This window comes from Oryctolagus cuniculus, chromosome X, assembly GCF_964237555.1.
Source record: "Oryctolagus cuniculus chromosome X, mOryCun1.1, whole genome shotgun sequence".
NCBI classification, from domain to species: Eukaryota; Metazoa; Chordata; class Mammalia; order Lagomorpha; family Leporidae; genus Oryctolagus; species Oryctolagus cuniculus.
In genome coordinates this window covers 48,590,380-48,732,798 of record NC_091453.1, presented here as the reverse complement: position 1 = coordinate 48,732,798, position 142,419 = coordinate 48,590,380, and the positions used below count along the sequence as shown (strand labels likewise).

The following is a 142,419-nucleotide window of genomic DNA, read 5'->3' as shown; positions in this document are numbered from 1 at the left end:
AAGGCACATCGTTTCTGACTTTTGGCCTGTAAGGGTTGTGACAGGCAGAAATTGTAGGTAGGATCTGGGTGGCCATTAGGCGGAGAGGCTGAGGACTTAGGACCTGCGCTCCAGATATGCTTTCCCTCTTCCCTCCACAGCCCGTCTGCCAATAACAATCAGCTGCATGAAGCCACTTCAAAAATTTGCATTTGCACTTGCCCCCTACCTGATTCCAATAAGTTCCTCTGACAGGAGTCAGAGGACAGCTTCCAGCTTTATCTATGTGGCCACACAGCAGGCTTCCTTGTTCTTTACCGCTTAGCACAAGGGAATACTTTGTCTCAAATGGTGGCAGTTGAGACACTGTGAGTGACAGGCGGGAATGACATTTGAGATCCAAGCTCTCCTGCTCTCAGATGGCACCCGTCGTGCACGTGACTGCAGGGGTCCCAAGGTGCAAATCCATTTCCATCTGCTACCATTTGAGCCAAGTGAGCTTCATTTGCTCACAGCCTCTGCCCCAATCCTCCCTGGGGCTGTGTGTGTGTGTGTGTGTGTGTGTGTGTGTGTGTGTGTGTGGAGGGGAGCTGTGACCACCATGGGATGTACAGATGATGGAGAGGCAAGCAGCCAATTTTCACAAGTCTGAGAAGAGCACATGCGGTGGCTTGGTGGAGGAAGGCAGCAGGGAGCCCCTTCCAAAAAGAATGTAGAAGGAAAGGAGATAGAATGACTGGGGGAGGTGAAGAGAGGGGACTCTGAGCCCAGAAAATGTGTTCTGTGTTCAGGGAGACTGCTTTCAGGAGAGACTGACAGGCGAGTGGGGCGGGGTCTCTGCAGGGGAGGACAGCAGATGATTGCCAAGTGGCTTGAGAGCAAGGTCACGTAGTCCCCTCGTGCCATGTGTATGTCCGTGACAGCAGAAGCTAGCATCCTGCATGGTGTCGGTGGCCCCAAATGCACCCCAGACAAGGAGGCAGGGACCTCAGGTGCTGTGACTTGAATATCTGTCTCCCTGAACTCAGGAGTTTGGTTCCCCCCCTCCACCAAGTCCTTCTATTAATGTTACTTGGGCCGGCGCCGTGGCTCAATAGGCTAATCCTCCACCTTGCGGCGCCGGCACACCGGGTTCTAGTCCCGGTTGGGGCGCCGGATTCTGTCCCGGTTGCCCCTCTTCCAGGCCAGCTCTCTGCTATGGCCAGGGAGTGCAGTGGAGGATGGCCCAGGTGCTTGGGCCCTGCACCCCATGGGAGACCAGGAAAAAGCACCTGGATCCTGGCTCCTGCCTTTGGATCAGCGCGGTGTGCCGGCTGCAGCGGCGGCCATTGGAGGGTGAACCAACGGCAAAAGAAGACCTTTCTCTTTCTGTCTCTCTCTCTCACTGTCCACTCTGCCTGTCAAAAAAAAAATGTTACTGACAGAGTAAAAACTTAATCCAATTATGGCATTTAGAGATGGGGGAGGGTCTCTGAGGAATGATTAGATGCGATGACACTGTTAGGTTGAGGCCCCTGATGGCTTTATAAGGAAAGATCCTGACAGACACCATTCCTGTCTCCCTTGTTATATGGTGCCCTGTGCCACCTTGGGCCTCTGCCAGCAAGAATGCCCTCACCACAGGCCAAACCAATGGAGCCTGCCTTCCCCTTGGACTGTGAACCTCCAAAACTGTAAGCCAAAATAGACACTTTTTAAAATAAAGTTAGCTTGCATCACGAATTCCAGTATAGTTAAAAACAAAGCTGACTAATATAGCAGGTGTGCATCTCAGCGCTACTGAAAATGCCCAGGGGTAGGAGAGGAAAGGCATCTGAGAACTGGTTGCAGCTCTGTCTTTGGAACCAGTGCTGAGACTTCCAGAAATCCCAGAGACAAATTGGCCAGAATGTTGCCCACAAGGTCCAAACACAAAACAAGGATAGAGCCAGATTATTTTTTTTAAAGATTTATTAATTTATTTGAAAGGCAGAGTTACAAACAGAGAGAAGGGGGGAGGGGGGAGAGAGAGAGAGAGAGAGAGGGAGGGAGAGAGAGAGAGAGAGTCTTCTATCTGCTGGTTCACTCCCCAAATATCTGCAACAGTCAGGACTAAATCTGGCCAAAGTCAAGAACTAGGAGCTTCTTCTGGTCTCCCACATAGGTGCAGGGGCCCAAAGACTTGAGCCATCTTCTGTTGCTTTCCCAGGCGCATTAGCATGGAGCTGGATCAGAAGTGGAGCAGCCAGGACTTGAATTGGCATCCACAGGGGATACAGGCACTGCAGGCCAGGGCTTTAACCCACTGAGCCACAGTTCCAGCCCCTCAGAGGGCTTTAAATTCCTTCTTATTCCCAAATGTCTAATTTTTTAAAAAAACTCTCTGGTTAATCCAATCAATTTCGAGGAGAAAAGTTGCTAGGTAAAGAAGAGGATGAGCTAATAATAACAAATGTGACATTGACTGAATGTTTCATTATATGCCCCAGACTGTTCTAAGCACCTTATGTACTGACCTATTTAATTGTTTTTTTTTAAAGATTTATTTATTTGGGCCGGCACTGCGGCTCACTTGGCTAATCCTCCACCTGCGGTGCCAGCACCCCGAGTTCTAGTCCCGGTTGGGGCGCTGGATTCTCTCCCGGCTGCTCCTCTTCCAGTCCAGCTCTCTGCTGTGGCCTGGGAGGGCAGTGGAGGATGGCCCAGGTCCTTGGGCCCTGCACCCACATGGGAGACCAGGAGAAGCACCTGGCTCCTGGCTTCAGATTGGCACAGCGCGCAGGCTGTAGCGGCCATTTGGGGGGTGAACCAATGGAAAAGGAAGACCTTTCTCTCTGTCTCTCTCTCTCACTGTCTAACTCTGCCTGTCAAAAAAAGATTTATTTATTTGACAGGCAGAGTTGCAGACAGAATGAAGGAGAGAGAGACAGAGAGAGAGAGAGAGAAGAGATCTTTCATCTGCTGATTCACACTCCAAATGGCTGCAACAGCCAGGGCTGGGCCAGACCAAAGCCAAGAGCTTGCAGCTTCATCTAGGTCTCTCACATGAATGCAGGGGCCCAAGCACCTGAGCCATCCTCCACTGCTTTCGTAGGTACACCAGCAGGGAGCTGGATCAGAAGTGGAACAGCCAGGACCTGAACTGATGCCCATATGGGATGCTCGTGCTGCAGGCCGAGGCTTTAACCCACTGCATCACAGCGCCAGCCCCTCTCACTCATCTGACATGTCCATCATAGGTCAGCAGGAGGGTTGCAGGACCCAGGCTGGAGGAGCAGCCACCATCTGAATAACTACTCATCACTTTCTCAACATGGGCTTCCACCATCACCCAAACAGTGGAAGAGACAGCTGGGGATCAAAGAAATACAATTAAGTGCTTACACCCAGTTGTGAGCTCTCTCACTTCATCAGCCCTAATGAGGCACGTGGTCCCATCTACCTTAAAAGGGGTGGGGTTGTATGATCCTCTGTGCATCGAGCAGTGCAGAGACGCTGATACTGGTGAACACTCATGATACCTATCACAATCCCTCAGCTAGCAAATGACTCAGTGCCGTGCTGCTGGAGTCTCAGGTCTACCTTCTTTCTCACTGGCCTCCACTGCTCCCATGCCCCCCAAAGGAATGAATGGACCCCCTCTTGTGAGTTAGCTGGGTAATTGCCATGGTGTGGGAAGAACAGAAGAGGTGAGTGCTTGAATCCCCTCCTTGCCGGCTCCGTGCCTCTCTTGCTATCTAACCTCTCAGGCCCCAGGTGCTTTCTGTGTCTACTCGTAGAGTAAGGAGAAGTACAGTGTTCTCTCTTATTCTGTCATCTCAGAGGACTCAGACTACAAAAGCAACCAGTGAGCCCCACCTCCCCCTAGCCCTGCCACTAGCTCAAGTTCACATATTCTCCTGCTGAGTTTTGAGTGCTTGCAGACAGAGCAGTGGAGACAAAAACCCAAAGGGAAACTGGAAGTCCTTGGTCCTGGCGAGCAGACAAGATATTCTGAAGTTTGGCTTGATGTCTGAAGCTCCTACAACAGCCCTACCGAGGTGATGTCTGGAAAGTGAGAGAGGGCTGGTGGGAGGAAGTCTGAGGTGACATGGCCCTGATCTGTAACAGACGAGATCAAAGATAGATTCCACTAAGGCTTGAATAAGGTCTGTCCCCATCAAAACTCCTGCCAAGGCTTGGCTTGCAATGTGGTAGTGTCGGGAGATGGAACCTAGTGGGAGGTGTCTGGCTCATGAGATTGGAGCACTCATGAATGGATGAATACCTGTCTCATAAGAGGGGGGTTAGGCATGGCTGGACTTCAGCCCTTTTCCTCTCTTTTGCACTGCCTACTTGCCCTTCACTTTCCACCCTGAGTGGAAGCAGCAGGAGGCCCTTACCAGAAGACGAGCAAGATTCTAGTGCCGTGTGCTTGGACATCCCAGCTTGTAGAACCATCCACCCCAAATAAATCTCTTGCCTTTCTGGATTACCCAGTCTCAGGTGCTCTGTTACAGCAGCAGGAAATGGACCAAGACAGATGCAGAAGACTTCCCAGTGCTAAAGGTGGGGGATTGTTTCTGCCTCCCCCCCCGGAGTGTGAGCTCCAGGCGGGACAAACTGCTGAATTCATCTCTGCATCCCCAGCACCCAGCATAGGCCTGGCCCAGAGCAGGCACTCAGAACACACTTGGAGGAGGGGACTCCCGAAGCGGATTTCTAAAACCGAGGTAGAGGCAGCCAGGCTGGCTTAGGCCCCTTCCAGATTAAAGAATCTCTCACTGAACATTTCCATATCATAGCAGGCTGCCTGATGGATGAACGGGAGAGCTGTGCTCCAGCCGGGGGCAGCTTGGTAGCTTGTGGTTACCTCTGCAGCACCTCCCTCTCCCCTTCCAGGGAAGCTCAAAGTCCCAGATCCTAGGCCACCAGGAAGGGAATTAGCAAAGAACAAATCCTACAGGGAAACCCAATCCCTTTGCCCAAGTTCTACCAGTTTTCTTTCAATTCTTTAAGCATTCTAATCTCTTGCTTCTCCTGATGCCCTAGCATGGAATAGTCCCTGACTCTGGAACATTCCCCCACTCACTCTTGACTTGGCTATGTCCTGCTCAATGCTGTGAGTCTCATTGTTGGGCCTTTTCCTCATAGAGGGAAGTTGCCTGAAACTCCCCTGCCCCACAATCTGAATTAGCTCCCTCTGGTCTGTGCTCTCAAATTTTTTCATTATATTTTTCAGAGCATTTATCATACTTTGCAATTAGAGATCACTCTGAGGAATGAGTTGCTTAATATCTGTCTCTCCAGGTTGCCTAGTTTCATGGGGTCAGGGAGAACACGTTTTGTGATTGTATGCCCACGATATGGCACAATGCCTTGACACATAGTAGACTCTGCGAATATTTCTTACAGAAATGGGTAACATTTTGACCAGGTGAATGAACGTCTAAAGCCTTTTCTCATTCCATTAAGCCCTTTGGTGCTTCGTTGTGGTACCTGGCACATAGGTAAGAGCTCAAGGCAATTTCATTTCTTCCCTCTCTCTGCCTCTCGTCTTTTACCGGCTCGCTCCCTGAGAACCTCCTGCCTATATACGCTGCTTCTAGTGAGAATTTCAGACACTAAGGCTCCAGGTAAGTCAGCCAGATAGGAGAGCAAGGCTGGAATCAGATCATGTTAGGAGTATACCTTAGGAGGCAGACAAGTTCCTGCCTGATCTCTAGCGTGTCCCACCACCTCCACATCAACTGTAAGTGTTGGCAGGTGCCAAACCACAATGGGCCTGCCTTGAGCATCCTAACGAGCTGGGCCCACATGGAGGGTGGGGCCCTCAGTTGCATAATGCAAGTAGGGAGAATGACAGGGATATCAAGGAGTCTCTTTGAGATCACTCCCTAGCCCCGGGAGAATCTTGTTGAGCAGGCTGGGAAATTGTGTTGCCCCGCCTCGTCTGGCCTCACTCTCTGGCTGTAGTACTCTGGGATCATCTCTGGAAAACAGCTAGGCAGAATCTCCAAAATCTCAACTCTCCAAGAAGGACAGGAGACACAGGTTTGTCTAGTCTCACTCCACATCTACTGCCACCAGCATCTGATGATACAAGCCCCTCTGCGGCATCTCCAGCAACTGTTCTCACAACCTCTGCTTGCACACCTCCAGCCACAGGGAGCTCACCACTCCCAAAGAAGGATAGCCCTGGGGGTCAGCGCTGTGACGTACCTGGTAAAGCCACCGCCTGTAGTGCCTGCATCCCATATGGGTGCCGGTTCAAGTCCCGGCTGCTCCTCTTCCAATCCAGCTCTCTGCTATGACCTGGGAAAGCAGTGGAAGATGGCCCAAGTCCTTGGGCCCCTGTACCTGTGTGGCAGATCCAGAAGAGGCTCCTGGCTCCTGGCTTCAGATCGGCGCAGCTCAGGCTGTTGCAATTGGGGAGAGAACCAGTGGATGGAAGCTCGCTCTCTCTCTTTCTCTCTCTCTCTGCTTCTCCCTCTCTAACTCTGACTTTCAAATAAATAAAATCTTTAAAAAAATAAAAAGAAGGGAAAGCCTGAAGCCTCCTTTATGCCTTGGCTGGGAGTCCCTTCCCTCTAGACTGTGCTGTCGAAGTTCAGTTCTCAGCTCAGAGGAATGGCTCTGATCCAGGAGAATGGTTTGTCCCTCAGTGGTCTCATCAAGTCAAAGGACACGGCAGGGGCAAAGAGCTCAGTTGTAAAAGAAGGTATTTCAAAAGGCTTGTGCCAAAATGGAATTAAAAGATAAATTTAGCAGGTGGTTGGCATAGCAGTTAAGAAACTGCTTGGGACATCCACACCTCATATCAGAGTTTGAGTCCTAGCTCCTCCCTCCATTCTAGCTTCCTGCTAATGTGCACCCTGGGCAGCAGCCGGTGATGGCTCAAATAGTTGGATCTCTGTCACCCATGTGGGAGACCCAGAATGAGTTCCTGGCTCCTGGGTTCAGCCTGGCAGATGTTTGGGGAGTGAACTAGCAGATAGGAGATTTCCCTCTCTCTCTCTCTCTCTCTCTCTCTCTCTCTCTCTCTTTCTCTCTGCAAGTAAATAAATAAAATAAACACATAAGTAATTTTTACAAATAAGTCTATTTTGGTACAAAAGCTTTTGAAATCTACACAGTTTGTTTTATACCATGCATTTTTAAGGATTTACTTTATTTATTTGAAAGGCAGAGTGACAGAGAGTTATCTTCTATCCACTGGCTCACTCCCCAGATGGCCAGAATGACTGGAGCTGCTGGGCCAGGCCCAAGCCAGGAGCCTGGAGCTTCAGTTGAGTTTCTCACATGGGTGCAGGGGCCCAAGCACTTGGGCCATCTTCTACTGCTTTCCCAGGCCATAGCAGAAAGCTGGATCAGAAGCAGAGCAGCCGGGACTGGGACTGCTGTTCTGATATGGGATGTTGGCATCTCAAGCTGTGGCTTAATCTGCTGTGCCACAATGTTGGCCCCTATAGTATGCACTTTTAAAAATAAACTTTTAATTTCAGACTAGTTTTAAATTTACACAAAAAAATTATGAAGTAGTACAAAGAGTTCCCATATACCCCACACTCAGCTTCCTCTATTATTAACATCTTAGTATATTTGTCCCAATTAATTAATAAACCACACTCTGATTCCCCCTTTTTTAAAAAATTATTTTATTTAAATATTTATTTCTTTTATTTAAGACAGAGTTACAGAGAGAGGAAGAGACAGAGGAAGATAAGTCTTCCATTTGCTAGTGTTAGAGTCTGAAAAAGCCCACCACCCGAGGAACGACTCCAAGAGACTTTTCTCTCATGCAACCAGCAAAGGGTTAAAGATTTATTGATTATCCAGCATGCTGGGGCTGTCTGATCATACATGAGCAGAGCAGCCCCGAATAACCAAAGGTTAGGGTTTATAAAGGCAAAAACCGCAAAACCGGGAAGGGGGGAATACATGGTTGCTATGCACGGTTGCTATACACAGTTGCTAAAATCAAAAGAGAGTACATAAAATCAAAAGAGAGTATATGGTTACTGGGGTCAACATAACCTAAAACAAGCCCCATCTTGACAATACCAGTTACAATATTACAATTAGCAATTAGGACTTGACATTAATGTAAGACACAGACAAATCACATCTTTATTATTAGCCCAGGTAACCCAGGTGCAACCTTTCTACTTTTAAGCTTGAGCAATCATGCTAGGGGGTTTTTGCGCGTTGCCAAGGGTGATGTAGTGCACTGCTATTGTCGGACTATTTGAGATCATAGTTTCAGACCAGAGTCTCACGGTGGGGGGGGGGGGGTGCTTTCCCAGAATGCAGTCTCAAGTGCTCCAAAATGGAGTCCCTACTGTCAAGGTGCTACTTTACTTTGTCTTATTTTCACAGCTGCACCAGGAAGGTTTAAACCTGTAAGCTTAAGCTTAACTTTTTACACCCGCACATATACAATTTTAACTCTTCACTAGTTCACTCCCCAGACAGACGCAATGGCCGGAGCTGCGCTGATTCAAAGCCATGAGCCACAATACCCCGAGTGATACCAATCCAAAGCCAGGAGCTTCTTCCCGAGCTCCCACACAGGTGCAGGGGCCCAAGGACTTGGGCCATCTTCTACTGTTTTCCCGGGCCTTAGCAGAGAGCTGGATCGGAAGAGGAGCAGCTGGGACTAGAACTGGCACCCGTATGGGATGCTGGCGCTTCAGGCCAGGACTGTAACCCGCTGCGCCACAGCGCGGGCCCCTGATTCCCCCTTTTTTAAATTCAAACTCCTTCTATCCCCTCACTCCTTCCAGCAGTTACTTTCATGAAGGTCTTGAAGATCTCTTGCATGGATTGATTTCAATCAATTTTTTTGCACAAAACAAGTATATCTTTTAATTCTATTTCCATGAACTTCTTGAAATCCCTTTTTCTGTGTGTGTATGAACTGGAAAAAATATCGAAATATTAACAGTGACATACACTTTAGATGATCACAGTTGTGTATAATTTTTATTTTCTTCTCTGTACTTGTCAGTACTTCTCAAGTTTGTGCATCAAATATCTGCAATCGGGCTGGCGCTGTGGCTCAGTAGGTTAATCCTCTGCCTGTGGCACCGCATCCCATATAGGCATCTATTTGAGTCCCAGCTGCTCCTCTTCCAATCCAGCTCTCTGTTATTACCTGGGAAAGCAGTAGAAGATGGCCCAAGTCCTTGGGGCCCTGCACCTGAGTGGGAGACCTGGAAGAAGCTCCTGGCTGCTGGCTTCGGATCAGCACAGTTCCAGCCATTGTGGCCATTTAGGGAGTGAACTAGTGGATGGAAGGCCTTTCTCTCTGTCTCTCCCTCTCACTGTCTGTAACTCTATCTCTCAAATAAATAAATAAAATATTAATAAATAATAAATAAATAAATACATGGAATCATGAAGTATTGATCCAGGTTACAGCATGGGTAAACCTTGGAAAAATGATAAGAAAGTAAATTAGTGGTTGCCTAAAGCTGAAGATGTCAGGGGTTAGGAGGTATTGGCTAAAGGGTACAGAGACTCTCTTGAGGGTGATGAAAATACTCTGAAGTTGATTATGAGAATAGTTGCAGAATTCTGAATATGTGCTAAAAAGCATTGGTTTGTATGATTTAAAGGGATAGATTTATGGTGTGTGGATTATATCTCAATAAAGCTGTTATTTCAAAAGCACAATGAATGAAATCTAACTTTAAAAAAAATGCATGTTACAGTGCAGTTGTTGAACCTAGCCAATAAGACACCACGTAAGACACCCACATCCCATATCAAAGTATCTAGGTGAGATTCTCAGCTCCAACACCTGAGTCCAGCTTCCTACTAATGCAGACCCTGGGAGGCAGTAGTGATGGTTCAAGTAATTAGATTTCCACCATCTATGGGGGAGACCTGGATTGATTGAGTTCCTGGCTCTTGGCTTTAGCCCTGGCCAAGACTTGGCCATTGAAGGCATTTGGGAAAGCGCACCAATGGATGGGAATGCTCCACCCCTGGTCCCATTTGTATATCACCATCTGCACCATCTGTCTTACTGCTTCCTGAATAAGTAATTTTTTTAAAAAAAATCATATTAGTGTTATAATCTAAAAAATATGAGAAATCTTTTTTTTTAAATAAGGAAGTAGGGAGGGAGAGGAGGAGAAGAGAAGAGGGTAATGAAGGAAAAGAAGAGAGCAGTTCAGAGATAGGGCTTCCTATCCCAAGTGGCCTAACCACCCCAGCAGGTGCAATCCAGGGACCTAGAAGTTCTGCAGTCTCCTCCTCTTCCTGTATCCAGGTTCTGCTGAACTGGGGAAAGAGGCTGCCACATCTTGACACATTTACCCAGCTGAACCGCTGCCACCTGCCCACAGGCCTTGGGAAAGGCCTGCTCTGCATATGCTGTGTCAGAACCAGCTCTGTGCAAAGCTCAGGGACCTAGGCTTCTTGTTCCTTCTCTCTCATTTATCCCTAGATCACTCTAATGGAAGGAACACCTAATGGAAGGATCTCCTGTCCTGGTGGCCGGGTCTGTCTCTTGCTTGCTACCTTACCTGGGACAGTAATCATAGCCAACATCTCTGGACACTGACTTAGTCTGCTATTGTAATAAAACATCTAAGGCTGACAGTTTTTTTTTAAAGAAAGATTTTAGGCCAGTGCTGTGGTACAGTGGGTTAAAGCCCTGGCCTGCAGTGCCGGCATCCCATATGGGCACCAGTTTGAATCCCAGCTGCTCCACTTCTGATCCAGTTCTCTGCTGTGGCCTAGGAAGGCAATAGAAAATGGCCCAAGTCCTTGGGCCCCTGCAGCCATGTGTGAAATCCAGGAGAAGTTTCTGGCTCCTGGTTTTGGATCAGCTCAGCTCTGGCTGTTGCAGTCATTGGGGGAGTGAACCAGTAGATGGAAGACCTCTCTTTCTCTCTCTCTCTCTCTCTGGCTCTGCCTCTCTCTGTAACTCTTTCAAATAAATAAAATAAATCTAAAAAAAGATTTTAGAAAAATTTATTTATTTATTTGAAAGACAGCGAGCGAGAGAGAGAGAGATCTTCCATCTGCTGATTTACTTTCTAAATGCCCACAACAGCTGGGACTGAACCAGGAAAAAGCCAGGAGCCAGTAACTCCATCTGGGTCTCCCACATGGGTGGCAGGGGCCCAAACACTTGGCCATCTTCCACTGCTTCCCCAAGTGCATTAGCAAGGAACTGGATGGGAAGTGGAGCAGCCGGGACTCGAACTGGCACTCATTTGGGATGGTGGCATCACAAACAGCAGCTTAGCCTTCTGTGCCACAATGTTGACCCCTAGGTTGGTGCTTTATAATGAAAAAAAAAAGGTTTATTTAGTTCACAGTTTGAGAAACTGAGAGTCCAAATAGCATGTCATTAGCTGCATGACATCATGGTAGATACCATCATGGTGGGAGAGAGAGAGAGAGAGACAGAGAGAGAGAGAGAGAGAGAGAGAGAATATCATATGGTGACACAGGAAGCCGAGCAATAGCAGCCTTGCTCTTTATAACAACTCACTCTCATAAGGACTAACTCAGGGTCTCACGAGAACTACCTTAATCCCTTCCAAGGGCAGTGCCCCTGTGGCTTAATGACCTCCCAGTAAACCCCATCTCTTAAAGGTCCCGCCCTCTGCCTCTTGAACATTGTCATCCTGAAGACCAAGCCTCCAATGCAAGAATGCCTAGAGGACAAACCACAACCAAACCGTAGCACAGATAATGACCCAGACATTCTTCTAAGCATTCACTACGTAGAGCATCTTGATTCCTTGTCAACTTGTATGGCACAAGCTGTTAGTAGCTGTGTTTCACAGATAGAGAAACTGAGGCATTGCCTGATAAGCTGCTGAAGTTTACACAGTGGCACAGTCAGGATCTGAACGTAAGTGGTTCAGCTATTTTTCTTAGCGAGTCTTATTTCCAAATCTGACAAATAGTGAGACAGAGTTGCCGGAAGTTGGTGTGAACAGTTTATCTCACTGAATCCCCATAAGCCTATGACAGATGTCTGATAAGCCCTGGTTTGCCAATCAGGAAGGGACTTGAGGTTCACAGAGGGGAAATGGATTTCCCCAAACTACAAAGCAAACACTTAGGACGCCTTGTCTAAATGCCTAGGTCCGAGGTCAGTTCTGAGTGCAGCACCCCACAGTAGAGCTTGGCAGGGAGGTAGAAAGTCTGCTGCACAGGGGAAGGAGCCCAGTCCTAGCTCTGCTTCTACTTCCTCAGTGACCTGGGCAGCAAAGCACTTGGAAACTGCAAATCCTTAGAGCTGCAAAAAGGGCTCTGAAATACCCTCTAGACTGAAGGTAGCAAACGGGCTGCCCCCACTCCAGCTCAGCCGTGGTAGCTGTCCTTAACGCATCACAAGACTCTTCCCCCTTAGCCCAGATGTGCCTCCCCATCCAGCTCCAGACGGCACTCCAGATAGCCGTGACCTATTGTTTAAACAGTTTCATCATTGGGGCTGGTGTTGTGGTGCAGTGGGTTAAACAGCCGCATGCCAACATGCCCTTTGAGCACCGATTTGAGTCCCAGCTGCTTCATTTCTAATCCAACTCCCTGCTACTGAGCCTGGGAAAGCAGCTAAGATGGCCAAAGTGCTCGGGGACCCCGCTACCCATATGGGAGACCAGGATGGAGTTCCAGACTCCTGGCTTCAACCTGGCCCAGCTCCGGCCATTCTACTATTTGGAGAGTGAAGCAGTTGTTCGAAGATATCTCTATGTCTCTCCCTCTCTCTCTGTCACTCTGCCTTTCAAATAAATAAATATTTTTTTTAAAAAAGTTTCATCCTCATCCTGATGGAATCCCCTCATTTCATGGTCAAGGAGACTGCAGCAGAGAGTGAAAAATAAGTTTCTCGTGGCCACAGGATAAGTAAGTAGCTATGCCAGCATTTGTCCCTAAGACTTTTGCATCCGTGTTCAGTGTGCATTCCACTAGCTCCTCATCGTGTCTTTCTGGACGTCAGTTATCTCATCTGGCAAATGGGCAAACTAAGGAATCTTTAGTAAGACTGCGGTTTGGGAGTCAGATAAGCTAAATTATGTGAAAGCACTTTCCAAGCTGTGAATTCCAATACCTACTTTGACTCCAATAAATCTTGCTTTTTAAATCTCAAAAAAAAAAAAATCCAATACCTTCACAAATGTGGAAGTGGCAATTGTTCTTAGGGAAATGGAGAGGGTTCTCAGCATGTACACATGTATTTCTTTTTTTTTTTGGTAAATATTTATTTATTTAATTGAAAGAATTACACAGAGAGAGGAGAGAGAGAGAGAGAGGGAGAGAGAGAGGTCTTCCATCTGCTGGTTCACTCTCCAATTGCCCACAACGGCCAGAGCTGTGCTGATCCAAAGCCGGGAGCCAGGAGCTTCTTCCTGGTCTCCAACATGGGTGCAGGGGTCCAAGGACTTGGGCCATCTTCTACTGCTTTCCCAGGCCATCGCAGAGAGCTGGAGCAGAAGTGGAGCAGCCCCGGACCTCAAACCAGCATCTAAATGGGATGCCGGCGCTTCAGGCCAGGGCTTTAACCTGCTGCGCCACAGTGCCGGTCCCCGTAAACAAGTCTTTCAAGTGCCCAGGCTGTGGGAGGCTTGCTGGTGGATAAAAAAGACAAGCTCAACAGAATACATGACGGTAGGCGAGGAGCTAGTGAGCCAAGGGGGCCTGTGAGAACAGATGCCAGACATGCACAGCAGTAGTCTACAGACCCAGGAAGGTATCTGAAAGAAATCAGGGAGCAGGTGGCTGGCAGTTTGTTACCCTCTGCTTCTGTACTCCATGCTGCAAATTTTCGTGGTACGGCTGCCACAGTCTGAGGCCAGGCTGCAGGTGATCTGCTAGGGGAAATGTAGAATTATCAGTGGGGTACAAAATAAGTTGGAGTATGTGAATAGGGCCAGATAGCTGAAGAATTTGCCACCAGACTTGGCTAGCTTCCACACTGAGTCCTATACCCAAGGGCAACCACATTCCAGCAGGGCAGGATGTGCTAGTCCTTTATAGGTTGTTTGGAAATCTCTTTACAGTTTGTGCATATTTGCCTGCACGGTGCGAGGGGAGGAGCTTCAGCAATATTGTGGGTGGTCTCTCCTTGAGAGTATTTGGGAACTGACTGAATCCTACCAGCTGCTTCAAAGGCACATTGCAGCTTTCTGGACGAGGCTCACCAAACATAATGGGTGCTGTCACTCAGGGCTGGAAGACAGTGCCTCTTGGAGACCAAGCCTCTGGAAAGCAGGAGGGACCAGGCCCTTCTGGGGCAATAGAAGGGCTTCTCTTACAATGCACCGGGAGTGTTCTCCAGGGCAGGGGCCTGAGCCTCAGGCTGCCTCTTGCTTTCTACCCTCACTTCTTATTATAAGGACTTGGTGGTCTCACCCGTGGCATGGGGATAGTGACAGTGCCCCACAAAGCAGTGATAGAGGTCAGTAAGAGGACATATCTAGAGCATGGAGCACCAGGCCAGGCTGCCTCTGCAGGAGAATCTCAGTAACTGACCACACCCCTCTCTTTTTTTAAAAAAAATTTTACTTATTTGAAAGTCAGAGTTATACAGAGAGAGAACGAGAGCAGAGAGAGAGAGAGAGAGAGAGAGAGAGAGTATTCTATCCAATGGTTCACGCCCCAGTTGGCCACAAAGGCCAACGTTGTGCTCATCCAAAGCCAGGAGCCAGGAGTTTCTTCTGGGTCTTCCATGTGGGTGCAGGGGCCCAAGAACTTGGGCCATCTTCTACTGTTTTCCCAGGCCATAGCAGAGAGCTGGATCAGAAGTGGAGCAGCCGGGACTCGAACCGGCACCCGTATGGGATGCTGTCACTGCAGGCGGCGGCTTTACCTGCTATGCCACAGTGCTGGCCCTGCTCCTCTCTGTCTTTGGTGATGAAGCTATTCACAGGCTGTTGCCTCCCCAAGCTATGATTGTGGCCTAACTCTCTGAGAAGAGCAGACCAATGGGCATGATGAGGACACCAGCGTATCAGAGACAGCTCTTAGTCAAGAGATTGTAATCCCATTGCCAGGGGTCCCATTCTTCTCTCTTGTCTCCCTGAATCTCCCCAGCCACAACTGGAGGAAGGTACTAGTTTTTTTTAAAGATTTTTATTTATTTATCTGAGAGGTATAGTTACAGAGAGAGGGAGAGGCAGAGAGAGGTCTTCCATCCACTGGTTCACTCCCCAAATGGCTGCAACGGCCGGAGCTGAACCAGTCTGGAAGCCAGGAGCCAGGAGCTTCTGGGTCTCCCACGCGGGTGCAGGGGCCCAAGGACATGGGCCATCTTCCACTGCTTTCTCAGGCCATGGCAGTGGGCTGGATCGGAAGTAGAGCAGCCAGGACCCGAACCGGCACCCGTATGGGATCCCGGTGCTGCAGGCTGAAGCTTAGCCCACTATGCCACAGCGCCAGCCCTTTATGATCAGTTCTTATGTTATGGATGACAACTCTGGGGCAGCCAGCCAGGTGAAGTGATTGCCCAAGGCCACCCAAACCAGAAGATGGGAGAAACAGCTTTCACGGTGTGGTCTGTGGCTTGGAAGCCTAGGCTGGGTTCATGATGCCTCACAAGTGGCTCCTGCTCACAGAACCACTCTGTTCAAGCTGGCACGGAAGAAGATGACCAGGAATGCCTTCCATTGAGATATTGGATCAGAAGCGGCTTTCAAAGGTGGTGGACAGCGTTTGAGGTGGACACAACCAGGGAACTGAAGCAGAGAGGGCCATTCAAAGGTACATGGCATGCTGAGTTGCACACCGAGTGAAGCATGTTACAGATAAAAGCTATAGCTCTGGCCCTCGCAGTTATGGAATCACAGACAGCTTACCTGAGTTCTCTGAGCCTCAGTTCCCTCATCTGCCAAAATGGGGGCGGTTATAGACTCTCTCCCTTTGTAGGGATGTTATAAGAATTTGATGAGCTGGGACCAGCGCTGTGGCGCATCGGGTTAAAGCCCTGGCCTGAAGCGCCAGCATCCCATATGGGTGCCGGTTCTAGTCCCAGCTGCTCCTCTTCAGATCCAGCTCTCTTCTATGGCCTGGGAAAACAGTAGAGGATGACCCAAGTCCTTGGGCCTCTGCACCCACATGGAAGACCCAGAAGAAACTCCTGGCTCCTGGCTTTGGATGGGCGCAACTCTGGCCTTTGTGGCCTTCTGGGGAGTGAACCAGCAGATGGAAGACCTATCTCTCCGTCTCTACCTCTCTCTCTGTAACTCTGTCTTTCAAACAAATAAAATACATCTTTAAAAATAATTTGATGAGCAATTGCAGACAAAGCCCTTAAAATCATATCTGGCTCATAGTGGACACTCATTAAATAGTAACTGGTGCCACGACTTCACAGAGTGAGGGAATATCACACTGGCGATGTAGATGTGGGCTGGCTCATGAGCCATCACGGATGCCCACGTCTAAGTTCAGACCTTCTCTTGAAGATGACCGAGAGTCAATGGGTGATGAGTCTCAGGCTGAGTAACACTGGGAGTCAGAGCTGTGCTCCAAGGACAGCAGAGAAAACTGCAGAGAAGCAGAGTCCTAGGACAGGCTCTCTTCAGAGAGGACTGAAAATTCTAGTGTCTCCTTGCTGTCCACGGTAGATGGGGGACATTTAGTATCTTGCAGATTGGATGGGGATAAAGCATCGGTGATCTAAGTACCCCAAAACCTCTGCTCTAGGGTTTGGTTTCAGGGGCATGTGGTGACCTGTGAGTGGAGGCTCCTGTGTTCTCTGTGCCCTAACCCTGCCCCCTCCTTCCTTGACCATCAAACACTCATATCTAAGGAGATGGTGTCACGGACCATTTTCTGTTGCAGTAACAAAGCACCATGACAAGGGGAATTTATAAAGAAGAGAAGTCTAGCTCACAGTTCCAGCAGCTAGCAAGTCCAAGTGTGTGACACTGGCATCTGCTGTGCCTCTTTATAACATGGCAGAAGATGACAGGGTGTGTGTGTGTGTGTGTGTGTGTGTCTATGTGTGTGTCAGAGAGAGAGAGAGAGAGAGAGAGAGAGAGAGAGAGAGAGAGAAAGAGCCAGAAGCGGTGGGAGCCAGGGTGGGTCATCTTTATCAATCTCTGGGTAACAAATTCCGCCTTTTCATACTGCCACACTGGCGACCACATATGAATTCAGGGGACACCATCAAACCGTAGGCAAGCTGCTGGACATGTCATGATGTTGGGGTGCAGAGAGTTGCATACAGTGACCTGGCCCACTTACTTCCCCCAGCATTTCTTACCCGCATAGCTATCCCAGTCTTTGGGTGTCAGTCATTTGCCAGCATGCACCCGGATCTCTGACCCTTCTGCCAGTCTTTTTTGTGTTGACTTTGGCCCATGGAGGCACTATTGGAAGACTAGAAGGTAAGCGGAAGTGAGAATCCAAGGGTGTTTCTCCCGCTCTTGCTATGCTTTGAATGGGGGGCCCTGGCAGCAGCTGTACCTCCTCTGCTGTGGGTCTGGCATCCACTGGGTTGGCATGGTTTCTGGGATCCAGTAACTCCACCTCTTCCCATTGTTTCTCCAGCCTAGGGGTGATAGCAGCTTCCTGCTATTGCTAGACTGTGCACTGTAAAATCATCCCATTTTGTTTCTCAGATCTTGCACCTGCTGTGTAACCCAGTAATCCTGTTAAATTCCTCTGTGTGGAAGGCATAGAGGGCTTTCTGTATTCCTAGCTGGACTCTGCCTGATATACCTTCCTAGTGGTCTCCAGGAGCCAGGAACTCAAGCAGGGCCTCCCATGTGAGTGGCAAGAACTCCACTACTTGGGCTGTCACCTACTGCCTCCCACAGTGCGCATTAGCAGAAAGTTGGACTCAAAAATGGAGCCATGCCTCAAACCAAGGTACTCTGATATGGGAATGCAGGTGTCCCAAGTGGCATCTTAACCACTAAGTCAAAGCCCACTCCTCCACAGGCTTTTTCGAAATATGCTTGTACTCCCAAATAGCCCACCCTCAGGGCCTTTGCCCGTGCTGCTTCCACTTCCTGAAAGGCCCTTCTCCTCCTCCGCCCCACTTTTGCCTTACTTTTGGTAATGCCTCAGCTCACACTTAATTGTCCTTTTCTTATGGAAGACCCCCTGGCCTCCAAAACGGGTTTGTTCCCCACGTGTCTGCTCTCAGCCTGCCCTGAACTTGCCCTTCCTAGGGTTCACACAAACAACCGTCATTAATGACTCGTCTGGCAGGTTTAGACCGTCTCACCTGCTACTGTGAACTTCCTCAGGGCCAGGGCCCACATCTCTGTTTGCTCCTCACTACATTCCCTACACCTAGCACGTAATAGACATTCAACACTGTTTATTGGTGGAAAGGTGACTTCCCACCTCCGGGTCCCCTGCTGAGATCAGGCGTGGTGGGGGAAGAAAAGCCCAGGGCAGTTGGGTCATCCAAGCCTTTTCCAGCTGGGATTATTTGGTGTTGCCCTGCCTGCTAAGGTCTGGCTGGGGCTGAGCGCTTCGCAAAGGGTGAGTGTCCCGTTTAAGACCTCATTCTCTTTTTCAGGGGTAACTAGTTCCTGACTCTCCAGGTCACAGACGAGCTGATAGGGTCCTGGGACTCAGCTGAAACTGTGGGACAGGCCAGGCTCCCTAACTCACTCTTCCGAGCAGGAGAGGCAGCTGGGAGTACCTGGGGATGGACAAAGGAAGGAAGCTGGATAGAGCATCTGTGTGTGTGTGTGTGTGTGTGTGCAAGTGTCTGTGGGGGGGGGAGCTCGAGCAAGACCTCATATGTGTGACTGGGTGTATCGGTGTGTGTGAGTACCCATGTGATTGTGTGAAAGCCAGGGCAGGGGGAGAGAAGAGGGGGAGGAGGGGGATGTGCGGGAAAGGGAGGGAGGAAAGAGAGCACAGCCTCCCTCCAGCCGGTCAAGTGTTCACAGAGGGCTGAGTCAAGTTCTCACAGATTTCCTTCTTACACTGCGCTTGACAATAGCACGGAGACCTGTCCTTTCTGCTCCCAGCCCTCTTCCGGGCTGCTGCCCGCTCACTGCCCTCTGTCTTCTTCCTCCCTGGGGGTAGCAGAGACGGGGCTGGGTTCCCCAGTCTGTGACCTCAGAGACGTCTCCCCAGTGGGCAGTCAAAAGGGCGAGAGGCCAGCCTGTTTGCTGTCCCATTCAGTTTTGAGTCACGGAACAGTGGCCACCGACAGGAAAGGCGGTTCTGCCAGATCCAAGGGGCCGCTGAGAGGGAGGATGTAGAGGGGAGGAAATAACCAGACTTACCTCTCCTTCCTTCTCCTCTCCTGCCAGTGCCTCCCACTGACTGAACCCAACAGGAAGTGAGACAGCAAGGCAGGCCAGGGGATGCAAGTGCTAATGCTCAGTCGCTCCCTGCCTCACTGGGATAAAGACTAGGGTGGAGAACAGTAAAGAATGATGCTGGAGGACGGGATGAGAAATGGAGATGAGGAAAATGGAGTTAATCAAGGACAGCTCTTTGGAAGCAGTAAGCTCTCAGGGACAGCACATGGAACCCAACATCTGAGGTCCTAGCAGGCAGGTTCATATAGGATGGAGTCAATGCAAAGTCTACAGTGTGGACCTTGGGCCTGGTTGTGGTCAAGGCTGCCTAGAGGTCAACAGATGAGACCACGCAGTCATATCTTTCTTGGAGAAAGTTCTGGTCACTTGGAAGGGTGTGAGATGCCCAAGAAGGTTGATGGAACTGAGAAACTAGGTGTGGCAGCCCCTCCAGCAGGCTGAGCTGGGCTTAGACCTTTATCTGAGAAGCATGCATCCTAGAGCCATCAGACCAGGCTGTTTGGGGTGGGGCCAGCTGGGCCGCAGCTAGATTCCATGGGAATTGCTCTGTCACTGAATACGAACATCTTTCTTGGAGCTTAGCAGAAAGCCCTAGAATCCCAGCGTGGGGAATGTGATGGGGGACACACATGAACAAGGATATTAAGTTTGTTTTCCATGCCCTGGCATTGAAATCTCTTTGAATTACCCAATCCCCGCCAGTCTCTACCCCATCTGCCTCTTTGCTCCATATCTACATGGAAAACTTGTCTTTTGGCAAGACATTCTCTGAGGTCTCAGATGTAACATGGTGACAAAATCAGAGTTGGATTGTACATGCCAGCCACAGAGATTGGGATCATATGCTTATAAAAGACAATAGCAGGTACGTGTTATTCAAACAGCAAAACCAGGGGTCAGCATTGTGATGCACCTGTTGAAGTCCCGGTTGTTCTGATTCCAATCCAGCTTCCTGCCAACACTCTTGGGAAGGCAGCAGAAGATGGTCCAAATCCTTGGGCCTTTGCACCACTTGGGAGACCCAGGCAGAGTTCCTGGCTCCTGGCTTCAGCCTGGCCCAGACTGGGCTGTTATGGCCATTTGAGGAGTAAGCCAGCAGATGCAAGATCTCTCTCTCCCCCTCCTCCCTCTCTGTCACTCTCCCCTTCAAATACAGAGCCAAGAGTCAAGGAAATTGAGTCCTAATACTCATTTTACCACTGACCTTGATCTTTAGAAAGTCTATCCTGGTCTTTGAGTCTCAGTTTCCTCATTTATAATTGTAAAATCACCAGATCAATCTCAAATTTCCTAAGGAGGAAAGCATAAAATGGGTGAGGAAGTGTTTTCAGAAGTCTGAACCACCAGGTAAACCTGAAGTGCGACAAGAGATGGCAATAATGTTGACAGGTGCACTCAGGCTCACTCTGGGCAGGGAAACACACATGTTGAGTAGGTGAATGAATCTCTTTCTCTATATGCATGCTTCATGTATACCTGTGTGTGCAGGCTTGAACACTAAACAGGGAACCTTTTGACCCAGAACTTTGATGCAAGTTGGAATTCCTGGGTGGAAAGATGCTCCACAACCATGGTGTCAGGGCCACAAACAGCCTGAAGGAGAGGTGCACATACGAGTCAGGGCCTCACTGCCAATTCCATCAAGCCCTCCGCCACTCTTCTTCCAGTTGGCCTTGAGTCTGTGGATGATACGTCACTTACTATGATCTGAGGCCCTACCTGGCTTGAGGACAGGGAGCTGAGATGTGAAACTGAATTAGATATCCCATATAATCAAAGAGCATTGGCAGAGCCAGCACTGTGGTGTAGTGGGTAAAGCCACTGCCTACAGTGCCAGCATCCCTTAAGGGCACCAGTTCGAGTCCCAGTGGCTCCACTTCTGATCTAGCTGTCTGCTATGGCCTGGGAAAGCAGTAGAAGATGGCCCAAGTCCTTGGGCCCCTGCACCCACATGGGAGACCTGGAAGAAGCTCCTGGCTCCTGGCTTTGGATCAGCACAGCTCCAGCCATTGCAACCAATTGGGGAGTGAACCAGCGGATGGAAGACCCCTCCCCCGCCTCCCCTTCTCTCTGTGTGTAACTATGACTTCAAATAAATAAATAAATCATTTTTTAAAAGTGCTAAAATAATTGTGAAAAGATAAATTTTTTAAAAAAAAGTGATCCTCAAACAGTCTTGGGTAGCCTGAATTGAAGGTCTTGGGCAGCCACCGCCTCGTTTTTTTCTCTCTGATTTTGTGTGACCGTGGCAAGTGCCTTTTCTCTTCTGAGCCTTAGTTTCTCTCTTTCTTTTTTAAAAAGATTTATTCATTTTATTTGAAAAGCAGAGTTACATGGAGGCTGAGGGAGAGAGAGAGAGAGAGAGAGAGAGAGAGAGGTCCTCCATCCGAGGGTTCATTCCCCAATTGACTACAATGGCCAGAGCTGCACCAATCTGAAGCCAGGAGCCAAGAGCTTCCTCTGGGTCTCCCACGTGGGTGCAGGGACCCAAGGACTTGGGCCATCTTCTACTGCTTTCCCAGGCCACAGCAGAGAGCTGGATCGGAAGTGGAGCAGCTGGGACTGGAACTGGCACCCATATGGGATGCTGGCACTGCAGGCGGCGGCTTACCCGCTACGCCACACTGAGCCTTAGTTTCTTCTCATCTATAACACCAAGGCATTGGGAAAGCTCCTGTGCTTTCTACACTCCCAAAATAATGATACAAATCCTCCCTTCAAGTGAGACTGAACTTCAGGAAAGTCCATGAAACAAGCAAGAGCATGTGCACCAATTTGGCCCATGAAACTCTGCCTCTGTCCCTCTGTGGCTCTGCCTTTGAAATAAATAAATAAATCTTTAAATAAAAAAGAAACCTGCCCTTCAATCCCTTGAGCTCTGCCTATAGAATGGCTCAACAGCTGTGTTTTGCAATTCTACCATGGTTACCCTTCAGTTGAAAGCTGCTAAATGAATATTACAAGTTTACTCTCTGGCATTTGTGATTCTGGCTCTGTGTCCCCTACGCCTGCCTGGGAGACCACATCCCAGTAACGATGCAGCACCTTGAGTCTGGCCCCTGTCTTCCCTTTCCCTCTTCCTCAATTCCCCACATGTATTCTCCTGCTTACCTGCCCAATGCTATCTTTCCCACGCATGAGGGGGCAATGGGGAAACCTCTACTCCAGTTCCCTTTCACTCCTGCTGTTTGCTTAAATCGCCCTGGGGTTTGCAGGTGCTAAAAGGCAGGGCTGGGGAGGGGAAGGAGTGGGTGTCCTCAGGGGGTGGGGCTTCATGTACACCTAGATTGCTGAAGCTCTGAGTCTCTACAACAGATGGGCTAGCAGAGTCCATGGCCAACGGCTCTGTGGGAGGCCACCAGTGCCAAGTCTCTCAGCTTGCCCTAAGACGCCTTTCAGGAAGAGAAGAAAGAGGGAGTTACTCAACTGCTATGACCCTTTCTCCTAGGTCCAGTTACAAGGAGGCTTGTGCTCTGGCAATTTTGAGGTTGGAGCCCAGACACGGGTCTGTTGGACAAGTAGCCCTGGTGACTGCTATCATCAGGAAGAGCTGGCTACCCTTTCACCACTACATTTCAGGGCGTAGAGACTGTGAGGGGTGGGGAAGAGAGGACTCAGGGGCTCAGAGGAGAGGGCCTCTCAGGGCAGGTGGTGCTGAAGCACAGAGAGCATCAGGCTTAGGGACAGAGCATCCTCAGAGTTATTCTCCCACTTACAAGTACGGCAAGCTTGGGCAGGGTCACTTTTCTCAAGAATCATGGAGTCTTGCACAGTCAGATTGTGTGCGGGATGGAGAGAGGGTAATTGATAGCAATCTTTGCCCTATAGGGCTCCAAAGTTCGTTCTGAGAACCACTTGAGTGGCTTGGCAAAGTACTTCATAAAAAGTCCAAGGAAAACACTAGATGAGCCTTAAGGGCTATCATCTCTGTCAGGGTGCCATTAATCGCCTCCATCGTCAGTAATTCCTCCAACGCATGAGGGTGGGGACAGCATGTGGCCTTTTAAATAAATGCATCTCATTTCCTTCCCCACCTCCAGGCGGCAGTGAGGAATTAATAGAATACAAAGAAGAATGGCCACTGCAGGGCATCGGTGATTCCTTTCTGGGGTTTGCATAAGCTAAGAGGAGATTCTGCTTATGGCTAACAGAAAAGAGGGAGGAGACCACTTCTGGGTCTAAGGAGACTGTTCTCAAAGGGAGGCACACAGATGGCCAACTAGTACATGACAGAGTGCTCATCATTATTCATCATCAAGGAAATGCAAATCAAAGCCACAGTGAGATACCATCTTACCCTGCTGTAGAATGGCTATTGTAAAAAAGCAAGAAGTAACAAATGCTGGTGAGGATGTGGAGAGAAGGGGACTCTTTACACACCCATTGCTGGGAAAGCAAATTAGTAGAGCCATTGTGGAGAAGATTCTGGAGTTTCCTCAGAAAACTCAAACTAGACCTACCCTATGACCCAGCCATCCCACGTATATAGCTGAAGGAAATGAAGTCAGCATATCAAAGAGACACCTGCACCCGCATGTTCATTGCTGCACTAGACACAGTCGTCCAGATGTGGCATCAATCAAGCTGTCCATCGATGGAAGACTGAAGAAAATGCGCTCTATGTACACAATGGAATACTGTTCGGTCATAAAATGAATACAGTTCTGTCACTTTCAGCAAAATAGATGGAACTGGGGGACGTCATGTTAAGTGAAACAAGTTCAACACCAAAAGACAAATACCACGTGTTCTCTCTCATATGTGGGAGCTAAAAAAGTTGATCCCAAAGTAGGAGAGAATAAAATAGTGCTTCCTACATACTAAGAAGGAGGAGGGGGACCCAGCGTTTTGGCACAGCAAGTAAACTGTATCCTATGACACAAGCATCCCATATTGGAGTAGAGTGAACCAGCTGATAACTCTCTCTCTCTCTCTCTCTCTCTCTCTCGCTATATATATATATATACACACACACACACACACACATATATATATTCCTCTCATGTCATTCGGCCTTTAAATAAATAAATAAATCTTTGTTTAAAAAAATAAGAGAAGGGGCAGGAGGGATAACAGGTGTCGGAACAGGTATCAGAACACCTCCACCTGCGGTGCCGGCACCCCAGGTTCTAGTCTGCGTCAGGGTGCCGGATTCTGTCCTGGTGGCTCCTCTTCCAGTCCAGCTCTCTGCTGTGGCCCGGGAGTGCAGTGGAGGATGGCCCAAGTGCTTGGGCCCTGCACCCCATGGGAGACCAGGAGGAAGCACCTGACTCCTAGCTTTGGATCAGCACAGCGCACTGGCCGTAGCAGCCACTTGGGGATGAACCAACGGAAAAAGGAAGACCTTTCTCTCTGTCTCTCTCTCACTGTCCACTCTGCCTGTAAAAAAAAAAAAACAAAAAACAAAAAAAAAACAACACAGGGCGGAGGAATATATCACCTATGAGATATTTTAGGAAGAACTAGAAGAGAGGGATTCAAAGCTTCAAAACACAAAGAAATGATAAGGAAATTAAAATGCTAACTGCTCAGATTTGATCATTATACAGTGTACTCATGTATCACATGCAGCACATTCTATCCCATAAAGATGTACAATTATAAGATGTTAATTTAAAAGAAAAACAAACAGAGGCTGCCGTTATGGCAGAGCAGGTAAAGCTGCTGCATGTGATGTCGGCATCCCGTGTCCCAGCTGCTTCTCTTCTGATCCAGCTCTCTGCTGTGGCCTGGGAAAGCAGTAGAAGATGACCCACGTCCTTGGGTCCCTGCACCTGCATGCGAGACCCGCAAGAAGCTCCTGGCTCCTGGCTTCAGCCTGACCCAACCCTGGCTGTTGTGGCCCTTTGGGGAGTGAATCAGTAAACTCTCTCTCTGTCTCTCCCTCTCTCTTTGTAACTCTGTCTTTCAAATACATAAATAAATAAATCTTAAAAAAAATAAGAGCCCTCACAACAACCCTGCCAGATATACAGTTATCATTTCCATTCTGCATGTGAGACAACTGAGCCTCAGAGAGGTAAAGGGCTTTATCTGTGGTTACACAGCTAAAATGTGAGCACATAAAACTAGACCAGGCTCATTGAATTTCTAAGCCACCCAAATAGAGGGTTGGCATTGCAGTGTAGCAGGTTAAACCACTGCCTGCAATGCCGGCATCCCATATGGGTACTGGTTCGAGTTCTGGTTGTTCCACTTCCGATCCAGCCCCCTGCTCATGTGCCTGGGAAACCTGCAGAAGATGGCCCAAGTCCTTGGGCCCTGCACTCTTGTACCCACATGGGGGACCTGGAAGAAGGCCCTGGTTCCTGGCTTCAGCCTGGCCCAGCCCCAGCCATTATGGCCAATTAGGGAATGAACCAGTGGATGGAAGGTCTCTCTCTCTATCTCTCCCTCTCTCTCTCTCTCTCTCTCTTTCCTCATCACCCCTCTCTCTCCCATCTGTCTGTAACTTTGCCTTTCAAATGAATAAATCTTATTTTTTAAAAAAGTAAGCCATTCAAATACATGATTGGCATCTTTTCAACTGATGATGCCAGAAAAACTGGATAATCACATGCAAAGAATGAAGTCGGACCCCTACTTAATTCCAGAAACAAAATTGACTAAAAGTGGTTCAACAATCTAAATATAAAATCTAAAATGAGGGGCTGGTGTTGTGGCATAGCAGATTAATCCTCTGCTAGCAATGCCAGCATCCCATATGGGCACCAGTTGCAGACCCGGATGTTTTATTTCCAATCCGGCTCCCTGCTGATGCACCTGGGAAAGCAGTGGAGGATGGCCCAAGTGCTTAGACCTCTGCACCCACATGGGAGACCTGGTAGAAGCTCCTGGCTCTTGGTTTTGGCATGGCCCAGCCCTGGCTGTTGCAGCCATTTGGGGAAGGAACCAGCAGATGGAAGATATCTGTCTCTCTCTCTCTCTGTCTCTTCTCCTCTCTGTAACTCTGCCTTTCAAAGAAGTGAAAAATAAATCTTAAAAAAATCTGGAAACTTAAACTTAAAATGAAAAAATATTCATTGAAAATATGGGAGTAAGCGTTCAATGTCCTTTGATTTGACATCAAAAAGCATGAGTAACAAAAGAAAAAAAAAACATATGAACTGAATGTCAACAAAATTAAAAGTTTTGTGAATCAAAGGACATTGTCATGTAAATGAACAGACAAGCCACAAAACTGGAAAGTATTTGTGAATCATATGCATGATAAGGTTTAGTATCCATAAAATATAAGTATAAAAATAAAAGAACTCATCCAACTCAACAACCAACACAATTCAAAACTGGACAAGGCCGGTGCCGCGGCTCACTAGGCTAATCCTCCACCTGCGGCGCCTGCACACCAGGTTCTAGTCCCAGTCAGGGTGCCGGATTCTGTCCCGGTTGCCCCTCTTCCAGGCCAGCTCTCTGCTGTGGCCCAGGAGTGCAGTGGAGGATGGCCCAAGTGCTTGGGCACTGCACCCCATGGGAGACCAGGAGAAGCACCTGGCTCCTGGCTTCGGATCAGCGCCGTGCGCCGTCCACAGTGCGCCGGCCACAGCGCGCCGGCCGCAGCGGCCATTGGAGGGTGAACCAACGGTAAAGGAAGACCTTTCTCCCTGTCTCTCTCTCTCACTGTCCACTCTGCCTGTCACAAAAAAAACTGGACAAATGATTTTCACATTTTTAAATTTTGTTTTATCTGAAAGCGAGAGAATCCAGGAGCTTGGAATACAATCAGGATCTCCCACATGGGTAGCAGGGACCCAAGTACTTGATGCATCATCTGCTGTCTCCCAGAGTGCACATTAGCAGGAAGCTGAATCAGAATTGGAGTACGTGGGACTCGAACCAGGCACTACAGTATGGGATATGGGTGTCTCAAGTGGCAACTTAACCGCTGCACCAAATGCCCCCCATCCCCGCTCTGGGTAAAGGATTTGAAGAGATTTTTCCCAAGGAGGTGTATAGATGACCTAGAAGTGCATGAAAAGATGTTCAGCATAGTGAATCATTAAGGAAATTCAAATCAGAAACAATCAATGAGATACACCTCCATGCCCAGTAGAATATCTAAAATAATAATAAAGGACAATAACAAGTGTTGACAAGGATGTGGAGAAATAGGAACTCTTGTATATTGCTGGCAGGCATGGAAAAGGTGTAGTCACTGTAAAAACCAGTTTGACATTTCCTCAAAAAGTGAAACAGGGTTACTATATGACACAACAATTCCACTCCTAGATGCATAGCCAAAAGAATTTAGGCAGGTACTGAGATACTGGGTCACAAATGCTCATAGCAGCACTATCCACAGTAGCCTCAAGGTAGAAATAACTCAAATGTCTATCAACAGATGAATAAATAAACAAATTGTGGTCTAGCCGAATAGTGAAATATTACTGAGTCATAAAAAGGGAAGGAAGTACCAAATACTTACACGTGGTATATAACCTGGATGAACCTCAGAAGCGTTAAGCTCAGTGAAAGAAACCCAATGCAGAAAGTCACATATTGTGTGATTCCTTATTTGTACCAAATATTCAGAAAGGCAAATCCTAGACAAGAAGTGGTTTAGTGGTTGCCAGGGAATGGGGGAGGAATGGAGAGTGACTGCTTAATGGCCATCTGGAGTTCTGGGGTGATGAAAAGTTTTGAAGCTAGAGAGGGGTATAATCGCACATTGTGAATGTACAATCACTAAATTGCATGTTCTGTTTTTTAAAAAAATCTTTTTTGTTGTTTATTTTTATTTGAGAGATAGAGAGAGAGATCTTCTATCCACTTGTTCACTTCCTGAATTCCTACAACAGTCAGGGCAGAGCCAGGCCAAAGCCTGAAGCCAAGAACTCCATCTGGGTCTCCCTTGTGTGTGGCAGAGACTGGAGTACTTGAGCCATCACCTGCTGCTCCCCAGGGTGCACATTAGCAGGAAGCTGGATCAGAAGTGGAGTAGTGACTTGAATCCAGGCACTCGGGGTGCAGAGGTCCCCCATAGCATCTTACTAATTGCACCAAGCACTCACCCTTGCATACTTTAAAATGGCTAATTGTGTTATGTGAATTTCAGCTTAAGTTTAAAATATCCTGTGTAAGAGTGCAGCTGCTGTCTGTAAACAGATGGCATACCGCCTGAGCAGTCTGCTCCTCAGATCTCGTACCACATGGCCTCTGTTGCATGAGCAATGCATTTTCCATGTACTCAGAGCTTTGCCTGATAACCAATAGCAGCTACAAGATACAAATACCGTCCCCCTAGACAATCAACATGGTTATAGCCAATTGACAGTATGAAACCTAGGGTCACCATCACCCCACACCTTTCACTTTCCTGTTGGGACCCCGATTTTGTTCAGGTGTCCACCCTCTTCTGCACAATCATGGGCTTTAAGATGTAGGTTCTAATTATTCTGAGCCCATGATGGAGGTGTCAGCGTCCAGCTTGTGATTAGCTTACACATGGCCATGTGACACAGTTCAGGCTTGCTGTAGGTGCTTCTGAAAGATTGTCTTGTTTGAAAACAGAGATGCCTTGGAAGAGGAAGTCTCTCCAACCTCTGCTGGGCTTTCTTATATCAGAAAGGCTACCCAAAGCAGTGGCAGCTGTCTTGCAAGCAGATTCGGGATGAAGCACCCAATCTGATGATGGACCAGGGAAAATCCAAGAGAAATCCTGAAATCCTCTCACTACTCACCCTCATCCCTTGCATAGTAGATTGGATAATGTCCAGCCCCAGCTGGCAAATCCTGATTCCTAGGAGAAAAGGTCTTTGTATATGTAATTCAATTAAAGGTCTTGAAATGAGATTACCCTGGATTATCTGGGTGAGCCTTAAATGCGATGATACATATCCATATAACAGAAAGGCAGGGCAGTGGGGGAGGGGTTGAGAGATACCTGGAGTAGAAAGGAATACGAAGAAGGAGGCAGAGATTAGACGGATGAGGCTACAAGCCAAGGAACCCCAAGGATTGCCAGCAGCCAGCAGAAGAGAGGAGAGATTCATGGAACAGATTCTCATGCAGAGCCCCAGAAGGGACTGTGGCTCTGCCAATACTTGGATTCTGGATTTGTGATGTTCAGAGAATAGCCTTCTGCTGCCTTAAGACATTCAGTTTGTTGTAATTTGTTTCAGCAGAACTCCCTCTTTGCTCCCTGACACACTCTATGCTTCCCTGAAGCAGATTTTAGCCTCAATGGAAGTGGACCCCCATCAGACCTGTTTCCTGGGTCGGTTTCCCTGTGGCTGCTTCCCCCAGCCCCTGCACTGCAAGGGAGAGCTAGACTATGCCATCTGGGGCTGATGGGAGGGGTGGTTTGAAGTGAATCCTACTTGCCCATTCTAACCCTCTGCCAACCCTGCTATGCCAGGAGACTCTGGGGGCATCCATGCACACAAACACACCTAGCACCTAGCCTTCCGTGGCTTCCCATTAGCTTCTTGACACTGAGCTCATGGAGCAACCAGCCTATCCACTTACTCCCTTCCAGGGATCTTCCCTTCCATTCTCTTCCTTTCTGCGCCCCCTTAAGCTGCCTCCCCAAGGATACATCTCATTACATCTCAAGACTCTCCGAGAAGTAACTCTGTCTTCCAATAAGGAGGGAAGAGCAGGAAGGGTCCAGGAAGCTGGAGCTCAATCTGGGACCCGAGTTCTTGAGTCATCACCTGCTGCTTTCCAGGGTATGCATTAGCAGGACGCCGGAATCAGAAGTAGAGCTGGGAACTTGAAATCAGGCACTCCAATGTGGGATACAGGCAGATACCCCAAGCAGCATCGTAACCACTGCCCCAAACACCAGCCCTGCCATTATCTTCTAATAACAGAGATTTCTTTTAGGGCTATTCCTTAGTAAAGACAAGCAGTTTGTTTAAACACCCAGAAAGAGTGGGGTCCCGGGAGCCTTGTCGGTATTTCTGTTTACTGTTCTTTTCTCCTCCATGTTTCTCCCCTTTTCTCTTTTTTCCTAGGTCCTCGCATCTGTCCCTTATAAAAATATTCTTGACACCCTTTTTAAAAAAAGATTTATTTTATTTATTTGAAAAGCAGAGTTACATAGAGAGAGAAGAAGAGAGAGAGAGAGAGAGAGAGGTCTTCCATCTGCTGGTTCACTCCCCAAATGCCTGCAATTGCCAGTTCTGGGCCTGTCTGAAGCCAAGAACCAGGAGCTTCTTCTGGGTCTCCCACATGGGTGCAGGGACCCAAGCACTTGGACCACTTTCTACTGCTTTCCTAGGCACAACAGCAGGGAGCTGGATCAGAAGTGAAGCAGCTGGGACTCAAACTGGCGTCCACAAGGGATGCTGGCACTGCAGAAGGCAGCTTAACCTGCTGCAGCACAGCACTGGCCCCAGGGAGATCCTCATTCCCAGTTGTGTCTTAACCTAGGAGCTAGAAGTCCCACCTTCCCCCAGTGCCTCCCAAGAAGAGTTAGACTTCTTTTGCATTGGACTGAGAGTGGAGGCAGAGTCAGTGCTGAGTAATGCCTTACAAATGCTCAATCGGTCACATGAATGATTTGGGTAAGATGGCAGGAGGAACTTCTTGGCAGTGGGAGACAGATGGAGGGAGCGCATCTGGCTGGAGAAAGAGGGAGGTTTAGTGTTCTTCTTTTTTAAAGATTTATTTATTGGGGCAGGCACCGTGGCGGAGCGGGTAGAGCCGCTGCTTGCAAAGCTAGCATCCCATATGGGTGCCAGTTTGAGTCCCGTCTGCTCCACTTCCGATCCAGCTCTCTGTTGCGGCCTGGGAAAGCAGTGCAAGATGGCCCAAGTCCTTGGGCCCCTGCACCCATGTGGGAGACCCGGAAGAAGCTCCTGGCTCCTGGCTTTGGGTTGGCGCAGCTCCAGCCATTGCCGCCAATTGGGGAGTGAACCAGAGGATGAAGGTCTCTCTCTCTCTCTCTCTCTCTCTCTCTCTCTCTCTCTCTGCCTTTCCTTCTCTCTATGTGTAACTGTGACTTCCAAGACTTTCAAATAAGTTGGAAAGGGAGAGAGAGAGAGAGAGAGAGAGAGAGAGAGAGAGAGTCTTCACTCCACAAATGGCAACAATGGACTGGGCTGGGCCAGGCCGAAGCCGGGAGCCTGGGAAGCCATCTAGGTCACCCACATGGGTGAGCACTCCCAAATGGGATGAGGGCATCACAGGCAGCAGCTTAGCCCGCTGTACCACAATGCTGGCCCTGGTCTTCTGTGAAGATTTTTGAGTTCCCTGACCACCAGAGGAGTCTCCTCCCCACTTAACCTGGCCAGGCTTGGGCCAAAGGAAGGGAGGATGGCACACTCCTATCTGCGTCCTCTGCTGAGGTGGTTCATTTAGAGGGCTCAGCTCAGGGAACTGTGTGGACTAGTACCTCCTTCCAGCCCACCCCCACCCCAACCCTGTCCTCTTCCTCTCCTTAGAGCCCCGCGGATGGCAAGCTCCAGAGCAGTGCTGGAGGAGCCAGAAACCCAGACAGGCTGCCTTCTTCCCTTTCAGGCTGGGTTCCCTGGGACAAAGGTACTGACGGGGTCCTGCAAATGGCAGACAGTGCAGGATCAGGCAGCCGCTTAACCCAACAAATACCCGTCTTTCCCTGCAGGCATGGCCATGCCCAGGGTGAGAGCTACAGGCTATTCAGTGGCCCAGCCCCAGCCTGGGGCTCCATCACTGTCAGTGGAAGCTCCGGCACAATGTGCACAACAAGCAAGCTCCCAGGCAGGCAACTGAGACTGGCCCCATGTTTGGAAGCACTCTAAGTACCTGCATGCCTTCGCCCCTGCCCCATGACTGCTGTGCCCACCGCACAGCCTGATTCCCCAGAGGCTGGCTCCCCGGGCTGGCCCTTCAAGCCAGGATGAGATTTGGCTGGGCTGCATGCTAGAGACGCCCCCTGCTGTTTGTTCATGCGGGCACACGTGTGTCCGGGTATGTGCACTTGTGTCTGTGCCTGGGGTTGTGTTCCGTGCCACTGTGTGGACACATAACTGAGCCCTGTATCCTCAAGCCTGAGCAGGAAGCAGCACATCCTAACCCCGAGAACATCTGGGGGACTGTTCTGCTAGTGCTGTGGCATACCCTCTGCCAGGCTCCTCCAACAGCCCCTCCTCCCCAAACGTCCACCCACCGCCATCAGAGCCTGGGCCACCAATAGAGAGAGGTTAATTGGTGAGTTGAATATGCCCTTTTCTAATAGTACTGGGAAGTACTCATTTTTCTAGAAAGCTGAAAGTTTAATGGCTTAAGTTTCGCCCTTCTAAACAAATCTCTTTGTGTCAAAACCACTCTCATGAAAGCGGTCAGAACAAAATGTTCCTGGTGTCCAAATAGATGATTTAAAGCAGCCAGGTCAAAACATCACGTACCCGTGGGCATATGTGTGTCTCTGAGAGAGGACCTGCGGGTCCCTGGGAGCATGCTCCCTTTTATGAGCCTTTTGGGCCAGCCCGGGTCTCAGTAGGACTGGCAGTCTTGCTCAGTCTACACCGTACGTGTTGATGTGGGGAACGCGGCTATTAGTATTGTCCACAGAACTGGCCTGGCTGCCTGTAACCTTGACTCCATACTTCACCAGAGGAAAGAAATGAGGCTACTTGCACCTCCCTCTATCCCACTATCTTCCCACTCTTTCATCATTTCGTTGCTGCCATCAGTCCAGCTGGCCTTTCCAATAAAGCCCCTCTAGAGCAGAGTCATAAAATGTTTCATAAAAGAGAAGAGGGCCTGAGGCCAGGCCCACCCTGGCTGCAAATCCCATTCACGAGGGCAGATTCTTCATGATTCAGTTGCATCCAAAAGGCCCCATCTCTTTTTCCAAAAAAATAGTTTTTATTCTTTAAAAGGCAAAATGGCCGAGAGAGAGAGATAGAGAGAGAGAGAGAGAGAGAAAGCTTCCATCTGTCGGCTAACTCCCCAAATGGTGCAATGACTGGAGCTGGGCTGAGCCAAAGCCAGGGGCTTAGAACTCCATACAGGTCTCCCACGTGGCTACAGGGGCTCAAGTACCTGGGCCATCATCTGCTGCTTTCCCAGGCGTGTTAGCAGGGAGCTGGGTGGGGAGCAGAGCAGCCAGGACTTGAACCAGCACTTTGATATGGGATGCTGACTTCACAGGAAGTCTTAATACTGTTGTGTTGGAGAATAAGTTTCAACAGGAATTTTGGAGGAGACACCATCATCCAGTGAGTGTTGGGAAGGGTGGCCTTATGTGTATAATCTCAGCCACATAAGAATGGGTCTCAGGTCTGAAACGTTTTCTTACCAGAAGGTAAAGAGACCTGAAGCCTGTCGAGGGCCTGTTGCTTTGTGACAGAGTATCTTGCCCTCTTTGGGGACTGATATATACTCCTTTGTTCTGCTTAAGCCTGTTCGTCAGGCACGCCCTCACCTTTCTACACTTCAGAACCCATGGTGGAGATGGAGAGAGCTTTTTCCACTACAGCACAAAAGTGCTGCCACCTGCTGTCCCACCTGCTGTAGTTTGCATGTGCTTTTGTCCTTCAAGGGTCCATGTATCAGTAGCTTGGTTCCTAGCGTGGTGATGTTGAGAGAGTGAGAGAAGGGTCCTTGTGGGAGGCCACTGGAGACCGTGCCCTTGGAAGGGACTAAGGTAGTTCTTGCATTACCCTTTGGTAGTTCTCATGACAAGGTTGTTTTAAAAGCCTGAGCCCAAACTCACTTAGCTCTCTCTCACTTTCTGTATTGAGATGTAATTTCTTATTCCCACACATGGTCTTGCCATGATGTGATGCAGCCAGGAGCTCCTTACAAGAACTGAGCCAATGTCATTGCCATGCCCTTGAACCTACACAACTATGCGTTAAATAAATCTCTTATCTTCCTAAGTAGTCTGCCTCGGGTATTCCATTATAGTTACAAAAAATGAGCAATACAGAAAATTGATACTGAGTGTGCTCATTGCTACTGCTCTGCCTGAAAATGTTTAAGCAGCTTTGGAACTAGTTAATGGGCAGAAACTGGAAGAGTTTGCAAGAGCAGGCTAGCAAAAGCCTACAATGAGGAAAGCAAAGCACTATGAATTATTCTGGGGGGGGGGGATGCTAAAGACGAGGATGCTAAGAAACTCGTCTCAGATGGAAATGAGGATTCTATTGGAAATCTGACCACAGGCCATCCTTATTACACTATGCCAAAGAACTTGGCGTCTGGGCTGGTGCTGTGGTATAGTGGATTAAGCAGCTGTCTGCAGTGCCTGCATCCCATATGGACACTGGGTCAAGACCTGGCTGCTCTACTTCTGATGCAGCTCCCTGCCAATGGCCTGAGAAAGCAGGGGAAGAGGACCCAAGTGCTTGGGTCCCTGCACTCACATGGGAGACCCTGAAGAAGCTCCTGGCTCCTGGCTTTGGCCTGGCCCAGCTCCCTGATTGATGTGCCCATTTGGGGAGTAAACCAGCAGATGGAAGACTTTCTCTCTCTCTCTCTAACTCTGTCCTTCAAAAAAATAAATCTTAAAAAACAGATCAGAATTGGGACTGGCATTGTGGCACAGTGGGTTAAGCTATCACCTGTAGCACTGGCATCCAATATGAGCACAGGTTTGAGTCTCAGCTTTCCATTCCAATCCTACTCCCTGTTAATGTGCTTAAGAAAGAAGCAAAAGATGGACAAAGTATTAGGGCCCCTGCCACCCATGTGAGAAACCCAGAGGGTGTTTCAGGCTCCTTGCTTTGGTCTGGCCCGGGCCCTGCCGTTGCAGCCATTTGGGAAATGAACCAGCAAACTGAAGACATTCTCTCCCTCTCTCCCTCTCTCCCTCTCTCCCTCTCCCTCTCCCTCTCTCTCCTGCTCTGCAACTCTACCTTTCAAATAAATAAAATAGATCTTTAAAAAAATAGAAATCATAATGGAAAGATCTGGAAAATTCAAAGCCTGGCTAGCTGGTAGAGAATAAAAACGTGTGTTTGGGACAGGAGGGTGCTAGTTGAGACTGCTTGCTAAAGAGGTTAGCACAGATAGAAAAAAAAAAGTGCCAAGTGCATTGCATCAGGACAATGGGAAGAAAGGCTCAAGGACATCTCAGACATCTTTGAGGCTGCACCTCCCATCACAGACCCAGGGGCCTAGCAAAGCAGAACTGTTTCATGGAAACCCAGGGCAGTCTTTCCAGCAAAGTGTTCTGCGGCTGCAGCTATGACTCCAGCAGACTCAGGTACAGCCTGTAGCAGAAGCAGCCCTTGATGCCGTATTGACATGATGATTTTGCAGGCAGTCCGAATGTGAGCATTATGGGGTGATTGCAGCTTCTGTAGCAATTTCAAAGCAAGGCCTAGGAGGCCTGGAAGAAAAAAAATGTGCTGCAGGGTTGCAGCCTTGAAGGATGCCCCTAATGCGGAGATGCCCTAGTGGAGCTGTGGGAGTGGTGCTGAAAGTGGAAACACCAGATAGGGTAGAGGTGCCAGCAACAAGGACCTCCCACTGTGGAAAGCCACTGACATCAGTGTGCAGCCTCAGAGAGTAGCCATGGGGGCTGGGACCAGCAGAGCCATAGGGATAGGACTGCCTAAGGCCCACCCCATTGCTACGGTATGATCAAAATAATGAACTTGGAGCTTTGGAATTTAAGGTCTGCTTTGCTGGGTTTCAGTCTTGCTTTGGGCTGAATAGTCCTTTTGCATTTCCGACTCCTCCCTTTGGGAATAGGAACATTTACTCTGTGCTTGTCCTGCCATTGTAGCTCAGAAGAATGTAACTGTTTTTTGTTTTTTGTTTTTTGTTTTTTGTTTTTTGTTTTTTGTTTTTTTTAATAGAGGGTCACAGCTGGAAGAGTTTGTCTTAAGTCTCAGATCAGGGCTGAGACTTCAGACTTGAGTGTTTTTTTGTTTAAATTTATTTTCATTTTATTTTCGGTGCCGTGGCTCAATAGGCTAATCCTCTGCCTGCGGTGCCGGCACCCCGGGTTCTAGTCCTGGTTGGGATGCCGGATTCTGTCCCGGTTGCCCCTCTTCCAGGCCAGCTCTCTGCTGTGGCCAGGGAGTGCAGTGGAGGATGGCCTAAGTGCTTGGGCCCTGCACCCCATGGGAGACCAGGAGAAGCACCTGGTTCCTGCCTTCGGATGAGCGCGGTGGGCCAGCCGCAGCGTGCCGGCCGCAGCAGCCATTGGGGGGTGAACCAACGGAAGGAAGATCTTTCTCTCTCTCTCTCACTGTCCACTCTGCCTGTCAATAAATAAATAAATAAATAAAATTTTATTTTCATTTTATTTGAAAGGGAAAGGAGAGAGAAATCTTCCATCTTTTGGTTCACTCCCCAAATGTCTCCAATTGCTAAATCTGAAACAGGCTGCAGCTAGGAGCCTGAAACTCAGTCTAGGTCTCCCACACGAGTAGCAGAGACCCAAGCAGCAAAGCCATGGTCTGCTGTCTTCCAGGATGTACATTAGCAGGAAGCCAGGACTGGAAGTGGAATTAGGACTTGAACTCAGACACTCTGAACCTGAACTTTGACATTTGAGCCATGCTGGAATAGTTAAGACTTTGGGACTACTGGGAATGAAATAAAATAATTTTTTTTTACATCATGAGACAGACATGAATCATGTGGGAGCCAGGAACAGAATGCTATTTTTGGAGATGATTTGTCTCCAAGGGGTCCATATGTTGGGCACTTGGTCCTCAGTGTGACCATCTTGAGATGGTAGGAACTGAAGAAGTGGAATTTGAATGGGTTGTCGTTGAGGATCCTCCCCTTGGAAGAGATTAAGGCAGTTCTTGTGCAAGCCCATGGAAATTCTCTCCTGGTGGTTGTTATTAAAATCCAGGGCCTGGTCCCACGCAACTCTCTCTCACCTCCCATGTCAAGGAGTAATATCTCATTCCTACATATACTCCTGCTTTGATGTGGTGTAGCCATGAAGTCTTCACCAGAACTAAGCCAAAGCCAGTGCTGTGCACTTGAGTCTACAAGACCGTGAGTGAAATAAACCTCTTTTCTTCATAAGTAGCCTGCCTCAGATGTTTCATTACAGTGACAAAAAAGCTAATATAGTACCTTCCTGAAACACTTGCCGGATCAATCCCATGACCCATGCTTTAGGAGCAGCTGCCAGTTTCTTGTTACCACAATCAGAAAAGTTTCTTCCATCGCAATCTGAGTGATGAACACATACCCACTGTCTCCAAAAGTTCCTTCTGCACCCCCCCTTTCTGTGTGGTAAGACTGTTTACCATGAGAGCTCCCTCTCAACACATTTTTAAGTGCATGATACCTTATTGCTAACTGTAGGTACCATGTTGTAGAACAGATCTCTAGCACTTCTCCAGGATACGTAGCTATAACTTCACACCCATTGAGTAGCAACTCCTCACTTCCTACCCCCTAGCCCCTGGCAACCACCATTTTAGTCTCTCCTGCTATGAGTTGGACTGTCTTAGATACCTCGTCAGTGGAATCATGATGCATTCGTCTTTCTGAAACTGGCTTGTTTCACTTAGCATAATGTTCTCCAGGTTCACCCATGCTGTCAAAATTTGTAAGATTTTGTGCAAATGGAAATAAAATACAAGGATTCTTTTGGTGCAAAAAAATTGAAATCCATGCATTTTTCCATAAACTTTTTAAGTAATTATCATGTATAGTGCTTTTTCTTTATCCACTCATCATTGATAGACATTGGTGTTATTTCTGTATCTTGGTTATTGTGAATAAGGCTGCAGTGGACATGGGAGTACAAATATCTCTGCACAATCTTGATTGCTATTCTTTTGTATATATACCCAGAATTGAGATTTTCTGTGTCATGTGGTAGTTACACATTCAGTTTCTTGTGAATACTCTATATCTGTTTCGAGTATCTGCAGCATTTTGCATTCTGCCAACAATGTAAATAGTTCCAATTACACCTCATCCCCACATTTATCCTTTCTTTTTAAAATAATAACCATTCTAACAGGTGTGACATGATAGTTTGCTATGGTTTTGAATTACATCTCACTGGTGATTTGTGAACCTGAGCACCTTTTCATATATGTGGTGGCCATTTGTATGTCTTCTTTGGGGAAATGTCTGGTTAAGTCCTTTGCCCATTTTTTAAATCAGATCATTTGTTTTTTGTTTGTTTATTTTTGTTTTTTGCTCTTGAGTTGTATGAGTTTCAACATTTTGGATATTAACTCATTATCAGATAAGTGATAAGCAAATATATTTTCTCTCCATCCCATTATCATTCTTCTGATTGTTTCCTTTGCTGTTCAGAGGCTTTTTAGTTTGATGTAGTCCTATTTGTCTATTTTTGCTTTGTTGCCTGTGCTTTTGCTGTCATATTGAAAACATTGTTGCCATGGGGTGGGCCTTCAGTGCACTGATTAAGACCTCACTTGGGATTCCCACATCCCATATTAGAGATCCTTGGTTTCAGTCCCAGCTCCACGTCCAATCCCAGCTTCCTGCTAATGTGCATCCTGGGAGGCAGCAGGCAATGGCTCAAGCAGTTGGCTTTCTGATACCTGCGTGGGAGACCCAGATGGAGTTCCCACTTCCCAGCTTCAGCCTGGCCCAGTAATGGCTGTTAAAGGAAGATCTCTCTGTCTCTGTCTCTGTCTCTCTGTATCTCTGTCTGTCTCTCTCTCTCTGACAAATAAAAAGAAATAAATTTTAAAAACAAAAATTAAAACAAGTGCTTCAGGCAATTAAAAAAATCGCTGCCAACACCAATGTCAAGAAGCTCTTTCCCTGTTTTCTTCTGGTTTTGTGTCTTATATTTGTCTTTAATCCAAATTTTACCTTACTTTTGGTATTATGCTATTAGTTAGGAAGCCAATTTCATTCTTTTGCATATGGATATCCAGTTTTCCCAACACAATTTAATGAAGAGACTGTCTTTTCCCCATTGCATGATCTTGGCACCCTGGTTGAAGATCAGTTACCCATAAATGCATGGATTTATTTCCAGGTTCTCTATTCTGTTCCCTTGGTCTATATGGCTGCCATTATGCCAGTGCCCCATTGTTTTAATTGCTGTAGCATTGTAATGTATCTTTTTTCTTTTTTTCTTTTTTGTTTGAAAATTACACACAGAGAGAAGGGGAGGCAGAGACAGAGAGAGAGAGAAAGAGAGAGAGAGAGAGGTCTTCATCCGCTGGTTCGCTCCCCAGTTGGCTGCAACAGCTGGAGCTATGCCAATCCAAAGCCAGGAGCCAGGAACTTCTTCTGGGTCTCCCACGTGGGTGCAGGGGTCCAAGGACTTGGGCCATCTTCTACTGCTTTCCCTGGCCACAGCACAGAGCTGCATAGAAAGTGGAGCAGCTGGGACTTGAACCGGTGCCCATATGGGATGCCAGCACTGCAGGTGGCCGCTTTACCTGCTGCGTCATAACGCCAGTCCCTGTAATGTACTTCAAAATCAGGATGTGTGATGTCTCTAGCTTTGGTTCTTTTCAAGATAACTTTGACTGTCCTGGGTCTTTTGTGATTCCATATGAATTTTAGGATTTTTTTCTGTATGTTTAAGAAATGTTGTTGAGATTTTTATGGGTATAGCATTGAATCTGCAGATTTTTTGAGTAACATGGATTTTTTTTTTTTGACAGGTAGAGTTATAGACAGTGAGAGAGAGAGAGACAGAGAGGAAGGTCCTCCCTCCGTTGGTTCACTCCCCACATGACCGCCATGGCCGTCACTACACTGATTCGAAGCCAGGAGCCAGGTACCCCCCGCCCCGGTCTCCTATGCAGGTGCAGGGGCCCAAGCACCTGGGCCATCCTCCACTGCCCTCCCGGGCCACAGCAGAGAGCTGGACTGTAAGAGGAGCAACCGGGACCAGAACCCGATGCCCATATGGGATGCCGGTGCCACAGGCGGAGGATTAACCAAGTGAGCCACGGTGCCAGCCCCGAGTCACATGGACATTTTAACAATGATATATATTATAACTCTTGAAGACAGGAAGTCTTTCCATTTATTTGTTCTTTAAATTCTTTCATCAATATTGTGTTGTTTTCAGTGGACAAATCTTGCCTCCTGGTTTAAGTTTATTCCAAAATATTCTATCCTTCTTGATAGCATTGTCAATTGCATTATTTTTTTGATTTCTTCTTAGGGTAGGTTATTATTGCTGTATAGAAACACAATTGATTTTTTTTTTTTTACAGGCAGAGTGGACAGTGAGAGAGAGAGACAGAGAGAAAGGTCTTCCTTTGCCGTTGGTTCACCCTCCAATGGCCGCCGCAGCCAGCGCGCTGCGGCCCCCGCACCGCGCTGATCCCAAGCCAGGAGCCAGGTGCTTCTCCTGGTCTCCCATGGGGTGCAGGGCCCAAGCACTTGGGCCATCCTCCACTGCACTCCCTGGCCACAGCAGAGAGCTGGCCTGGAAGAGGGGCAACCGGGACAGAATCCGGCGCCCTGACCGGGACTAGAACCCTGTGTGCCGGCGCCGCTAGGTGGAGGATTAGCCTATTGAGCCGCGGCGCCGGCCCCAATTGATTTTTGTACATTGATTTTATATCTTGCAACTTTTTTTGAGTTTCTTTATTATTCCTAACAGTGTTTTTCAGTGGCATATTTAGGATTTTTATATGTAAGCTCATATCATGTGCAGAGATTTTACTATTTCCTTTGAGTTGCATGCATTTTATCTCTTTTTCCAGTACCTTTGTTGAATAGAAGTGATGAGGTGGACATCTTTGCCTTGTTCACGATCTTAGAGGAAATGCTTTGAGAGAGATCTTCCGGCCGCTGGTTTACTCCCCAAATGACCAAAGCAGCCAGGGCTGGGGCAGGGCCCAGTGCTTGGACCATCTTCCTCTGCCTTCCCAGGCACATTAGCAGGAAGCTGGATAGGAAACAGAGTAAATGGGAGTCAAACCAGCACTCTGATATGGGATGCTGGCATTGTAAGTGGCAGTTTAACCTTCTGTGCCACAACGCTGGCCCCAGCATTCTGTTTTTTACCATTGAGTATGATGATACATACTCATTTTACTGATGAGTGTGATACACAGCCTATGTTGAGGTACATTCTTTCTACACCTACCCTGTCTACTTGAGTGTTTTGATTGTGGAAAGGTGTTGAGTTTTGTCAAATCCTTTTTATCATCTATTGCGATAATCACTTGATTTTCAACCTTCACTTTGTTAAACAGGCATATCTTTTTTTTTAATTTGCATGTGTTAAAACATCTTTTCGTTCCTGGGATTTAACCACTTGATCATAGTGTATGATCCTTTTAGTGTGCTGTTGAATTTGGTTTGCCGGTGTTTTGTTGAGGCATGTAATATTTATGTTCATCATTGATTGGGCTGTAATTTTCTTTTTCCCGTATTATCTTTGTCTGGTTTTGGTGTCCAGGTAACGCTGACCTGCTAAAATGAGTTTGGAGGCTTCCCTTTCTCTTCAATGTTTTGGAAGCGTTTCAGAAGGGATGGTGTTCATTTTGTAAATGTTTTGGTAGAGTTCTCCAATGAAACCATCTAGACTTGGCCTTTCTTTCTTTGGATGCTTTTGGTTACTGATTCAATCTCCTTACTTGTTATTGATCAGTTCAACTTTTGTTTTTCTTCATGGTTTAGTTTTGAGAGGTTTTATGTTTTTGGGAATTTATCATTTCTTCTAGGTTCTACAGTTTTGGGTAAGAAGTGTTCATAGTAGTCTCTTATTATTTCATTTTCCCCCTGAAGTATCAGTTCTAACGTCTTCTTTTTCATCTCTAATTGTATTTATTCGAGTTTTCCTCTTTTCCTTAGTCTAGCTAAAAATTTGTTAACTTTCTTTTTAAAAAAAAAACTCTGTTTCATTGATTTTTCTAATTTCTTTTTTTGTTTACATACATTCTAATCTATTATTTTATTTCTTCTACTAACTTTGGGCTAAGCTTGTTCTTGTTTTTATAATTCCTTGAGGTGTCAAATTCTTTTGTTGATTTTATATCTTTCATCTTTTTTTTGTTGTACGCATTTTTCTGCTATCAACTTTGTACTGCTTTGTTGTTGCTGCATCCCATATGTTTGTCACGTTATGTTTTTTATTTTCATTTGTCTTCTGATATTATCTAATTTTCCTTTGATTCATTGGTTGTTTGAGGTCGTGTTGTTTAATTTCCACATAGTTGTGGATTTTCCAGTTTTCCTTCAGCCACTGATCTCTAGTTTTATTTCCTTGTGGTCAAAAAGATATTTGGTATGTCTTCAGTCTTCTTAAGATTGTTAAGACTGCTTTGTGACCTACCATATGATTGATCCTGATGAATGTTCCATATATGGTGGAAAATATTCTGTTTCTCTTGAATGGAATATTCTGCATATATCTGTTTGGCCCATTTATTCTATAGTGTTGTTTAGTTTTTTTGTCTGGATATTCTATCCAGAAAGTGGGTTATTGAAATCTATCACTGTTATGTGTTGCTATTTCCCCTTTGGTTCTGTTAATGTGTGTTTCATACTTCGGGGTGCTGTGGTGTTGGGTGCCTATGTAATTATTTCCTGCCCCCTGGGGGGAAATGACAGTTTTATCATTATATAATGTTCTTCTATGTTTCTTGTGGCCACTTTTTACTTAAATTCAATTTTGTCCTATGTATCTATCCCTGCTCTCTTGTTTATCATGTGTGTGGAATAACTTTTTGCATCTTTTACTTTCTGCTTGTGTATATAACCTTAACTACAAAATGAGTTTCTCATAGACAAAATGATTAGGCCTTGTTTTTTTTTTGTTTTTTTTTGTTTTTTTTTAATCATTAAAGCCACTCTATGTCCTTAGACAGGGGAGTTTGATCCATTTGCATTTAACACAATTATTGATAGTAAAGTACTTAATATTACCATTTTAATTGTTTTCTGTCTGCCTTGTAGTTGTGTTTTACTACTTCTACTCTCTTACAGTCTTCCTTTTTTTCTGTTGTTGTGATGATGTTTTCTGATATTGTTTGATTCCTTTCTTCTTCTTGTGTATCTCTGATGGACCTCTTTGTGCTTTATGCGGCTCATATAAAATATCTTCTTGTATAACAGCCTGTTTTAAGCTGGAAACCACTTTGATTTTAATTGCATCTATACTACCCCCACAGACACCTAGATACACTTTATGTTATGACTGCCAGAATGTATCTCCTTTTGTATGTTGTATTCATCAATACATTTTTGTAATTATAGTTTTTCTTAACACTTCTCATTTTTAACATGTATAACTAAAATTAAGGACAATTTACAGCCTGCCATTACAACGTTACAATATTCTGTCCTTGTCTCTATTTGCCTTTATGTACTGAGTTGTATACTTTTATATGCTTTTTTAAAAAAGATTTATTTATTTATTTGAAAGTTATAGTTACACAGAGAGAGGAGAGGCCGGGAGGGGGAGGGGGTCTTCCATCCGCTGGTTCACTCCCCAGATGGCCACAATGGCCAGAGCTGTGCCAATCCGAAGCCAGGAGCCAGGAGCTTCTTCTGGGTCTCCCACGTGGGTGCAGGGGCCCAAGGACTTGGGCCATCTTCTAGTGCTTTCCCAGACCATAGCAGAGAGCTGAATCAGCCTGGTCTCGAACCGGCGCCCATATGGGATGCCGGTGCTTCAGACCAGTGTGTTAACCTGCTGTGCCACAGCGCCGGCCCATTCATGTGCTTTTGGTATTGCTCCTTAGTGGCATTTTACTTCAACTCCAAGAACTTTTCTTTAACTTTTGTTTGAGAAAGTCTTTAGTATTTCCTCATTTATAGTGGGCAGTTTGGGTTGGGTATGGCATTTGGGGTTGGCATTTCTTTTTCTTTTTCTTTTTTCTTTTAACCCTGTGTATAGTCCCACTTCTTTCCAGCCTCTTTCTGCTGACAAAACCCTTCGATAATCTACTGGATGTTGCCTTGTGTGTGATGAGCCACTTTTCTCCTGCTGTTTTCCAAATTCTCCTTGTTGGTGGGTTGTGGCATTTTGATTATAACATGTCTCGGTGTAGACTTCTTTGAGTTCATCCTATTTGGGATCATTTAGGTTTCATGGATCTTGATGCCTACTTGCCTCCTGATATTTGGGGAACTGGGGGGCACTATTTCTTTATATAAGCTTTCTGTCCCTTTCTTCCTCCCCTCTGTTTCTTGAATTTCCACGATGTGTATTATTGGTTCACTTGATAGTGTCCCATAAGTACTGCAGCCTTTTTATTCTTTATCATTCTTTTTTATTTTAACTTCCCTGGATAATTTCAAATGACCTGTCTTCAAGTTCACTGAATACTTTTTCAACTTGACCAAGGCTGCTAGGGAAACTCTATATAGAAATTTTCCAAATCAGTTATTGGGTTCTTTGGCTCAAGAATTTATGTTGGCATATTTTTCATGATTTTTATCTCTTTGTTCAGGTGCTCATTCTCTTCCTGTTCATTTTTCCAGTGTAATTTAGTTGCCTACTACATTTTCATGGCACTCACTGAGCTTCTTTCAGCTCATTACTTTGAATTGGGAGTGTCAGGAAATTCACAGATCTCTATTTCTTCAAGGTCAACTATTGGCTGTATATTTTGTTCCTTTATTGGAGTCATAATTTTATACTTCCCTCCATAAAACCTTCAATGTATCCCTGGGGCCTGAAGAATTAAAGTCAAATGTGTCTTTGGGCATGTAGGTTCAAACCTTTGCCCCAAAATCATTCTCTTTCTCTCCCTGCCCCCACTGGGGTGTTCTGCTAACCCGGGTTCTCAAGTCCACCAGGTAGAACCTGTGCTCTCTCAACTCCCAACCCTAGCTCAAGCTCTTCTCTTTCTCATGGCATCATCCTCATTTCCCATACTGCCCCTGCCCCTTGCAATTGTGCTTACTCTTCAAGTTCTTTCCTCAGAACTTGAAGGCATACTTCTTCATCAGCCTCAGCCCAATAGAAATAAATCGTGGAACCGATGCTGTGGCATAGCTGGTAAAGCCGCCACCTGCAGTGCCGGCATCCCATATGGGTGCCCGTTCGAGTCCCGGCTACTCCTCTTCCCATCCAGCTCTCTGCTATGGCCTGGGAAAGCAGTGGAGAACGGCCCAAGTGCTTGGGCCCTGCACCCACGTGGGAGACCCAGAAGAAGCTCCTGGCTCCTGGCTTCTGATCCACGCAGCTCCAGCCATTGAGGCCATCTGAGGAGTGAACCATCAGATGGAAGACTCTCTCTTTCTCTCTGTCTCTGCCTCTCCTTATCTCTCTGTGTAACCCTGACTTTCAAGTAAAATAAAAAGTAGATCTCTTTTTTAAAAAAAAGAAAGAAAGAAAGAAAGAAAGAAAGAAAGAAAGAAAGAAAGAAAGAAAGAAAGAAAGAAAGAAATCGTGTGCTGCTCTAAGCCTCTCTGCCACTTGGCACATCACCATGCTTCCTCTTTGATTTTAACAATCTGATGTTCTCTTTCCCTGGAGCTTAAGCTCCCAGCACATGGGATTTCTGTGAGATTCAGCTCCAAGAAGCCTGTATAGCAAAAAGGGGTCTGACATTGACCTCCTATTGTCCTTCCTAATCTTGCTGCACCCAGGAGTCCAAGTCCTCAGCTGGGGAGGTGCTTAATTCCAGGATTCTGTGATACTGGGTGGCTATCCCCCAGGCTCCCCAGATTGTGTGTTGGGGGACTAGGGAGTACAAAGCTTTCCTAGGATCTGGGCCTCTAAGCCTCAGAGAGAGGAGTATATTTTCTACTCAGCTATAAACAGGAAATACACATCCAAGGGCCTGGGAGGAATCGGATGGTAGAAGAAATCTAGTGCTTGGGGCTCAGTCCCATTTTTTTTCTTCTCTTCACCTGTGCCCAGGGGCTGATCCCCAGAGGAGGAGTTCAGGCTGCTATTTGCCAGGAAGTCCGCATCTCCTCCCCCAGTTCTGACTCTATTTCCAGGTCTCACGGGACTGGTTATAGACAGCCGCTTGCTTCCATGTGAGATGCAGCCACGTAAGTGGACACTTCAGTGATCCACAGAATGGGAGACTCTTCCTAAGGTCAACTCCAACTTCTCCTGCTGCTGCCTCAATCCACATTCTCTCTTTGCTCCGCAGGCGTGGGGAGCCACTCCTTACCACCCTCTCTGCGTGAAGACCATGCTGGGTCATCTGTTGCTTCATTTGTGGTAATGTTCCCTTTGCAGTCCCCCCAACTCTTCTGCTCTTATTCTACTGTTTTCAGTGCCCACCATCCTGCCCCCATCTCAACATTTCTTTGGCCTTTGGAGTCTGCCAGCCCAAACTCCTCACCCAAGATCCTTCATCTACTATATCCTGACCTCAGGTGGGTCTCTTCACCTCTCTGGCTTTCAAGGTCTCCCATGCATAAAACGGGGCTATCGCCGACATGAGTCTGATCGGTGTGGAAAGCAAATGAGCCAGTGGATACGAGAGACTCCCGACCATGTCTGGCATAATGAGTGCTATAGCAAATGTTAGAAGAAGAAAGGCATGGGACGTGTGCACGCAGTGCTTGCGACATTGTAGGTGCTGCTCTGCTTAGTCCCACCTCAGGGTCTTTTGAAAACAAATCAAGGGTACTTTATTGGAAACGGTGCACACCCTGACCATGCTCCCAGTAAGGGTGAAACCACAAGAAAAATGCTCCTGCGTCACTCACCCCTCACCTCACTACCACCATCTGCTGGCCTTTTCTGACCCACACAAGCACTCCAGTCTCACTGATCTGATTCGTTCCAATCTAGCTTCACCTTAAATTGGTGAGTAGAACATTGAGCAAGTCCCTTCACCTTTCTGAGCCCATTCTATACCTGTGAGATGGGGAATTAAAAAGGATACTCCCTTGGGGACTGGTGCTGTGGCATAGTGGGAAAAGCTGCCGCCTGCAATGTCAGCATTCCATGTGGGCGCTGGTTTGAGTCCTGGCTGCTCCTCTTCCAATCCAGCTTTCTGCTATGACCTGGGAAACAATAGAAGATGGCCCAAGTCCTTGGGCCTCTGCACCTGCGTGGGAGACCCAGAAGAAGTTCCTGGCTCCTGGTTTCAGATCAACCCAGCTCTGGCTCTTGCAGCCATTTGGGGAGTGAACCAGCAGATGCAAGATTCTCTCTCTCTCTCTCTCTCTCTCTCTCTCTCTCTCTCTCTCCCTCTGCCTCTCTGAAGCTCTGATTTCAAATAAATAAATAAATCTCTAAAAAAAATAGGACATCTCCCTCTCAGGTTTTGTGAGTATCTAATGAGGAAACAGGTGGACAATCTGGGTCAGTCACCCTGGAGGGGATTGTTCTTTTATTTCTGGAACTCTTCATTCTTTCCCTGGACCTTGGGGCCTACCTCCCTTCTTAGAACCTTGCCCTTTTTAAAGATTTATTTATTTATTTGAAAGGTAGAGTTACAGAGAGGCATAGGCAGAGGCAGAGAGAGAGAGAGAGAGAGAGAGAGGTCTTCCATCCCCTGGCTCACTCTCCAATTTGCTGCAATGGCCAGAGCTGGGCCGATCTGAAACCAGGAGCCAGGAGCTTCTTCCTGGTCTCCCATGTGGGTGCAGGACTTGGGTCATCTTCTAGTGCTTTCCCAGGCTGTAGCAGAGAGCTGGGTCAGAAGTGGAGCAGCCAGGTCTCAAACCGGCGCCCATATGGGATGCCGGCACTGCAGGTGGTGGCTTTACCCACTACGCCACATCAGCCCCAACACCCTTCCCTTTTACCCCACATCACTCCCCCTCCATCTCCTCTGCTTCCATTCTTCATAAAGCTGTCACAGACCAGGACGCACCTATTTCCTGTGCCTCCACGAGCAGTACTTGTTTATGCTGCTGTTGTTCTGTGACCTGTACAATGTGTCCTGCTCCATGGACAAGCTGGAGCCATTGATGCAGCCGCCCGCCCCGCACCCCCACCCCACCCCATCAGGGCACTGGTTGGAAGGAGACCAGCCACGTGCTGGGCCCAGCTCTGTGAAGAGAATGGGGAGATCTCTCCGGAGCTTTCCCGCACCTTGCTCCACCCTCTTCCGTCAGGAGCCCTATGCCATAAAGTGTCATTTGCCATCGAGGTGCTTGTCCACGGTCATAGAAGTCAGAGTCCCTGACGGCAACTCACGCATGGTTCTCTGCAGTAGAAAGTAGGGCTTGCAGTAAAGATGGGAAATGAGAAAGTGGGTCTCTATGACAACGAGGGAGGCAAGCAGTGCTGCTGGCTCACGTAGGCTAGCTGTCCTCAAAGCGCACAGACTGGCTTCCGGGTGCCCCGGCTTCAGGGCATCTCCCCCGGGGAGCAGCGTGTTTTCACTCCTTTCCAGTCCCTGTGCCGGACTTGGCTCCTCTCTCGCTCACTCGCTCGCTCACTCTCGCCCTCGCTCTCACTCTCTAACTCTGCCTTTCAAATAAAGAAATAAATCTTAAAATTACAAGGTGGTCAAGCCCGGCAGGCTGTGGGCATGACGTGGGGCTGCAGCGCAGGGAGCCTGTACAGACTACTGTGCATCCTAGCAGTCCTGCCTCATTCTCCTGCCTCTTGGTCTCATTTCTCTTGCACAGTTTTCCTCCAACATCCTCCTTCCAACACATTTCTGCCCTTTGTTCAACAGCTCTCCCACTTACCACTCTTGGTTCCTTCCATCATCCTCAGCCCCACCCCCACCACACACACACACGGCTCCTGAAGCTACCAGCAGCAGGTGAGTCTCCTCTCCCTTTGCATGGGACTGCAATGGAAAGCAGACTGGAGAGCTTAGGCTGAAGTGCCAGTTCCATGCCTCTTGGGCTCTCCGATCTCCACCCACAAAAGGGGAAGTTGGAAGCTTGGAAGGACATCCTGTGTATACAACAGAATGTGGCATGGTGCCTGGTATACAGTAGTCACTCAGTATCGGAGCATTCCCTGCTGGGTGCCCAGAAGGGTTGATGCTGTCTTCACTCACCCTTCCTCAGGTTCCTTTGAGCTCTGGTGTCCTCTTGGATCCCCCCCCCCCCAGACCATGCCCCATGTCCTCTCGTGTCGCCCTGCTCCTACCCACAGACTTCTGACTGCACTCAGCAACACTCCCTGAGCTCCCTCAGCTCTCAAGTACTGGCTCTTCTGAACACTGAGACACGACTGCCACCTGTCCCTGTCTTCGACGCCACAGTCTAGGCTAGGAAATTCACTTGTACATTTGAGGTAGGTTTGTCCACTTGGAAACTGCTTTGGAGCCAATGTTGTTGCAAAGCAGGTTAAGCCACGGTTACGAAACCAATGTCCTATATTGGAGCATGGTGCAAGTCCCAGCTGCTCCACTTCTGATCCAGCTCCCTGCTAAGGCACCTTGAAAGGTAACAGAGGATGGGCCCAAATACCTGGACTCCTGCCACCCATGTGGGAGACTGGATGGAGTTCCAGGCTCCTGACTTCGACCAGGCCCAGCCCCAAGCTGTTGCTGCCACTTGGGGAGTGAACCAGTGGAGGGAAGATTCATTCTCTCTCTCCCTCGCTTGCTCTCACTCTCACTCTCGCTCTCTCTTGCTATGCCTTTGAAATAAACAAAAAATAAATTGAAAAACAATGCTCCAACAGTTCAGGGTTGGGCTGCTTAGGAAAGATTGACTGAGGCTTGAAGAGTGTGAACCCTAAACAGGGTGTGCCAAGTCATAGGGGCACCTTGTAGAACAAGGGCCTGGGGTGAATGAGCCAACACAGTAAAAAGGGATCAAATGATCACTTTATGCCCACAATTGTGCTGGGACTATACTAAGCATACCATATACATTTTATGAGACATTCTCAATACCCTACTGAGGTAGACACTCCTGAACCCATTTTATAGATGAAAAAACTGAGGCTCCAAGAGCAATGTGGTTTGCCCAAAATTCCACTGCTAAGAAAAGAAAAGGTGTGCCCTGGATTTTAGCCTCTCTCTGTGTGGTCCCAGGTACTTCTTTTTTTTTGGTAAAGATTTTTTTATTTATTTGAAAGTCATAGTTACACAGAGAGAAAGAGAGGCAGAGAGAGAGAGAGGTCTTCCATCCGCTGGTTCACTCCCTAGATGGCCACAACAGCTGGAGCTGGGCTGATCCGAAGCCAGGAGCCAGGAGCTTCTTCCAGGTCTCCCACACGGTTACAGGGACCCAAGGACTTGGGTCATCTTCTACTGCTTTCCCAGGCTGTAGCAGAGAGCTGGATCGGAAGAAAAGCAGCCGGGACTCGAACCGGCACCCATATGGGATGCTGGCACTGCATGTGGTGGCTTTACCTGCTGTGCCACAGTGCCGGCCCCTCTAGGTAGCTCTTATAAAGTCATCAATGCCACCACCGGGTCCCCACCCTCAGGACTTCACTAACCCTGCTTGCCTCCCAAAGGCCTCACCTCCAAGAGCTCTTAGCACATGCATTTGGGAATGCAGTTTCCAACACATGAATTTTGGGGGAAGACACACTCAAACCATAGCAGATAATAAACAGAAAACAATAAGTATACTCTTCCACCCCAAAGTCTGGCTTGTGTTCTGGCACCCACTCTTCTGCTCCCAAATCTGCCTTCCCTACTCTCGCCCCATCCAAGGGACCTGATCCCACTTTCTGGGAGCTGGAGCCAAAAGACCAAGGGCTGGGTTAAAGAGCAAACTCAGGGCCAGGGAAGCCAATCCATTGTGAGGCATTCTGTCCACAGGCCTCACACGGGCTGTGTTGGGATGGCACAGAGACTTCACCCGCGCTGTGAACCAGTGCAAATGGTGGCAACTTTACCAAGACTGACGTCTTCCTGGAAGGTAAGCACTGCCTCGCAGTTGCTGGCCACTGTGATGATCTACTTTGCCATTCATCCCTCAAGGCCTGGTCCACTCTGTCTTCCTGTGACTCAAAGAATCACTCTACTTCACCTTTGTTGAATGTCACCTTCTCCATCATCATCCCATTACAACAAGCAGCCTCCCTCCACCCCAGCACTCCTCATCCCCCTTCCTTGCTTAATTTTTTTCCAAAGCACTCATCACTCATCATCGAAGCATACTGTACTGGGGCCAGCACTGTGGCACAGCGGGTGAAGCCGCCGCCTGCAGTGCCGGCATCCCATATGGGCGCCAGTTTGAGTCCTGGCTGCCCCACTTCCAATCCAGCTCCTTGCTATGGCCTGGGAAGGCAGTAGAAGATGGCCCAAGTCCTTGGGCCCCTGCACCCACATGGGAGACCTGGAAGAAGCTCCTGGCTCCTGGCTTCGGATTAGTGCAACTCCGGCCGTTGCAGCCAACTGGGGAGTGAGTCAGCAGTTGGAAGACTTTCTCTCTCTCTCTCTCTCTCTCTCTCTCTCTCTCTCTCTCTGTAATTCTTTCAAATAAATTCAAAAATCTTTTACAAAAAAGAAACACACTGTATTACTGACTTATTATGTTTGTTCTCATGTATGTTTCTCCCTCTAGAGGGTCGGAGTCTTACCCGCTTTGCTCATTTTTGATACCGCCCCAGTGCCTACAGCAATGCCTGGCCCATCATAAACTCAGTCAACACTTATTGACTCAATCACTGACCCTTGGATCTAATGGACACCGGTTCCATCCCAGCACCACCCCCACCCTCCTAGTGACCTTGGACAAGTCTCTCTACTTGTCTATTCCTCAAGTGTCTTCATGTGTGCCATTAGGAGATAAAATCAGACAGTGAATCTCAACTTGCAGAGAAGTTTTCCAACCCAAAGGAACCAGAAGGATGTAGGAAGGGGGCAGAAGGTTTAAGGGCCCAGTGATGGGGCGGGGTGAGGGCTAGGGGAGACCTGAGGGGACAGGAGAATGGACAAAATCTGCGGGACCCTGTGAAGAGAAAGAGGCAGACACCTGTGGATACTGAGAAGACTTGAGGGGTTGAGTCCAGCAGCTTCCTGTCTTTTTTTTTTTTTTTTTTTTGACAGGCAGAGTGGACAGCGAGAGAGAGAGACAGAGAGAAAGGTCTTCCTTTTTCCGTTGGTTCACCCCGCAATGGCCGTTGCGGCCGGCACGCTGCCGCCGCCGCACCGCACTGATTTGAAGCCAGGAGCCAGGTGCTTCTCCTGGTCTCCTATGGGGTGCAGGGCCCAAGCACTTGGATCCTCCACTGCACTTCCGGGCCACAGCAGAGAGCTGGACTGGAAGGGGGCAACCGGGACAGAATCCGGCGCCCTGACCGGGACTAGAACCTGGAGTGCCTGCGCCGCAGGCGGAGGATTAGCTTAGTGAGCCGCGGCGCCGGCCAGCTTCCTGTCTTGTCACCATGTGCCCACACAGAGCATCAGCGCCCTCTTGTGGATTCTGTTAGGGCCTGGCTGTCTTCGGGCTGACAGTCCCCCTCCACCCACCAGCCCTACATGTCATACAGGCTTGCTTTATCCCAACTGTTACTTCTAGAGCTTCTGACACTGTTCAGAGCTACAAGCCTAACACAGATAGCGTCTCTTCCTTTGAGAACCTGCTGCTGCACACCTGTGCCTGGGTTATCGCCTGTGCCTCCTACCCAGGCACACTTTCAACAATGGGAGTGCAGTCGTGCTTTGTGCCCAAGTCCAGTCCACGTACCGTGTCCATCAAATGCTTTTAGTGCAGAGCAGCACTGGGTGGCCCCTGGCCCTGGCAGAGGCTGAGCCCAAGAGGGACAAGATGCGTGATCACAACCCTGGACAGGGAGCCACATCATTTTGCAAGTGTTTCTAGAGTAGAGGGTGCCAACTGGTGGACCTATATCATGCTTGCATGTTGGGTCTGTTGTATGTTAAACTTTTTTCTAGTGGCTCACCAACATTGAAAAAATGAACAGATTTTCCCATAAAAATCTGGGCTTCTAGATTCTCTAGACAAATCAGAAAATGTAGCTTTCTAGGTCTGGACTCATATTCTTGCTTACCCACAATGGGTCTAAATGCTGCACCTTTCAGATGGGGCATGCACTCCTCAATCGCCATGGTCTGTACCCAGCATTCTTTGCTTGTCTGTGCTGTTGTCTGACTCCTGTAAGAGTTTCAGGTGGTGACTCCTGTAGTATCCCAGGACGGGAAAGGGTAGCCATATTGAAAGGAAGCACAAGCCGTCAAGGTCTGAGCAGAGGATGACCTTGGAAGGTGGGTCTCCAGAGAGGGAGCTCCTTAAAGTCAAAGCCTATCCAGGCACCCCTACTGTCTCTTTCACAGCCCCTCCTTCCTGAGCTCATCTCTGTCCTAAGAGAGCAGTGATCTCTGTCCTGTGTCACAAAGGAAGACGTGTAGTTTTATGAACAAAACAAATAGCATTCAGGTGACCCACAAATTAGTAAGTATTCACTATAAGCCAGAAACAAGAGTGGACTACTCATCATCTCATTGGGTAGTATTATTTCCATTTTAAAGATTAAGAAACTGAGGCTCGGAGAGGATAAGTAAGCCCCATAGCTGGACAGAGCAATGTCTTTGATCCCTTGAGTCCTGGTCTTCAGAGACTGCACATGAGGTAGGAGGGAGTTCAAACATGGTCTGATTTGAATTCATTTGAATGAAACTTATATCACTGTCCTCTTTAGCCTCCTTACTTGATGGAACAGTGGATTTTGCGGTGTGGTGCCCAGACTGGCATCAGCATCACTTGGGAACTAGGGATAAATGTAAATTCTCAGGCTGTACCCCAGACCCAGAGAATCAGAAACTCTAACAGGGCAGCCCAGCAACACACGTTGTAGCAGGCCCTGTGGGTGATACTGATGCTTACTCCACTGGAGGAGTTATAAGCATGCACTTGACACGAGGTGGCCCCCAGGGAACTAGCCCTGTGGCCACCGGGGAGCATGGAGTAGTGATTAAGACCCCGGGGGGCTTCCCAATTCCTGCCAACTGGTGCAGGGCAGCAACATCCAGAGGTCAAAGCGGGGGATTTATTAGCCCTCTCAAGGGCCTCCTTCCTAACTTTTAACTGTCTCCTACTGACTGTCACCTCTTGGGTGGTCATTTTCCTACCGCCCATTAACAGCAGGCTGAACACCAGTGTCTATAACATTACCACAGTCTCCTTCCAGAAGGCCTGTACCAGACGGCCCCGTGCTGCCTTCCTTGAAAACTACTGGCCAGGGCTTCATATTGGTGTCCCTGAAGCTCAGCACTGCTTGCAGAATTTCCTAGCCCATACCCACATGTGAGGTGCTGCTTCCTGAATGGCAAAGAAGTGACTGGTCCCCTGCTCCATCTTGCTCCCTTCCAGGGCTAGCCAAGACCTCTAGGCAGCTGCAGTGAGGAAAGGCCAAGGGCACAATAGGGACAACCGAATCAAGGAGAGACTGGAAGGAGGTAATACAGAAAGAAGACTTTGGCAGGCATCCCGTGTGTTTCGGCTGGGAGGAACGTACACTCGGTCGGGCCATCCTCAACACTTCCTGAGCCGCACTATGAGACTCCTATGAGCAGACTGAGATTCCAAGAGCATGACTTGCTTGCTCAGGCCACTGGCAGCACTCAAGAGATGCAAAGGCAGGGTTGATTGCAAAGTCTATCCTTTCTCTCCATTCCATAGAGCCTGAGGATGTTACGGCCACAGCAACATGGCAAAGGAAGTGTCCTTTGCGGATGCCAAGATGATGAGGCACCTGTGGTCCCCTGGCCTGTGCTGGTCACTGGAGCCAGACCTCAGGTTGCCTCAAGGCATGAAGACCTTTCTGAAGTTGGCTTATGGGTGGAACAGCCTCCTGAGACTGCATCTCCACTCCTCATTCTTCCCAAGGGCCAAGACTTGAATGGGAAGGAAGGAGCTTGGGGCCATTGTAATGATGCATGCCTGAGAGGCAACATGTTTGGGCGGCTTGGACCTAGGACCCTGGTCAGGGCATAGGCTGGGTTTTCTCAGCATCTGCGTAAGCCCTGATTTCTGTGACTTCTGTCTCACCCCACTATCGCTTCCTAGAAAGAAGAGAATGGGTAGCCTTCCTCTCTCTCTCACGTTTTCACACCAGTAAGCTGGAACTCAAGAGAGCATGAAGAGAATGCTTATGACCTCTGATCTGTAACACTGAGTTGCAACCGCTGGCCCCAGTCATTAGCTTATGGTCTCAACAAAAAGACAGCCACACAGCCATAGTGCATCTCTAGTAATGCTTTATTGTTCTGCGGGGAGCCTGCTCTAACCTGCTCTCTACCATCTCTCATCTCATTGCAGGTGCAATGCTCCCTGGGGCCTTCCAGACCCACAGACTGCTCCCACCCACAGATTGTAATACACTCACACGAGACTGCATCTCTGTATGTATGTGTGTATATACGTATATATCTCTATATATACACATGCAAATACACATATTCTCACTGTACAATATTTATAGGTACAAATAAAATAGGCTTGAAAATACAATGGGGGCTAGGACCCATCCCAGTGCAGTTCATCTGGCAGAAAAGAAAAATAAAGCATCCATTGTCCTTTGGAGAGCAGTTGGATTTCGATAGGAACAAAGATGGTGGCAGTGGGTGTGACATAGCAGGTTTGGATCAAGCCCCAGCTGGCTGGCCCAGAGCTGAGTCTCGGATCAAGGAGGGGGCTGCTATGTTAGCTTACTACCAGAAGCCAGAGGGACGAAGTCACAAACACTTGTCTCCTCACTACTATAGCTTTCGTCTGTCCTGTATGGTGAGAAGGAGGCTGCTTGCTCTCCAGACATGACAGTGCATGGCCAAAGGCTACTCGGGACTCTAGGGAGTGGCAGACAGAATGTGGAGCTCAAGCCAGGGGAGACTGGTTCATTGGTCTCTTGAGACTTGAGAAAGGATGATTCCCATTCTTCATGTCCCAAGCTGTCCCAAATCGTCATGTGATCTATCAAGGGGCCGGTTAGTGCCCCCCCTACATCAGCCTCATAAAAATCGGCATCGTATTTACGCAAATAAAACGGATCGTGGTGGTCGGGACTGCCCTGTGCTTTGCCTTATGCCCATCTACCCCAGTCTATTTTCTTTGGAAAAGCAGTTCAGCGTCAATGTTGGCCCCAAAAGCAAGGACCAGAACCTCCCGTCCAACTTCGAGAGGACCCTAGCACCAAACAGGATGGCTTGGCCTATCAGTCTGGGGGAGAGCAGCGGCCAGACACTTCTCTCTCTCTCTCTCTCCTTCCTCCTGCAGGTGGTGGGCGAGGGCGGTTGCTGAGGCTTCAGGCTGAGGTGGCTTCAGGGGCAGGTGGCAGGCAGCAGTGGTCTTCTTGTTGCTGACATGACTCTCCTCTCTCAGCAGAGTAGTGTATGGTGTTGGGACAAAGGTAGGTGGGGCCTGGATATCTATTTTCCTTTCCTTCCTAGTGCATATAGAGGAGCTGTTGGAAGGAAGGGAGACAGGCAGCAGAAGCCACCTGCTCTTATTCCTTCTTACTCTCTTGGAGCCAGGGGACCTGGGCGGTACCAGCCCAAAGCTCACAGCTTTGTCTCAGGGCCAGCTGCCTGCAGGGCAGGGAAGGAGTCCCGAATCTTTGCCACTTCCATGGCACATAAGTGCCCAAAGACTTTGTTGTACCAGTCAGGAGAACGGCCCCTAAGGAGGAGAAGCCAGACATAAGCAGTGCGTTTTTCCCCCTGGAGCCCTCACAAAGGGGAAGACAAGAAAGAACTCACTGCCAATCCCAGGGATCAATGACACAGGGCAGGGCAGAGGAGAAGGTCAGGGGCAAAGGGATGGGGTAAGGCCAATCTCAGGCCTGGTACCTTAGGTCAGCGCGGCAAATGTGAGTGAGGCGAGAGCGGCCCAGGCCACAAGGCTCCATGAGATACTGGGAAGTGAGCATTAGGGCCCGCACCCCTGACTCCGGCACGGGTTGTTCAGGATCCAGGGACTGCGAGACAAGCAGGCAACCCCCACGAGGCAGGTCCGAGCGCCACATCCTGTGGGAAAGGGGGTGGGGAGGGAAGACAGCCACATTCAGATTCCCCAGTGGTGGTTCCCGTCCCAGCTCCCCACACCGCTGACACAGCAGCCCCTCACCGGAGCACCAGGAAGTCGCGGCAGGGATGCGGTGCCATGCTGTCAGTGACATAGTGGTACAGCTCCACCCCTGGCATCAGGGCTTCCAGCACCTGGGCCCGCAGCAGGTCCTCATCCCAAAGGGCTCGCTCCCGCAGAATACGATGCAGCACCACGGCTGGAGGGGCTGCCACCTCCGTGGATGCCTTCCACATACGCAGCGGGTGCCCGTCTGGTGCCTGGGAGCCACAGAGGTGGGGACGGGAAAGAGTCAGGCACTGGAGAAACTCCAGATTCATGCCCCAAGTCCAGAACACAGACTGCAGGGCCCTGGGGCTCCTCTCACTCCAGCCCCTGACAAGGGAAGGCTGCAGGGTTGTTCTGCTAACCCTCGCTGACCCAGACAGGGCCACCCCTGTGCTCACTGTCCTCTCTCTCCCTTCCGGCTGTCTGCCTCTCAGCCTGCTTGAGCGTAAAACGAGTTGATGGGCTACCCATTCTCCAGGTCCTACTAGGCCTTAGCATGACACAGGCAGAGTGCTGGGAAATTCTGGAAGTGAGCAGGAAGGAAAAGATGGTGAGTATCCTCAAGGAATGGGCCAACTAGCACGGGAAGTGAAACAGAACCACAACAGAGGCTGCCACTCATGGAGCCTTTTCTATGTGTCAAGGCACTGTGCACAGACCCCCATCCCCCACCCTCACCCCCACTGAACCTATAGGGGAGGTTTGCTCATGACCCTTTTATACATGGGAAGCTTCAGACTAGGGAGCTTACTCACAACTGGCACCCAAGAAAGTGCATGGCCAGACCCAAAGGGGCCAGAGGAGTCACCTCCAGCCTGGGTCACAAAGACCGAAGGTTCTGAACAAAGGTGGGAGCATATGACCTTGGGAAACGTCATGCCTGGGGGCAGGGCAGGCCAGGCAGAAGGACAGCATTGACCACAAGCACAAAGGGAGAAATGCAAGTTCAGCTTGTCTGTGGTTCAAGAAGCAATATGGGAGTTGAAGCGATGAAAGGAGTGATAGAGGTGGAATGGGCTTTCGGAAGGTCATTCAGGCAAGGGGTCCCTGAGAAAGATCCCTTGGTCTCATATGGTTCTTGACTCCTTCAGGCACTTGCTCAGCTGGCTGACCTTCTCCAAGTATCAAGTTCAGGCCCGACAAGACTGGAGGGGCAGCTCCTTCCTTTGGGTTGCCTCCTCCCGGCCCTGCCTGTCCCATGGCAAATCCCTTAGTAGGCTGGTGCCCACCTTCCTGCAGGCCAGCTCTGTGTGCTGGGGCCCTGGCACACTCATCCAGCCCTTGAAGCGCTCAGCAGCGTCACGTAGCAGCTCCTGAACGCTCTCCTCCATGTAGAGGCTCAGGCTCACTCCAGCAGCTCGGGCCCGCCGCAGCTCCGCCAGGGCTGGGCCGGGAGGGCTGAGCTCAGCTGCATTGTAGGAGCTGCACAGTTGTAGCACCATGTCTTGGGGCACCTGTAAGGGCAGACACACACTGGGCCAGGGGCCTGGGAAAGCAAGACTCCCTGGAGTCTGAAATGTATGTTAAGGGTGTGGCAAGATGGGAAGAAGGTAGAAATAAGGAGTTTGAAGGGTACATGTCAAGTTGAGCCCTATCCCTGAATTGGGGTGAAAGGTCATAGATCTGTTAAGTGGCCACCATGGCCTGGAGTAACGTACCTGGAAAAGTTTCTTGCAGTCACTGATCATGTGCGATAGGCCCTGGGTGGCAGCCATGTTGTCACTGAGGTCCCTAGGGCCTGGCCGGCCAACCAGGCTGCGTTTGCTCTTGATCCTGAAGGCAGAGGGCAGTTAAGAGAGGATGGCACAAGAGAACAAGACAAGATGGCTGACAAGCTGGCTTCCTGGGGAAGCCACCTTTGCTAGTATTGACCATACAGCAGCTTGCTGCCTTTTAGTAGGTCTTGTTCCCCAACATCCAATCAGCCCCAAGCCCCCGGGGCACACTTAACCCCTTCAACAGTGAAATGGCAGTGTCCGCTATTGGAGGCCAAAAGTCCAACTGGGCCCAAACCCTTGTGGCCTGGTTCTGACATGCTGCTGACACACCCTGCTCCCATGTCACCTGGGTGAGGGGCTATCCTTCTTGGAGACATTGAGGTGGAAGATGGAGGGTGCCAGGCACACCGCCAGGTTGCCAGCTGTCATCTGGTTTTCTTCGGCAGAGGCAATGTCACTTAGGAAGTACAGCAGGGTCTGCAACACCTCTCGGTTCTCATCGGGGAGCAGCAAGGTGGCGGCTTGCGCTGCTGCCAGCCACTGATCCTTGGGTAGGACTGTGAGGAAGGAAGGCACAATGGGCCTGAGGGGCACCAGCGAAAGGAAAGAGAAGAACTCAGTTCTGGGAAGCCTCTGGGTTCTAGATTGAGTTCTGCCGTCATCATGTAGTGTGACCTTAGGAAAGTCTAGCCTTCCATAGAATGGGTTTGGGGAGTAGAATGTAGTCTCTCTCCAAGGGTCTTCTCGACTTTCAGTAAGGGCGTGGGACCAGGTGCAATCACCGGAAACCAGGTTAAGCTGCACGAGCCCCAGCATTCAGGGAGGGCAAGAACGGGGCAGGGTGTTGGGGATAGTTGCAGGTGACTCACGCTGGTAGATGTGCAGGAAAGTGGTGGTGAGCTTGCTGGTGAAGATGGGCTCGGGCAGGTCTCGGAAATACTGCTTCAGCAGGTCAGCCACGTCATAGGCTGACTGGCCCTCATAGCAGACATTGTCAGGGGACGTCTCGTTCATTTGGCGCAGGTTCTGGATCCTGGACTTGACCCCAGACTTGCGGAAGATGCCCACCTGGCCCATACAAGGGAGGAAGGGAGAGAGGGAGATAGGCGGGATAGGAGGGAGACCATGAGACCAGCACCAGATCAGGTCTAGGTCACCCCCGGAGACTTCCAAGCCTGTTGGGCAAAGTCAAAGGCAAGGGCTTTGATAGTATTGGGACCAAAGAGAAAGATGACCTTTGTGGAGAGGAGTACAAGTAGACAGCCCTAGGCTCAAGCAGGCCCCTAGAAGCTGGCAACCACAGAGCCTGGGCCAGAAGGAAGCGCTGGCTCCATCCTCACAGTCCTTGCTAAGAACAGGAAAGGTCTCTGGTGGAACAGCCTAGCCCAGTGGGGAGGCCAGGGCAGTTCTCCTGCCCAGCTCCTTGGCCTTGAACTGCCCGTAGCATCCCATCCCGCTCCCCAGCCCGCCCCTGGAGGACTCACCTGGTCCAGGCACTGGCTGCGCAGGTAGCGCATGGCTTGCTGAATGCTCTGCGGCAGTGGCTGGCCTGTGCGCTGCACGTGGATGAGGGGTGGCACCCCAAATACATGCTGTCCCCGGTAGTCCGGGGTCTTGTTCCTTTTCATGAACTTTGGGACTGACCTGTTTGGACAGTGGTGGTGACAAGCCATCAGAGAGAGGGCGACACAATTTGGAGACCATCTGCAGTCTCACTGGGACCAGGTGGAGGCAGAGGGGTGGGGTGGGGAAGGAACACATCTTATCTTCAAAGTTAACACTCACTGAGCACTTGCTTTGGGTCCAGCCCTAGGAGTCATAGTGGCACACAAGGAGCTCTTAGTTTGGTGCCAAGGAGCTAACTGTAGTCAATGGGCATTGACCATTCACGTGGACCATAGTGGGCCAAGCACACAGGGTCAGGCCCATGAGGAAGGGGAATTGTTCCTCTGGCCTGTAAATGGCATTTCTTGGGAGTGACAGACTCAAGAGCCAGAAAGATGGAGCAAGCCCAGAATTTGAAAGGATCATGATGGATTTGGGATGATGGGGAGTCACAGGAAGGTGTCCACCAGGAGAGTGACAACCAAAGCTGCATCTCGGACAATCTCACTGGTGACAGCAGGGAGGAAGGGACGGAGAAGGCACAGCTGGAGGACAGGGGTCCCCTACTCCACACCCCTCTTGACATACTCGCTCCAGCTTCTTGGCACATCACACCAGTTCACTGGCCTGTCAGCTCTGCCTGCCTGCACCCACTTGCTGGGCCAACCCTCCCCAGGGCCTGGGATGTGAGGGAGCAGCTCCGCACCCACGAGGGCCTAGGAGACACTCACCAGACCCAGCCCTGTTTGTGGGGCACGGTGTACTTCTCCATGAAGGCGGTGAGCCGCAGCAGCGAGCCCTTGTGCAGGAGGTTGATCTGACCCGCGAATTGCCGGTTGATCTCCAGAGACTCTGAGTTGAGGCTGGGCCGGTGGGAGTTCTGGAAGCTGTGCCAACGGAGCTTCCTGGAGCAGGAGACGGGGAGCGGGGGGAAGATGGAGAGGGTGGGTAAGGTCAGAGGAGTAGGTTTGGTTAAACCTTAGGAAAGGCTGTATTCTGATTCCTTTTGTTCTCCCAGAGGAAAATCAAGGCAGGCAGAGGAGACTACGTTCAGTGCCACTGCTGGGTCCCAAGGTGGATAAAGCTTAGTCTCAGGCTCCAGGTCTGCTCCAGGGCCAAGAAACTCCCAGGAAGCTCAGGCCCATTTAATGCCAATGAGCAGTACTCACTCCCTTCCTGTTGCAAGGCTACTGCTCCAGGAAGCCCGGGCCGCAAAGCTGAGGGTCAGAGACCATCTCCGGGCATACCCTCACTTTATTTGATGCAGAAAGCAAGGCCCAAAGAAGAGCTATTGTTTCCTCAAGGTCCTAGCAGAGGCAAGCAGTGAATTTAACATTCTGGGTGCCACCCAAGTCCTAGATTCTTTGTATTTCTTCCCTGGGATTGGCTGCCCGGATGTTGAGGATCACACCCCCAGGATGCTGCCTCCCCTGGGCCTTAGGACTAGGAAGTCATCAGGTTCAGAGAGCGAGACAGGAGGGGATCCTGTCCCCGCCCCTAGCCAAAACTCCCACCTGCAGGGTCTGGTAAGCGAGGCCCCGACGCCTGAATCACGCCGTTCACGAGGCACGGATGCCTGGAGCCCAGCCAGTGACCCTGCGGCCTCAGCCTCATTCATGGAGTTGCCGCTACTGTCCAGTTCACTGGAGGAGGCCACAGTGTCAGAGATGGAATTTCCTTCTTCCACAGAGAGGCTGGAGGCAGAGGTGGGTTCCCCACCTGAATTTGCTTCTTGCTCATTGTCCTGGGCTGTGGCCAGGGCAGAGGCAGAGGCAGGGGCCGGGGCCGGGGCCGGGGCCGGCGCCTCGGCCTCTCCCTGTGCCGATGGTTCAGCCTCAGCTGGGGCCTGGCTCTGAGCTGGCACTACCGGCTGAACTTCGGCCTGGATCCAGGCTGAGGACCCGCCCTGGGCCACAGCCTCAGCCTGGCCTTCCACTTCAGCAGTGGCCATCTCCACTGATGAAGCGGCTTCCTCCTCCTCCCCTTCCTCGTCGTCTTCCTCTTCCTTATCTGCACGCCCCATGTCTGGGTACATGGCCTGAGACCAGAGCTCCACCCGTTGCTGCAGTCCCCACACGTGCTGAAGGATGTCGTCTAGGCGGGCATAGCTGCCCTCAGCCTCTTCATCCTCAGCCTCAGCCGCAGCCGGCACAGGCTCAGCCGGATACAGCTCGGGCAAGTTGTCATAGATGCTGGTATGGCTGCCCGTCGAGCCGCACGAGCCCCGGCGCCCTTCATAACCCCAGCACCTGCCTGGCTGCCAATCTGCCAGGGGGTGCCCATCCTCAGGACACAGGCTTTCAATGGACAGGGAACGAGGGAATGTGCCTGGTTTGTGGTCCCTAGGTACGTGCACCCGGCAGTCCCCCCGGTGTCTCCGCTGAGGATGCCGCAACGTGGCCACGGGCCAGGCCTCCCAGGCCCTGCACGTCTCGGAACCACTGCCACCGGCTGAGGCAGCGGCTCGGTTCTTGGCCCTGTAAAATCCAGCTGAGAGAAAGCCACGGCAGCTACGGAAAGAGGAGGCTTTGGAGGCCTTCTCGGAGGTGGCTGGGCTGTGCTCAGGCTCTGCTGGCCGGCTGCTGCCCTTTTCCTTCCGCCTCAGGGACTCCAGGTGCTTGAGGAAGCTCCGGGAACGGTGCTTCTTGACTTTATCCTGGGAACCCTCCTGGCTGCAGCTGAGGCTCAGGAGAGGCTGCTCACTGGGGCTAGGGGTACGGCCCAGCGAGGGCAGGTCAGTCGGCTCGGGCGGCAGGCTCACGGTGATGACCGGCAGGGAGGTGGCGCTACACTCAGTGAGGACACTCTCGCAGCTGGAGGTCACCGGCAGGCTAGGGCTGGGTGGGGCCAGCAGGTCCGAGGAGCCCACGCGAGACCAGCGCTTGCTCTCCCGCTGGAAGGCCCAGTGGTTGCTGATAGTACACTGCTCCTCCTCTTCAGAGTCTTCATTCTGGGGAGGGCACCACAGGGGTGAACAGAGAGGTCCCACCCACAAGTCCCTGCCTATGTTCCACTCTGTCCCTAACTCTTGGGAGGCTTTGAGGTGAAGGGCCCTGTGGAGGAGCTGGCCTAAACCATGAGTCACAGACAGAGCCCAGATATAAGCTAAGGGCCAGGGAATAATCTACTCCCCCACCCCCAGGCCCTTTCCACAAATAGGAACACTTAGACCCATTATTGAGAATAAGAAGCCACCTGCCTAAGGGCATACAATGGCAAATAGGAAGTCAGTGAGGGAGCCTGCCAGGTCTCCAGGCTGCAATCTTAGATCACAATCACAGAATGGCAGAGCAGGAGAGGAGTTAAGATTCTTTAATTTGGGGCTGGTGCTGTGGTGTAGTGGGTTAAGCTAGCATCTGCAGCACTGGCATCCCACATAGGTGCTGGATTAAGTCCTGCCTGCTCCACTTCTGATCCAGCTCCCTGCTAATGTGCCTGGGAAAGCAGCAGAGGACGGCCCAAGTATTTGGGCCCCTGCACCCAAGTGGGAGACCTGGAAGAAGCAGCTCCTGGCTCCTGGCTTCTGCCTGACCCTGTCCCAGCTGTTATGACCATTTGGGGAGTGAACCAGCAGATGGAAGAGTTCTCTCTCTCCCCCCCCCCCCCTCTCTCTCACACACACACACACACACACACACACACAGTGGAACCAGATCCCATAGGTTTCCTGTTTCATAGACCAGGGCTTTGACCACTTGGCTGCCCTACCTGACTATAGGCCTCTAGTGGAGAACGCCCCAGAGGAAAGCAACAGAGTTCTTCCCCAGGAAAGGATGGGGTCACTAGGCCTTCATTCCCAGGAGACAGACCAAGAGTCCTCGTGGTTTGTACAATCTCAGAACAGCAGAGTCAAAAGAACTTTGGGAGGCCCTTAGTCCAGTCTTCTTCCCATTCCTTGTAGAGATTGGGAGATGAGACTCACAGGAGGTAAGACCTCCTAGGGGTGAGGTGCTGATACTGACTTCTAAGACAATTACATCATTCTGTCTCTGCTCCCTATTCAAGGAATTTTGGGTGTCACAAATCAAGCAGTGGAGACAGATGGATTTCTTTGAAAACAGGCCATCAATGGGTCAAATTATTGGTAAACCAAGATGTGGCCCGAGTGTGTGTGTGTGTGTGTGTGCGTGTGTGCATGCATGAGTTGCAAGGTGGAGGGGAGAACAATGAGGCCACAGGCCAGGGCACTTGCTCTCACACATACTAACCTCTAGATCAGCCTCACCAAAATCCATGAGTCTTCAATGTAGGGGGCCCCCTATGTCCTCATCTGCAGACTGGTGCAAGGCACTGCCCTGGATACTCCAGAGTCCTGGGACATTGGAGCTGGTTTCACAAGTGTTTTATATACTTCTTGGATTTTCCCCCAGTGGTGCCTCAGCCCCCAATCCTTGCCATGACTCTCACCTGCTTGCATTGAAAGTGAACCTCCAGTTTCATCGAAGCACAATTATTCAAGGTCATCAGCCTCCTGCAACAAAATCAAAGTGTTCACCCAAGGGCCTGAACCCCCCAAATCTGGCACAGCCTATGAAGACACTGCCAAGTTGTCATCCACCACTTCAAACACCCACGCCATCAGAAGTTCTCTCAAGCCCCAGTGTTCATGAAGGTTGAAGTGCCAGAAATGATGCGTGGAAGATCATGGCCTTTGTCCCTCAAGAGATTATAGAGATATGGGAACCATCCACTACAGAAATGGGACAGTTTGAGAAGAGTAGACAGAAGGTGCGGCAGACACACACAGCATGAGGCAAGGAACTTCCATGAAGGGAGGAGGAGCCAGTCAGAGAAGGCTTCCCAGAGGACAGAAACGGCAGTCGGAGGGTAAGAGAAACAGGGACTCCTGTCCCAGTTGCTACAGGCCAAGACAGAGAGGGAAACAGTAAACAGACACGTGTGGGTGTTAAGAGAGTGCATCGAAGACTGACAGGCACGTCAAAAGCCACACTGCACAGGGCCTTGGGTGTCATGCTAAGAAAGCTTTGCATTTTTGCCGATAGGAAGTGACCAATTTGAAGCAAAGGGGCATCCATTTGGAGCTTTACCGAGCTGACTCTGGGGGCTGTGGACAGGATGGATTCAGAGGTGTGTGGAGGGAGGGTGTGGAATGCAGAGACTAAAGCCAGTTAGGAAGCTACTTTAATAGATCCAAGGAAAAGTCATGGTTTGGCCTCAACCAAGGGTTGAGGCCAGTGCAAGCTGAGAAAGGCAGGATCAGAGGAATGCTTGGGGGTATCACTTAAGGAGAAAAGAAAGAAGGCTAGGTTTGGGCTTTTAGAGTGAATAGGTGAGAGTGTCACAGATGGGGAAAAAAAAAAAAACAGAATGAGCAATGTGGATTCAGAAAATGAGCCTCATGAATAAGATGGACCCCTCCTCTCTTGGAGGGTACAGGGATTGTTTTTTCCGTAAGGAGGCCCCAAGCTGGGCTCTTGTTTTCCTAGGTCTGGCCCTTGGCCGCCCTACCTGCACAGGGCCCCCAAAGAGTCCTCGTCCAGAAAACCGTGGTCCTTCTTCACAGAGCCAATATCCAGGGGAAACGAACCTTCTGTATGGCAGAGAGAAGCAAAGATGAGCCCAATGGTAGATCAGAAACTCAGCCCCAGCAGCCCTGAGTCAGAAGGGGTGTGGCTAGAGAATGCGGGATATAGGAAGGCAAGATCCAGTGCAGAAAGGAAAAATCCAGGAGGAAAGGAGAGAGACCCAGGAAGCTCAGGGTAGCAGGAAAGGTTGGGGCGAGGCTAGAGGGTTGAGCTGGGCCGAAGGACCTCAACAGTCAGTGAGGCAGATCTATGAAGGACAGGAGCTACAGCACCCTGGGTGGCTACCAAAACCAACCCAGAGTCCTCCAGCCTCTTTGCAACCTGAGATGCTCAGACACCTCCTTCCTAGCCTAAGGTGAACTGGTGGCAGTAAGGAGGGAGGGAGTGAGAATAGAAAGGACAGCGTGTAGCCAAGTAACGTTTCATTTCCTCCCATTACCCAGACCAGCAAAGCCCACTCCCTGAGACTCGGGGGGTGGGGGAGAAGAGAAAGGAAGGAGTCAGCAGAAGGGGAGAGAGAATCTAAGAAGTCTCACAGCTCTCTGCCTGACTGCAAAACAAGCCATTCCTTCATGTGTTCACTCAACTGGTACTAACTGAGCACCTACTTCGTGCTAAGCACTGTGCAAGGTATCAGACAACAAAGAACAAGTCGAGGATGGCTCTTCCCTTTATGGAATCTACGCTCTCATAGGAAACAGACAATAAACAACACATGCAACAAAGTGAATGCAGTTATACATGCCATCAAAGACATCAGCCAGGGTGACAGTGCAAACAGAGGCTGGTGAGGTGGGGGCTACCTGTCGAGTGGTGGTCAGTGAAGGCCCCTTCTGAGGCGGTGATTTCTGAGCTGAGTCCCAAAAGATGGGAAGAGTCAGCTGTGCAAAGAAACAAGAGAGTTCCAGGAAGAAGAAACAGCAACATCAATGCTCTAAGGAGGGGGAGGAGCCTGGTGTGAGCAAGTGGTAGACAGGAGTCCTGGAAGGAGGTGAGCAAAGGGGAGAGTCACGGATGCAAGTTGAGTAGTGTGGCCCTGGGGGGCCAAAGTACAGCCTTTGGACGTAGTGCATTGAGCCTGCCGGGGAGCCGTCAGAAGGTGGGGAGCCGTCAGAAGGTTGGGAGCCAAGGAGGGACATAGTCAGATCTACAACAACAGGGTCTCTCCAGCTGCAGCGTGGAGACAACGGCACAGGAGCACAAAAGTGAAAGGAAGTCAGGAAGCTGATGCGTTAGTCCAAGCAAACAGGGATGATGGGTCCCACCAGATGTGGTCGTGGAGGCGACAGGAAGTGGACCTATTCAAGATATACTGGGTAGGGGAGGGACTCGCTGAGGGTTAGATATGGGGGACAAGGGAAAAGATGAATCTAAGGAAGATTCCTGGATACAGGGCTTGGGGGCGAAGGGGTGCATGCTGGCACCCTCGGTAGTTCAGTGTTAGACCTGTGAAATCTTGATACTGAATCGGGGGTGGAAGAGATGAATCTAGAATTCGGGGAGGATGTCTGGCCAGAGACATTTGGGAGTCATCAGAATATAGATGGGACTTAGGGATCTCATGGGAAAGAAATGTTAAGAGACAAGAGGGCCCAGATTGACCTTTGGGACACCCTAACACTTAGCTATCACTTAGAGGATGCAGAGTCAGCTAAGGAGACGAAGACAGTGGCCAGAGAGGCCGCCAGGGGAGGAGCGTGCTCCAGGAGCCTAAGGAAAGGGTGGCTAACTTAATGCTGCTGAGAGGTGGAGCAAGATGAGGACTTGGAAGTGACCATGGAATTTGACCACATGGAGGTCTCTGGGTGGGCTTGACAAGGTGAGGGGTGAGGGTGAAGCCAAGGTGCAGTGGGGATGTGGGAAGAAGAAGCCAAATGGAGACATCTGGCATGGGAAACTCTAACGAAAAGAACATTGAAGACAAACAAAGGACAAGAGAGCAAGGAGGTTATCACATTGTATCTGTGTAAACAGCATCTTTGGGAGCAGATCAGAGCCATGGCCCTGGTCTAGTCACAGCACTTTAAACCAGAGACGACCCCAGATGACGTGGGAGAGCTGATGACATAAGGCTACAACTACGGGAGCAAAGTTTCCAAAACAGTATCCAGCAGGGCCAGGATGCACAGCTTCTTGTGTGAACGTGGAGACAGGCTCGAATCTTCCCCACTTTAGAGCTGCAAACCTGAAGGACAGGGGAAGTCTCAGAATCAGTGAGGGCCTGCAATGGAGCGGCCTTACCTTCAAAGAGCTGAGCATACTGAGGAAATCCTGTGGCGCGAAGCCATTCGCATGCTTTTTTGGCCTCGGCTTCTGAAACAGAACAAACAGAGAGTGAGAGAGCGTGAGAGAGAGAGAAACATGGGGTTAGCAGGTTGCTGGCGGCAAGGCCCCTAGGAGCACGAAGCTTCCCGGCAGCAGGTAACCACGTGTACTTCGAGGGATCCAGGAATGGAAAGAGCAGCACCAAGGGGCTGGCACGTTTGCCCCAAGGTCAGAGCCAGCTAGGATACCTTCTGCTTCCTACCATCTTCGAAGGCCCTGGGTAGACCATCCTAGGTGTTTAACAAAGATTATGATTCTCTTTCTCGCCTTCACAGTGAATATTCCCCAGCACTTGGATAGCCAACTCCCCCTTAACACACACAGTAGTCTGTGGAGAAGGCCGCACTCTCCCCATTTTACACACAAACAGGTTCAGAAAGGAGATGACTTGTCCACAGTCTGGCAATGATCAAGGCAGCAGCACTGAGATAGGAGTCCCAACTCAGTCCAACTCCAGCTGGGGCTGCCTACCCCTTCTGGCACAGCTCCTCTGGGGCTCTTTGTCCCCTTCTACTCTTCAAGATCCTGTCCTCCCTCCCCAGGGCACATCCCACGACTGGCCCTGTTCTCCTTGGTGGATCAGCCTATGGGTGGCATAATCCAGTACCGAACATCATGCGGACACAGTGCTGCTTCTGCTCTGGGGGTGCCTGGCACGGGAGCTGGGCATGGCCGCCAGCCTCAGTGGAGAGGTGCAGCTGGACTGAAGCCACACAAAAAGCCCTCCTGGCCAGAGTAGGTTAAATACCAGTAGCAAAGTCCTAGGACTGGCCAGGAAGCCACTTGCTCCTCATCCACATGGGACCAAGGACCAGTGCAGCTGGGACCATGGGCCCCGGCACTACAGGGTTGGCAGGGAACAGCTGCTGGCTTCACCTGAGCTGCTCTGGCCATGGAGTCCCATCCTCAACATTTCCTCCATTTCCTCTGCGCCTATGGCTACAGCTGTGCCTGGGCCCTGCTGCCCAGAGGACGCCAAGGAGAGTGGCAGGGTTTTCCAAGACAGGAAGTAGACGAGGGAAAGAAGAGGAGAAGACGTGAAGTCAGGCAGAAGGAATAGGCTCCTGAGGATTTGAGGGGGATAAGAGAAGGCTCCACAGCCCCCGAAGTCCCCGAAGGCTTTGGTGGCAACCAGGGTTTAGGACACAGATGGACAGCTATGCATTTCTGTGAGCGTGTGCATGAGGTCGGGGCCCACCTCAGCACGTGTCTCTGCACGTAGCTGTAGTCAAGTTTGCTCATGTCCCCAATCCATAAGGATCCATGTGGGATTGCGTACCTGTATATACCCACAGACACCTCAGTCTGTGCATGCACGTGTGTGTGTGTGTGTGTGTGTGATATTACTGTAACTTCCCATTTTATGATAGAGATTTTGGAATCAGCAGGACGCTCTGAGAGGCCCCGGAAAATGTAAGCACTACCACTAGTAGTACCTCAGCTTGTCTGGCAGGGGGCAATGCAGGCCTGAGAAAGTTGCCAGCTCTCTGGGCCAGCGCTGATCTGGCTGCCCTGAGACTAGCGCGGCGGCCCTGGGAGCATCTCAAAGACAGGGTTTTGGGGCCGGTGCTTTGGTACAAGGGGTAAAGCCACCGCCTGCAGTGGCTGCATCCCATATGGGTGCCAGCTTGAGTCCTGGCTGCTCTATTTCCAGTCCAGCTCTCTACAATGGCCTGGGAGGCCCAGAGGAAGCTCCTGGCTCCTGGCTTCGGATCAGCCCAGCTCTGGCCATTGCAGCCATTTGGGATGTGAACCAGTGAATGGAAGACCTCTCTCCCTCTCTCTGCCTCTGCCTTTCTGTAACTCTGCCCTTCAGATAAACAAATAAATCTTTTTTTTTTAATTTTTTTGACAGGCAGAGTAGACAGTGAGAGAGAGACAGAGAGAAATATCTTCCTTTTGCCGTTGGTTCACCCTCCAATGGCCGCTGCGGCTGGTGCGCTGCGGCTGGTGCACCTCGCTGATCCAAAAACAGGAGCCAGGTGCTTATCCTGGTCTCCCATGGGGTGCAGGGCCCAAGGACCTGGGCCATCCTCCACTGCACTCCTGGGCCACAGCAGAGAGCTGGCCTGGAAGAGGGGCAACCGGGACAGAATCCGGTGCCCCGACCGGGACTAGAACCCGGTGTGCTGGCGCCGCAGGCAGAGGATTAGCCTATTGAACCGCAGCAACGGCCACAAATAAATCTTAAAATTAAAAAAAAAAAAAACTCGTGCAAAAAGTGTCCCTACATGGAGAACCCCCCTGGGTGAGACCCCAGTGGAAACTGGAGCGGGTCATCAAAGGATGTACTTTTCTCCGAAGGGAGGAGAGGACTTCCAGTTTGCTTATGGCCCTGTCTAAATACTGATGGAGTTTGTGGACTCAAAAGGCTTCCATAGCCTAGGCAGCTCATGTCTAGAGCCTCGGGTGATCACTGACGTCACGCATAAGAGTGTTAATTGTTAAATTAACAACACTAACTTCCCATGCAGGACCTCTGTTCTCAAAGAGCCACAGTATAAGCATTAATGGTAAAACTTGATCCCAAAGATTTACTTTGTTCTAGTGTGTGATATTCTTATGCATCATAAGTTCTAGTTACGTCTAAGTGTCAAACTCCATTGCTTGTATTCTTAGGTGTTTGCTTAAAGTTAAATGCCTCAAATGTGAGCTCTTGAATACATGTCTCTCTGTGAAATTTCCATCTCATATGTTTTAGCATAAGGTCAGATATTTAAAAGGCAGCCGAGGAGATTTCAGGGAATGGCAAGATTCTGTGGAATTTGGATTCCAAGATTTGTATCCCAAGCTTTTGTATATAGCTTTAAAATGCCCTGATGCAGACACTGTACTGAAAAGGGTAGCTACAAAAGTTGTTCAGGAGAACTAAGGAGCTTCTAATTCAAGCTCTGACATTGGGAATTGCTGATGACAGGATTCTAGGGAATATGGATCCAGGATTTGGATTCTAAGCCCTATATTTGCTTAAAAAGTCCCTGACCCAGACACACTTTGCTGGACAGGGAAGCTACAGATGTTTCAAGGAATTAAGGAGTTTTTGACAAAAACTCCAACATCAGGAATTCCTGACCAAGCCATTCATAGAAGATCCTCTTCAGATCAGTTTCAGCTTAAAGGAAAGGGACCTGACCAGTGCTATTGAGCACAACTACCTCAGTGAAATTAGGATTAAACTTCTAACTCTTAAGTCTTCACAGGTGAACTCAAAAAACATGCCTGACTATTCCCATAAGCCAATCAGAGACCTTAAGTACCTCTTCAAAGCAAAAAGGGTAAGTAAAGCTTTTGCCTTTGTCACATCAAGACTGCTGCACCTTAAGGCAAACATGCTGTACCTGCCTCTCTTGATTCTCTCTGGGAACTGTTATTGATGATAAAACTCCTAATGGGGTCTCCTATTATAATTCTCTATACTCAAGCTAAATGGGTTTATAATCCACATAAGGGTAGCCAATCACCACCCACTATCTGGGAGCCTGTAAAATACATTCTTTTCATCTTAAGGGGTACTCCACTTACAATTGGTTTTGTTCCAGTTTTGCCTTTGCTAATTAACAAACTCGTATGTTTCAGAACTCAGATTGTGGGAGTAACTGACCATACAGGGGACACAGAAATTGGCAGTGACTGAGACTGCTCCAGCTCACAAAGCGAATTTGTTAGATAGGATAGACAGAGACTTCCAGAACCTGGACAGGCGGGGCCTGCACTACACCTCTCATAAACAGGAAGCAGCTACAGAGGAGATGATGACTCTATGTCCACCAACATCCCTTAGGATTAAGGGAATGGAGTCTCAGGGTGGGGGGTGATGTTGTAGGCAGGCATATAGAATGAAATTGATCAGGTTTGTGAGCTGGAAGACCACGGCTCCTACCTGGCCACACCTGTGCACCCACCGGCCAATCAGGTTAATTAACCACTCCCCTTTCGAAGTGGATTAAACGCCTGGGACACAGTGTGCCCACCCCTTTCCTTTCCTTGGCCTTTTGCCAGTGCTGGGCTTGCTGCTGCCCTGCGCCTTCAGGGTGTGTACTTTGGGCCACCCACCCCATGCTTTCTGGCCTAGATGCTCCTCCACGTGGCAGGCTCCTGGTACTTGGTATGAATCCAGATTTGCCTCTCTCCTTTTAGATAGGGACCTTACTCTCCTATGCATTTCTCTCACTGAATAAAAGCTTAAAAAGGAAAAAAAAAAAAAAAACGAAGCTGATCCGGCTGCCACAACCACTTCCCCTAGTAGAAGACCTTTCTCAGCCCTCAGTGTCCCTCCTGGCAGCCAGCTCTGCCAGGAAACCCTGAGGCTATATATCTGTGCCACCCACCCAAGCCACAAAGCCCATGGGAGAGTGATAGGCCACCTGCTGCCCTGATGCCTTAGCTGGGACTGGCAGGATGGGGACCAGCTTACTTGGGAGGGGTGGGTGCCCCATTCTTTCATTCCCACCTGGAGCCCTCTAGTCCCTTGCTACCTCAAGCATGGTCCCAAACCAGCAGCATCAATATCATCTGGGAGCTTGTTAGAAATGCAGACTCCCAGGCCGTGGCCCAAGCCACTCAAGCACAATCCACATCCAGCAAGAACCTCAGGCAAATTTGCACACGCACAATTTGAGAAGTGCTGATCTAAATCCCACAGCTCAGGGCGTCTCAGCCCTGGATGCATGTTTGAACCAGCTAGGACATATGTTTAAAATGCAAAATGCCTAGGGCCCAATGCCCAGAAGGCTGAGTTAATGGAGGCGGTCTTCAGTGGGACCGCCTCCATTGGTGTTCTTTAAAAACTACAGTATGAGACAGACTGAGGCTCGAGCGACTTTCCTAAGGTAACAGAGTTAAGTGTCACAGCTGAGACTACAAATCTGATCTCTTTTTTGGTTAAGATTTATTTATTTGAAAGGAAGAGTGATGGAGGGAGAGAGGGAGAGAGGGAGAGAGGGAGAGAGGATCGATCCTCCATCTACTGGTTTACTCCCAAAATGTCTGCAACAGCCAGGGCTGGGCCAGGCCGAAGTCAGGAGGCTGGAACTCCATCTGGGTCTCCCACATGGGTGGCAGGGGCCCTAGGCCTTGGGTCATCTTCTGTTTTTCCAGGTGCATTAGCAGAAAGCTGGATCCCAAGTACAGAGTTAGCAGGGACTTGACCCCTCACCCTGATATGGGATGCTGCTGTCCGAAGCAGGGGCCTAAACCACTGCCTCACAACGCCCACCCCTACCCTGATCTAATTCTACATTCAGTGCTCTTTTCCATTGCTTAACGCCACCTGCCCTCAAATGCCAGACAAGCAAGGAGTTTTGAATCAAAGGAACGAACTTCAGGCCCGCTAAACGTTCTTCCGCTTCTGCTCTAGTGGAATCCCAAAACTGAGTTCAAACCCTCTGTTGTCGGTCACTAGTTCTTTAACTTTGGGCAAGTTGCGTAACCTCTCTATATTTCAGTTTCCTTCTCTGTAAAACGGGAGTCTTAGCAGCCACTTCTTTTAGCTTTAGAGAGCACTAAATAAAATTCTGGGGAAAATAAAAGCCCCTGGCACTCAACACTGTGTTCCCTCGCGACTCTGACTCGGAAGGGTCCCAAAGGAAAAGAGAAAACTGTGGAAGGAGGCCCCACTGGTGCTCCTTTCTGAGTCTGGACAGTGGCTGCACCCACACCACTGTCAGAATTACAACCACATGGCTCAAGCGAGTGGGGTTGGGAGGCAGAAGCTTCAAAGAGGCTGCAAACTGCTCCAAAAGACAAAGGAGCAAAAGAGTTTGAAGCAGGGCCACAGGCTGAAGTCGCCAGGAGCTCTCCTCAGCAGGAATCTAGGGAATGTAATGGGGTTATTACCAAACAGGATGTCAGGGACATTGGCTCCCGACAATATACCACCTCATGCAGGACTGCGAGGCCCTGAGGCTCCCTCCCACATCAGCACTCAGCGACATATGTCTTGGTGATTAAGGACTGAACTAAGGTGCTTTGCCTTCATCCCTCCCACTCGTCCCAGCCTGCCCAGGCTGTGGCCAGAAGTGACCCCACCCCACCCCCAGTGGAGTCAAGTCACCTGGGGCTACAGCCCAGACTAAGGATTGGCTTATGTGCCTGGCGGGGAGAGTGACACTGGGCAGGCTGAGACGAGTGAGGTAGGAATGTCTGTGGCTCCTGGCCCTACCTCTGTGTCCAGATGTGCAGATTCCAGGGCATGGCTGCCAGCAGTTGCAACTGCTCTAACTGTGTGGGTCGTGCTGTGGTCAAAGCCAGGACGATGTGCCAAGACAGGCTAGTGACAACACTCAGCTACTACAAACTGGATTCTGCTGAGATGTAAGCCCACACTCTGTCCCTGGGGAGGGGCCCAGCTGACCTAACCTCTAAAGAGTCAGGAGGGAGAGCATACTTTCTAGAAAGCTCCCGAGTCAAATCAGGCCTCGGATCATAGCCACAGGTCTCCCAGAGGGTGTGTCACAGAAGCAATGACCAAGCCGGAGCACGTGGTTTCAGAGGTTGCGACAATAGCCACGCCTACATCTACCCAGCCTCTCAGCATGGAGCATTCAGCCACTCAGAGGAGATGGAATGAGGAGAAAAACGGGGCTTCTGTCCTTGAGAAATGCTATATGAACAAGGATAGGCTTTGTGTACCCAGGAAAAAAGGCAGCAACATTCCCAGCGAGGAAAGGCAATCATACCCAAAGATAACTAAGCTGGGGGTGGGGGGATGGCGGGGGTTGCTTTTTCCAGGCAACATGGCTTCCCTGTTTGCAGCTTAAGCCATCTTAGGCAACTTGCTTCATTCTGTAAACTCTGGTGTGCAATTGCTCAAGCAGCAGGTGATGGCTCAAGTATTTGGGTTCCTGCCACTTATGCACTTATGTAGGTGTTCCAAAATGAGTTCCGGGCTCCTGGCTGTTGCAATAATTTGGGGAGTGAACCAGCAGGTGGGAGATACCTCTCTGTGCCTGCCTGTCTCTCCCTGTCTCTGTCTCTCTCTCTCTTTCAATCTCTCTCTCTTTCAAATAAATAACATTTTTTAAAAAAAGACAAGAAATGGCAGGATGTCCTTTGTCGCTGCTGGAGCTCATAGGTGTCCTATTCAATTTCTCCCTCACCTCTCAACTCTGGCTGCACAGCAAAATCTCTTGGGGAGCTTTTAAAAACGCCTGTGGCCTGGGCCTTACCCACGACTCATTAAATTGGAATCTCTGGGGATACGGGTCGTTTGGGGGTTTGCTTTCTCAGAGTTTGCCAGGTGATTCTAAAGTGCGGCCAAGATAGGGAACAACGGCCCTAACCAGACATGGTCAGCTCAAAAGCCACAGGCATTGGTCCCCGGAAAGGCAGGCCAGAAGGTGGACTCAAGCCTGTTCTAAACATGGGTCTATGTTCCCCACGGGCCTGAGGGTGGGAGCAGCAGAGAGCAATAAGCCCTGAACATGGATGTGCGTGAGGGGCTGGCGGAGGGCAGGTCTCTGGGTGTTTATGAAAGTAACTGATCCATTAGCTCACTTGCTCCACAGGGCAACTTTCAACAAACGTAAGGGCCTCCTTTAGCTCTTCCAGGACCCTCACTCAATGACGGGGTACCCCCTAACCAGGACTGAGATTGGCAGTGTCCTCTCCCATCTTCCCTGGGCACAGCAGAAAAAGCCAGTGTCCTAAGGAGTGGAGAAACACCTGGGATGCCCCTGTCTGTGTGGCAGCCCAAGCCCCCTAGGCTGGGCTCTGGGAGGCTGAGCTGGTACCCTGAGGTAGGGCTGGGATTCAGGGACTGCAGTGCTAAGCCCTGGCAAACACCCTCGCACATCATTGCTCTTGGTTGATACAAGGTCCCTTTCCACTGTTCACTCCCCACCTCCAGAGAGGGGCCCTGCTCAATGGGATGCCAGCTTTCTGAAAGAAGTTTGCATCCTCCACACTTGGCCCCAGTTACTTCCAACCAGCTGAACAAGGATGTGTCCTCCCATAAGGACACACTAAGAAGCTGTGGCCGAGAGAAGATGCTCTCAAGATTGGGCCGTGACCCTGCAGAGATGCTGAGGCAAGGGGCTGACTGGCTCTGTCACCTCTTATCTGGCAAACAGGGGGACCAGGGGTCTCCACAAGGGCCTGCCCTGAGACTTGTAGAGGATTTCATGGCCCCTGAACTCCCCTGCCAACCTCAGAGTGAGAATTTGGGGGGGGGGGGCTGATCTGCTATACCCTGCCTGCATTCATTGCCTTTCTGCTCCTGCTGCTTTTAGCTGGAACTTCAGCTCTAGCTCCATTCCTGCAGGGGAGGGAGGTGCAGGGAGAAAGGAAGACAGGACCAAAATAGCTCTCATCCCACATTCCAAACCTCAGCGGAGGGGCACGACAGCAAGGGGCCGCTGTATTTCAACTGGCCTGGCTTGGCAGTGCTAGACACTGGCTGGCCTCCGGCTTATTAGGTCACCGGGCAGAACTTGGGGCTCTGCTGCACCTGTTCAGATGCCAGCCTCAGTCCTAACCAGAGCTATAGAGCTGGATGCCAAGCTCCCAGGCCCAATAAGAGTAATACTTTTGGAGTCTCTGCATCACAAATGAGGCACCACCATAGCAAAGATCCCAGGAAGATCCCTCAGACTGTGTGGCAGCAAGCCAGTGAATTCTTTTGGCCAACCAGTGGCAGGTTTGCATGTGTGGCTCTACCCTCTAATAGTCCTCTCTCTTAAACACCACATCCATGCCCCGGGCACAGAGCAAGGTTTCTAGTCTTTCATGAAGACCATGAACCAGAGACAATCCCCCCACCCCCACTGGGGACATTTGGCAATGTCTGGGAGATATTTTCAGTCTCCCAACTGGAGAGTCAGGGATGTTACTGGCATCTACCAGGTAGAGGCCAGTAATGCTGCCAAACATCCTATAATACAACGGGGCAGCTCTTACAATGAAGAAAGACTGATCTCAAGTGTGAGACTGTGGCTCAGCCTCTGCCTTACCGCGAGCCCCAGGCACCTCCAAGAAGCCCTGCGCCACCTTGGGGTTGACCTGGGGACAGAGGTGATGGATGAATGCAACACTCAGTGGAGGTCCCTTGCCTCCGCATGCTGTGGACACTTTGCAGGGCCAGCCAGGCAGACATCGTGGTTCTGCTTTGGAGATTTTGTAAAACTGTAAGTTATATAAGAAACTCAATTGTGGTTCCTCACTAACCCCCTCCATGAAGCTGTGGTCTGGGCTCCAGTATATAACTGTGTGTTTGTGTATATGTGTGTGTGAGTGAGAGAGAGACAGACAGACAGACATGGGTCACATGGGTCTTGAGGCTAAACCAGACCTTAGCCTCATTGGAGCTGCTTGAGAATTTGAGTCCAGAGACAGCCTGGCCTGTGGTCTCCTAGGCTAGTGTTGAATACAGCAGGGCCAGAGTAGACAGCTGACATTCTTGTCCAGGCCAGGGCTTTCCTGTGACAGTGAAGGTCAAAGCTGCCACCTGCTCTGCCATAGTTGCTCCATTAGTGTTCCTGCCCCAGGGGCTATACTGCCCCCAACCCAGTACCAGGTGCTCTGACAAGGTCGTGGTGACAAGGAAAGACAGGTGTTTAATAATCACGTGCTACTCCACCACCTCCAGTCCCCAGCCTGGAGGCAAGGGATGCCAGCCAAACCGGTCTGGGGCAGATGTTAGACAGGCAGTAACTACTCTCCAGGGTGGTATGGGTAGAAAGTGTTGAAGGTCAAGGGAACTACCTTCTGGCCTTAGCTCCACTAGCAACTCATTATGTAACCTTATGCAAATCACTACTTCTGTCTGAGCCTCAGTTTCCCTGTCAGAGCAGGGGCACAGGTGATGGGCAGTGGTTGGCTCAGTAGAGGGAGTGGTCCTCTTCCTTCACATTCTCCTCCAGAAGACCCAAGGGAGGGCCCTCAGAGGGGAGTCAAGACCAAACTCATCTTCCCCTGCCAACCAGCTCTCCCGAAGTTCCTGACCACAAAGGCACCAAACACTTAGGCTTCAACCCTAAGTCTTGTCTTCCTCTCTCCCCACAGGTCCTGAGTCACCAGGAAAAGTCAGCTTTTCCATCGGTCAGGGTTTCCCACACCCAACTGTGCTCTAGGTTCTTGTGCCTGGATTCCTTCAACCCTCCAAGTTCCCAGCATCCAGTCTCACCTTCCAGGGGGCCAGCCTGTCCATCTCTTGTCCCAAGAGCCCAGCTCTTACCTGTCACTGTCCTACTCTGCAACAAAGCAGGCTCCCCGTTGCCCACAGCCTGGGACAGGCATCAGACTGCTGTGTACCTGGCACTCCAGGTCCCGCAAGTCAACTTAGTCTGCCTTGAAGCTGTAAACTCCTACCTATGGGGCAAGAGGTGGGTCAAACACACCCCTCCCAATAACACCTCCCTTGCCCTGTCACTAGCTCCCTGCCATCCAATGGCTTAGTTCAATGTAAGTAGTTCCTACACATCCTCTTACCTTCTCAGCAGCACATGGCTCTGTCTCCTTCTTTCAAGTAGGAACTCCACTGAGCTACACCCTATTGGTGTCAGTGTCCCCAGCTGCATATTCTGGGATCACTCAGACAGGAAGCCCCAAGTGCAGGCCTCTGACTCCAACCCATTGTCTGATATCACCACAGCACAAAGCACAGACATGAGCGTGTATACACACACACACACACACACACACACCCCTTCAACTCAAACTCGACTCACTCACTGGCAGACACCACAGCTCCAGAGACCAAGGCTCAGAGATGGGAGAACAGAAAATGAACTCCGCTTGAGGGCGGAGGTGTTCTGATCCCAAAGAGCACGCAGCTTTGCCTACACAAGCTTGTCCCAAAGTGCACCTGAGACCAGGGGCATGAACTAGCTCCCGCTCCCCTCTCTTGTTCTGCCAAGTCTTGGCACTCGCCTGTTCTGACCCTGTGCCACCACCTCCGTGTCCCACCCCCTTGACTACTTCCCTTTCCTTTGGCTGAGGCCAAATATAAACTCCTGGGCAGGAAATGCTTTGAGGAGCCTGGCCCCACCCAGAGATCCAGAGAAAACTGTCTCTGACAGAAAGGAAATGGCCTGAGAGAAGTGGCCTCCTCGGCAACCCCACCCCTGACCCTAAGCACACAGCAAGGGGCAGGCACCTAGAACATTGGCCATAGTAAGGTCAAGGAAAGGAGAAGCTCAAATGGGTGCCCTAATAACTGTGTATGGCCTACGTACACGGAGCTCCTTGGGTACAAGGAGAAGAATGACGGACAGGAAACCTGGTGACATGGCTTTCAGTCCTGGCTCACAATTTCTTCACTCGAGGCTATGCTCGTTAATGACAACACTAACTAGAGATAGAATGCAATTATTAGTAATAATTAATAATAGGCACCAATAGGGAGTACTTGGCATGCACCAGGCCCTGGGTCAAGGATTTTATATGGATCTTGTCTATGCCTCAGTGTTGTCATCTAGGAAGCAGGGATAGAATCATGGTACCAGCCACAGGAGGTTTTTGCAAGGATAAAATGAGATGATAATAATAGCCCAGGAGTATGAAGCCATCCCAGGCCTGGATTGCTCCAGGCATGTTTTATATGGATTATATCATAGGATCTTCACAACCACGCTGCGAGGTATGTGTTCCAATAATATCTACTTTATAGATGAAGAAACTGAGACTCAGAGCTACTGGGTAAGCCGCGTGACTTGCTCAAGATCAGTAGCTACGAAGAGGTGTGCAAAGATGTAAATCGAGGCACTCTTGCTCCAGAGTCAGCATTACCACAACAGAATCATCATCACTAAGAGAAATCACCTGGCAGGCATGAAACACACCTGTCAGGGCTTTGGCAGTACGAGCCCCTAGTCTGAAGCAGCTTCCTGTCAGTGGGGAGAACACCTGCTCATATCCTAGCTCATCTGCTGCCCCATAAGAACCTTTTCCAGAGCAGCCTATACCTCCGGCCCAAATGGAACTGCGGGCTGCGACATGTCAAGCGGTTTCTACTGAATTGCAGATGAGACCTGGCACCTGCCTAAATGCCCACAGCACCCCCGATCCTGTTGGCCCCATCTCAGCCTCCCTCGACTGCACCCTCTGAACCCACTCCCCATCAGCTGTGCATTTATTCAACTTAACAGTACCAGGGCACCTCTGCCGGGCACCAAGCACTGAAAACAGAACAAAGGCTAAACTGTCCTAGGCTACTTGGGCTGGAGCTGCTGCCCGGTCCATCCTTCTCAGGGTGGCAGAGGCTAAGATGGACTGTCCTTCGAAGCATCCCCTAGAAATTGTCCGGAAGTGACGTCACAGTAAATAATCTCCAAAGCAATGGAGCTGGCCGCTGGCGCCACCCGAGGGAAGGAAAGAAGCCTGACAACCCCAGGGAACCTCAGATGGCAACACTGCGGTAAGGGAACATATTCTGGACAGCCTCCCACCCAGCCACACTCAATTCTCACATGAGCCACACGACTTGGAGGAATCACGAGTCACTCCAGCCAGCCTACTGCCTGCCATGAACCACCCACACCTTCTAAACAAGGCAACCTGGTTGTCAAGACAACACATTAAAATGTCTCTTCTTCCCTGATGCCACCCAGCAGGCTGCTCTTCATCGCCACTCCTGCCCCCGCACGCATGCGCGCGCGCGCACACACACACACACACACAGCTGGAAGGTGCTCATCGGGCAGGCTTGGTACTGACATCAGAATGTCCACCCCCCAAATTCCTCCTGAGTGCCCTCCCACCCCTTAAGGAGCTCTGCCTTAGAGCATCCAGACCTATGCTGTGGTGCTTTTTCTCCATCCATCTGTCCACATTGGTGGTGGGGAGAGAGCTGAGGGCAGGCAAGGACCAGCAGTGATTGACCCCTGGTGAGTGTGATGAGCACTCCCTCTGGCCGCAGAGAGGGAGAAGGGAGACTCAAACCCACCTCTTACCTCCCAGCCAGGTATCTGGAGTCATGGCCTGGTCATTAAGGATGTAGACAGTGGGTTTGGCACCGTAGCATAGTGGCTAAAGCTGCTGCCTGCAGTGCCAGCATCCCATATGGGCACCAGTTCAAGTCCCAGCTGCTCCACTTCTGATCCAGCTCTCTGCTATGGCCTGGGAAATCAGTGGAAGACGGCCCAAGTCCTTGGGCCCCTGCACTCATGTGGGAGTCCTTAGAAGTAACCCCTGGCTCCTGGCTTCGGATCTACCCAACTCTGGACATTGTGGTCATTTGGGGAGTGAACCATAAGATGGAAGACCTCTCTCTCTCTCTGCAACTCTGCTTTTCAAATAAATGAGCAAATCTTAAAAAAAAAAAAAAAAAGGATGCAGGCAGTGGAGACTGCTTGGGTCTTGATCCTAGCTCAGTCACTCCTCAACTGCAGGAACCTGGGTAAGTCTTCACTTAACCTCTCAGTGTCTTTATATGTAAAATGAGGGCAATGACAGCAATAAGCACCTTACAGAATTGCCACAGGGGCTAAGTAAGTTAAAATATATAAAGAATTTAGGGGCTTGGCATCATGGTGCAGCAGGTTAAACTACTGGCATCCCATTAGAACTCTGGTTCAAGTCCTGGCAGCTCCACTTCCCATCCGGCTCCCTGCAACGTTCCTGGGAAACCAATGGAAGGTGGTTCAAATGCATGTGCCCTTGCCACTCACACGGGAGACCGATATGGAGTTCCAGGCTCCTGGCTTTGGCTTAGCTTCACCCTGGTTATTGCAGGCATTTGGGGAATGAACAGCAGATTGAAGCACTCATGCTCTCAATCTCTCTCTCTCCCTCTCCCTCTCCCCCCAAACATATTTGTGTATCACCTTCTCCATAACGCTGCCTTTCACACACATAAATAAATCTTTAAAAGAATTCAGAAGAGTTCACTATTATTACTGGCGCCATCATCATTACTACAACCTGTTGCAATGTCAAAACTGATACTAAAGGTTAGAAGACGGGAGCCTCTAGGTGGACATGGCCAGGGACAGCTTTTCTGGATGAGGTGGAATCTGAAACAACAGAAATAGCCCAAGGGAATGCTCAGGAGGTGGCAGATTTGAGAACTGCCCCTCCCCGGGGTCAGTGAAAAACAGCAAGCTGAGCCGGTTGCAAAAAAAAGTACTTCTAAGTAACAACGGCGAGAATTTTACTTTTAGCGTTGGATTTAATACTCAACAACCCCATGAGGTCGGTCCATAATTCCATTTTACAGCTGAAAAAAAAAAAAAAAACGAAGCCTCTAGGAGGTTAAGTAATTGGCCCCAAATCACCCAGTCTGTGCACACTAGACCTCATGCCCTTCTCCGTGATACCCTCCTGCCTCAGCTGCTGGGTGCAGCCCAGGAGGTGCTAGACTTCTTGCTCCACTCTGGCTGCTTTCCCACACTCCCCTCCTTGCTTTTCCCATTCAGAAGCCCCTCCTGGGGAAGAGGGGGTGTCGCTGCTCAGGCCAGATGTTTGGGGGCCAAGCTCTTCCTACAAGCTCCCTGTCCCCAGCCTGCCAGAACTGCTGACTGCAGGTGCCTATCTCACACCTCAGGCCAGCCTTTGGTCAGCCCAGATAAAGGGCAGGAAATCCTAGACCACCACCCCCTGAAAGTCACTCCCTCTACCATGGGAACGGAGCTGCAGAGGGGCAGAGGTTCCTCTTCGGGGGCACGCGCTCAGCAGGGGGCGGGGGGTGGGGCTACCACGTCAGCCGCAGCTGCCTTGGCTGCAGAGTGTGGTTGGGAGCAAACGGGGACTGCTGAGCAGCAGGAGACGTGGGTTCCAAATCCTCCCTCACAGGAGCCTGTTCTCTTCCCTTCTCTGGGCCTCAGCTGCAGATCACCAAGACCACAGTGGGAGGCGGGGCATCACACTATCGACTTTATAGGGGTGCTTTGAGAACAGAGTGGGACCACAGATGTGAAAGTGCCCTGGAAACTAAAGAAATGGGTGGACCTGTTGCCTCCGTCATCAACTGCCAGGGGGACTGGCTGAGCTGGTGTTTCCCCCTGAGTCACTCTTCTAGGCCTCTCTGTGGGCATGGCTCATGCTCATTTCCGGCTTCAGTACTCCCTCGAATGTCCCCTTCCCTCCACCCCCTAGCAACTCCCCAGATGAAAAACCCAGTGGCAGAAAAAGCGGGGTACACTGGACGGACGTGCTCACATATTATGTTGTGACAGCTCATCCAGGCGAGCAGCAACGCTCACCAGGCTTGTTCTCGGCCATGGAGGCATTCATGAGAAGTTCTGTCTAAGGGCCACCCCGCAATCAGGGGAGCTGGCTAGACCCAAACAAATCAGAGATCTGTATGATGGGTTTGCACCCAAGATTCTGGGAGTTTGAAGTCTATCTGTTAGGGTTACCAGAGAAGGACTATGGAAAAAGTTTGGAAAAGTTCAGGCAAGAAATAATCAGAAGGGTAAGGGGCTCCCAGTGCCCCATTTCCTGTTCCCTACATTCAGGGGGCCACAAACAATAGCACACAGAGAGGATGGTGATGAGGCTGGGAAGGGGGCTGTCCCAGGTCTGAGCGGGGACACTTGCAGGAGCTGAGACTGTTAGGCCTGAAGAAGACACAGAGATATTTGGGTTCTGTGATGAGACCTCTGAAGGTCAGAGAGAGCAGGCGGGGTCTAGCTGGCTGCAGGGGGACAGAGCTGGGACCTAGACGAGACACAGGTAAATTCAACATGAGCTAAAGGCTTCAGACATTCCACAGCTGAAAGCAACTGCTTGAACTATGTGGTCCCAGATACTGAGAACAAGTGAGCAAGAACTGCACGGAGTACCCGGTGAGAAGGACCGTGTTTCAGGAGGAGACTTGGACCTCGTGCCACTGAGCTGTCCACCTACCTACCTCTGCAGTCTGGGGTTCGGGGGTGGGGGGGAGTTGTGGGAGAAATCAGAAAGGCAACTGGAGCCAGCTGGGCCCTTGGCTCCTTCCCACAGAGGCCTGGGATCTCAGCAGCACCTCAGGTTGGTACAACCCGGGGGGAGCAGGTCACTCATTAACTTGCGGCTGAATGGGTCAGAGGGTGGCCTCTGGAGCCAGAAGCAAGCATGAGGAGAGGCCAGAGAGCAAAATGAACAAAATGCCATGCCCAAGAAGAACCCAGCTTGTGGGGAGCTCAGGGCTCAGCCAGTCCAAAGGGACCCAGCCAGCTGAGCCTTATTCAGTAACTCGGCCTGGCTGAATGTGAAGTCAGCTCGCCATTGCCTTAGGGATAAGGAAAAGGTCTTAAGAGGGATTGCATACTTGCACAGCCGGAGGGGAGCCTGGCCCACTTTAGAACCGTGGAAATTGAGGCCTGGAGAAGACAAACGTCTTCCCTGAAGCTACTCACAGAAGGCGGAACCAAAAGCCATTTCCTTGACCCTACAGTAGGCCCACAGGGTTCCGTAAATGTCAGTTCCTTCTCTTCCCACTGAAACTGCAGAAAACGGCTTGTGGTCTAGAGCATTCTAAATTGGATCTGGGTTTGGGTCCTGGCCTGACCCTCCCTACCCCCCACTGCTTTTCTAATAGGCGCCCTCTGAGGAAAGGCAACAGGCAGCAGGGCGCCTGGAAATGCCTCTCTCCTGTGGGAAGGAACCCACAGCTGTATTGAAAACACACACACACACACACAGGCACCCAACCTCCTCCCACCCCCACCCCCACCCCCACCCCCAGCAAACCCTTTAGGTGGGCATTTGTTACTCTTTTCGACTTTCCAGTCCAGGTCAGAGGGTCATACTCTTGGCAGGGGATCAAATATCCCTATCCCCTTCTGACTCTGATGCCTTAAAAAAATACTTCATTAAATAAAAGTTAAAAAAAAATACTTCACCCCCAAAGCTCATCCAAATCCCCTATCAACTCAGTTCCCCTGCCCTTCGCAATATCATGCAGGGTGAATGTGTGTCCTTCAAACAAGGTGAATAACTACTGTTTGCCCAAGCAAAGGACAGAGGTGCAGAATTTTAATTGGCTCTAGAAGTTCCCGTGACTGAATGTTTGTCAGTGTTCCCTGGGGGAAAGGTGAGGGTTCAGGATGGGGGCCCTTTAAGACCTGGGGTGGACAGGGAGCTAGTTAATGACCATCCCCTAGAGGTGACTTTCCCAAGTGGTTATTAAGTGACTCAATCATTAACCAAGCAGTGGCAGGACCCTAGGCTTGTTGGAAAGGGGCCACTCTTTCCCAACGACCTCCCAAGAGCAGGAGGCGGCAGCCAGGGACAGCATTCCTGGGGTCTTTCTCTCCCGCGCGCCCCTCCGAAGGACTGGGCTATAATGGAGCGGGTGCAGACAGGGGTCTGTGCTGAGAGCAGCTCTCCCTCAGCTCCCTGTCAGGGTGGAGGATGGCTGGCCCGGAAATGGAGGAAGTCAACACGCCCTTATTGGGGCAGCAGGGAAAAGAGAGACAGTGAGGGTTTTTATCATGAATGAGAGAGGAAGCTCCAAGCTGGGCCTTGGTGATTAGATGACAAGCTGGGAAAGACGCTCATCCTGAATGCATCCTGTTTTGCTTCGAACTGGCCTCAGGGGCCAGGGGCAGGGGAGGGGCCTGGGTGGGGAGCGGCCTCCCAGGAATTCTACCAGGCCTGCTGACCTCAAGCTCCTGGGTGGCCCTGGCACTGGGGAGTGAGGAAGGAAGGCTTAGAGTCTCTGCAAGAAGACACCACATGTCAGCCTTGGCATCTGGAGGCCCAGAGGTGCTAATATTGGTTGCTGAGGGGCTGGTGCTTGCTGGGCAAGCTCTGTGAAAGGAAGCACTAGGGCTCCATGATCCCTTTAGCTGGGACCTTCCGTGGGCCTCTCTTCCAAGGTACAGCTCAAGTGGCACTGCCCCGTCACTCACCTTCCCCTCAGTCTAAAGCAATCACTCCCTGGTCTGGAATCCCAGGGCAGCAACTGGAAATATGGATGGAGACCAGATATTTTATGACATCGAGGGGGTCCTTTTAGGTATGCTAATGGTAGTGTGCCTTTTTTTTAATTAATATCTTTTACAGGGAGAGATTGAAATATTTGTAGATGAACTGATCAGTGTCTGGGATTGGTTCAAAGCAATCAGAAAGGGGGTAAAGGGACTGGGTGGGGGGGCATGGATAGGGCAGGATTGACCATGGACTAGTGGCTACTGAGGTTGGGTGATGGGTACATGAGTCCTTATTAGAGTAAGTGTCTCTATTTTTATATATGTCCAAAACTGATGTCTTTCTAAAAGCCCACACTGACATAGAGCTGGAGTGTGTTCTATGGCATTTCTACTGCCAACCTCCAAAGGAGATGGTTGAGTCCTTGAAGGCGAGGGCTCCTCTACAAGACCTAGCTCCAAGCCTGAACCTAGCAACTAATACTTGGTAGTTGACAAAATACTTAGTCATGGATTCCCTCATGCAATCCAGTGAAGTGGAAAAGGCCGGGAGGAACACAAGGTCTCAGAGGTTGAGGACAGCGAGAGCCAGGATTTAAAGCTCCATGTGTTCTCCCCAATCCCCTGTGCTTTGCTCCATGCCACCCTGAGATCCTAAGGAACTTAACATGCAGTTCTAAAATTGCTGCATGTCCGTGAGGTAAACAGGAACAACAACTGCTCAGCATGCGTGGCTGCACAAAAGGAAGTTCCACCCACAAACACAGTGCTGTAGAGCCTCCCATCCAATGATTCAGATCTACTAGCACTCTCCCCTGGCACACGCGTGTACACACATGAACATGTATGCATGCACACACACACACAAGACCCTGAGTCACAAATTAAATACTTTAGACTTTAACTGTGTACCCAGCCCAGTGCTCAACTACCCCATTTACAGTTGTGGCATGGAGAATACTACTCACCTAGACTTCAACCATCCCATCCTAAAAACCTGGCATCCCCGATCCCTATTTTATTTGCTGAAAAGCCTTCTCAGGGCCAACGGATATGATTCTTGAACCTACACAAACTGGAAGCCCAAGGAGAAGGTTCTCTGTCTTCTATTCCAGCCAAAGGAAACTCCTTCTTCCAGCCCGAGTCCTCTTGCCCCACCTTTCCCGAGGAGGTGAAGGCACAGCCTGCCTTTGGGAAACCTGCCATCTGTTGAACTCGCACTCTCCATTGCTGGGGGAAGGAGAACTAGGAGTCTCCTAGAAGAAAAGCACCAGCCGGAACAGCCTGCCGGTTAGGCACCATCCTCCTCTGCCCTTCGTGACCTTCTTGCTTCCATGTCCCTGTTCCTATACCTAGCCCCAGGTTGTTCCCCCTTTCCAATCTATAGGGCCAGGAATTGAATTTTAAAATTTCGAGACAAAGAGGATCGAAGTTCAGGTGTCTTGGTGCTGCTTCGTTGTACACTACTTTGTTTTGCTCGTCTGCTCCAACTCAGGAGTTTTAAGAACGAAGACCCTGCCATCCTCCTTGCAAGAGTCATTGTTCTCACTCCCAAGACCCACACAGGGTACATAGGCCCTTTTCACCCCTTTGGTCCCTCTTCTTGGTCTAAACACCTCCAGGTGTCATCTCCTGGCAGCCTCCCCTCTCCAGGTGGGGGAGGGGAGCCACAGCTGCACAGAGAGGTTTAGCATACGGCTCCTAGAGTTGCTTAGGGTGTGGAAAGAAGGCAGGAGAACAGGGGAGACCAGACTCTGTCCAGTGTGGTGTTTCGTAGCCCTAACTATAGAGGCCCCCTGAGCAGAAATCCCCAATCAAAAACCCAGAACACGGACAAATGGCAAAATCTCTGAAACAAGGACCAGCTGAGAATGTCCCACCCCCGCACAAACCCTCCCCTCCCCGCCACTCTTCCACCGAGGAACCACCTGCAGTAGCCTTCTCCTCTACAAGGGCTGCCTGTGCTCCTGACCCCACATAAGAGCTGTCCTTCTTTCATTCCAGGAAGATGAAAGTGAGGTGGAAAACAGTAAGGATACAGACTGGGCGGGGCGAGGGGGAGCACAGGAACCTCTCAAGTGGGGGCGGGAGTTGGTGGCACAGGAAGAGTCAGGGTTTGAAAATAGCCCTGGGTGTGATTCATTACCCTCCATCTCCTCCCTGTCAGCACTGGGTGCTCTGAGTGGGACTCAGACAAGCCAGGGCTCCAGGACTTGAGGATGAGCACAGGTTCCAAGCCAGCTCAATGTCTGCAATTCCCAGTCTCTGGAAGAAAACTCCCACCCCTCTCCACCGTCAGTCTGGCCGCTGTCTTGCTTCTCCCCCGCCCCCCCCCCCCACATACACACTGGTTTTCCAGCTGGCTTAGCTGCATAATCACCACAACACTCTCCATCTGCATAGCTCCTGTCGCACCAAGCGGTTCAGAGACAACCCTTTATCTGCCAGTTAGGAGCCTGGCCCGGGGCACTAAGGCACCAGATGTTAAGGCACAGGAGACTGGACTCTTCAGATATGGAAATCCAGCTGCCACCTAGGTGCAGTTGAAAACAGCATGGCCCACAGTGGCATGACCTGCCTAAGGACACATGAACTGGCTGAACCCCAGTTTCCTAAATTGTAATGCAGCGCTCGACTTTAACAAGTGTTGGAAGAAGAGACAGCGATAGAACCCCAGACCATCTAACTGGGAAATCCCAAAAATTTCCACCAGAAGGCGTTTTTTACTTGTTCAGATGTTCTCTAATGCAAACCATACCGGACTTCATATGGAAACTGAGCCGTTGAAAGCTCCCACTTATCTGGAGATTTTCGCAGGTACCTCAATACCAGGAAAGTACTACACATTTCTCGGAAAGGAAAGCAGTGAGGAGGCAGCGGCCGACGGGAAAGCCCACACAACCCGACCCGGGCTTCCTGAAAATGCCCTCGAAAGCACAGGAAGAGGGTAGGAAAAGTAGCGTGACCCGGCCACACAGCCCGAAGAATTGCAGCGAGCGCGCTCAGGGGGCGGAAGGTGGCTCCGATCGCTTCCTTAAGGTCTCCTCTATCCGTTGCCCAGCGGAATCGCTAGGAGAGGAACCCGGATCCAGCACGCCAGAGAGGCGAAGCGGGGCGAGGGAGCCCGGGCGCCCTGCCCAGCTGGGTCTCCCTTCTGTCGTCGCCCCAACTCTTACCTGGAGGCCGCGTCCACCCTTTGGGGTTCGGGTCACCACACAGCGGCAAGCGGGCGGGTGGCGAGCGCAGACAGTACTACTCCGTCCGGGGCACGCGTGGAGCCTGGGGTCTGGCGAGGGTAGCGGGGCCAGCCAGAGGAGCAGCTGCCGCTGCTGCTTAGCCCTTGTCAACCCGAGTCCGCTCGCCTCGCAGGTGGGGAGGGAGCGTCTGCGGACAGGGCTGTAAGGATGCCCCGCCCACCTACAGGACCGTCGACCAATGAGGGTTCAGTCCGGCCCACTGGCCTCCCCAGAAAGCCGCCCAACTCGGAGCGGGTGGCGCTCTGCCTGCCGGCTCCTCCAATCCCCAAGCCGCTGCCTTTTCCCTCAGGTCACACCGATGGAAGGGAGGAGCCCAAGCCCAGAGCCAACGACTGGGGGTGAAGGAGCGAGTTGGCCAGGCACACGGACTAATATTTATTGAGTTCTGAATGTGTCTGGCACCGTGTGGGGACTTTAAATACATTTGCCATGTGCGAGAGAGGGCTCAGCGACTAACTCAGGATGATTTATGGGCAGTCCAGAAGACACAACTTAGGTGACATCTCCAATAAAGAGAGAACCGGGTCATTTGTTATTTGAGAGGGAAGTTGCCATCCCCACCACCACCTTGTCAAGGCCCTAGCATTCTGCAACTTTCCCAGGACCCCAAACCCTCTGTCCCCGACTTGCAGAGTCTACCTCATACATGGAAAACGTGGGGAAGCACCATTAATCACAGCAGAAGAGGGCTTCCAAGAGTTGCTCTCAAAGCAAGTATTGCAAGAAAATCCATTCAAGTTCAGTAAGAAACAGTGCTATGATTTGGCCTCTCAGTTGTCTTTTTTTGCACGGCTCCCAGCACAACTTCCCAACACCTCAGGCAGTCCAGCCACTACTGCCCACATTAATGAATACGGAACAAAAGGAAAGGTGACTCCCTCCAGGCTACCCAACAAATCTGTGGCATGGCCAATACCTACACCCCAGCTCTTTTCTCAATACTGAACGGATGGGAGAAATGAAGTGGAAGTTCCTAGAATGCAAAAACTGTTCATCTAAGAAGCTAGAGTATCCAACACACATAAGAGCAAAAATACCTGTTCTTCAGGACAAAAACTCTCCAAGGACAAAAACTCTCCAAGGGCCACCCGAGGCAATGACAAAACCAGACCTAGCCTGGCTCCTGGAGGCCCCTGCCTGTCCAACTCTCAGTCTATGAGGCCAAATGGAAAGTCCTCCAGCTTCTTTCCCGGCTGGCCCCCAGGAGAATCAGAAGAGCAACAATGAGGCGAAGCTCTGGCCAGTGGGAACCTCTCCTTTCCTCTCAGCTGCAGGCCTCCAGCTGGTATCCTCTGGCACTTTGGTTCAAGTGAGCCATGCCCCTGTGTGTCTTGGGTGTGAATGAGACCTACACACATAGGCTCACTCCCAGAAACAAAACTCGGAAATCCTTATGACAGGTGAGAAGGGATAAGACCTCCCTCTGGAGGGTTGTGATCATTGTAAGCATCCCTAAGTTTCCTAGTTCTTGCTTGTACACAACACTAGAAAAGCTGTAAAAATGGGGGTCCTACAATTATCCTACCATTTCCCAAAGGGCAAGAAACCATGTCAGAGCCAATTCCATTCACCCCATGACATGAAGCACAGTGCCTACAATGGTTTCTTAGTAAAGTGTACACATTACTAAGAAATAATGTATGCATGCTGAAAGATGTTTAAGGGACAACCATGAAGAGATTGCAATCACAAGAATAATGAGAAAGCCCAACAACTTACTTTTAGTAGCTATATCCAACTAAATCAGATATGATAGGTTCCAAGATACCAGTTGTCAAAAAATCAAACCATAAAACTACAAAAAAGGCAACTAACTATAAAAAATTACAGTGAAAGCTTCCCAGTGCCTGGGATGGAGTAAGTGCTCCATAAAAACATTTGTTTAATGACTGAGGAAACAACAACATTCAGGGAAAGCTATAACTCTAGTACTTGCCATGTACACTGTGACATTTTGAAATGGTCCAAACCATGTCAGAACTATTTCTTTGGGCCTTTTGTTTATCTCCTTCATTTATCCCTTGAGCTTCTGAAAGACAAAGATAGCTCATCCCCTATGCTAGTGCCAAGGCCCTGTTCCCCGTCCTCAGCTTAAGCCAGTCTTCTATAGAACAAATACTCAGTAATACACATAGCACCCTTAAGGAGTGAGGAAATTGTACCTTTTCCCAGGTTGCTCTGTGAGCTGCACCCTGAGTGGCTCATCTGGAACCTTTAAGTCATTGGCTTCCCTCTTCCCACAAGCCTCCACTCTCACCACTGCCACTGCAACCCTGGATGCAAGCTCTGTCATTGGGCAGCAAACTGTACAGTGCACCATGCAGGCTGAGGGCCCCCTCAAAAAAAAAAAAAAGACTGTGTGTGCGTAGGTGTGCTTCTATGCCTGCGGCATGCAGCTTCCCTCGTTTGCTCACCACCTCAGGCCCAGTGGTCACACACAGGAGGGAGTGTAATGGACTCTGGAGCCAGAAGGCTTAGAGTATAAACCCCAGCTCCAGCTGTGTGACTCTGTGCCTCAGTTTCCCCATCTGCACATCGCTGATGATCATTACGACACTGATCTTACATGGCTACATAAACTCTTAGCGTGCCGGCCAGCACAGCCATTGCTCCTAAGTGACAGAGTCACTGAGCAATGGTGGAGAAAGCTCAGAACTAGAAAGTGAGGGAGCTGGGTGCTCACGGCAGCTCTACCACATTTTGGCTGTTGTCACTCAGAAGGTGACATTGTGCCAATCTACCATTAGTCTCGACACCCATAAAGTGGGACTGGAGCCTCAGGTCCAGTGGGCAATGGAGAGAAGCAGTAGGAGAGAGCCCTGGGAAGAAAGAAAGAGCAGTAGAGCTCAGGGGTTGCACAGGGCCAACCCACCCCTGTCCTCTAGGCGGTGGCAAAGCCCAACTCCATGTCCCGCTGCCCTGAGCCTAGCTGTGCACCCACCGCAGTCCCCGCACCCCTCCTTCCCTGCCTGCGAGCAAGAGCTCTTGAGGCTGTCACAGGCAAGCCCACGCCCTATGCGGGAAGGGCTCAGTCTCAGGGTCAGGAAGAAACCAAACAGAGCCTACTCTTTTCCAAGGGGGAGGAAGGAGCAGCAGCAAATTATCTCAGGGGGACTGGGTCAGGCAGTGTAGACAGGGAGCAGGAGTTCTAAGGGGGAAAATGAACTACACTCAGACCAGCCCCACCCAGCACATGACCACCAGGGCCCTCGCACACACTGACACGCTGTACACACATTCTTGCATGCCTCATCAAAGCCCACCAGGGCAGGCCAGGAAGGGGAAAGGCCGGCTGACAGGGAGCTGCAGGCCCCCACCCAGCCTAGTGAAAGAGGGCTATTGACAGGCTACCGCAACATGGGATAGTAGTCACGATTCATAACACAGATTCCTGAGCCGCCATGGCCATGGCAGTGGGATTTGCACTAAGAGCAGGCAGACCCAGCAGGCAGAGCTCTAGGGATGGGGCTGCGGAGGGAGGGGCCGGCACAGGAGAGGGGACACAGGCACCTCATTGTGCATTGGCAAGTGGGGGTGGGGGACAGGGCTCTATCCGGGCAGGACACACACATTGCCCCCAGCCCAGGCCAACAGCCCCCCGGGGCAGCCCATCCCCGCCCAGAGAATGCCTGAATGGGGGAAGCTGGAGCACTGGCCCAGCTGGGTCCAGGCCAGGGGCTGTCAGGGTTCTCCTCACCTCCCAGGGCTGCCCTCCAGCCCTCTGCCAGCACTGGGCAGCTCCTGGCTCCTGCAGGCTCTGGGTCTGGGCTGCTGGAGGCAGACACCCCAGGCCCGGCTCGCTCCCACACCCAAGAGCCTACAGCCGGCCCCTCCAAACCCCAACAAACTGTAGGCAGGGGTGAGCCTGAGCAGAGAGCAGCCCCCCTACCCCCAGCAGGCGTGCAGCAGAGCCCACGGCCACAATGCTGCGTGGGGCCCCGTGCCACACTCAGGAGGGGCCCCTGGCCTGGCTCTCTGCAGGCACTCAAAGGGCCAGGGGCCCACACCAGCACCCCCAGGCCAATCCATGGGGTCCCCCCGCACGGGGCCCCAGAGCAGGATGTGCACTGCGCCGCCCCGCCCTGTCCTGTCCTTTACAGGAAGGTCACAGTGTGTGGAGGGCAGATGAGCAAGGGCAAGCCCGCGGCTAACGCTGCCCCCAGCCTTGCCCTGCACCCCTCACCCCCAACTCCTGAAGCAGCAGAGGCCGGACCCTCCCTGCAGCCCCCTGCCCTCCCCACTGCCTGGTCCCGCCTCAGCCTTCCACCGCCCCTCCCTGGCAGGGCCACTTTCCTATCTGGGACAGCAAGGGCTGGCCCTGGGTCCCCGGGTCCCTTCTTTCCAGAACATTCTCTGCCTCTGAGGGCGTCTCCGTGTCTGCCCCTGGGGCTGGGGCTCCCGACGCCCCCTATCCCTGGGGCTGGTGCAGAGGACTGCGCTGGAGGTGGCAGAAGGGTCCTCCTGGGGCCGGCGCGGAAAGAGCAGATCTGGGACCAGGCGGGAAAGGAAGGGTGAGCGGCTGCGGGGAGAGGCAGGCAGGAAGAAGGGGCTGAGGCCGAGTCGGCCCAGAGGCTGAGTCCTGGTCACTGTCCCCAGTGGTGCCGCGGCCCCCCAGCCCCTGTAAGGACCTCAGCAGCCTGCCCCCTCGCCTGAGGTCCTTCCTGGGTCCCTGCGGGACTGTGGCTCCCGGGACAAAGCCCTGGAGCCCAGGAGGAGCCCGAGGAGGGCAGAGGACGGCTCTGTCTTCCCGCACACACGCAGGCTGTGCCTTCTGCCACCAGCTGGTCACCTGGGCCCAAGCAGACTTGGCGCCCTCAGCGGGGCGCTGCTTGGGGAGGGGAGGAGCTGTCTGGGGCCCTCTGTCTGGCCGGTGCAGCCCTGCCCTGTGACTATGGGCGTCCAGGCTTGGCCTTCTCCAGTCAGGCCGCCCGGCCTCATTCCTGGCCAACAACCTCCCTCCGCTGGCCCTGGACGGCAGCCCTCAGAGGACTCACGAGGCCACCCCAGGGGAACGCGGATTGTGCTGGGTCCGGGGCCCCTCTGCACAGGGATCTGGGCTCCAGTGCTCGGCCCTGCGACCCCTGCTCCTCCCAGCGGGTCCTCCCCCATGCAGTCTCCCTCCCGTACCCTCCACACGCGTGCACATTGCACATTTGCCCCAGGTACCAGTCTGACACCACCCTTGGCCAGGCCTGGGGCTTCCCTGCACACAGAGAACCTGGGCACGCAGCCCTTGTCCGTGCCAGGCCCTGGCAAGGCGTAGGGGTGGAGGCTGGGGCACACTGGCCCAGCAGCTGCGGCCCCAGTCTTCCTGGGGCTCCCAGGCTGGGGGTGGGGAGGGATGGCAACCCCAGACTGAGAATGCCCATTCCCAGGCCGGCGGGCCGGTATGGCAGTTCCTGCGGGACAGGGACAGGGGCCAGCAAGGCTCCCAGGGTGGGCAGGACTGATGCCCCCTTCCCCAAAGTGGCTCCTGGGGCAGAGGCTGGCGCAGGCTACTCTGACTCCTACCCGAGGAGCTGTGTGACCTGGGGGAGAGTCTTGCCCTCTCTGGACTGCAGTGTTCCTACCGGAATCAGAGTCTGACCAGAGGGTCTTGGAGCCCCTTGTCATTCCAAGTCCCACGACAAATCTGTGCTGAGAAAACCAAGCCGGGCTGTTCTTTCCTTCCTGCTATTTGAGTGAGAGTAAGAGAGAATTGCGGGCGAAAAGTAGCGGTCCATACGTGGAAATCCTGTGACGTGCTCAAAGAGATGGACAGCTTCTCAATTTTTAAAGAGCCCCAATGCCAGAGACTTTGAGAGTTCCCTTGGAGTCCACGGCGTTCTTGGCATGGAGGTTGGGGCAATGGGGGCTGACCATGAAGATGCCTCTTGGGTTACCCGGCAGTCTTCAAGGCTGCCATGCACAATGACAGGTTAAGTAGTCCGCTACCAGTGGTCGGTGGGAGCTACTTTCTAGGTCGTAAGACTCAAGGATATGGAGATCCTCAACGTGCTAGAAAGACAAAAAGACAACGTATGATGAAGGAAAAATAAGCCGAGGGTCAGACACACAGCGGGACAGGAAGATAGGCAAGAGGATGGACACGCAGACGCCAGAGGCAGAGACAAAGAAAGCCGCCGGAAGAATCCGGGTTAAAGCCCCTACTGTTTAGCAACTGCCTACTAGGTGTCAGTGAGTACCGTGGTGTTCTTTTTCAGCTGAAGTTGGACGCGGAGGCGGACAGGGAAGAGACCAGGACAGCTGGGACGCAGCAAAAGTTGACCGGGAGTCAGAAGAAAGCAGACATGCAGGATTGGAAAGCTCAAAAAAGGGGCACTCCAGTCAAGAGCGGGCTTTTAGATGAAAAGGGAACTGGTACCAAAGAGGCGGAGGCGACAGGGCCAGGAGCCTCGCGCAGCCGGCGCGGGGCCGCTGGACGCGGGAGGGTCTCAATGAAAGAGGCAGCCCAGCTCTGACCGCCCCGCCTGCTCTGCGGGGCGCTAGTCACCTGGTCTCCAGCGCGGCGGCTCCCAGCGGGTGCCCTTCACACCCCAGGGCGTCCACGTCCGAGGCTTTGAAAGCCGCAAGGCTGGCCCCCAGCCCCGCGCCTCAGCCATGCGTCCGGGGGCGCCGCGCCGCGCCAGGCGGCTGCGGAACCCGCAAGCGCGCGCGCGCGCCAGTCACGGAATTGGCGTCTCGGGGTGGCTGCACCGGGACTGAGCCGCAGACAGGAAAGCCAGGACCGGGGCTGAGGGAGGAGCTTAGTGAATGACGGCTGTGGTGGCCCCGCCCCCTCAGTAGTGACTAGAAAATTCCACCACCACCAGCACTCTGGCATAGCAGGGTTCTTTACAAAGTTGGTGGAAAATGGAATTAAAAGACAAGTTTGGCTGGCTGGCTGGCTGGCTGTCTTGACTGGCCTCACTCTGCTCCACCACTGTGCCGCCCTCTCGCCTTTGGGTCTCCAGTCAGGGGGTTGAGGTCACGTTCTTGCGTTTTCTGCCCTTGCCTTCTATTTGAGAGGCGTCTCACCACTGATCTCCCTGTTTCCTGCTGTTACCCCCACAATGTGAGGCAGTCGGGGTGCGGGTGGAGTTCAGTTTATGCACCTACAATATCTCACCGTGAGGAAGAGCTGGTGTCATTTCCACGTGGAGAGCGGGTCGTGGCAGCTGCCCTCTTGGGCGGACTGGCTCACTGCCTAGTTGCTTGCACCATTTTGTTCTTCACGTGCTCCTCAGCCCTCTTGTGCTGACTAGCTGGGCAGAGCCGTGGCAGCCGCTGGATTCCGACAAGGATAACTTGAAAGCCTTCTAGTACCAAGAATCTCCTGAAGTGCCAGCAGTCCTTATGCGACAGGTGGAAAAATGGAGATCCAAGAATGCCAAGGACCTGGCGGATTCTAACACACATAACCCTTCCTCTACCCCCTCACCCCCAACCTGCAGTAAGCAAACTCGGATTAGCTGATCTGGGGATGGTGGGAGGGCCTGGCTAAGTTTGTTTACTGAAGAGGGAGGGCCAAGAGTTACCAGCTCCCCGACCCAGCCATTGCCGCTCCACTCCTGTTTTGATGTGCCTCTAATCCAGAGCTAAGCAATCCTATTTGTGGAGGGATAAGCTAGGAAAAGGAAGAGTCTTTTGCAGTTGATCTGTGCCGATTTGCATACGATTTGCACCCATGTTCCATACACGTCATGTCAGAGCCAGAAGGGAGTTAGAAGTTAACATTTTCACCTCCATGCTATTCACTACTCCCCCTGTCCCCAGGGCAGTGCTGGCGCATAGCAGATGCTGGGGTAAAGAAAAAAAACCAGCAGGGAGCCCTACAAAAACTTTGTGGAAAATGGAATTAAGAGATAAGTTTCTTTGGGGATCCCCCGATTTTTGAAATCCCTGCATCATTTTTTTTATAACAGGCATTTTCCACGAACCTTTTGGGAACCATCACGGTTATGGACTGAAGCCTTCATATGGAGATGAGCATTGGCCCAAGGTCACACAGTGAGTCCTTTCTGAACCAAGACAGCTGTGAGTCTGCTGCTCCTGCGCTGAGCCATTGTAGTTTATGGAATCCTTTCTGTTCTCCGAGATCAGAAATTGGCAGTCGCTGTTCTGGACTAACCCAGCTGCTTGCAACAACCTCTTGGGATGCCCCTGTCTATACCCAGCTTGGTGCTGCCGACCCTTTGGCCTGTGAGTTTCCACAGGGATGGCTTCCCCCTTTAGGGAAGGGAGGCCCCAGTCAGCTTCCTGTGAGCAGAGGCGTTTCTCCTTTGCTCTCTGCTGGGGCGGGAGTGCAGAACGCAGCCCCTAAGCGGCAGCGGCCATTTCCTACCCGGCTAAGGCATCTCCCTCCTTGGCCAGTCCCTCCCCTACTTCCTGAGTTCTGCTGCTTCAGCCCCAGCCAGAAGAGTGATGTGAAAAGGCTCCAAGGATACACTTGAATCACGGAACCTGGGAACTGGAAGGGACCTTAGAGGTCCCTTGGTCTCCCCCACAGCAAAGAATGCCTGCTGTTAGCAAAGGCGGGGGGGGGGGGGGCGCTCTTACCTAACCTCTTACAACTTCAAGAGCCTGCCCCATAAAATGGACAGGATGACACCTGGCTAACAGTGTTGCTATGGGAACTGCCAGAATGGATTCGGTAAAAGCTAAGGTTATTGAGCACTAGCTATCATGTCTAGTGTGGTTCTAACTGCTTTTCAAGGATTAATTTATTTATCGCAGTCCTCTAAAGCAGGAAAAGAAGGATTCTTTAACAAATTGGTGGAAAAGTCTGTCTATCTCTCTGCATCTCAAATAAGTAATGATTGGCCTGCATTGTGGTGTAGTGAAATAAGCCACACCCAACAATACTGGCATCCCATATCAGAGTGCTGGTTTGGGTCCTGGCTGCTTTGCTTCTGATCCAGCTTCCTGCTAAAGCACCTGGGAAATCTCTGAAAGATGGCCCAAGGACTTGGGTCCCTGCTACCCATGTCGGAGACCTGGATGGAGTTCCTGGCTCCTAGTGATATGGGACATAGGGAGCTAGATTAGGGCCATACCACCACCTCCCTCACCTCCCCCTGCGACTCCCACCCTACGTAATCCTACCCACCTATGTGTCAGTCAAGCTTTACCCTTCCCAGGATGGATCTCCCTTCACCTGAGACCTGGGAAAGGAGGTGCCATGTAACCACCCCCATAAAAGAGACCAACAACTGGGGAGGATTCGCTCTCTTTGCAAATAAAGAGGAGGACTAGAGGAGGTGCTGAGGTTCTCTCTCTCTCTCTCTCTCTCTCTCTCTCTCTCTCTCTTTCTCCTTCCCTTCCTGCCACTCCTCACCTTCCTCACCTACGCCCTATGCCTCTGTGTGTGTGTTTCCTTACCTTTTAAATAATCTTTGCTACTTTGTGCACCATATATGTGCCTGTGCTTAGAATACTTCTCTAAGTAGAAAGCAAGGACCTGGAATGAAATTAGACCCCACCTTTCCCACTTCACTAGCTTCAGCCTGGCCTAGCCCTGGCTGTCACAGCCATTTGAGGAGTGAACCAGCAAATGGAAAATCTGTGTATGTGTGTGTGTGCGTGTGTGCATGTGTCTCACCCTGCCTTTCAAATAAATAGATCTTTTTTTAAAAAAAAAAGTACAGATTTTTAAAAAGATAAGTTTGTTTTGGTGCAAAGGGTTTTTTTAAGGTCATTTTCATGTATTTGAAAGGGAGAGAAGGAAGGAGAGAAAGAGAGAAACCTACCATCTTCTATTTGCTGGTTCACTCCACAAATGCCTGCAACAGCCAGGGCTGGGCCAGGCTGAAGCCAGGAGCCTGGAACTCCATCCAGGTCTCCCATGTGGGTGGCAGGGGCCCAAGCACTTGAGCCATCTTCTGCTGCCCCCAGGATATGCATTAGCAGAAAGCTGGATTAGAAACAGAGTAGCCAGGACTCAATGCCACACTCCCATCTGGGGTGCGGGCAGGCCAAGCAGCAGCTTTACCTGTTGCACCACAGCACTCACTCCAGTGCAAAATATTTTTGAAATCTATTCACAGATTTGCCATAATTCACGTTTTCATGGACTTCTTCAAGAGCTCTCATGTGTGTGGCTTTCAGACTTTGGGGGCATCAAAACAAAATGCACTTTAAATTCTCATTTCCATGAACATTTTGAAGTTCCCTCTTATTGTGGTCATCATTATCACCTCCATTTTTCTAGGTGGAGAAACTGAGGAGTGAGGAAGGGACTATAACTTGCTAAGTTCACAGTAGCTCAAACGTGGCAGTGGTAGAATTTGAATCCTGAACCTCCCATATAGTAGGAGCTCACGTGGCTGTGTTGCTGTAACTTTTGTGTTCAGATAGCCTCAGGGCTGAAGAATGTGAGGGGGAAGAATGTGGGGAAAGCTGAAGATGTAACCTGAAGCCTCCACTCCTAGCAGGGAATGTCTTTGAAGTCTCTGCTCTTATCTTAAATTCCACTTAAATTTTCCAGTTAACTTCAGCGTATGTCCCCTATGTTTTCAAGACAAATTGCTGTTTTTCTTCTTGAAGCCTTTGAGGAAAGCTGACATTTCAGGAAGATGAACCTCATGGGTCCAGTGCAATTAGATGCTTCGGGACCACTGCCTTGTGCTTCAGGGGTACCAGATCCCAGCACAAGGAGAGCCCTTAGCCACCCACAATAACTGAAGCTCGCGGAGCCTGGCCACGTAAACCAACATTCTCAGCACTTTGTCCATATGATGTAATCATCACAACAACTCTACAAGGAGGCTGAATTATTATTATTTTGGAGACAGTGTTCTTAGGGCACTTGTTACATGCTGTCCTGTTCTGGAGTTAGGCATTTGCTTACCTTATCTCTTTCTTTTCTTTCTTTTTTTTTAGGATTTATTTTATTTATTTGAAAGCAGGGTTACAGAGGGAGCCAGCAGGGGTAGGGGGGAAGGGCGGGGAGAGACAGAGAGAAGGAGAAAGACAGTTTTCTATCCACTGGCTCACTCCTCACTCTACAAATGCCAGCGACAACCCACAGTGGGCCAAGATGAAGCCAGGAGCCTGGAACTCCATCTGGGTCTCCCAGGTGGGTGGCAGGGGCCCAAGTACTGGGATCAGCTTCTGCAGACTTCCCAGGTGCATGAGCAAGGAGCTGGATGAAGTGAAGCAGCCAGGACTCAAACTCTGGGACCTATATCGGATGTTGACATTGCCAGTGGAGGCTTAATCTACTGTGTCACAACACTGGCTCCAGAAAGGTCGAATTATATCATGCCTCCATTTTCCAATGGGAAACTGCAGAGAACTTAAGTGATTTGCCACAGTCACCTCAGTTTGCAGTCAGCCTCAGCTGCTAATTGTCTCTCTGGCCACGTGAGTTCCTCTTAGCTCCTTCCCTCCACTTCTTCCCTCTAGGATCATTGCTTTGACTCTAGGCAGAAATGGGCCTTATTCCAACAAGATGAGCCATTCCTGAGGACAGGTGTTTCTCTCTCCACCCCAGATCAAAGCTAAGCCCAGAACTGGGACATGCACAGAGCTGGTCCTTCATTCATATTTAGCAACTGATTTTTTTTTCCTGACTGGTGACAGTCTTTTGGGCCTAGCACCTGTTGGGCTAATGGAGACAGCCACTCTCTGTGCCTGGAGTCCTCTGCCATTCTCTGTGGCCAAGATCCAGCTTCAGTAGTAGCTGTCCATCACCTAGATGGAAAGTCCACACTTCCAAGGTTGGCGTTCAGAGAGCTGTACAAGTTCACCCCGCTGAGGCAGCTGGCATTCCCAGGAATGCTCATCCTTAATTCCTTTTTTTTTTTTTTGTAAACACTTATATGGTGCCTTCAGTATGACTGGCAACATTCTATGTTCTTTGTATATTTTCACAAAGACCTTACAGAAATCTTGTGGGTACTATTATTATCCCATTTTACAGATGAGAAACTGAGACACAAGAGCTTTTATTTGCCCTATCAGCTGTGCTTTGCGAACTCCTACATATCCTTTTAGCACCTTACATCAGTAGCAGAAACCATTTCCCTTTCTGGATGATTCTCCAGCTCAGCTACCTCAACAATCACTCTATGTTGAGTTTAGAATTATTTGAGGGCCAGGACTGTGTTTCAGTATTCATAGCCTTTCCATTGCTCAGGAAAGGGTTTAGCACAGAGTTGGTATTCAGAGAATATTTGTTAAAGGATTGGATGAATAGTGAGTGGGTGGTTGGGTGGGGGAGCAAGGAACCCAGAAGCAGCCTTGACCTAAGTAAATGGTGGTTGAGAGATTCGGAGGTTCCTTTCCCCAATGTCATTGAGGTGAAAGGACATAAAGTGCGATCGCAGCGGTCAGAGAGGAAGACAGAGAAACTGGCCTGCCATCCTGCCATCCGTGTGGCTGGACCCAACCTGGCACCCTGACCACAAAGCCATTCAGGCTGACAAGGCATCCAGTGAGCCGCGAGAGCCAGCGGCTCTGGGTCTGTGCTGGGAAACCAGACTCACTGGCTTCTCTGTCTCCCCCTCAAAGGCACCCTGATTCAGAGGCTCATGCGGGAAAGAGAGGAGGGCTTAGATGTTCCGCTGGGGGTTGGGGTGTATTGCCTTCCATCTTCAAGAAACAGGCTTCAGTGAAGTCGATCCGTCCTGCGCCCGCTGCATGGAAAAATAAAGGGGAATTTGGCCACAACGCCGGTCTCAGCTCCCAGCAGCTGGGTTACCTTTGGCCAGTTATTGAGCCTCAGTGTCTTCAGCTGGAAAATGGAAATATTTTTTCTGCCCTGCAAGCATCAAGATAATGGATCTGAGGGGACTTGGTAAGTGGACAATGACCCAGGCACAGCTAGAATGGCAGCAGGAGTGCTGCTGTGAGCAGTGAGCTGCAGCTTTCTAATGGGAGGCCCCAAGTCACAGCTCTTCGCCTGTCTCTTGCTGTGTCTCTCACTAGAACCCAATCATTAGCCTTTTTTGGGTTTCTTTAAAATGAGCAGGACAATTCCTGTGCCTTTGCAGCCAAGTCTTTGAAGGATTGTTAGAAGGGTAGCAACATATATGAGGGTAGTTCAAAAAGCTCATGAAAAATGTATACTATGGGGGCCGGCCCTATGGAGTAGCAGGTAAAGGTGCCACCTGCGGCATTGGTATCCCATATGGGCACTGGTTCGAGTCCCAGCTGCTCCTCTTCTGATCCAGCTGCCTGCTAATTCATCTGGGAAAGCAGCAGAAAATAGCCCAAGTCCTTGGGCCCCTGCACCCATGTGCAAGACCCAGAAGAAGTTCCTGGCTGCTGGTACCGGATCAGCCCAGCTCCTGCCATTGCGGCCATCTGGGGAGTGAACCAGCAGATGAAAGACCTCCCACTCTCTGTTGCTCTCTCTCTCTATAACTCTGCCTTTCAAATAAATAAATAAATAAATCTTTTTGTTATTAAAAAAGAAAAAAAGTATGCTATGAAAAAGCTCTGCATGGACTTCAGTGTTTTTGCACTGAGATACATTTGTCTTTTTTTTCTTCTTAAATTTTCTTGAAATAGAGTTGCTCCAGCAATTGGCCTTGTCAAGAGCAAAAGCTCCTTTTGTGCCAGAGTGGCAGTTTGCAGCCTGGAGGTCAGTCCTGTGCCCCCTGCATCCCCCTTCTTGCCAGGAGGGCCTTGTCTGTGTCCATTGCTGGAATACTCCCTTGGGATTCTAGGCCAGTGTGTGACAGAGAGCACTGAGTGGTCAGGGCCTCCACACAAGCCCACCCTAGAGGCTGTGGGTGCTCAGAAAACATCTGGTCTACCTGTAGTGGACTAGACGGAGAAGCCTGAGGCTTGGCCAGAAAGAGGCAGCAATTCAGGGCCCTTGTACCCAGGCTCTGCCCTCGCATTGCCTGACCCTGCAGAGACCATCCTCAGGGCTTTCGTGGAGCCTGAGTGGCTCCAGAAATCAAGTCAGAAAAGAGGATTCAAGAGAAGCTCCCAAAGCTGCCAGTGCAAATTCTTTGGGGGACTGTCTCCTGCAATTTCTCTTCGATGTGGCTTCCCCAGGCAACCCATGCTGAAGTCCTGGAAATAAAAGCTGCCAACGCGCAGGTTCTTTGATAAAGAGCACTGACAGTGAGGGCAGCCCTTGAACAGAGGGACACGTGCACACCTAAGCTGTGAAAAGGGCAGAGTGCCAAGGCCTCCCCTTCTTCCCCACATTGCTGTCCCGGAACCCTAGAGGAGAAAGATGGATCCTCGTGAAAAATCCCAGCTTGGGCCAAGAGCACAATCAGAAGGCCTGGATGATGGCATGGAGGCCCGAGTCAGCTGCATCCTGGTACCCTGGAGATCTAAGGGAGATGAGACTATATCCTTTGCCACAACAGAACCCCAAACTCTGGGCAGTGAGAGGTCCCATGGAGATGAGGCCTCGTCTATGGTCTTGAAGTCTGGGGGGCCCTAACAGGATGCATGTCCAGTCAGGGAGCTCCCTTCCCTCCTGCTCACCATCCTTTCCTAGCTCAGCTAGGGCTAAGCCTTGGATGCTCTGTGTTCTCTTTGAGTTGCTGTGCACCATGCACAGCGGTGCCAACCCATATCCCACTCTGCCTTTGACTTGCTATGGAACCTTGGACATGTGTTGTGCCCTCTCAGGGTTACAGTGTCTTCATCAGAGCAAAGACGTTTTGGCTGAACTAGATCAGTGGCCTGGAAGGAGCCTCAAGGTCTACCATGGGGATGCTGGGGGAGTGAAAAACAAGGGAAACTGAGTCAGGAGACTCCAGGACCCTACTTCTATCCTACTTTGCTTCCATCGGAGCCATGTTGCTTTTATGTTTTATACATTGGGATTTTATATAAGATTCCATTTTAGGAAAGGAGGAGGATGGAGTTCGCACCTAAGAACGTTTTAAAAGCCAATGGGCTATGGGGCTGGGGCTGTGGCATAGCGGGTAAAGCTATTGCCTGCAGTGCCGGCATCCCATATGGGCGCTGGTTTAAGTCCCGGCTGCTCACTTCTGATCCAGCTCTCTGCTGTGGCCTGGGAAAGCGGTAGAAAATGGCCCAAGTCCTTGGGTCCCTGCACCCTCATGGGAGACCTGGGAGAGGCTCCTGGCTCCTGGCTTTGGATCAGTGCAGCTCCAGCCGTTGCAGACAATTGGGCAATTGGGGAGTGAACCAGCAGATGGAAGACCTCCCTCTCCCTCTCCCTCTCCCTCTCCCTCTCCCTCTCCCTCTCCCTCTCCCTCTCCCTCTCCCTCTCCCTCTCCCTCTCTCTGCCTCTCTGTAACTCTTTCAAATAAATAAATAAATCTTACAGGCTAGATATGTTCATCTTGCACCTGAGACTCAGTTACCTTCTGAGAGGTCATCACATAGGATAAAATAAGTGCGTACAATAAGTACATACAGTAAGTGCATACAATAGCACTCAGCCCACAACAATCATGATAACAACAATAGCTACCGTTTTTGAACACCATGTGCTAGGTAGGCCTTGTTCAAAAGCTGTACTTGTTTGATCCTTCGCCACCTTCTCAGAAAGGCACTATGATTAACCTTGTTTCATAGATAAAGACACGGAGAGACAGGGAAGTTTGGCAACTTATCGAAGATCATACAGCTAATGAGGGCTGCAACTGGAATTTGAGCTCCAGGCTCCTCATTCTTTCAGTACCTGTCTTGCTTCTCAACATCAAGATATGCTGGTTGCTGTCGTTTCTCCCTGGGAAATTATTTTATCTCCTGTTATCTGGAAAATGACCTGAGTCTACCTCCTAATGTGTCTGTGACCAAAATCTGATCATGGCTGTGGAGGAGGTAGCCTGGGGAGGGAAAAGTGGAAAGTGCTGGGTTTGCTCAGAAATTAAGCACTGGGGCCAGTGCTGTGGCTTAGCAAGTAAAGCCGCCGCCTGCAGTGCTGGCATTCCATATGGGCGCCGGTTCGAGTCCCGGCTGCTCCACTTCCCATCCAGCTCTCTGCTGTGGCCTGGGAAAGCAGTAGGAGATGGCGTAAGTCCTTGGGCCCCTGCATGCATGTGGGAGACCCGGAAGAAGCTCCTGGCTCCTGGCTTCAGATCAGCTCAGCTCTGGCCATTGTGGCCAATCGGGAGTGAATCAGCAGATGGAAGACCTCTCTCTCTCTCTCTTTCTCCCTGCCTCTCCTCTTTCTGTGTAACTCTGACCTTAAAATAAATTAAACACTGTCTCGCATGCTCAGAGCCTAGAAGAAATCAGACAGCAGCTCTGGTAGGAACTTATAAGGTAGCTGGAAGCCCCAAATAGGTTATGACACTTTTTATTTGTGTTCTTTTAACCTCTACTGGTCCAATCACTCTGAATCAACAATGACTTGGTTTAGCTTTCCCTTTCCTGTATCTTTTTCTTCCTCACTCCTCCCTCTCCATGCTCAGCAAGTCTCATAATAGCTTGCTAAACCACAGTCTTCACAGTTCTTCCATTTCCACTTCTAGGGGAATCTTTGCAGCTGGTCCCAACTGCTTCTCCTGATTGACCTTGCCTTCTCTGGCCATGGTCATCTCTTCTGGAGTCCCACCCACCTTCTCCAGGCTAGTTCCCTCAACTTTAACCCCTTCGACCCATAGGCTTGCCCCTTCCCCCTTCACGTGACTGCCAGAGCCACTAATTTCCTGGGCATGGCTCTTCCCTTTTTTGACTCTCGGTTTCCCTGTCTCAGGTCAAAGGGGAGGGATGGAGTTGGGTACTAGATAATATCTGAAGAGTGCTCCAGCTCTAATTCCCAACCGTCTTCTGTCTGGTCCACTTAGAGAAATTGAATCATCTTGGTCATTTCTTTCCACTTCATATAGAAGTAAGCTTTGGAGGTGGGGGGAGGGAGGAGGAGGCAGGGCAACTTTAAAGCATTACTTGGGCCAGAATTGGAAGCATTAGGAGCTGAGGGAGTTAGAGGGTGGAAGCAAGAGTTGAGGAATTTTCAAAGTAACAAAAGTGCACTGGGGCAAGGAGGCTGGGCCAAGGCCCACTGGGTAGAGGAACAGCATTTTTGCAAGGCAAGTAACTTCAGAAAAATGGTTTGCTCAGCTGAGTCTGGCTTCCAAGAAAGGTCAGGGAGCTATGTGCCCAAAACCAGGCAGGAGCAGAACACAACACCTCTAGGTGTCGTACAACCCCAGGGAGTCAGTTCCCTATCTCCCAGCATTGCCACCTGCCTGTCCTAGACAAGTCGTCACAACTAGTAGTGTTAGGGACATAGCTCCAGTTGGACTGAGGTTCCTGTTTCAACCCACTAACAGTCAAGATGCACAAGCAAACCTGGAGATAAATAGGGTGCCCCCTGCTGTCTTTCAGGCATGGCCATCTCTTGTCTCACTTGGCCTTTGCAATATCTTGGGAAATAATAGCAGGAGGGGAACTTATCTCACTCACAGAGCAGAGGACTCAGGGTCAAAGAGGAGACAGAATTCACCCAAGCTGATCTGCGCAGCAAATGGAGAGCTGAGACTCAAAGCCAAATGTCTAGATGCCACAGCCACTGCTGTGTCTGACACATCATGCTCTTGCATTTCAATAGCATGGAGACCATAGGTTTCTGGAAAGTTACCAAAATAACCTCTGAGTAGTGTTAACTCTGCAAAATGGGAGTGAAGGGTTGTGGGACTTTGGCTCTTGGTCTTATATCCAAATATACAGGTTGAAACTCTTTGCTTGGAACATGTACTTTATTTTTAATCCACATGTGAAAGGAAATAGCTCAAACATAAGGCAGAACATGATCCATGCTCTAAGACAGAGACTCAGTATGCTGGGGATTTGCAAGAGGGAGGGGTCAGTATTTGAGCTGAGCTTCGAAGAATGGCAAAGGTCTCAACAGACTGGGAAGTGGGGGGGGGGGAATCCGAGAATCCCAGAGTCTGCAGAAGTCAGCCATTCCAAGTCAGCAGCTGTTGCTGCCTTCCGAGACAACGGGCCTGTCTAGAAGGCATTCTTCCTGAACAATTGGGTGCACGCAGTGGGTAGGATTTCCTGTTTTCTTCCCTTTCCTCATTTTATATTGTGAGGTACCTGGGCCAGAGCCCAGGCTTTGGGAAACATCTGCTTTCTCCACACACCCCTCACAGGTACTGATCTCAGCTTGCTCTGGAGATGTCCAGCTGGGCCAGTTCAGCCAGACAAGGGCAGAAGGAGCCACAGGGATCAGCTGACTTATAAACAGAAGGCGTACCCAGCCAGGCACCTCTTGTCCCAGCTGCTTTTAACTGTTTGTCACCAGCGTCCAGGATTCAGTGCGAAACTCTCAGATGATCAGATGGGTCACATATTTTGGAAAATGAAAGCCGAATTCCTTTCCAATTAAAGGTCACAGAAACACAACGTGTAACATCTTGGAGGGCCTTAGAGACCACCCAATTCAATTCCATCATTTAAATTACGAGGCAGTCAGGGCCCACAGAAAAGAGACTTGTCCAAGGTCAACACATCATGCCTGGTTGTACTTTAGCCCCAGTGATGAATGACCCAAGGGGCTCATTGGCCGATATGAGAGGGAAAGCACGTCTGGTCGTTGGAGATCTGTGTTGTACGAGGCTCATGTGATCCTTCCATCACTCTACTCCGTAGTTCCCCCTCTGGCCTCGTGCACTGCTTCCCTGGAGTGGGGGTGGGGCCCTGGAGCCCTCCCCATCCTGGGAGCCCCAGGGCTCATTCCTGAGGTCTCACATTCTGCTTCCTTAGTCTCAAGTCAGATTTCTGGACTGGACAAAACCCCCCTCCCCACCCTGCTGCCTGGGCTAGTCATGGTGATCATTTTATAATCATTTAATAATTACAATGTGTGTGTTGCCTGTGAGCTTAGCTAGGTGGGGAACATCCAGCGCGCGGGCTGTATAAGGCCTGTGAAATCATTTGGTCTGGCCCCGCCAAGGCAACCGCAGGTGGGACTCAAAATCAATCAACCTGTAGCAGGCCAGTTTTTAAGTTGATCATTTTGTATGGCCCACAAATGATGTTATAAATATCCAAATGTCCCTTGGCAGAAAAAAAAAAGGTTTCCCACGCCTGTTACAGAGGACTCTTACTCTCATTATTACGCTTAGGCCACACAGTAACCCAGAGGTGGTCTATTTGGCTTCTCCTTTCAAAACTGAGAAAACTGAGGCTTGGATAGTTAAGCACACAGCTAATAAATGGCAGAGTTGGAATTCAAGCACAGGGCCGTCGAATCCTCCAGAAACTAAATTCTTTCTCCCACCCTAAGATTACTTTTTTTCTTATTTCTTGGCAAGGATGTACAGATAGATGGATGATGGATGAATGAATGGATAGGTGGGTGGGTGGATGGATGGATGGAGCAAGTGAATAGTTTCCAAGCACCACCCCCCACCCTGCCTCTCTGGCTGTGTATTCAGTGTGGGTTTACAGAGAGAAATGAAGCAAAAATTTCTACCCTTAAGGGACCCACCATTTCAGATAGGGCTTCTCACTCTCTGGCATCAAAGTACTCCCAAATGGCTGAACAGAATGAATTCATTCCCGCGTAAGAGCTGGAGGAGAATCCCACACAACTAGTCACAAGTGAGAAATCTCTTTGAAGTTTCCACTTGTATCTTACAAATTCATGTGAATTTGCAGTCTATTCCACCACTGATCTATGCTTTTTTTAAAGTACCAAAATGATTATTTGCCCCCCACATCTTTTAGGAAAAACAGGCCATTCCAAAAAGCAAGAGGTTCCGCTTACCTCTGACCCTAAGGAGGCAGTGGTATGTTTCTGTGTGGGGAAGGTCTTGTTATACTGCAAAAGCAATATTTGTGGCAAAGATAGGTTGTGTGTGTGTGTGTGTGCATGTTTATGTGTGGTACACATGTGACACATGGTCATGCATACCTGTAGAAGCCCCAGATATGGACACAGCTGGTTTCCTTGCAAGGCTACACATTTCTCTGACACTCAAAAATGATCCACACTCCTTCCTGACAACCAGCTGTGAACTAGCCATGTTGCCCAGTGCAGAAAACAGAACTGAAAAGGACCCTAAAACATTCTGGAAGGCTCCCCCCATCCCCAGTGAAAGACTTTTAGCATTGGCTTTTTTAGTAACAGTGGTAGGGGAAACAAGATGGCAATTCGCCTTTGTAGAGACAGAGAGCTAAGAGGGGGAGAAAGCGAGACAAGCTCAAAGCAGTTCATTAGAGATGATGAACTCATTATCCTGGGAGACAGTTGGGGACTGATAAAGCACTTCCTTGCTTTTGCTTGTTTTTTTTTTTTTAAAGAGTTTATTTATTTATTTATTTGAGAGGTAGAGTTACAGACAATGAGAGGGAGAGATAGAGATAGGTCTTCCTTCTGCTGGTTCACTCCCCAGATGGCTGCAATGGCCGGAGCTGTGCCAATACGAAGCCAGGAGCCAGGAGCTTCTTCTGGGTCTCCCACATGGGTGTAAGGGCCCAAGGACTTGGGCCATCTTCTACTGCTTTCCCAGGCCATAGCAGAGAGCTGGATTGGAAGTGGAGCAGCCAGGACTACAACCGGTGCCCATACGGGATGCCGGCGCCGCAGGAGAAGGATTAACCTACTGCGCCACAGCGCCAGCCCCATTTGCTGGTTTTCTTAAAACAAAAATCGTGGAAAGCTTCATTTTCCACTCTTTGTGTGTTCTGTAATTAATTTACGTCTTTTTTTTTTTCTTGGTTTTAAAGGAAGATTCTGAATGCCAACCTACTTTGGTGATCCTTGAGGAAACAAAGGGTTTGGACTTTCTCTTAGGTCAAAGGTTAAAGGGAACAGAACATCTCTGGGGACCAGATGTGATGATAACAGCAGTAAGATCAAAGTATGACAGCCCCAAGTAGCTGGGGATGGGGGCAGGGAAGGGCTAGAAATTCCAAAATGACTGCCTTTCCCCTCCTTAAGAGCCTCCTTTTAGCCTTTTTCTCTTTCTAAACTTGAAGGGCTTTGTGTTTTGGTTTTTAATAACGAGGCCGTTCCCTTCCCCTGTGGAATGTATTCCCTGAAATATCCTGCTCTAGGGACAAATGGACACAGACGTCGGAGGCCTCTGGTCTCCAAAGCCCTGCTTCCTATGTTTTCATTTTTCTCCTCAAAACGCAAAGCAAACCAACTCTTCCTGTTCCTGGATTTGGGATGGGGAAGGTCACACAGCAGGACCCCTGGAGCAAACAGGTCAGAAGGGGCCACCGAAAGCTGCCCTTTGACTGCCCTGCCATGTAGGGAGGGCTGCTGGAATGGAATGTCGGCCCATGGAAAGAAGAGGAAGAGGTGAGGAATGGCTATCAGGCTGTGGTGAGGGATCGGCTCTGTTTCTGATGCCAGTTTGCCCCCCTTTGCCTTGGCCTTTTTCCCCAGGGCAGATCAATACATGGGAGCCAGGAAGCTTTCACAAGGTCAGCTGCTGCTGTTTAGCCGGTGCGTACTGTCAACTGGGAGTAAGTTTGGAGAAAAGTCATCAGGACTGGGAGAGATGATTTTAGGAGCCACAGAGGTTCGCTCTGGGGAAGGAGAGAGGCTGAGGAAGACATTATAGATGAGTAGGGTATTGGGTTCCAGTCTCAGTTTTGCCACTGACTAGCTACAGTGCTGTGGTGTGGATCACTTACTCTCCTTGGGGCTTCAGTTTTCCCAACTGCCATGACAGCATCAGCATGTATGAGCTGAAAGATCCATCCCCCAGATTTCAGAAATTCTAAAAGCCAGCAGATTTGGCCTAGGGAAGAAGGAACACACTATTCCAAGGAGATGCCAAAGAGTGAAAACAGGACCACTGGATAGAAGGCAACTTCTGACTCAGTACAAAGAAGAACTCTTAACCACGTGGGGAATGAAAAAGGAAGTCTCACCCTACCTGGAGAATTTAGTCAGAGGTCAAGTGGGCCAGTAGCAAGAATGGTATAAAAGGGAGCCAGTTAGCCATGGAACACTGGATTCAAGCTGGGATCACCAACACTGACTTTCATGGGGCAGACTCCAGTCTACAGACAACGTTTCATGCAACTTCCCAAAGGTCAAATAGATCTGGATGAATGAAACAGGAATGAGATGCTCATCAACTCTGTCCTCCCCTCCCCCTGCCCAGGGTATCCCTGGGGATGCAAGGGATGCTTGATATTGTCCTCAAGTACCCTTCCTGCCTTGAGAGATAGAGGGCAGTCTGCGAGTTTCAAGGCTTTGTTGGACATGTGTTTTACATGGATCTACACCATCGGTTGGAAATACCGCCTCCTCAGAGTTCTGTCAGCTGGAGACTGGAGCTCTGTGCCAAGCCGTCGTGGCTGGTTTAGAGCTGCAATGATAGGCAAGAAGGTACACTGAGAAGACGAAGTCACCAGTCTGGTTACCAGAAGTTCTTTTGCTGTGCCATCAAAAATAAAAGATGGACTTTGGCAGGTTCCTTGTTTATGTGAAGCCCTGGGCTTAATTCAGGGAATACAGGGGACAGTCAAGTTGCTGCCACCTTACACCAGGAGCTCATGAAACAGAAGTTTCAGGGAAGAGAAGAGGCCAGTGAGGAGCAGTGCGATGTGGTATAACAGAGAAACAGACAGCACGGGAAGGGCATACAAAGGATGACTTGACAGGTCCAGAGGGGGCCTGGCAAAGACACACCCCATAGAATGTCCTGAACAAGGGCTCACTGTGTGTTCAGGGAATGGTGAGTTGCCCCACAGAGCTCAGAAACGTGAGAATGTGCTAGGAGATGGACAAAGACAGGTGATTGAAGTTGTGAAGGACCTTGACCGCCAATACAAAGAAGTTGTCCTTGACCAAAGGTAGGGAAGAATCAACAGTTTTCGGAGCATGACCAGATTCTTTTAAACAGAGAACTCTGTATAGAGGGTGAACTGGAAAGAAAGGCACAATGGCAGGGAGACCAGTGAGGAGACAGCAGCAACCATCTACACCAGAGCTGCTATGGGCCTGGATGGAGGTACTGCAGTGTGGGCGAAGAAGGAGGGATTTAGGAAACATTACAAAGAGGTCTCATGGGCACGATTTAGTGATCAAATGGCAACAAGTGAGAAAGATGGCGGAGTCCACGATGGCGGAGTCCACGTGGCTCCCATCATTCTTGCTTGCGTGGCTGGGTAGCTGGTGATTCATTCAAGAATTAGGATCCTGGGGCCGGCACTGTGGTGCAGCAGGTAAAGTTGCTGCCTGCAGTGCCGGCATCCCTTATGGGCACCGGTTTGAATCCTGGCCGCTCAACTTCCGATCCAGCTCTCTGCTGTGGCCTGGGAAAGCAGTAGAAGATGGCCCAAGTCCTTGGGCTCCTGCACCCTCATGGGAGACCCAGAAGAAGCTCCTGGCTCCTGGCTTCGGATCAGCTCAGCTCTGGCCATTGCAGCCATTTGGGGAGTGAACCAGCAAAATGGAAGACCTCTCTCTCTCTCTCTCTTTCGTCTCTCTCGTCTCTCTGGCTCTACCTCTCTCTGTAACTCTTTCAAATAAATAAAATAAATTAAAAAAAGAATTAGGATTTTTAGGGTTGAGTTGGAAGGATCAGCCACACACTTCTGGGGTTAAGTGCCCAAGAGCACTCACCAGATCCTTTTCAGACCCGTTGTTCCCCCCATACTTCCAATCCCCTCACAAGCCCTGGTCTTCAGGAATGCTTCAGGCTTTGAAAAAGGCCACTGAGACTGTGCCCCAGGATATTTGCCTGACCCTCATCTATCAGTCTGAGCCTAACTCTTTTTTTTTTCTTTTGCATTCCTGAAAACAGGAACTGGGAACTTGGGCTTTCCAGCCCCTCTGGCCCCAAAGGAGGCTGCTCTACTCCTCCATGATCCTGGAAACCCTTCCCCCACGCCAAAGAACATCTTGAAATTGCCCTTTTCCCTGACGGGCACCTCCCCCTCCTTTCAGTCTGACATCGGGCAGAAGCAGGGGCCAGGGGACAACCCTGAGTCAAAGTGCAGAGAACCTCGGGACCTCCTAGCTCAGCCTTCTCAATGTGTGGACAATGACTCTGAGGCCCAGGGAGATGAGGGGACTGACCAAAAGCCACAGAAAGAGTTAACAGCAGAGATAGGACTCGATGCTTGATCTCTGGACTCAAAGCCCAGCGTTTTGCCTTGGCTGAGATTGCTGTAGCTCATGGCTGAAAGATTTCCTGTCTCAAATGATAATCAATTCCAGATACTCCCTAAGTAAGTAGATCTTTATGCTATTCCAAGTTACTAGGTAAAATATCTGTGAAATATTAGATGAGCCATGGCCTGTGAAATAAATGCTTTTTGTGAAATAGTAAATGTTAAATGGCCAGATCTGACAAGAGTTAGTTTAAAAGCATGATTTTGTCCCTTCAAAACAGAGGAAAGAGACTGAATTGTTATCTTTTGGGTAGTTTTCACATGCTTAGTAGTTTAGCTGACTGCCCTCCTGAGCCTTGGAGGTGGCACCCAGTAGCATCTTAAATTAATGTAGCCAAGAAAATGTGTTTGCTTCTATTTTCTACCTTTCAAATCGGCCTTCCCACCCGCTCTGAGTTGGAGGAAGGGGAGGGGTCTGGGGCAGCTGATGGATGGAGTCTGGTGGAGAGCAAGCCTGTAGCCAGACTGGAGCCAGCTGTGTTGGGAGCCGGGGCTCCTGTTACAAGGAGACTACTACTCCCCTCCAGGTCGCCTCAGTCACTCTAGTGGGAGACTGTGGAGAAGCCTGGGATGGCTCTGGCCAATGACAGCAGTTCTGTGCACTGGGAGCAGTGTGTGCCAGGGAGGATTTGGTGTGAAGCTGGTGGGCAGGAAGGTCAGAAGCCCCCTCACCTCTGCAAGCTGTTGGGAAGAGGAGCTGATGGGTTCAGCACAACTGTGGAGTCTGTGAGTCCAGGAGTCTTTAAATTTCAATGCAGAAAGGACCAGAAAGATACCCTAAAGGCCCTTTAGAGAAAACTATTCATTCCGTATCTGGGGCCCCTAAGGCCGAGAGAAGGAAAGGGACAGGCCTAAGGTCACACAGCTGGCAGAGGGCAGAGCCAAAAACTGGAACCCAGAGCTTCTGGCTCCCCCAGGCAATGGTTCTCACTGCACAGTCTCTAAGAGGCAGTTTTGAAGTGTGGGTTTTGTTTGGAGAAAGGAGATTCCTTTTAGGATCCAGAACTTATTTCCATTTGGGGAGCAATTCACGCTCAATAACAAGGTGTGAGGACTTGGGAGAAGCAGGAAGTGATGCAAGGAGCACAGAGTGAGTTTGGAGGGAGGCCCTAAGGCTGGAATCCCCTTGCAGTTTGCCCTTGGTATTACCACTAGTTCTGTACTGTCCAATAGTTACTGTATACTGGCATGGCATAGCTTGGAGAAGCAACTTGGTAATTTGAATCATTATATATATATATATATATATACACACATATATACATATATATATATTTAACATAAACATATTAGGAAAAACCTACTTTCACAGATATTATGGTTTAAGGTGAGGCTGTTGTTTACAACTGAGTTGATGTAAGGAAAGCTATTGAGTATATTATGGCAAAAATTGTGAAGTTGGTTCACAAAATCAATGCCGTTTGGGAAATGTGGTGCTGGTGGGCTCGTGAGCCAATGTGGATGGTAAGTCCCTCAAAGGTTATTCGGGTCACCACATGTGTTGAAGCCAGTGAGGCATTCCCAATGCCCTCCCATAAGTCAGTGCCATGGGATCCTGGGATAACCACTCCCAAGGTTTCCTCTGTCAGTGGGACCAGAAATCTTTCACTGACTTGTCCAAAGAGCATGAAGATTGCATAGATAAATGATATGCACCTGTCAGCTTCAGCACAGTGTTTCACCTTTTTCATCACTCCAAAGTCCCTGGTTGGTCTTCTGCACTGTTTCTATTCCACTCAGGGCAACAGCATTGGTAAACACAACAGGCTCAACACAGAGATGGAATCATCGAGGTTCTGAGAGGGGGCAGCTCTTAGGAGCATTCCACCATGAGTGGCCCAGTCAAGACTGGGTCTCCGGGGCCAGCGCCAGTGGGTTAACGCCCTGGCCTGAAGCGTCGGCATCCCATATGGGCACTGGTTTGAGACCCGGCTGCTCTACTTCTGATCCAGCTCTCTGCTGTGGCCTGGGAAAACAGTGGAAGATGGCCCAAGTCCTTGCGCTCCTGTACCCGTGTGGGAGACCCGGAAGAAGCTCCTGGTTCCTGGCTTCGGATCGGCACAGCTCTAGCTGTTGAGGCCAATTGGGGAGTGAACCAGTGGATGGAAGACCTCTCTTCTCTCCCTCTCTGCCTCTCCTTCCATCTGTGTAACTCTGACTTTCAAATAAATAAATAAATCTTAAAAAAAAAAAGACTGGGTCTCCAATGAATGTTGATTCCACTGCCCTCCCTTTCATGCTCCCACAATTCCTGCTGTTGCCCTTGCTGCACACTCCACTCAGCCCTATCCCCACCCCCAATCAGGTGGCAACAGCCCCCACTACAGTCCTGGCTAGCATAGCTCACTCTCTGCAGACTTTGTAAACCCATCAGGGGCCCAGCAAGCTAGTAAAATGGAGGATTGCTAGGAAGTTGGGCGACAGGGGTGGGAAGAGATTTCTTTTTTATTTTTCGTATCTTCTAAACTGTGAAATATATGAAGAAGGAATTACCTGTTGTACAAATAAATAGTGAAGAGTTTTACTCATTGCCTGGGCTAAATATCAGAAATAATCACATTTTTCAGCACTTTGATGTGTGTGTGCGTGTGCGTGTGCGTGTGTGTATTCTAGACTTGTTTCTTTATTATATTTGATTTTAAAAAGGTGTTAAGTAATACTGGAAATTTGAATTATACCTTAAAAGTAAGTACTATTAACATGCATTCTACATAGATGTGTTTATCTTTTAAATGATATATTGTTTTGACCACACAAACATTTAAATCTGTTCTGTTTATGTGTGAGTAAAATAAGTGATATTTGATTTTGATCTTTTTAAAAAATAATTGTATTTCTCTGATTCAAACTAGAGCTCCATGTAATTGGCTCCATTTTTATAGACGTGGACACCAGTCCGGAGAGATGAAGTTACTTGCCTGAGCTCACACTAGTGATTTTGTAATGAATTTGCTCTGATTCCCAGTGCCTTGCACCTACTGTTGCCACAAAAACTCTTAATTTTTGCCTGAGTGACTTGAGATCAGCCTCCGTGTGTTCACAGTTGCCCTTAAATAGACACATTGAACCTGTAACCCAAAGGAGCAAGAAGGCCAGCCGTATCTCAGCTTTGTGGATACCATCCTCTCTGGCTGAGCCCTCCTCTCTCCACGGAGAGCCGCAGACCTCTCAGCCAAGCCACCGGGTGCCCACTCTCCCAGGGCTCTCAGGGCTGGCGCCTCAGCCTGGCAGCTGTGAATGTGGCCGTCTGGGAGGAGGTGTCACTATTTCAAGCCTCGAGGGCTTTCTTTTTAGCCTTTGCAGCTGGTGCGTCTGAAATGGAGAAGTTTGTCCCCCCCCCCCCCCCAATACAGGCAGCACATGCAGATCTCGTGCCCCCAGCGGTCTCTGGTGTGATGCAGGAACTGCGCTCAGCAGGAAGCCCTGGAATGGGGGAGGCCAGGGCAGGGAGGGGTGGTGGTGGTGGCGGAGAAGCAGATGTGTATTCTGTGCTGATCAAAGCAGTGTCATGGCACTGCAAAGAAACCCCTCACTCAGGCACTTTTTTTTTTTTTTTTTGGCAGCCACCACTCCAGGACTTAGGATCCTCAGGTGGGAAGGTCCTTGGGATATCACCATATCCCCACTCTACCTCCTGGTAACACAGAGCCCGAAGCGGCTCCAGCCATTTTAAGAGATCCTCATGAGAAAGGCTCCAGCTGTCTCTTTCAACACCTTCCCAAGATGCCTTGCGCAGACCCTTAGCATGCCACTTGTTAATCGCTGCTTTTCTGTTTCAGGGATTCCCAACCCTAAAGGTCACCCAGGAGCTATGCTCGTTCAAGTCATAATGAACTCATCCTGATAAAATAAAATGGAGCCAATGGGAAGGACTGCAGTTGGACTGGAGCCGATAGGATGGCCTCAGAGAGCTTGACAAAGCCTGGCCTATGGCAGGAATTCAGGCTCTGGCAGCAAAGTCTTTCCTGGCCAGTGTCTGTCCTTTTCGTCTTCCCCAAAGGCATCGGATTATCCCTCTCTAAACAACAGCGTCCTCTCTAGCAAACGGAAGTTGCTTGTAGAATGCCAGCCACTTGTCCACTACCAACGAGGATGCCAGAGGCAGGCAGGCTCAAAGAAGCTTGTTGGAGAGCAAAAGGGAAGAGCTTTCTCACATCATGGCTGTGTATATCCCCTTAGTCTAACCCCGAGGCCTCCCTCTTCTTGGAAGCCTTCCAGATAAAGCAAGTATTCGGAATATCACCGACCTCAAACCCAAAATGCCAGTCTTCCTTCTCTTATCCTCCACTTACCTGTTGCTTCTTCTGCCGAATCTTCCACCCCTAACATGTTTGCTGGGGGGTAGAAGGTGTTTGAGAACAAGGGAAGCACATGCTGCCACTTCCTGATAGCTTTGGAGAGAAACACTCCTGTGGCTCTCTGACAAGAGCAAAACCCCCATCTGAGAAATCAAGAGACTCTGTCACTGAGCTCAAAGGCGGGGCTCGAGGAGGCCCGAAAATGCCCAGTGGCGAGAGGCAGCCATTGGCTCCCCTGCCCAGGAACTTGCTCAGCTGCCCCATGAGGGACCGAGAGGCTGCGTATCGTATGCCATTCGTGAGCCCCGTGCCGTGTACTCACCTGCATTCTTCCTCACTTGTAGCAACGGGAAGCACTGCAAAGGAAACAACAACAAAAAAAGTCAAAGCATGGCAGAAATGCCATGTCAAAATCCAAAGAGAGCTTCACGGTCAGCAAGTCCCATCGACCCATTTTACAGAAGGGTACACTGAGGCCACCGACTAGGAAAATGAAATAAGGACCAAAGTGGAGCCTAGAATTACAGATGCCTCACTGCCTGCTCCACTATTTTCTCCTACCCCATTGGCTGGTTTCCCCCTGTTCACTTCACTCTCATGGAATGGAGCATGCCCCTAAGTCAAGGGGTTAGAGACAATGTGCACAGCTCCCAGAACTGTCTCAATGCATGATAATAAAGATTATCAAATGATCAGTCAACATTTGTTTGGCACATGCCATCTCGAGTATAGCATCCCATCAGAAGACGTGTTGGTGGGAAGAACAGTACTGAACATTGAACATTGAACAGCCCTAAGTTTAGAGCTCTCTTCCAGTTATTGATTTTGTCACGCTGGACATTGTTCATAACCCTAGGACTCCAGTTTCTGAATCATAAGATTAGGAGAATAATAATCCCAGCCTCACAGGTTTTGTGAGAAATTACTGTATATGAAAGTATGTTTGGAAAACAGTAGAGCAGGGCCTGCATTGTGGCACAGTGTTAAGATTCCTGCGATGCTGGCATCCATATAGGTGCTGGTTCCCATTCCAGCTGCTCCATTTCTTATCCAGCTCCCTGCTGATGTGTCTGGGAAGGCAGCTGAAGATGGCCCAAGTCCTTGGGCCCCTGCACCCATGTGGTAGACCCAGATGAAGCTCCTGGCTCCTGGTTTTGGCCTGGTCCAGCTCTGGCCATTGCAGCCATGTAGGGGGTGAATCAGTGGATAGAAGATATCTCTCTCTCTCTCTCTCTCTCTCTCTCTCTCTCCCCCCCCCCTTCTTTCTTCATAACTCTGGCTTTCAAATAAATAAATAAATAAATCTTTAAAAAATGGCAGAATACTTTATAAATTCATTCATTTGACAAATAGTTATAAAGTACCAATGCCCTTGCTTAGGGTATAGCAGTAATCTAGACAAACTCCTCGTGGAGCTGAAATCCTAGTGGGAAGGGGTAATTAATAAATAAGTAAACAAAGAAATGAGGAAATTGCAACTATCCCTAAATGGCAAGAAGGAACTCTTTAAAATAATAAAACCAGGATGAGGCAGAGTGGTCTGGTAGTACAGATGGGGAGGCAGCCAGAGGGGATGTCTCTGAAGAGCTTAACTTTGAAATTTTTTTACTTACTTATTTATTTATTTATTCAAGAGAGAGTTACAGACAGTGAGGGGGAAAGACAGAGAGAAAGGTCCTCCATCCATCGGTTCCCTCTGCAAATGGCCAGAATGACTGGAGCTAAACTGATCCAAAGCCAGGAGCCAGGAGCTTCTTCCAGGTCTCCCACGCAGGTGCAGCAGCCCAACGACTTGCACCATCTTCTACTGCTTTCCCAGGCCACAGCAGAGAGCTGGATCAGAAGTGGAGCAGCCGAGACTCAAATCGCGCATATGGGATGTTGGCACCACAGGTGGAGGATTAACCTATCATGCCACAGCGCCGGCCTCTGAAGAGCTCAACTTTGAGCAGAGACAAAAGTGATCAGGATCACTTCTCGGCCTTTTGGCTAAGATCAAGTGTAAGCATGATCAAGAGTCAGCAATGTGAAGATCTGGGTGCAGAACATTCCAGAGGTTAAACAGAGAGGCAAGGGGCAAATCATGCAAGGGTTTCAAGGCAAGGAGTGACATTTTTGACGTTGATTCAGATGACAGTAGGCAGCCATTGGTGGGTGTAGAGAAGTAGAATGAAAAGATCTGATTTCCACCCTAAGATGTGCACTCTGGCTGCTGTTGGGGGGGAGTAGACTGAAGTAATACAATGGAAGCAGGGACATATGGTGGGTTTTTTTTTTTTTTTTTTTTTTTTTGCCTTTGTGGTGGTTCAGGCAGGCTGCATCAGTGGCTTTGGCAAGCATGGTAGTCATTGAGATGTTAATTCAATAGTTAAGAAGGGAAGAAAAGAGGAAGGAAAGGAAGAAGAGTGCTTCTTAGAGGTAGAAACATCTTCCTGCCTCTTCACCTTCCTTTCCAGAGTCAGCCTTAAAACCAACAGAAAGGTTATCAGGAAAGGAGTTGTCACAGTATGTGTCCTATCTCGTAGCCTTTGCACGATGACTGCCACAGTAGGTACAGACACTTGACCACAATAACTCTCAAGCCTTGGAGATGTAGCTGAGCTTTAGGTCACCCCGAAATGACTAAAGGTCAGCTCCACCTTTGCAGATCACAATTGTCCACAGGAGATAAGAGCGAGGAGAGCTGTGCCTACCACCGAGTGTTCAATGAAAAGGCCCTGCAGGGAGGAAGGGGGTTGTGGCAAAGTGGATTAAGCCACTGCTTGTGATGCCGGTATCCCATGTTGGAAAACATGTTCAAGTCCCAGCTGCTCCATTTCCAGTCCAGCTCCCTGCTAACGTGCTTTGGGAGGCAGTGGAAGATGGCCCCAGTGCTCGGACCCCTGCCACCCACGTGGGAGACCCGGATGGAGTTTCTGGATCCTGCCTTCAACCTGGTCCAGACCAAGCACTTGTGGCCATTTGGGGAGTGAACCAGTGGATGGAAAATCTCACTCTCTCTCTCTGTCTCTGTCTCTGTCTCTGTCTCTCTGCCTTTCAAATAAAATAAGCAAATCTCTATTTTAAAAAGAAAGTTCTTTCAGGGATGTTAGTGTGAGAGAGAGAGGACGTTATTAAACGAGATGAGTGTGACCAGAGGAGAATAACAAATCAAGAGGGACCTGGAAGTCCCTTACCTAGCTGCAAAGTGCAATTGTGATTAAGCAAGGCAATACAATTTCAGTGATAGACAATAGGGGAGAAAAAAAGGAGAAAGGATGAGGAAGTGGAAGGGAAGGAAGGAGGAAGTAGGTCTCTGTGAGTTCCTACATGTGACAAGCCCGCGGAATTAGGAGATGAATTCTGGGAGCTAAGCTGATCTGAAGCCAGGAGCCAGGAGCTTCTTCCAGGTTTCCCAAGCAAGTGCAGGGGCCCAAGCATCTGGGCCATCTCCTACTGCTTTCCCAGGCCACAGCAGAGAGCTGGATTGGAAGTGGAGCAGCTGGGACTCGAAGCGGTGCCCATATGGGATGCCAGCACTACAGGTGGAGGATTAACCTACCGTGCCACAGCGTTGGGACAGAGTGCTATTTCACACTCTTGCTCCAGTCACATTCAATCACCTCTTCAACTCTACCATGTCAATCCATCAGAGGTGTGACAGAATTGAAGATCACTCGGGAGATAACTGGGCCTTACATCTACACAGGGATTTCCAGGTTACAAATGCGTGACTGTCTCTGTCAGAAGCAGGCTGCATTTTCCTTATCCTCAGGTGACCCATGAAGCAAATGAGGCCCAGGAGAAGGGAAGTGACTCACCCAAGATCACAAAGCTGGTAAAGGTCAGAACCAGGTTCACTTGAGGTCTGTAAGGCTCCCAGTTGCATTGTAGCCTACCCTTTTCTCTCTGGTTCCAGGATAACCTGGATTGAGCCAGGACAGTGAGTCTCGCTCTGCTGTTTGAGCTTTACCTGGCTGCTGTTGTGGTAGCCAGAAGATGAGTAGCTGGAGAAGACGAGGTATGAACTTTTGCATGGGAGAGAAGGTTCTTTTGGTTTCCCTGGCTCTCACTTGGGAGTTCTGAACCCAGGAGCCTGAAGTCCTGCAGTTGCAAGACTAGTGGTAACCATCTGTCTACCCAGTAATCATTCATTCATATTGTGTTCACTCATTCATTCATTCATTCATTCATGAAGTATCTCCTCAGGGCTGTGTACTCAGGGTTTCAGACACAGCAGGTCAGTTCCCCTCCTTGAGGAATTCACAGCCACATCGGCAAATCAATCACAGGCCCAAATCATCAGCACAATTCCATGTAAGCACTGCTGAAAAGTACAAAGCCTGGTGGAACTGAGCAGAGGGTGTAACTCATCGCTGAGAGGGAGGGGACCTTGTCATGAGCAGACCCTCATCCCTGTCGTCACGACTCTCCCCTTGGACTTGTTGCTCTCAGAGGATCTGTGCAGCATCCCAGCCCTGGAAGAGCTTGCAGTCTAATGGGGGACAGAGCAGCCAGAAATAAAAGAGGTCGGGAGGTGTTGAGAGCAAAAGGGAACGGGGCAGTTTGGAAACAAGCTACTTGGTACAGCCCCGCGTGGAGCTCGCTCTCGCCAGCCAATGTCCTCTCTGCTCTGCCTGCAGGCTCTAGGACTAGTCCTTGCCCTGCATCTGAGGGGAGGCCTCAGAGTCTTTGGGTCTTTCCTTGCTAGCTTTCTCTGCTTCGCCTCTCCTCTGCATCTCCCCCCACCCCACCCCCACCCTGCCCCGCCATGGCCGCCAGCCTTACGCCATAGACTCAGGCCTAGGGCCACAGCCATGAGAGCACGTTCCTCACATTCCAGCCTCCCCCAGCCCTCTCAGCTGGGCCACACAGAGCTCTATTCACAGCCTGGCCCTCCCTTCCTCCAGAGTGGGGTGGGCTCTCACCGCCCCCAGACCTGGCCTGGGTTTTGCCAACACAGACTGTGGCCACTGTGGCAAACAGGCTTCCTTGCTCCTCTGGAGCCAATCTTCTGTTTCTTGGGGTCTCTCATCTGGGAGATGGGTGCAGTGGATCTGGCTGCTTGCACGTGCATGAGTATGTGTGTGTATTCTATGTAGGTCTAGAACAGGAGCTGTGTTGAGCCGTGCTGTCATCGAACACAGGCATGGATAAAGACATAGGCTGGGTCCTTGCATGAGTTCCCAGTCCAACATGGAGACAGCTGGGTGTGTGGAGGATGGTGTGGGACCTGGGCTGGATTGAGGCTGCCACCAGGCCTTCAGTTGGAGCATTGGTGTCATGATGTCCCCTTTTATTTAAGAGGTAGAAAGATAGAAAGAGACAGACAGACAGAAAGATACAAACAGAGAACTCCCATCCTCTGATTCAACACCCAAATGCTCAGGGATGGACCAGGCCAAAGCTGAGAGGCAGGAATTTAATCTGGGTCTTTCATGTGGGCCACAGGCACCCGAGTACTCGGGCCATCACCTGCTGCCTCCCAGGGTCTGCATTAGCAGGAAGATGGAATAGGGAACAGAGGCAGAACGTGCACTTGGGCACCGTGATATGGGATGCAGGCATCCCAAGTAGGGTCTTAACCACTAAGCCAACCATTCACTCCTTCACAGCACCACTTTTAAACCCCATGCCAATGACCTTGAAGCATGTTGCTCGTGTTCAAGGCTGTGGTGGGATTTCACAGCCCTGGCAGCTGCCAACTTCATCCCCAGGAAGGGCGGGGGGAGACCTGGTTTCGAGAAGGACTGACTGATCCAGGCATTGTGGGCTCGGCCCTTTACCTTTGAGCGATTCTTTGCTAGGCCTCGGACTTCCTAACAATAGGCAGGCCCTTGAGCATTCATTCCTCTCCTCCCATCAGAAGGAAGAGAGTGGGGGATCGTCCCAGCTGGGAAACAGCAACAGATTTAAACTTCTAGAGGCTTTTGTAGAACTCAGAGTATGGGAGAACCATTTGAGGAACCCCCAAAAGGCCTATCATTCCCTCTTCTCCCTTAGGCTGTACGCTGCCCCATAGGAGCTGTGTGGGCCCCTCAGGATGCCTGACTCTGTTCCTACCCAGCAGGATTACTGTGCTCTACCAGCTACTCATCTAGTGCCCGAAAGGGTACCTGGCCTGGTGGTTTTATAGGTCACCCCTATAAGCGAAATACCTGCTGCCTTAGGCTCTTTCCCCCTTAATTCCTTCCTGCCAGTCCTAACAGGGCCTCCTTTCCTCCTTGCACACCCCAACTCCTCCGCTGGCTCACCGAAGCCCTCGCCTTGGGACCCTTGCCTTCCTCTGCCAGCCTTCTCCCAGCCTCAGGCCTGACTGTCCTCCCCACCTCCACAGCAGCCAAGAGCTGGGCCAGGGAGGAGAGTGAGCGAGCAGCTGCAGTCCCCAGGGGTTCTCTGGATAATCTCAGGAATTTCATATCCCAAAGACTTGACTTTCCCACTGGCCAACAGGGATCCTCCTTCCTGCCTGGAGCTTGGGAGCCTTTCCAGGAGAGGCCTTCGAGGGGTGAGTCGAGGAAGAGGCTGGAGGGGAGAGATGCAGTGCTTCCAGTGTGGGATTGAGCTGTTTTTCCAGACTCTGGACGAGCCTGACTGGGGATGGGCCTAGGCATGGGGATAAGACAAATAGGGGACCTGCCTGAATAACCTAGTTCCTGAACTTCAGAGTACTAACATCCGTCTTTTCTACCATGCTTCTATTTCCACAGGGTGTCCCCAATCCTAGGGATGAAGAGAGAGAGAGTAGCAAGCTAAAGTTTATTCTCATTCTGGTGTAAGCCATGTGCCTAGCACTTACAAAGACAGATCTGCTCTCTTCACGTTTACCTAATACTTACTGAGCACCGAAGGTGTGCCAGGCCCTTTCACGGATGTCATCTTTGCAATGAGTTATGAAGTAGGATGTAGAAAAGGAAAGTCAAGCTCAGAGAGGGGGGAAGGGGCAGAACCTGGGCTCGTAGGTCAGTGTCCTGTTTCCAGCTACTACACTACCCCACCACACCACATTCTTCTCTCCAGCGCCCAGAGTATGACCCAACCCAGGCTGAAAGAAAAGCCAAGGACAGTCAGGCCACACCCATTTCCAGGGCCTTAACCCCATTCCCCATAGTGCACAATTTCCTTGCTTCTGCCTTTTGGCAAACTCCAGCCTTGCAACTGCTGATTGAACTGGACTCTGAGGTCCTTGGCAGTGGCAGTGGCAACTCAGGGGTTGGCCAAAGAATGAGGCCAAGGAGCTCTAGTCCCCAACCCCAGCAAGAATCCTCTGACCCCAAGTCACAGCACGGGCTGCCTAAGCTACTGCTCCTTGTTACTGTCATCAGTAACTTGGAAATCAGGCCGGGCCCTGGCTCCCGGAGCTCCCCAAGGCCTCCAGCTGTTCTCAGGCCCTAGGGGCTGCTGGGAGGAACAGCGTCCAGTGCAGGCTCTTTTCCCTGAGCCTAGGCACCCCTTCCTCTTCCCCAGGGACCTTGAGTGGAAATCACTGACATTTTGGGATCGGTGACTTTTTTTTTTTAAATATGGCCTGGAAGTTCAGAGAAGTATATGTGAAATTTGATGGAAATATCAGCTTTGGAAGGACGGTCAGCAATAAATCCACCTACCTTGTTCATTTTACAGGTGGCAAAACAGAGTCACAGACTGCATAAACATAGTAGATTTTAGAACCAGATTACTTGAGTTAAAAAATCTCAAGGTCACCACTTAAGAAGAGCTGTGTGATGGTGGATGGGTATCTGAACCTTTCTGGGTATCAAGAACATGAAAATTATGGGAATAGCAGCACGTGCCTTGCTGGGTTATGGCGAGGGTGATATGAGTTAGCATGCATGAAGGGTTTGAAATGCTGTGCTCTGTAACTATTACTTAGTATTAGTTCTAAACTTCTCTATCTTTGGGAGGAAAACTTCAACTCAAGCATTGCCACTGTGCAGCCTCTTCCACTTCTTTCTCCACCAGCCATAGTCTCAGGTATGTCCTCTCCCAAGGACTCCCACCTGTACCCCTATTAGCACCAAAGAAGCTGCAGACAAAGTTCATCATCAGTATCTGAGGGAATGTGAGTTGCAGCTGAAGCCATTCCTCCTACCCCCCCATCTCCCCTTCCCAATGCCCATCCCACCTCTCCTGCCCCACCCCCACCCCAGCCCAGAACAAATATTTTCCAGTCTCAGCTAACTGTTGAGTAAATCACACCAGTTGTGGCTGAGATGGGGCAGGTGGGGGAAGGGAGCAAGGGTTAGGATTAGGATCAGGGAAAATCATGGCAGAGGCCCCGCCCCCATCCCTCAGGCTACACCCAAGACTGCTTCAGGCTTTACTGTTGTGGGAATGACCCAGATTCCACTAGGAGGGCCATCCTTTTGCCTTGATTGTCAAGGCCAGGCACTAGGTAGACTAACATTGTGAACTGAATGAAGAGTTTCACATCCTGCATGGAGTCCATTCCATTCCTGGACTAAATCAATCCCATATCCACCAACGGAGAACTTGGGGGTTGTGCATATGAAAACCTCATCTTCTGGCCGGCACCGCGGCTCACTAGGCTAATCCTCTGCCTTGCGGCGCCAGTACACCGGGTTCTAGTCCCGGTCGGGGCGCCAGATTCTGTCCCGGTTGCCCCTCTTCCAGGCCTGCTCTCTGCTGTGGCCAGGGAGTGCAGTGGAGGATGGCCCAAGTCCTTGGGCCCTGCACCCCATGGGAGACCAGGAGAAGCACCTGGCTCCTGCCATCGGATTAGCGCAGTGCGCCGGCTGCAGTGCGCCGACCGCGGCGGCCATTGGAGGGTGAACCAATGGCAAAAGGAAGACCTTTCTCTCTGTATCTCTCTTTTACTGTCCACTCTGCCGGTCCAAAAAAAAAAAAAAAAACACCTCATCTTCCTCATCTTCTACCCCCTGGACAGTAAGCCCTGGAAGGGCAGGGACCTACAGCAGTGTTGCTCAACATCATCTGTCTAGACTGGATCCAACCCAGTGCCTGGCACATAGGAAGAAGGCCCTGAATAAATATTGCTTGGTTGAGTGAGTGAAGGAATGAATTTCTTAAAGCTAGCCACAACCAAAGGAAACCCTGTGTTTCACTCACGATAACTAATGCTTTTTCATCATTGTTTCATTTGCCTCGCAAAACAAACTTGTAAAGTAAGAATTACAATGATCCCCAACGCCTAAACAATAAAGAATTGACCCTTAGAACATGCTACTTTTCTAATAGCTTTATATATATTAACTCATTTAAACCTCAGAACAACCCTATAAGGTGGGGACTATTATTATCTACATTTTTAAAGACTTTTTTTTATTTATTTGAAAGGCAGACTTAGAGAGGAGGAGGAGAAGGGAGAGAGAGAGAGACAGACAGAGACAGAGAGACAGAGAGATCTTCACTCCCCAAGTGGCCACAATGGCTGAAGCTGCACCAATCCGAAGCCAGGAGCTTTTTCCAGGTCTCCCACATGGGTGAAAGGGCCCAAGCACTTGCACCACTTTCTGCTGCTTTTCCCACATACATTAGCAAGGAGTTGGATTGGAAATGGAGGAGCCAAGTCTTGAACCTGCGCCCATATGGGATGTCGGCATCATAGGTGGAGGCTTAACCTGCTCCACCACAATGCCACTACATTTTTTAATTAAAACATTTGATTAACTTATTTATCTGAAAGGCAGAGTGATGGGGATGGGAAGGAGGCAGAGATCTTTCATCTGCTGGTTCACTCCCCAAATGGCCACCATGGCAGGGGCAGGACCATAACAAGGCCAGAAACCCAGAACTCCATCCTGGTCTCCCACGTGGGTGGCAGGGGCCCAACTACTTGGACCATTACCCACTGCTTCCCTAGGTACATTTGCAGGGAGCTGGAGCAGAAGCAGGGCAGCCAGAACGTGAACCGACACTCTGATATGGGATGCTCGCATTTCAGGTGGCAGCTTAACACAGTGCATCACTATGCCGGCCCCATATTATTATCCACATTGTGTGGAGCAAAAAAACTAAGGCTCAGAGTGGTGAAGTCACATTCTCAAGGTCACATAGCTTACAAGCTGTGGCTCAGAGAGGCGAAGGACTAGGCTCCATGCTTTCCTCCTATAGATATATGCTGGTCTTTTCACTGCATCAAAAGCACCAACATTGAACACACAAATTGCAAAGTCTCTCATTCTGCCTCCTGGTTCCATTGCCACTCACACCTGCCCTCTACATCTATGGCAAGTCCCTTGAAGCTGTGCCTGTTCCCTCTCCTGTCTCCAGCTTTAGTCTTCCTTGAAGAGACTCCCTGCTCTTTTTTCCATAGATCATCGCTTACGGTTCTGACTCAATGGAGCATCACCATGTTCCAGACTTACCTGTGCACCATTTCACTGGAACCTCCATTAAGTCTTAGCCCCTGGGGAGAGGCGACTTGACCAAAATCACTCAGCCTAGATGTGGCGGAGGTGGACACAATATCCAGGTCAGTCTGACTCTTTGCCCAGTGCTTTTTGGACTACATTCAGCTGCCTTCTATTCGGAAGTGGGAAACTCCTCTCGGGAAGTTTCCCAAATCACCCAGAATCCAATTCACAACTCTAACTCTGTTGGAGTGATGCCAGTGTCTTACTCACTCACCTCGCTCTCCAGGCCGGTGCCTCACAGGTACACCATATGGGTCAGCATGTCGGGGACTTAACAGTTAGCCAAGCAGGGACAATCCATAGAGTGTAGATTGTTCACACATGCTGTGAGCCAGTACCCACCACTCAGCTGACACTTTACTCGACTGGGCTTGGGAACTCTGTAGAGTAGGCCCCAGAATTAAAACCTCCTTCATGGAATATAGGGCCCTGCCCTGCAACGCTCCCCACTTCCCCAAGCAGTCTTCCTATGAACTGAGAGCCTATTTCATATTATCTTTCTTACAAACCAGTAACTGAAAGATAGCCATATGTACATATTTTGGGTGTACATGTATACACTCACTTTCATGCATAGTCACAACCATGCTCACATCAAAAAGATGAAGATACAAGACCTAGGGCAGTATGCTGAGATGAAACAGGCTATCAGAGGAGGTGGTGAGCTCCACATCATTGGAGGTATGGAACAGTGTCTGGTCATTCTTCTGGTAAAATGTGATAGCAGACTCCTACATGCAATATGGAGATAGTAGCTAGAATTCCCTGAAGTCCCTTCCCAGCCTCAAGTTTGTATACATTTGGTGCACCCCTGAATTTCCTACACCTCCCCTGCCTCCTGTGCCCATCCCACACCAAGTCCACAGTACATGCGGGAAACTGGTCTTGCTTGGGAGGACGGGGGCAAAGGGACAGAAAAATAGAGACATCCTGGAAGCTGAGAGTGGAACTGCTGAATCACCCACTCATTGTCACACTTTCACCCCGTATCCTGCCGGCAGATTCCCGGCAAAGGCTGGGAAGCTACGAGCTCCATCTAGCCTGGGAACAGAGAGCACCCGGGGGGCGAGAAAGCACTGCCAAGAGGATGTGTGCTCGACTCTTATGGGTGTGTGTGTCTGTGTGTGAATGTGAGTCTGTGCACAACTCAGTGAGCAGGTGCCTGGGCGGGCAAGTGCAAGAGCAGCCACATGTAAGTCCCATGCACACTCAGGGTGGGTGAGCACATGAACTCAGGAAGGCCTTTGTACACAAGTGCACTCATATAACCAGTGATGGGAAAAGCATGGTGTCCAGTGGTAGGCTGCTGGGTGGCTGGCTGGCCTCTCTCAGCCTTTGCAGTTTGCAAAGCACTTTTCTCTCCACGATTTGTTCTGATTCCCAGAGAAGCCTGTCTATAGGTAGGGCAGGGTTGTTACCACACGCATAGAATATGGGTACATGTGTGTGTGTGTGTGTGTGACAAATGTGCAGACATCCTGCTCAGGATTGCTGTCATATTTGACCAGAGCCAAGTTGTGTTGGGGCTTTGCCACAGACTAAGCAAGGAGATCACCATATATTCCACAGACCACATTCAAATCTACATGCGTCCTGCCTCCCTCTGTAACCTTAGACACATCTCTTTCCTCTTGAGGCCTCAGTTTCTGCATCCGTGGTTTGGAACGAGGAGCAGAATGGGAGGAATATAAGACTCCTACAGATCTTTCCATCTCTCGTGTTGTGTGATCATTTACCTATGTTATGCCAGGAGGGAACTGAGGGACAGTGGGGGGAACTGGCTCTTCCAGTCACCCAGAGGTCATGGCTGACATGGTGCTCCAGTTGGATTCCCCCTCATCTTCCAGGCCAGTACCTTCTAGAACTGATTCGTACACCTGCAGCTCAGAGAGTGCCAGGAGAGAGGGTTCACATGCCAGGTGCTCATATGCATAACATAACACCATGCTAGGCACCGGAAGGAAGCCAAAGGATTCATCAAAAATGATCCTGGGGCAGGGGACTGGGAGAGAGAGAGGGAGAGACTCATATGCAGGCTTGGTTGGACTGAGGGGCCAAGGATGCCTTCCCAGCCCTTGCTGGCCTCCAGGGAAGACACAGCAAGCACATATGGAACAAGTTATACAGGTTCATCTCTTATCCAAACATCTTGTCCCTTGGCTGCCCCTAACCCCCAGAGCAGCTCAAAGCAATCCTAAGGCCTGCTCTGGCCTCTCCACCTTCCAGTATCCCTGACTCATGAGGACTCCCCTTATTCCCCAATAAGTCACTAGAAGTCACCTTCCAATGAGTCACATGTCTTTACCACCTACTTTGTGCCAGGTACATTAAAGATGCAACTGTACAAACTCTCAGGGCATCTCTATGAGGCAGGCACGGGTTAGTGTCATTTTATGGACAAGGAGACCGAGGCTCAGAGGCCCACAGCTAGCATATGTACCTGTGGGGTTGGGGTGGGATGGAAGCACTAGGTGTCTGCTTCTGCCCTCCACCCATCACTTCAAGTCATGGAGAGCTCCATAACGTGTAGGATGCCAGGGTGTTCGGTTTCCTCATCAGGACCCTGAGGAGGCTGAGTGAGCTGATCTGAGAAGCCCTTTCCAGCTATGGTGGGCTCTGCCACAGCCGGGCCCTGCTCCTCAAGTCAGTTCTTCCACAGTTGTGAGATTGCTCAAGGAGGGGCCTGGTTCAAATAGGGCAGTAGCGCAGGGCAGCTCCTGCCTTTGACTGGGTAGACAAGCTGCCTGACACCTGGAGCCCTCAAAGCAGCAGCCTTGGAAGACAGAGCATGAGGCCCAAATGTGGGGGAGTCTACCTGGCTGCCTCTTCACTCTGATATCTAGCCGTGTGTTCATTTGCATCTGCCAAGGTCACACACAACCACACAGCCCAGTGTGTGTGTGTGTGTGTGCATGTGTGCGTGTACATGCCCACATTTCGTTGTGCTGTCATCATGCTTCGGACCACTTACATTATTTTGTGCCTGCACCTGGGTCTGTGTGTCCTTGTGTGTTTGTGCATGGGAAGGTATCTGTGCCTGTATGCCTGCCTCTGTAGAATCATGTATGCAAATATGTGTGAGTTGAGCTGTTTGTGTATGTGTACTGGGTGTGCACGTGCATTTACATCTATACCTATGTGTGTAGACATGCTTGTGCATATGTGTGCAGCTGAGGGTGCACAGATGCATGTGTGTGTCCTATATTCGTGGACATATATATGAGTGAATGTGTGTGTGTGTGTGTGTGTGCATAAAAGCCTCTGGGACCTGACCTGGGACAGAGCTCCCCAACCTTCTCCTGGGGCTCTCCTACCCCAAAGTTTCCAGGAAGCTGCCATGGGCTGAACATGTTGTGGGCATCTGAGAACTTGGGGTAGTGAATGCAAAGGGATTTAAATGCATGCCAAACACCCAGAATAGTAAACCAGGGTAGAAGACAGCGGTACCTCTTGGGTGTCAGATCTCAGTTCCCTTTCCGCTGTCTATCGTCATATCCAGCTCTCAGCACCTTGTCCCCACCTGCCCTCATTGACATCACTGCCACCACCACCTTCCTGGCCTCTGAGCCTCCACTCGGGCCCTTCCCCACTCTCCCCACCCACTGCTGCTGGTGTGCTCTTCCTAAAGGCCTCCATTTAATTCTCTCTCTGCTGTCCTGGAACCAGCCCTCCATTCTCTAAGACAGCCACCATCCTTACGCTGTAACAACTTGTGGCCAAGGAAAACAGTTTTTTAATAAATGAATAGGGGAACCATCAGTGTGTCACAAAATTTTTTTTTATTTTGCCCAGTGCAGACAATTAAAAAAAATTCTCACTCTTCTTTTGTAAAAGAAAGCTCATATGCACCCAAATCCCCATGAGAAACACACAATAATCTCCAAATAAAGAACAGTCCCTTGAGTTGAATTAATTTGGCTTTATGAAGAACCGCACTTTATTATCCCCTCTTTTCTCTCGTTGCACTGCAGATGGGTGAAACATCTGTCAGACACCCCACTAGGTGAGGGCCATGAGCTCTCAGATCAATTCCTAGCCATTTGGGAGGTAGCATCCTGTTCCCCCCACCCTGTACCCCAGTTCCTCTCCCCCTAAACCCTGCACTTGAGCCATATCATGAAACAAGCGCTTCCCCCAGCCCACCACCTCTTGCCTGCCTCCAAACTCTTTGCTCATGTACTGCTCTCTGCCAGGCGTGCCTGGACTGCCTTCGCCCCAAACATGACCTCCTGTGAAACCTTTCCCAGTCCCTCCCGGTGGAATGGATCTCTCCTGCCCCAGGGTCCCGGCATTCCTTTCATCCTATCTGGCCATCAGTGTACTTGTTTGAAAGTCTTCCCACTGGCTTGCACTGTGGGCAGTCACAGAGTGTCAAGAAGGGCGTCGGCCTAGGAGTTCAGACCCCAGACTCTGCCAGGTGCAGCAGAGTGACCTTGGAAGAGGATCCTAACCACTCCCAGGGCCCTTTCTCCGTATATAAAAACAGGACGAAAACAGATGCTGGTGAAGACCACTACCACAGGGAATGAACCCCAAGGGCCTGTGTCTGGCACATAGCAGGTACTAAGTCAATATTAGCTCTTGGCTCTTGAGGGCAGAATCATGCTTTATCCATCCTTGTGAGTTCCGTGGTGCCCATGTAACTTCCCCAGCCAGGATACAGCAGGTACTCAACAATGATTTACTGACTGGCAACCATATAACACAATGTCTGGTATATCATAGGTGCTGGATAAGTAATTGTCACTTTTCTTATCTCCTCTTTGAGAACAGAGGCCATATCCTCTTTCATCTTTGTGTAGCTCCCATGGTGCCTAGCCCAGAGTGAGTGCTGGATACACGGTAATGGAAATAAGTAATAACAGATAGCATTGTTTGCGAGGATGCTGCCAGCCAGGCATCATGCTAGCACCTTTATACACTTTATCTTTTGCACTTGCCTACGTGTGATATTTAAACAATAACACTCGTCTCATCACTCCGGAAGGTTGGTGTCACTATAGTCCTCATATTAAAGCCAAGGAAACTGAGGCTAAGAGACACACAATATCTTTGCCCTTGTGGCAAGCCCAGGAAAGCAACAAACCCAGTATTACAAAAAAAGAAAAAAAAAACTAACAAGCTTACTCGTTTTCATAGGAAAGCCGCAGAAGGTCACAGAGCTAGTTCATGGACAAAGGCAAGATGTGAACTATCTTTCCCAGCTCCAAGAGCCCGGAGCCATCTCAGAAATCAGGTCTGCTTTGCCTTTCCCAGCTGTACTGCACGCACTGGTCCCAATTGCCCCCTTCCCTGCTGAGCGGTGGGATGGGCTGGGATTGGGCAATCACTTACCTTCACCTTCCTGAAGCAAGCCCAGAAAACATCCAGCAGAGGCATGGTGGGGCACGGGCAGCTAGCTGGCAGGGCCCCGGCCTCTCCCTCTCTGGGGACGAGGCTAGAGGGGACCGAGCGCTCGGCAAGAGGCAGCGCTGGCCCTGCGCTCCATCAGCCGGCCCCGAGAGGGGAGAGGCAGAGAGCAGCAGGCAGGCAGGCAGGCAGGCGGGCGGGCGGCGGCTGGCCTGAGCTCAGCTGCCTCAACTAAAGCCCCTCCCGGAGGGCCGAGGGAGGGAAGAAGGGAGGGAGGGAGGGAAAGAGGCTGCCTGAGGAGGAGGGACCAGGAGGCGGGTCACTGATTCAAACTCGGCACCGTTAACCAGTTGGCTGGGACCGGACAGCAGTGCCAATTGAAATTCCCTGAATATTACAGTTCCCCAGCCCGGGGTGTCCAGCCTGCCTGCCCTGCCACCTGCATGCTGGCACGTCTGCCTGCTGGCTTCCTGGAGGAGTAACAGCTCTCCACCCCGCCCCCTGCTCCCCCCCACCCACCCCACCCCAGGCGGCCTCCCTCTGCAGCCACGACCACGCAGGAGCTGGGGGAAGAAGGCCAAGGACAAGGGCTGAGGAAGAAGAGCCCATGGCCCGGGCGGGACACAGGGAGGTGTGAAGGCCCCTTGGGACCTTGGAACCTTTCATAGACAGGCGCTCTGGACCCTGCGTGAGGGGAGAGGGGCCACTCTTTAGCCCTGTTCTTAAGGCAGGAATTGGGACTCACATTGGCACCTCAGGGAGGCCCAGCTGTGCCATGACAGGCAGCAACAGAGATCTCTAAGTCTCAAGTCTGTTAGGGGTTAGAGACCCGGCAAGGCTGGAGAACAATGGCAGCTCCTCTCAGACCTCCCTGGGCTGCCCCATGGGAAGGCAGGTAACACCCCCCCACCACCACCAAGGAGTTTTCTGAGTGTCTTATGAAGAGCTGACGGTGCCCCCTCCGTCATCCACTCCTGTTCTCAAAACCCTTCAAGTCCAGGGGCCGGTGTCATAGCCCCGTGGATTAAGCTGTCCCCTACAACATCAGCATCCCATATCAGAGTGTGGTTCCGAGACAGCTCTATGCTAATGTGCTTGGGAAAGCAGCAGAAGATGGCCCAGGTACTTTGGCCTCTGCCACCCACATGGGAGACCCAGATGGAGTTCCGGGCTTCTGTCTTTGACCTGGCCCAGCCCTGGCAGTTACTGCTACTTGGGAACTGAATCAGCACATGGAAGACTCTCTCTCTCTCTTTCAAATAAACAAATATTGTTAAAAACAAACAAAGAAAAACAACTCTTCAGGTCCAGAAATTCAATGTGAAATCTGAACTTGAACCTTCTGGATGCCCTCAAGTCAGTTCTTTCAGAGGGAGCGGAGTTAGCTGTAGGCGGTTCTAGAGACTTTCTGGGCAGGAAGCTGTTAAGAAACAGTGGCTGTGCCCCTCCCTCAGCCCTGCCCTGACCTCACAAGACAGCGAGCTGTGGCTGGTGGCCAGAAGCCTCCCAGGGACCCCATGGCGAAGGGCCAGACTTGGGTCCCTGGGGGCACGTATCATCACGAGGCCCAGAATAACTTACCCCCAGCCCCGACCTCACTTCCTTTTCAGAGACCAGCACTCTGTCTGCCTTTGAGGACTTGTGTCATTAGTTTGTTCTGAGGTTTGTCCAGCGAGTCTGCCAGGGTCCCTGCCGCCCTGCTTCCAGCATACTCTTTGGCCCTACGTTCCCCAGTGGTACCTTGAAGTTGGCGATTACTGATCTCCTTTAGCTCTGACCTCAGGGCTCTCAAGATGTGAGTCCTGCTGGGTCATGTCAGCAACGTAACCACAAGAGTCCAGACAAGTGGCTCCTTCTCCCTCACCTCCAGCTGAGGCCACGTTCATAAAGGGGGAGCCCCTGTGTGGGGGAGGGGCATGTCACATGAGGAGCCAGAGCAGCCAGGGTGTTTCCTCCTTTATCAAAGAAACTGAAAGTTTGTCTTTTTTTTTTTTTTTTTTGACAGGCAGAGTTAGACAGTTAGAGAGAGAGAGAGACAAAGAGAAAGGTCTTCTTTCCATTGGTTCACCCCCAAAATGGCCGCCACAGCCGGTGCCCTGCGCCAATCCAAAGCCAGGAGCCAGGTGCTTTTCCTGGTCTCCCACGCGAGTGCAGGGCCTAAGCACTTGGGCCATCCTCCACTGCCTTCCCGGGCCACAGCAGAGAGCTGGACTGGAAGAGGAGCAACCCAACTGGAATCCGGCACCCCAACTGGGACTAGAACCTGGGGTGCCGGTGCCGCAGGCGGAGGATTAGCCTAGTGAGCAGTGGCGCCGGCCGAAGATCTATCATTGTAAAAATTCAAAGAAGGAATACGAAAGGAAGCGGGAGGGAGGGTGGGAGCATGAGGAGGGAGGGGAGGCTGGGCAGTATCACGATGCTCTTAAATCTGTATATATGGGGGCCGGCGCTATAGCGCAGCTGGTTAACGCCCTGGCCTGAAGCGCCAGCATCCCATATGGGCACCAGTTCGAGTCCCGGCTGCTCCTCTTCTAATCCAGCTCTCTGCTATGGCCTGGGAAAGCAGTGGAAGATGGCTCAAGTCCTTGGGCCCCTGCACCCACATGGGAGACCCAGAGGAAGCTCCTGGTTCCTGGCTTTGGATTGGCACAGCTCTGGCCATTGCGGCCAGTTGGGGAGTGAACCATCAGATGGAAGACCTCTCTCTCTCTCTCTGCCTCTCCTCTCTCTGTGTAACTCTTTCAAATAAATAAATAATTTTTTTAAAAAAATCTATATATACGAAACACATGAAATTTGTACACATTATACAAATAAAACATTTTTTAAAAAAGAATATACCCTCTCTTCCTGCAGCCAGAAGCCCCAAGGATGGTGAGCCAGGGAGAAGCTGCGATAGGAGAGGTGGCAATGGCTGCCTAAGAGTTTCACCTCAACATTCAGGCCCCTGGGAAGAGACACACCTGCTGTGGCTCTGGGGGTTCACTTAGGAAGCGACTGGGTGCAGCATACCATGCTGAGCCAGAAGCCAGGGAACTATAGCAGTTGTGGGTCTCTCACGCCAGCCTCACCTGGGGCTGCTTAAGCCCAGAACTCTGAAAGTAGACTGCCCAGATTCAGATTCCGGCTCTGTGACTCTGGGAGTGGCCTCGGGCCTGTCACTGCCTTGGTTGCCCTGCCTGTAAAACAGGTGATAATGATTGTACCTATCTCATTGGGCAGGCTGAATTGCACGGGGTAAGGCGTTTAACACAGCGCCTGGCAGAAAGTTCTCCATCAACAGTGCTTTTTGTTACAGAAGAAGCAGAGACATTGGAGCCAGACGGAATTAGATTTGAGTTCTGGTTCTCCTGCCTTCTAGCAGTGTGCCCTCACAAAAGGGACTTCCCTCCTCTAGGCCTATTTCATTATCCGTAGACTGTGGATTTGTTAGTTACACAAGGGGACTGCTGTTAGGAGGTAACTAGGTAACATTGGTATACACCTGCTATGCAGGGACTTAATAAGTGCTCAGTTAATATTAGCTGCCTTGCCCCCTCTTCCTGTCCTGGATACTCCTGACTCTCCCAGCTTATGGAAAAGCAGCAAGAGCATTGAAGTGGCTATGTAGCCACCTCGGGCAAATCACCTTACCTCTGGGATCCTCCGTTTCCCTGGCTGTAAGATGAAGATGAGAACGGAGATCCCTGCTCACCTCCCAGGTCTGTCATCGAGAGAGAAGCCTGAGTGCAGTGGCTTCTCTCCGACCACACAAGTCCTCCCTGCTCCCTTTCTCCCTCCTGCCCACCCATGCTATGGTGGCTATGGGTCCCACACAGGGCCTCCCTTGCCTCACACCCAACACCCGCCATGATTGGCATGACAGGCACTAATCCTGCTTTCCTGGGGAGGAGGTATGGAAGGTGGGACCAGGAGGAGCTGAGTTCCTGTGGGCAGGTGGACAGGGAAGCTCTCACATCACTCTAGCCTGTATATATACGACTGCTGGATGTCTCCACCCAGGAACTGGTGCTGCCCACCAGTGGGTGTCTTGTCTAAGGTCGGGATCACCAGTGTATGCCAAGGAGCCCAGGTGAAGAAGGGAAGACTGGAATGGCCAAGGCCCTGGAGGAAGGAAGCATGACCTCCCTCCCAAGGCCGTTGCATCCAGCCATGTGCCAACTACCGAGTAGATCACATCCATGACCATAGAGTGGGGGCGGGGAGGGAAGGAAGGCTGTAAAGAATGTGACAGGAGGCCACAGCTGTATTAGAACAGGACTTCCCTACACTATTAAAAGTCATTAAGGGGGCCGGCACTGTGGTGTAGCGGGTAAAGCTGCCGCCTGTAGTGTCAGTATCCCATATAGGCGCCGGTTCAAGACCTGGCTACTAAACTTCCAATCCAGCTCTCTGTTGTGGTCTGGGAAAGCAGTAGAAGATGGCCCAAGTCCTTGGGCCCCTGCACCCATGTGGGAGACCTGGAGGAAGCTCCTGGTTCCTGGCTTCAGATCAGCGCAGCTCCAGCAGTTGCGGCCAACTGGGGAGTGAACCAGCGGATGGAAGACCTCTCTCTCTCTCTCTCTCACTCTCTCTCGCTCTGCCTCTCTGTAACTCTGCCTTTAAAATAAAAAAAAATTTATTAAAAAAAGTCATTTAGGATCCCCAAAGAATTTTGATTTATGCAAGCTGTAATTTATTATTACATAAATTATTAATAATGTATTATTACATTAGCATTTTATTATGCGAGTTGTGTTTACCAGATCAGAAGTTAAGACAGACATTTAAACACTGATAGGTTCATTCATTCATTTGAAAAACATGCTTAAATGAAACATGTTAAAGATAAATAACCTATTTTTGTAACTTCTTAAAAGTGTTTTATGAAGGACAGCAATATTTTCCAAAACAAAAACAAATTTGAGTAGAGTAACATTGTTTCACATTTTTTGCTACCCTTTTTCCTGTGTGGCTTAAGCAAAGACAGCTTGGGGGAGGTATTGTGGCCCAGGGCATTAAACCAGCACTTACGATGCCCACTACCCATATCAGAGTGGCTGGTTCGAGTCCCAGCTATTCCACAGCTCCCTGCTAATGGCCTGGGAGACAGAGGATTGTGGCTCAAGTACTTGAGTTTCTGCCATCTACTTGGGAGACCGGGGTGGAATTCCTGGTCCCTGACGTTAGCCTGATGCAGTACAGCTGTTGCAGGCATTGGAGGTGGGGGGGGGAAGAACCAACAGATGAAAGATCTTTCTCCCTCTTTCTCTGTCATTCTGTCTTTCAAGTAAATAAATAAACCTTTAACCAAAGACAGCTGGATTCTCCTAGCTGCTTCTGCTTTCAGTCTGTTGTGAGATGAAGTTCAGGTTGAAGTGTGAGAAGAAAATCCTGCCTGCTTCAGGTAGATAGCTTGAAAAGGGAGACCTCATTCACCCTTGGGAAAGTGCACAAGAATCCCCAGGGGTTTGGGGACCCCACTTTAAGAATCGCTGCATTAGAATACCCCAAGTAGACCTCATCAGAGAATCCTGGAACATCTCAGCTGCAAGCCACACACAGCATCCAGTTTGAAACCCCTGCCAAAAGGGGAAATTGAGGACCAAATCAGGAAAATCATCGCCCAAGTTCACACAGCGAGTCAGTGAGAGAGCTCGATCTTGGATCCAAGGCTGCTGCTTCTCAGGAAAGTTTTTTTTTTTTCCCCACCACTTTTGAATAAAATACAGCTTTATAGTTCTTATTTAATTCGTTTTTAAAGTTTTAAAACTGGTTCACTCCCCAAAATGGACTCAACAGCCAGGGCTGGGCCTGACTGAAGCCAGGGATCCAAGTAATCGAATTGTATCATCTGCTGCTGCTTTCCCAGGCTCAATAGCATGGAGCTAGACTGGAAGTGGAGCAGCTGGAACTCGAAGCAGAACTCCGATTCGGGATGCTGGTGTAGCAAGCAGCGGCTTAACCCTGTGTGCTACAATGCTGGCACCCAGCTTTATAGTTCTAAGAGTGGAAGCTACGGTTTGGCAGAGAGCATTCCAGACGCCATGATAGAGGAAATTGGGTATTAGCACCAGGTCTTTCATGGTTGGCACAGGCAGACCCCTAAGGTAGTGAGTTCCCCGTCACTAGGTGTATACAAGGAAAAGGTTGGCCCAACTAACCTCTCAACCAAAGGAACCTGAGAGGCAACTATAAATGGTACTGGCACCATAGTTTGGGCAGGGCTCCTATAGCTGTGTTGAATCAGTTTCTTTTTTCTAGATTGAGCCAGAAACATAGTAAGTATAAATAGTAGACTCGTTCCACATTCATTTTATGAAAGAACAATTTATGCATTTATCTGTTTATACTCTACCCTTCATTCAACAGCATCCAGCTATCATTCAACAGCTAACTACCTAACATCTAGTATGTACCAGATGCTTTGCTCCAACAAAAGTCATAAATGATTTTGATGAGAGTAACACACCTGGTTGCACAAGAAAACGACTTGTCTCACCTCATTGTATTTCAGTCTGTATTTGCTCATTTTGTATTCGTCTAAGTGAGCTTCATGGATCCAGTGAACCCCCAACTTCTGCATGTTTGGGTGGGTCACAGTGAGGGACCAGAAAGTGCGTGGTATACTGAGGAGGATGCTGCCTGGGATGCCTGTGTCTCATACCGAAGCGCCCATCTCTGAGTCCTGGCTCTGCTCCTCAATTCCCGCTTCCTGCTAATGAACACTTTGGGAGGCAGCAGCTGATGCTTCGAGTACTTGGATCCCTGCCATCCACGTAGAACACCAGGATCTGGCTTCAGTCTGGCCCAACGCTGGCAGTTTCAGACATTTGGGAAGTAAACCAGCAGATAGAAGATCTCAGTGTCTCTCTCTCTCTCTCTCTCTCTCTCTCTCTCTCTCTCATTCAGATAAATAAAAATAAAGTAATAAAGTTTTTAAAGAAAACTAAACCTGGTTTCAGCTCTGTGCCTCAATGGGTTAAAGCCATGGCCTGCAGCACTGGCATCCCATGTGGACACCGAGTCCCTGCTGCTCCATTTCCCATCCAGCTCCCTGCTAATTCACCTGGGAAAGCAGCAGAAGATGACCCAAGTGCTCAGTCCTCTGCACCCACGTGGGAGATCCAGAAGAAACTCCTGGCTCCTGGGTTCAGCCCAGCCCAGCCCCAGCCATTGCAGCCATATAGGGAGTGGACCAGAGGATGGAAGATCTCTCTTTGTATTTCCTTCTCAAACAAATAAATTTTTTCTTTTTTTTTTTTTTTAAAAAAAAAAGTAAACCTAGACTGAACTTGGCACTTGTATTCCATCTTTTTTTCTTGGTATCTTGTGTATTTACCAGTCTTTCCATTAATGTATTCCATCATAACAGAGAAAGAAAGCAAAGCCCAATGGAAACAAAGTTTCCTAGCATTCCACAGGAAGGCAGGGACTTGTGAAAAGCATAAATCTGTTTTTCTGCTTCCAATAATTACTGTTGAAAATAGAAGCCTAGAGCTGAGCCTACCAGACAAACATTTGTATAACAACCTCCGATCGGCCATTTCCTCCCCTAGAGAGGAACACGGTATTGTAGTCAGCTCCTCAAGGGCAATGCCACGTCCATTAGCATCTAGTACTTCCTGCCAATAGGTCAGCAGGGTCTTCTATGCAAGCCTTCTTGCACTCCTGGACTCATTCATTCATGCAGTAGACTTTCCTGACCACTATTCCGTGCTTGCCCCAAGGATGCAGAGGTTATGAATAGCTAATGTTTGTTGAGCAGATTATGTACACCCTTCCTGTTCTAAGCAGCCTCAAAGCACTATCTCATTGTTTTTAAAGATTTGCTTTATTTATTTGAACAACAGAGTTACAGAGAGATATAGAGACAGAGAGAGAGAGGTCTTTCCTCCACTGGTTCATTCCCTAAATGGCTGCAATGGCCAGGGCTGGGCCAGACTGAAGCCAGGAGCCAGGAGCTTCTTCTGGGTCTCCCATGTGAGTGAAGGGGCCCAAGGACTTGGGTCATCCTCCACTGTTTTTCCAGGTGCATTAGCAGGGAGCTGGATTGGAAGTGGAGCAGCTTAGACTTGAACGAGCTCCCATATGGGATGCCGGTGCTGCAGGCTGGGGCTTGAAACTGCTGCACCACAGTGCCGGCCTCTATGCTATCTCATTTTGATTGCACAACTGGTAAATGACAGAGCTGAGGTTCAAGCAAAACCATCTGACCAGAGCCCATCTCTTTACATTTTATCCTCTCATTGGATATAAGTAAGTCAGTAGACAAAGAATTTTGATCCAAAATAGAGTATGAGGGGGTGGAAGTGGAGAGACACAGGAAATGTTCTTCGAGGCTACAGAGGGGCTAGCTCAAGGGATAAGAAGACTTTAAGGGAGAGGTGGCATTTGAGTTGAAAGATGGGCAGGATCAGGGGAAATGATGGGATGAGAAGTCCAGGCAGAAGGAACCATATAAGCAAAGATCTAGAAATGGGAATTCAGGGGACGGGTGTGTTGTACCACAGCAAGTTAAGCTGCCACTTGGGTCACCTGCATCCCATATCAGAGTGTGGGTTCAAGTCCTGACTGCTCCACTTCCTTGTTTTTAAATAGGTGCCCACATCATCACCTGGTACTGACTTTTTTTTAGATCTATTTTATGTATTTGAAAGTCAGAGTTACACACACACACACACACACACTGAGAGAGAGAGAGAGAGAGAGAGAGAGAGAGAGAGAGAAAGTCTTCCATCCGCTGGTTGTCCCCAGATGGCCACAATGGCCAGAGCTGCACCAATCCAAAGCCAGGAACCAGGAGCTTCTTCCAGGTTTCCCATGTGGGTGCAGGGGCCCAAGGACTTAGGCTGCCCACTACTGCTTTCCCAGGCCACAGCAGAGAGCTGGATTGGAAGTGGAGCAGCCGCGACTTGAACCAGCGTTGGCAATGCAGGCAGCAGCTTTACCCACTATACCACAGTGCCAGCCCCTACTGCTCCACTTTTGATCCACCTTCCTGCTAATGCGCCTAGAAAGGTATCCAAAGGTGGCTCATATACTTGCTCTCCTGCCACCCATGTGGGAGAGTAGAATGAAGTTCCTGACTCAAGGCTTCAGCCTGGATCAGACTTGGCTGTTGCAGAAGATCTCTCTCTCTTTCTCTCTCTCTCCCCCTCTCCCTCTCCTCCTTCCCCTCCCCCTCCCCCTCAGAAATTACATAGAA

The 142,419-nt window shown here is 50.2% G+C and overlaps 1 protein-coding gene across 7 annotated transcripts; it reads right to left on the bottom strand.

The window, feature by feature from the left end:
• Positions 1–55,064: 55,064 nt before the first annotated feature.
• STARD8 (StAR related lipid transfer domain containing 8) lies at positions 55,065–133,485 on the bottom strand. Of its 7 annotated transcripts, none has more exons than XM_008272731.4 (15): positions 133,218–133,485; positions 117,830–117,863; positions 68,062–68,133; positions 65,744–65,825; positions 64,682–64,745; positions 61,789–63,224; positions 61,006–61,179; positions 60,154–60,313; positions 59,539–59,737; positions 59,016–59,226; positions 58,610–58,724; positions 58,181–58,405; positions 56,946–57,163; positions 56,669–56,845; positions 55,065–56,498 (listed from the first exon to the last, which is right to left on the bottom strand). In XM_008272731.4, the coding sequence occupies exons 1-15, from the start codon at positions 133,260–133,262 to the stop codon at positions 56,381–56,383; spliced, it is 3,330 nt and encodes a 1,109-aa protein (XP_008270953.2). In that variant the 5' UTR covers positions 133,263–133,485; the 3' UTR covers positions 55,065–56,380. The 7 variants fall into 7 exon arrangements, with proteins under 7 accessions (XP_008270953.2, XP_069923248.1, XP_051683119.2 ...); XM_070067147.1 differs by lacking the exons at positions 117,830–117,863; positions 133,218–133,485 and adding exons at positions 94,762–95,188; positions 95,685–95,914; XM_051827159.2 differs by lacking the exon at positions 117,830–117,863 and having other exon boundaries at positions 133,218–133,473.
• Positions 133,486–142,419: the final 8,934 nt, after the last annotated feature.

Bases quoted from the DNA above. Each gene is read 5' to 3' on its own strand.
- STARD8 (XM_008272730.4), bottom strand. From the start codon at position 95,793: ATGGCTGAGGCGCGGGGCTGGGGGCCAGCCTTGCGGCTTTCAAAGCCT. The intron at 59,227-59,538 runs GTGAGTCACCTG...CCTTCCTCACAG, and splicing joins TTTCCTGCACATCTACCAGC to TCCTACCCAAGGATCAGTGG. The intron at 56,846-56,945 runs GTGAGGGGCTGC...CCTTTCCCACAG, and splicing joins CGCGACTTCCTGGTGCTCCG to GATGTGGCGCTCGGACCTGC.